This window comes from Coturnix japonica, chromosome 2 (genome assembly GCF_054131305.1).
Source record: "Coturnix japonica strain WE chromosome 2, WE-NBRP24, whole genome shotgun sequence".
Lineage (NCBI taxonomy): Eukaryota > Metazoa > Chordata > Aves > Galliformes > Phasianidae > Coturnix > Coturnix japonica.
The window spans coordinates 25,446,617-25,590,795 of record NC_140664.1 but is presented as its reverse complement, the minus strand read 5'-3'; the positions used below and the strand labels follow the sequence as shown (position 1 = coordinate 25,590,795).

Genomic DNA, 144,179 nt, shown 5'->3' with positions numbered 1-144,179 from the left:
AAAGACAGACCACAAGGATGAGAAAGATCTCAGTGAGAAGGATGTTAGGCAAAAAAGGGATAGGTCACTTTAAAAACAGGTCTGAAGCAAAGAGGGAATTCAATGCATTTTCTAAGGCAAAACTAGCCACAGCTATAGCCATAGGAATACAGGTGGTGGTACCGTGGAGGGGAAGAATCTGTGGCAGCAAGGACAATGTAGAAAGACCATGATGAGGACAGCTGCTTACAGCCAGGCAGACAAAACTCTCTTCAGAGAATTGTGTGCAACTGGACCCATGTAGGTTGAAGAGTAAGAGAAGTCACATATATACAGAGAGCATGAGAAGTGCAGACCGAGAAAGAACACTGCAACCTGCTCCACAACAACAGCTTCTCTCCAGTGGTATAAAATAAATGTGATTTTATAGCCCCCCCGTGACTGTGTGACTATGTGAAGCCCCCCTGTGGACTGCCATCATACTGAATTTGGGGCTGAAGTTCTGGGAAATATTATGGATTTAATTCTGCAGGATTACAGTCGTTGCTATTCACCCCTTAGACAATTTTCACGTGGTTTTGAAGAAAGCTTTAGAAGGGTTATAAATCACCTTTTTTTAACACTTTCATATAAAAGGGCATAAATTACATCTTTGAACACTTTCAATTTGTTTTACAGTCCTGGAGCTGTACAAAAGTACTTAGCATAAAAAGGGAGCTGAGCCAAGTATGTGTAACAGAAAAGGCATGAACGTGTTTGGAAGAGTTGTAATACCCACAACGCATGCAGGACTAAGTCATACCCTGGCACTGAGTTTGCAGACAGGTGTGCTGGTTGTTTCCTGGTCCTCTGCTGATAGCTTCCACCTCTTCCACCCGCTCAGCTCTATTGGCAAAAGAAATTATGAGCTCTTCTTCACGTGCTTCTGACAAGTCAGACGGATTAGTCAGTGAAAAGGGTTTAAATTAACCTGTTCACTTTGCCTGGAGCAAGTTAAAGAGCTCTTAAACAAACCCTTTAATCAGCAGAGCTACGGCAGCAACAATCACAGCATCAAAGATGGGAAGTGGCAAAATCCTCAAATGGCACAGTTAGATATGGAACACAATACGTGTGAGTTCCTGTTAGTGGGAATTACTTCCCAAAGCTTTCTCTAACTGTGAGCTGGAAGCAAGGGCTGTGACATGAACAGGTGTGCCTGTGTCAGCTTGTACTGCAGCAGAAATAACACACACACTCCTTCTGAGGACACCCAGAGCTGCCCTGACAGCTGGACTCGTGCTGCCAACTCTATGCAGGTACGTCTTCTTTGGCTGCACCTGGAAGTGCAGCACAGTCATGATCTCAGAACAGTGACAGCACTGAGATTTTTGAGCCCTTCCTTCCTCGTGAGCTTCCAGCATTATTTCCTATTCTTGGTACCAATTTCCTCTTCTTGGCTCCAATTCTGACATGCTCACTTTGTTGTGTGATCCCCACAGCAAATAATCCTATTCTCCAGAGTAAAGCTTTTACTTGAGACACAGAAACGCCTCTCCTATTAGGGAATTTCTAGCTTCAAAAATCCCTTAATATCCAGGAGCGTTTGATGTGAAACTTTCACATGCCTGGGGATAGATATTTCCAATGTTACAAAAAAAAAAAACACGTTAGTGGAGGTTCAACTCTTTAAAATCTTCTTTATTTTATGAACACCCATTGCAGAAATATGCTCTTGGAATGGATAATATCCCCTCAGCCTTTGAAGATATCTTGGAAAAGCCAGCTTTGTCATGAAAGTGTTTGTTAGGTCACAGCAGGAATGCGGGGACACAGACGTCTCCAGAAATAACATGCTGTTAGTATCAGAAGCATCTTGCTGAATAAAGCTATCATCAGTATATGCTGGAAATGCAAGATGTCTCATAGCATAACCTGCTTCTCACTGGATTCTGTTGCCTCAGACTTCAAATACTCAGCTCCAACAAAAGGAAACACTGGGTATGCGTAGAAAGCTCGCTGCCCCTATGGCTTGTGTATTGTCCCTCATTGATAGGACACTCCACCATGGATCACACAAGGTTGAGAATTCAGTCCTCAGAGTCTCTCACAATGGGTTTTATCATTTAAAAGCAGAAGATCCTATTCTTTTCATTGGAGCTTGCAAACTGTTCACTGGAACCCTAATTCTGCAGAACGCACAAGGACACATTGAAATGCTTTAATGGAATTTTAATAGCATTGAATTTAATAGCATGGAATTGTAATACTCTTATGTACAGAATTTTTCAGCAATGATACTCACCCTCTAAGCAGTTTCATAAATCATTCTCTTCATCTATGTACATATAAGCACACAGAGTGATAAACAGGAGCCCATGCAATATTTGCTCCTTTTCACGGTATCCCATTCAATAAATTATCTTTAAACAAAGCAGTACCAGCAACTGACAACAGCACAATTCAGGTGTGTGTTGTTCTAGATGCGGTGCAAAATGCCACATTGCAGCAGCACATGGAACGTGAAGCATCCGTTAATTATTCCACTCCCTCATGTGAGGCACGAGAGCTCTTCATTTACAGGAAGCTACATCGCTTTATGAATTCTTGTCAATGAACCGTGGGAGATTTGGAGGTCTTTCTGTAATAGAAGAGAAAGAAGCGGAAAGAACCAAGGGATTATCAGAGAAACAAGCAAGCTGAATGTTGTTAACTGGAGAATTGGATTTCAGACTGAATTAAACAGCGTGTGCTATCTATAGGGCTGGGGCAGTTAAGCAGCGAAGAGTTCTCTCCCATACAACCTAAATTCTGGTGTCACAGAGATGCTATGGACCACTGAAGGTTTGATTAAGATCCCCATGCACCGAACGGAGGTGGAATCCCTTGTGTCAGGCTGACGAAGCACTCAAGGTTTGCTGCGCAAACAGTCTGGGAGAGGCTGAGACGCTGTCCCTGAGCAACACAATGTAACGGAGGCCGGTCCCGCTTTGAAGTCCAATCTAAATTATTTTATGATTCTCTATCAATTTTATTAGCAATTCTGTACTCAAATGCAGATTATTTTTGCACTCTACTGCAGAGACCTATGGCTCCTTATCCTGCAATTCCTCTCACGCTTTCTAAGCACCCCGGTGCATCTCCAAGCATCCACTGGGAATGCTTTAAACACTCCTGGATGCCGGCTATGCTCCTGGCTGCAACAAATCTCCCCTCTACACGAGAATCCCTGCAGGGATTCTTAATGCGAGCAACCTGTTCTAGTTTAATCATTCAGTAAGAAAGATCCGCTAAGAAAGCACCTCCAACACCAGGCTTTAAGAGCAGCTCGGTTCTCGAAAGGCTGAGAAACCGCAATGTAGACAGGCGTGAGGCAGCAGCCAGCTGACAAACGCTGACAGGCGACGATCTCACGCTCGGGGATATGGAAGCATCACAAAGCCAGGAGCTGAGGAAGTGCCGTCTGAGTTTCCACACGGGCTGCATCGTGGGAACCCTTCGCTTTGACGGCTCTGGATTTGAGCCGCTATCTCCACCCCGTGCCCCGCCGAGGCACAGCAAATGTTGGGATGCTTCATCTCCAAACCCTCACCGAAACCCAGAGCATCTTTATTCCAGAAGGGGGCTTCTGGAAACGTGCCGCTGCCTCAAGGCGGCTCTTTTAATCCATCAGGGATTCACCAGCCGCCTCTGGAATTTCAGACTTTCTTAATCCCAACCAGGAGAAAAAAAATTTCCACTAAGTACCTGGTAGCAATTACCAATTACTTGAGAAATTACTTTTCCCAAGGCGTTTTGAGAGCGTCGCACGGCACCAGCAGGAGAGGAAGCTCAAGGATGAGCTCAGCCAACAGCTCTTACCCACAAACGGCCTCACCTGTTCGCGGCCACAACGGGCGGCTTTCGGAGCGAACCGACCCTATAAGCGACGGCCCTAAAGCCTCGCTCGGCCGTTCCCGACAAGCGGTCCCGGTGCGGCCGGTCGGGTGGCACATAACGGTCCCGACCACCCCGCCAGCCCCGGGCAGAGTGGGATCCCTCGGCCCCTCGGTAGGAGGGCGCTGTGCGGGGCGGGGCTCGGAAGGCACCGCGCTCGTCGCTCGCTCCCCGCCCCGCCGCCCCCCGTTCCCCCTCCTTCCTTCCTTCCTTCCCTCCCCTCCTTCCCTTCCCGGCCGCCCGCCCCCCGCTCGCTCTCCCCCTCCCCTGCGGCGGCCGTCCCGTTGCATTGTGGGAGCCGCCCGTTGTTCATTTGCCATTCGACCCGATCCGGGGCCTGTAGGGACGGAAGCGGCGCCGAGCCCGGCCGGATCCATTGTGGGCAGCCCCGCGGCGGCGATCTCAGCCCGGAGCCCGCGGGGGGGGCGGCCCCGGACGCTCGTTTCTCTCGGCCGCCGCCCCCCTCCGCCCTTCTCGTCGGGCGGCCGTTCCGCTCCGCTCCGCTCGTTCCCGCGGGCGCGGCCCCTCAGCCGGGCTCGGAGCGGGGCCGGGGGGCGCCAGGCGGCGGCGGGGGGGCGCGCTCGCTCGCCCGCCATGTTCGCGGAGATGAACCGGCGGACGCTGGCGTTCCGAGGAGGAGGGTTGGTGGCGGCGGCCGCCGCGGCCGCATCGGCGGGAGGCGGAGGGGCCGAGGCCTGGGAGAGACAGGACCCCGAGGCGCCGAACGGGCGCGGGGCGGACGAGGAAGCGGAGCTGGAGGGGCCGGAGGCCGACGAGCCGGAGGCGGCCGGCGACGAGAAGGAGCTGCTGCTGCTGCCGCCGCCGCCGGACGCCGCGTCGCCCCCCGCCGAGAGGAACCGGCGGACGCTGGCCTTCCGCGGCGGAGGAGCCAACAATGGCTGCGAGGCGGCGGCCTGGCCGAGGAAGCGCTACGACGGGCGGGGGGCGGACGACGAGATGGAGCTGGAGGGCGCCGAGGGCCTGGAGCCGGAGGGGCTGCTGGAGGGCAAGGAGCTGGCGCAGGACGGCGGCTCGCTCAGCGACAGCAGCGACGACGAGGAGGACGGCGAAGGGGGCAGCCTCGGAGACGGCAGCGGCGCGGAGGGCGGCAGCTGCAGCAGCGGCAGGCGGTCCGGGGGCGACGGCGGGGACGAGGCGGAGGGCAGCAGCGTGGGCGCGGGGGAGGGGGAGAGCGTCCGGCACTTCCCGCTGGCCAGGCCCAAGTCTCTGCTGCAGAAGCTGCACGTCTCCTTCCAGGGCTCCTGGCTGAAGGAGTTCCCGTGGCTCTACTACTGCCAGGAGACCGGCCTCATGTCCTGCGCGTGGTGCACCGCCGCGGCCGCCGCCGCCGCCCCTCCCGAGCTGATCCTGGCGGGCGGCCCCGTGCCCGGCGGCCACGACGAGCTCTGCAAGGGCACCCGCAACTACAAGCGGGCCCTGCTGCTGCGGCACCACCTCTCCGCCGAGCATCGCCTCAACGAGCCGGGCAGCGCCGAGCAGGTAGGCGGCAGGTCGCCCTTCCTCCCCTTATATATAGCAGGCTCTTTGTTTTAGTTTGTTTCTGTCGGCTTTTGCTTTCACAGAATCACAGAATGACCCGGGTTGGAAGGGACCTCAAGGATCATGTAGTTCCAACCCCCCTGCCTGGCAGGGCCACCAAACATACACATTTACTAGATCAGGTTGCCCAGGGCCCCGTCCAACCTGGCCTTGAACACCTCCAAGGACGGGGCATCCACCACCTCCCTGGGCAGCCTGTTCCAGGGCCTAACCACTCTCCTAGTGAAGAACTTCCCCCTAACATCCAACCTAAATCTTCCCTCTTTTAACTTAAAACCATTTCCCCGTGTCCTGCTATTATCAGCCCTTTCCAAGAGTTTACTCCCCTCCTAGGAGTAAGTTCCCTTCAGGTATTGAAAGGCTGCAATGAGGTCATGCTTTGTCTCCCCCCTTCCCTTTGCCCACGTGCGAGAGCTTCCTCGCACGGCTCCGTGCGTCGAACTCAGCGCGAGGGTCCCGCATCCCCGGCTGCCTTTATCTGGCGGAGGAAAAGCTGCGGTGCGGGCGGCAGTTGCGTATTGCCGGCAATGTTCTTGCACTGATTTACAAACGCGAGTTACAACTTCCTCCTGCGGTACTGGCGGAGGGAGGGTAGTGTCCGGCCTGCGAAACCGGCGCTCACCGCCGTTAAATCGGCGTCGTTTCGCCGTCCTGTTGCCCGGGTCTCCGTACGCCGCCTTATTGCTGCAGGCCAGGGAGTTTCAGCCTTAACCAAACGGGTCGCTTTAGATCGAGTTACTTAGCCAGAAACGTGTAATCGCTTGGTGTTTGTTTGAGATAAACATGTGGTTTCCTGAAAGCTGCGTTAATACGCCGGCATCTCCTCTAACGCTTTTGGATTGGCCAAACTCTTTGTTGTTCCCTGCTGAACTTAGAGTTATTGCAGATCTTGGCTGCTCTCTGAGTAAGTCAGGGTGAAGTCAGAGCTTTTCATCTACATGTGTTCTAAGGGATGGTCTCGTTGAATCACCAGCCTTTCTTCCTAAGGTTGCCTGCACTGCTGAAGCCTGCTCGCGTGGACTGACCGGCCTGCAGCGTGCTGTGGGTTAGGTTCATCCTGGAGCTGTGCTCTCCCAGCTTAGAACTGAGCTCTCCTTAAAGCCCCTACTGTGGTTGTGCAGGCGAATCCATAGTCCAGCTCATAGCTCAGCGCTTGCACTGGCCATGTTGCTTGAGCACCTTAAGGAGCTCAGGGTACCTCGGACAAAAGCTGCTGCCCTAATCTCTGGGTAGGGCATTAGGATGGCAGGCACCGTAGGTGAGTGTGATATTAGGGCTAGTTGTAAAGGAACACAAGTTGTGCGTGGAACTCCTGCAGGATTGCAAGAGAACCTTATGATTTCTGAAGCAATACCAGCTATCCAGGACACCGTTTGGGATTGATAAAGGCAGCGATCACCTTTGAGATGAGTAATGCTCCCTGTTGGGTGAGTGCCATTGTGAGCCCGCTGCTATGCACCCTTCATGGCGGTAGGTCACTATCGGTTTCCTGCAATCTGAGGTTTGCTATTTACTCTGCAGTATTTTGGCCTGACTTGCCTTAAATACCTCCAGTTTCTATTTCGAATCTCTCATTTGCAATTTTCCTTCTCTTTATTTTGTAAACGTTCTTTTTTGTTTCGCGTTAGCATGGTATGTTCCCCGCCATCCTGTTATGGCTGATTACCCCGCAGAGGTATGTCCTGTCACTGTGCAGCCTCCCTCCCACCAGATATTGTTACTTCGTGTCACATGTGAAAGTTTCTTTTGCTGCCTGTAGCTATGTGTAAATAAAACATACTCCGAGCAGTTTTTTCTTACTAAACTCAATACTCTGTCCTTCTGTCCTCCTCTCCATACCTTGTCATAAGACTAATTGATATTGGCGAGAAGGGAGCAGCCTAAATGTTAGTGCAAGTAATGATGAGGTTTGGACCAAGTAAGGTTCTGTAAGGTAGCCGTAGCAGTGCTGGTTGTGAATAGAAACAGTGCTGGGTGCATCCCTGCTCAGCTGTGCTTGAGTTAGAAACTTCTTACAAGGAGAAAAGTTCAGTTTTTAAGGGTCACTGTAGGTTTTCTGTGGTGCACTTGTGGGTTGCACTTGCTCTACTGTAAATACGGTTAAGAATCTGTGTTTTCTTTGTGCTTATTGTGTCATTATTTTCCCCTTTCGTGTTTGTAATAGCACTCTTCCTTCTCTAGATCCATATGTTTAACTAATGCCGGAACAATAGCCCTATTTTGATCTTAATGCCTTGATACCAGATACTTGGAACAAAAGTAGGTAATTTGTACCCCGACTGTATTTCCAACATACATAATGAGGCAGCAAAGCCTTTTAAATTTAATGAAATTTGGGAGAGGCCTTTCGCTCTTTGTTTTAGAGACAATGCATATGTATTCCTGACTTGACAAGCTTCAACTGCAGGGCATGTTTAGCAGCTGCTAATAAACATATGGCGGAGTGCCACCGTTCAAGTGCAGAAAGGAAATGGTAGGTGTTAAGACAGTAAAGCAGTGGAAATTTCTGTGGGTCTGTTGGATGTTACACTTGTGAAGAAGCCAGTGATGATTTCAGTTTATTTTTGGGGTACTTTTAATTCGGAATGCCGAAATGCATGAGTGGTTACAGCTGCTGCAGTTGAAGGGTACGGAGCTGTTGGTTGGTGCTACTTTCTAAGACAAAAAGCTCAATTCTTTCTGTTTTAGTTTTTTGGCTGGTCTGTGTTGCCACGTTAAAGCTTAAGGAGAGATATAATCCAGTCTGAAGCTACCTTGGGTTTTTTGTTAAATAAGACTTGTAGCTGAAATATTTCTCTTTTAATTGAAAAGAATTGAGACTTACTGGGAAGTCACTGCCAAATGTTTTAGTTCTGTGATGAATTTAGATCCATGAGTTGCAGATTTATCATCTGTTTGTGGTTCCTGTCCTCAAAGCTGCTTCTTAAAACACTTTTTTTTATGTGGACATAATTCGAAGCGAGCTTTGGCATCAGTGCCAGGAAAGCTTTCTCCAGCCTAGCGGGTGCGTTGGTTTAAAGCAGAAGCTCTCGGAAAGGAGGAAGGCCTTTGATGTGTTACTCTATAGACCTGAGAACATTTGAACTGTCTTGCTGGGTCAAGCAACTTTTTCCATTTGAACTGTAATTGTTTGCTTTGTGCGTGCACTGATGAATAGAGGTCGTGCTTCAAATGTAAAGTTGCATTGTGGCGTTCTAAGTTAACTTACTTCTTGAATTACTCTGGTTGAGGAGGCGGTCAGGCCTTCAGAGTAAGCACCATCGCTTACAGTGGATTTATGCCGTGTTCTTTCCAGGCCCAGAGCTGCTGGGTTGTGCATTAGGCACTTAGTGCAGCTATGCCGCAGTGCTGTGTTTCCTGAGGGATGCTGACTGAGGCTTGTGAAGCAGCAGCGGAGCATCCTGCATGTACAGCTGTTTGCTGAGAGCATCTCCTTCGGCAGCCGCACGTGTGTAAAAACAGCCTGTTTTTTCAGCAGGAGAATTAATTTGGGGGCATTGAGAAGTTGCTGTAGAGCAAGGTGTGGCAATAGGGAAGGGATTGCAAAAATGTGGCTTTACTGCTTTAAATATGCAAACATTTGGGGTGGAATCTGTGCTCAGAGGGCTTTCCTTCACCTCCCTCCTGCTTTCACTCCTATGAGGAGAGCATGGTGTGGCGGCACAGTGAGAGAGGAAGCAAGTTTCTAGTAGTGCTTCTGATCATCCTTGTGTTACAGTTAGCTTTTAGGTGGCTGTAATTACTGAGCTGTACATACAGAGGAGTCATTTTGTCTTTGGGTGCATTTGGAGACCAGTTGGCTGAATCTGAGCTCAGTTCATGATCTGTTGCACTGCTGCTTAATCTCACCTACAGAGCGAAGCTTTTCAGGCTGATTCTGGAAAGTCCACAAACAAGAATGAAAGTCTTCCATTCTATTCTGTGTGTCTTATCATTGTCAAGGATAAAGCTGTTTGCTGGTGAGGTAACCTAAGCCAGGGGGATATTTATGTTTGTATTCTGAAATTACAATTGGCATCTAAGGAAATAGCAGTTTGTGGTTCTCATCAGAAAAACAGTTCCCTTACGGTGATTGCTATGAGCATTACATGGGTAATAGAACATTAAAAATAAATCCTCTTTTATTATTTTTTTCCTGTAATTATTTTCTTAACTTTACCTCCCATTGAATCGCATTATACTTTCTCTATGGAGAGGGGAGATGTTTAAAAGTCTCCAAGGGATATGGCATTTTTTTCATTTTTTCCCATAGTGGATGCTAACTGTGTCACACTTGGTTTACACAGTCTTGTTCACTGTTCTGATGGCAGGGCTTTCCTTTAGCTCACGGTGCAGTGTTAGAGTTGGTTTCCAGCAGCAGTTAGTCGCTCATGTTCAGTTCTGCAGGTAGCTGAAAGAAAATCTGTGTGCTCTCTGTTAACTGCTAATGCTTATCCCTTTCTCCCAGCGTGTACCACAGAATCAGAGTATCACAGAATGACCCGGGTTGGAAGGGACCTCAAGGATCATGTAGTTCCAACCCCCCTGCCTGGCAGGGCCACCAAACATACACATTTACTAGATCAGGTTGCCCAGGGCCCCGTCCAACCTGGTCTTGAACACCTCCAAGGACGGGGCATCCACAACCTCCCTGGGCAGCCTGTTCCAGGGCCTAACCACTCTCCTAGTGAAGTATCCTGGTACTTTGAATGGTTGTTGCATTATGTCCCTTATTTTCCCTTGGCATTCTGTTGTTTTCATAACAAAGACTTCAGCCTCGCTTCTATAGCTTGTGATTCTGCAAGTCCTCATTGCGCTGCCCTTTTTTTCCTTAAGGAAAGATGCACTGTACATCTTACTTATTTCTCAGCTGGATTGGTTGCGTACACATCCTTACTTCAAACATACTTTATTGCTTCTGTGTAGTCAAACATAAAGAGGAAAGGCCGGCTGCAGAGCAATCTTGAATATTGTCTCAGGAAATGAAGACGCATCAGCTATTGTGGCACGTGCCTGACAGTGTGAAAGACAGAAGTCACTGATGTTTGGCTGTGACTAGAGTGACGACACTTCAATGCCATCGCTTCTGTTTTTATTCTGACCCGAAGTCAGCGTAGTCGGAGTTTTGAAACTGCTCCGTGGAGTAAGAGAAAGTTTGTCTGGCTCTGAAGTGCTCAGAACTCGGAGGCAGACTGAGCTGTCACATCTAGGGTGTGCTTCCTGTTTCACTGCTCTGATCAGAGGGAGCGCTCGCCTTTGTCAGAGAGCACGTAGAAAGAAGTAAGCTGGGGCTGGACAAAGATGTGCCTCATTTTCACATAACAGACTAATTGCTTGTCGTGCTGCTTCTTTCTTATTCTCTTCTTTCCACTGAAGGTTGTTTTTGTTTGTTTTTTTCCCCCCAAAAAGGGTAGAGATTTAGAAGTGAGCTGAACATGGCAGCAAACTGAATTTTCTCTGCAGGGGATACTGGGAAGTTTCTCTTTTGATCGTGTTGGACATCGCTTGCTGCTCAGAGATAGAAAACATCTCTTCTGAAGTATGTAGCTTGACCTCATGATTCTGTGACCTCAGCTGCCATTCTAGTGATCCACACTGGGATTATAACTTGAAGCAAGTGCTGATTTAAGGCACTGATTCCTGTATGGTGGAAAGTGGCTTCTTTATATAGTCAATTCTGCCATAATCCCAACTTAAGGGTAGTACTTGTTTTCAGGATGCGTTCTAGCCCCCCATTTATATTATGAGCTCATGAAAACCCACGAACTGAATCTGACCTGTAATGCACTCAATGTCATCTATCAGTTAATATAGGTACGATCTCTTTTTGTTGTTTTCTGCTCTCTTCTGGCTGATTCTCTTGTAACAGATTTGGATCATCACTGTCTAAACAACAGTTACAAAGCAGTGTAAAATGTACTTCAAGCCTCTCGTTACTTCAGCTTCTGCCTGAACTAATTATTTAGGAATTCATCTCTTGGTGTTGGATTGTCTGATTATACTGCTGGGAAATGTCTGAAGCTGTTTAAGATCATTTCTTGAAAGGCTTGTGGAGAGGCATATAAGTGCATGTTGTCGGTATTTTAACCAACTAAAGGTGGTGTTGCTGGGAAGTTCCAGTGTAGTTTGATTCAAGGAAGTCTTGGCTAAGTAACGTAATGGAAGCCTGACTTTTGTTTGGTCACCTGCAGCATTCTGTTCACTTGTATTACCAGTATTTAATCTTAAGCCTGTACAATGGGGATTTATTGTAAGAAGTCCTAATTTATAGAACTGTGGAAATATAGCTGCTGTTCTAACTGCTCTGGTACTATGATTTCTTTAGAACAGTTAGGCACAGGTTGGGAAGATAAATTGATCATCTTTATGTATCCATCTCTCAGCATGAGCAAATGCTGAGTGTGGATCAAGGTTCTTTATTGACTGAATGAACTGGGAATGTGAGAACCATCTAGATAAATCTCAGACTGCAAATCTTTAATGTACAAAGTCAAGTACTTCATTCTCATCTAAATCTTATTTCACTTTTGGCCCAAATTTTACTTCCTTTGTCCTTATGGCAATTTTCTTTTAGTTTTGTTCCAAATATGGGAGGAGGATGCAGTCTGAGAACGTGATTCTTAGCTGATGGAAATGTTTTTTCAAACATGTGTTTCAGCCTGCGTTTATAACCAAGATTCTAATTAAGAAAAAATGGAGTAGCACTATCTTCAGTTTGGTATCCTTTTAATAGTGTTGCAGGACTAAAGAGAGCGTTTGTGAAAAGCTGATTGTTTTTCTTTCTAATTCCAGGAGTCGGAGTTACCGTCAGAACTGAACAATGAAGGATACTGTGATTTTAACAGCAGGCCAAATGAGAACTCTTACTGCTATCAGCTCCTGCAAGAACTAAATGAGCAGAGGAAGAAAGGCATTCTCTGCGATGTCAATATTGTGGTGAGTGGGAGGGTCTTCAGAGCTCACAAGAACATCCTGGTTGCAGGCAGCCGCTTCTTTAAGACTCTGTATTGCTTTACAAACAAAGAAAGCCGTAACCAAACCACTGTTACCTATTTAGATGTTGTTGCTGTTCAAGGTTTTTCTGTCATTTTGGACTTCTTGTATTCTGGTAACCTCGTGCTTACGAGCCAAAATGCCATTGAAGTGATGTCAGTGGCCAGCTACCTTCAGATGACGGAGGTTGTCCAGTCTTGCCGCAATTTCATTAAAGATGCCTTAAACATAAGTATAAAATCAGAAGCTCCAGAGACTGTTGTAGTGGATTATAACAGGAGGTCTGTTAGTAGGGATGGTATGTCTCCAAGGGATCAGAAAGTTGCCAGCTTCTGGGCAACGCGAAATCTTACCAACTTGGCAAGCAGCATAAAAACTGAGAATGACGGTTACTCTATTGACGAGGCCCAAATTGAAAGCTACCAAATGAATGACTGCAGCTGGGTCCAGGACAGCTCACCTGAAATGGCTGAAAACGAGTCTCAAGGTGAGGGGAAAGTTTTTGTGTGGAATGACGTGGGCTCACAGGGACAATCAGTTCAAGAACCTGGAAAAGCGAGAAGGAAAAACCAAACTGCAAAAAGATTTATTTATAATATACCGCCGAACACTGAAGAGAACTCAGAAGATTGCTCAGTGTTGCAGCCGTCAGTCCCATATCCAGAAGAAGATCTGTCATTCATTAAAGAAGAAGCAGGTAAATATTGCTTAATATCAATCATATAACTTAAAAATTTCCGAATCAGGTACATGGCAACGTAATTACTTTACGGGTATGGCGGGTAGGGTGTTCTAGTAAACTCAGCACATGTTTAGCATTATTCAGCAACTTGGTTCTCCTTCTTGTGCTGCAGCAGTGCGTCTTCAGTTAGAGAAAAGAACTGTCCAACCAATCTCATGTGGTACACAACATGTTCTTTATAACTGATGTTTGATTGCAGGTCCTTGTCAACTAGTAAAAGCTAAAATCTTCGTATCTACGTTTCAATCTCTAGCTAAAGTTAGGCACAATATCAAGAAGTGATAGCTGATGCTGATTGCATGGAGATGGCCTTATGAATTTTCTTCTTTTCACTAACAAAAGATTTTTGTGATCATCTCTTTGAATCTCAACAAGAAGCAGAAATCAGCATTCCACTACCGTTGTCTGGATATCTGGGAAACTGCAAAATGGAGTAATACTGCCTATGAAGTCTTAAAGCAGATAGATTTGTGAAGCAGATGGGAAAGAGATACCACAACAACATGTAGTAGAGAGAAATTACAGTTTGCTCAACTGTCCTTTAAACAAATCTTGGAATGTGACTTTTCATGGAGTTGTTTATCTGTTTTATTTTTCCTCAAGGGTTACTGCTTATTGAAAGTGCTAGAATAAGATTAAATGTGTTCTAGGTAAATACTGTCGCATAGAATTCTAAGCAGACTGTTCCTGGTGTATTTGGAACTTGGGGTAATATAGTTTTTAATTACCATTATATTGCATGAGTAGCTGAAACATGGATTTGAAATACTGCTGTATCAGTTCTAGGTGGATTAGCAATCTTGGAAGTATGACTTCTGAATATTTTTAGTTTCAGAGTTGACTCTTGACTAACACGTGGATGTGAGATGTAGCAAGAACGAAGTTCTTTAAGCATGTTTCTGAAGCATTTTAAAATGCATGTCTTTTTCAGATATCTCAGAGGCCTGTGAATGACCTTTACTTCTCAGGTTTAGATGGCAGAGCTTGGGGGAAGGGGGGGAAAGGGAATAACCCATGTGTAAATTATGTAAAACAAACAAAAACCCCCAAACAAACTCAACCAACTAACAAAAAACACCAGCACTCAGACCTTGGGTGCAGAGTATTTCTGTGGAAATTTTTGCATTCCAATGATGAAAAAAAGGAGATTTGAAAGCAGCTTGAGATTTCAGGAATGCCTCGGAAACCTGTCTGTTCTGGTGGAAGTAGAGGTGACCTTAGTTCGTTCTTGTACCCCCAGTCTCCTTGAAAAGCAAAGACTGAAAGAAATCCTTTCAGGATTGTGACCAAGCCAATTGTACTGGGGCCCTGGAATGCCTTTGCCCACAGTGTTAGAAGTCTATCTCTGTTGCTGGCAGCTGCTGAGGTGTGAGGAGGCAATACGTGAATAGCAGTCCAGCAGCGGGCACGTGATATCTCTGTGCTGCATTGTACTGCTGTGCATTTGTGTATCGCATATACGTGAGCACCGCAACAACATGTGACAGTAGAGTACTGCAGACTGAAGCTACGGGCACCTATATTTGGTGAGAGCAGGAGCAGACAACACAGGAGATGGATGTGCTGTTAGTGAGCAGCGTGTCACAACAGGAGCGGATGTAGAAAATCAGAATCGGCTGTGCTAAGGAACTGACACTCACTCCATAAATGCTTGAGTGGGGTTACTTGTCTCTGGGCTCAGTAGGTATGTCCATGCTAGCTTTTCAGGTTAGCCTGAGAGTGTACTCCTGTAAAGTGGATTTCTTGATCTTCTCTTAGTGTACTTTGATTAATGTTGTGAAGCATTCTTGGCCTGCAGAGAGTTTCTTCTGTGTGAAAGGAAAATGGAAGCTGTGTTACAGAAATGTGCTTGTTATGTGCCAACCACTGACAGGCTTTGGATCCACAGGGTTAGATCTAGCCTGATGTAAAACAGCTCTGAATGTGTATGGTAGGGGTGTTGGGCCTTCAGCACCCGCATTAACAGATCTATCTACTCATGCTGTGTGGCACTACTTGCTAGCATGCATTTAGCTGCAGCAGCTTTAAGAAGGGCAGCAGGAAAAAGTCTGGAGCAGGAATGGGGATCTGAGTTGTGAGAAATTGCACAAATATCAAGTTTCTGACGCAATTTAGTGCGTTTTCTACTTCTGATTTATTTGGGTTAGGCAGTTAAGCTTTTTTTACTGTTTGAAATATTACAGGGAGTAAGTATCCAGCTAACAAATGGTGTGTTCAGCAACAGAAATAAATGCTTGTTTGCATTCTGCAGACTTGATATAGGTGTACTAGAGCTGTCTCATGGAAGTAATGGGTGGTGGGGCAGTTCAGCGATGATTGAACAAGTATTAAACTTGTTCAGTTGTTTGGACAGAAATAGAATCATAGAACCATAAGGTTGGAAAGGACCTACAAGATCATGTAGTCCAACCATCCTCCCATTACCATTGCTATCACAAGCCCCTAAACCATATCTCACAGCCCCTCATCCAGATGCTGAAGCTGAGGTTTCCAGTCATTTGTTGTACTGCAGAATTAACTTGTAAAATATATTTCATTCTACATCTTGATGAAAAGAACTGCATTAAATGCATTGAATTTATGCTGTGGTGTCAGTCCAAAATCATGGAAAGCTTTATGATCGTAGAGAATGAATTTATTCTGTAAGTATTGTCAACTAATGATCTCCTTGGTACTTTGACTGCAACATGAGAGGTCTTAGGTAAATAATTACATGTTCCTGTCAGTACTAGAACCACTTTGGAAGCTATGTTTAATATCTTTGTACTAAAACCCTCTACAAAATTCTTCTGTGAGAGATGGTGGAGGTAGAGTATGATATCACTTACTTTAGTCTTAGTTATGCTTCAGTAGCTGGTGTTTTCTCCTTTACTGTGTGCAGTTTAAGTAAAAGTAGATTCCATGGATGACATGTGCATTTGTTCTATAAAACACTCTGTAATTCTTCCCTCCAGATCCAAGAAAACATGCGAGAGACAGGAGAGAGAGAGAGAGAAGAAAGAGTGGGGAATTGGAAGAATGACAAGAATGGGTTGTAGAATAACTTGCAGGTTACATGATAACTTTTCAGTTGTGGATTAAGTTTTTTGTGAAGATAGAAAAATGAATAGGCTGTTAAAAATTCATGAGAAAATGTTTTTTGGAACACATATAAGACAGTGAGTTTAGAAGAAAAAGAATGAATAGTAAATTCCTGTGATGCAAGCTAAGTAATACGCTTGCTGTCTCTTTGGTTGCTGAAAGAGAGAGAATGAGCTTCTACTGTTACACTTTGCGGTGTGCTGATGGGGATAACTAACACCAGCTGTGGTTATTAGATGTCTGATTACATGCAAAGTGGGTTGCTGTGTCCTTGATGATGGTTTTAGGTTGTTTGGCTTTTCTGTGGGGTGAGAAAAAGTACCATAGGTGGTGGCATGGTGGAAGGGAAACCAGTTTAAGGACTGCTGCTCTCATGATGAAAGCTTAAAATGGAATCCAGTGCGTGGAGAGGGAGAAGGAAAAAAAAATAGCTGAAAGTCATTGAATTAAATAATATTCTAAATGGAGTTTTTGATTGAGTACTACTACGTAAGTGTTAGATAAATCATCTTAAAAGTTTTCTCAGTGATGCTGTTTCCTCGTATCCTGGTGAAGCAAATGTGAATGTGAGTTTTCTTGCAGATAGCTATGAGGTACATCAGTTCTTCCTCTGCGTTACCAGTGGGTTTATATTTGACACCTTTCCTGTAAGCAGTAGCACTTTGGGCTTCAAAAAAGCTTCATAAAGATGAGTTTAGAAATCAATATGACATTTTTGCTTCATTTATCTACTTTTACTGATGCTTTCAAACGTTCCCCAGGTTTAACTATGGGAAATAAAGTAGCTGAGTTCCTTCGCACTGAATTGTACAATCTATTTTGCTATTTTTCTTTCTAGTTAATAATCTGTTAAAAACACCTTTGCTGTTTACAACCAGGGTGCATCCTGCAATTAACCATTTACCGAGCTGGAAATAACAGTGCATTCAGTTTGTATCTTTTAGTCAGTTTCCAGTTGATGAAATCTCAGTGATTCTAATTAATATTTTTAGTGTCTGTCTGTAGATTCTGTGAATTCACACCACTTCTGACTAGTTTTTTCATTTGAGTTTGTGATTTGGAATACATATTCTGTTTGTAGACTTCAGAACAAAACTGTCAATTACTCCTTACGATTTCCAGAGCTGACAGTGTTGAATCTTTAGAACATATTAATGGGGTATTTGGTTGGTGTTGTGTAGCTAATACCAGATCAATTCTTTGCATGATTTTCAGGCTACGTAATGTTAGGTTATATATTAGTTTGATGGCATCCGAGGAGGGGGTAACAAAACAAGGACAAGATGAAAACAGCCTTTTGTGGAAAAAGGTTTTTCTGGGTAACTTTGTAGGAGTTCCTAGAGAAGGATTTGAATTCAGTTGGCTGGAAAACAGCTACTTTTCATAACGTTACAAGTAGTGTCTAAAGCTGCTTATAAAAATGTGCTAGTCACAGTTTTTGTCATATGTTGCTCCTTCAAGTCATAACTTGATAAACAAGTTTTACTATAGAATTAATTAACTTTGTACTTGAAGACATCAAGACTGATGTGCTTGCCTGAACTGTGGCATATGAAGAAAACTAATACAGCATCAGGAATATTTTTCTCCAATCTTCTTTTGTGGTAATATACCCTGATTGGACAATTAAAATTGCTTAATGAATGTTTAACTTCTCTATTTGCTCCATTTCCTATCTAATAAGGAAATAAAGGCCCCATGGATTTTGAAAGACATCCAGAGAGAGTCCAACGATCAGGAATCTGGCCAATCCAGTAAATTTGCCTCTCTTAGGGACGGTCTGGAATACAGGTGGATTCCCACGTTCTGATGGAGTGGACATAAGGACAGTTGTCCTTACGACTTTAAGGGATGCAATCAAATCACAGGCAATATTTGAATTATAAGAAATCATCAATCTGAATTGCTGACTTAATCTTTCCATTACCTCGACTATTTAAGAAATGATAAGGATTGTGGCAGCAACTCCATAAAGAAAAGCAGAGGCTGCCTTTCTTCCAGATTCATTTGGGATATGCAGCTCTGGCTGCAGAAGTTAGCTGTGCAATTCTTTCAGATGTATTCCCTCCTGTGCCTCAAAAAATGTCGCTCAGGAAGTCAAATCTGATTAATTTTATAACGCATTGAGCAGTGAAAGTGATTTTGATACAGAAGTCTGAGATCCTCTTGGATTGCTGCTGACTTTAAAGGGGCATGTTTAGAATACAGATTCCTTAATAGATTACATGTATGAAGCCAAAAGTCTGGTAAAGGATTTCTAATAATAACTTTGTCTTCACTGACACAAAAACAGCCATAAGTTCCTTGCTTAACTTCCAGATTTTCTGCATTGTCAGACCTGTTCTATTCAATTAAACTACTGTAACTCCCTATGAGAGGTTTTACACTAAAGTGACTTTGTCTCATAAGGGTTTATAGAAGTATAAGTGAGTCAATTCCTCTTCACTTTCTTGGGGTTGACAGGCCTCAGGGTTTGACTGGTTGTTCTTTTGCTTTTATTTCTGTTGTGTTTGAGGGAAAGGTTTGGTCAACCTCAGCATTTGTAGGTATGGTATAATGGGCTGTAGATTTCAATTGATGTTAAGTTTGACTAGGGAATGTTTCCTTTCACTGTATTTTCAGTTTCTCCTGTTGAGTTCTTGCTGTACAACCATTCATCCTCTGTGCACTGTGAGAATTCTGAAGTCGTATTGTACAGGTCTCAGAGTAATTTCATGGGGTTGAAGAAATTGAGATGGGCAGCATTTCTTCCTTGTGCCGATTTCTGGCAGGCATCAGTAAATATACACAGCCAGAAATGTGTTTGCATTATGGAAACTTTATACACTAGTATTCTCATAGTATAGCAAGGTTGTGTGATTTGTTTGGGAAGATTTTCATGCGTGCTTCTTGTTTGTTTTGTACAAATCTGTGTTTTTACAGATCTGTATCTTAGTCTTGTACCTTCCTTTACTTCAAAGCTCTACGAAAGGACAAAATGCTTCAGTATTCCTGGTCAGGGTTTGGCAGTGTATGACTAGAATGGGTGCTCCTGAGGTACCCATTTTGGTCAAGGATGCTGCTGCTTCTAAGACTGCCTGCTGCTAGAGAAGCTAAATTGAAGCATTATTGAATATTTTCTTAAAACCACTTAGCATATAACGTTGTTCTGACCTAAACAATCTACACAGCAGTGATGTCTGTGCTTGTGTCTTTATGTAAGAATAAATACCAACAGAGACATGTATGATTATTATTATTTGTGATGATTTTCTTGATTTAATTATTCCTTGAAGGGCCTAAGAACAACATGTAGCAGATGAAATGGTAGCAATAGCAACTCTCGATACCAGTGCAGAAAGAGCAGCTTTACTTTGTGGAGAACCCTTGTACTAGGGCTAAAGTTGGCATAAAGTTTCCTTTTTTACTGGATGCCTTTTCTTCTACGACTCTGCATCAGTACAGCTGTGTAGTAACTGAGGAAAAGAACCAAGGGCCCTTTGGGAACAGCAAGTTGAATGCGAGTCAGCCATGTGTCATAGCAGTAGTGAAGGCTAACCTTAGACTGGCAGAATTAGCAAGAACATAGCCAGTGTGGTGGGGGAAGGGGTAATTTCCCTGAATTCAGGGCTTGCGAGACCACATTTAAATGCTGTGCCCTGTGCAGGGCAGCCTAGGATGGGAAAGGTATCATTAAGCAGGCGAATGTCCAGTGGGTGGGTACTTAAGGAAATAGGGACCTGGAGAAATGTTGAGGAGAGTCTGTGATACTGAATTTATTGAGCATAGGGAAGCTGGAGGGGTGTATACCTGCAGTCTGTCAGCATCTTAAGTGGATTTTATAGAATATGAATCCAGATACTTGCCCTTCTGCTGCACACCTCTGAAAAACATCTGTCGCAGCAAGGGAAATTCTGCCTGTACACAGACTGTGGACTGTGAAAGCAGTTTTGCTGGAGCAGATTGTGTACTCCATCCTTGTAGACATTTAACACTTGGCAAGGTTCAAAGCGAGATATAATCCAGCTTTGAAGTTAGCCTTGCTTTGAGCTGGGTTGATCTAGGTGACCTTCAGAGATTCCTTGTGATCTAAGTTCTTCCTTGTTCCCTGAGATCAGTAGCTCCTCCACAAATAAATGATGTGGATCGGGACAGTCCTTACTAGCTCACGTTTCACTGTTGTAGCCTTTATGGAGAGATCGGCAAGCTAGCCTTATAAGCAGTGATAGTGAATAGCAATTGGAGGTTATCTGGCAGAGTTATTTAGTGGTTCTGCTTCCGTAGGTAGAGCTGAAAACCAATATTCATGAATGCGAAATAGGGAAAAATTCTGAGCAATTGGGATTGGTATTTGAATTGGCAAAATACCTCAAGTTTGTCGGAGGATTCTGTTGCAAGAGGCAGTTCAGAAGTAATCTGCTCTGACCTCTTTTCAGAAGCAAGGTTAAAGAAGTGAGTAATACTCTGGGAATGAACAGTATAATGTATTTTCTTCTCTTCACCTTGCCAGTATGTGGCTCTTGGCAGTGCTGTTTTTTTCTGTCACATGTTACTTAACATAAGCAACAAATCCAGCTCTAATAGCAAGCCAGATTGTATCAGTAGATTACCAGTGCTCTCCTTACAATCCTTGAAAGCTGTGGCCTAATCGCTTATCTGATCTACTTTCTGTCTTTTTTGAATTGGTCTGAATAAGCAACGTGTCAGAAGAGTTGCAGGGAAAAACCATGTTTCCTTTTCCTCCTCTTTTGGCACTGCTTTTAGTGGCTGTAGGTATAAAGAAAACAGAAGTTATTTATTATAGTCAGCTGGATCTCCTGTGAAGTTTTGCGTCCTTCTATGCACTTTACCTCCATATCCGTTTCTGTAATGACCTGTTCAAAGGCTTCTATCATTGATCTTCTCATTGATCTATTTAATCTTCTCCCACCTGATGTCTCTTTTCCTTCCCAGAAGTTCAGCCGATTTTTGGGTGCAGAAAAAGCAAAGCTGTCAAATTAAGGATGTTTCTGCTCGCATGTTTTCTTTCTGATGATACTCCCTCACCTCTTGCCTTTAAGACTGCAATTCAGTGTCTGAATCTCATTTATCCTTTCATCTGAGAAGGAGCAGTTTTAGAGTGTAAAAAGCTTTCGGAAGTTTTTCTGTTGTGTAAAAACCTACGCAACCACTTAATTGTATTTGGAACTGTCCTAATCTCTTCTCAGACTGACATCTTGAGAGTTTTAATGCTGATAGTTAATCACTTTGTGTTGCTTTATTGTTATTTTGGTTTGTGGCTTGTTGGTTTTGGTTTTGTTTCTCTTTCAAACATAGCATTGCTAGTGGAAATCTCTTCTCCAAGCGTAGTCTAAGTATGGGTGGGCGTTGGAGGCTATTTGACATCTGAATTATTAGCTTCCACCTGTTTTAGGAATGAACAATGCTGTTGAAAAGCATCCTTAGATTAAGATAAGGCTGTAGACAGATGAACTGGTCTGAAGGTACTGAGAATTATTGCTTCTAATTGTTTGCCTTTTTTTGTTTTCCTCCTTACTGTCTGTGTTCTCCTGTGCCCCCCTCCCTCTCTGCCTGATCTGCCAGCACCATGTTTTATGTTGTTGCCCTCAGTCTCCTGTCAAAACCAGTTGGGTTGTGTTACCTTGACAAGAACAAGTTAGGCAGTGACTATAGCTACAGCTTTCTAGGCAGGTTTGAGAGATGCTGTAGCCTGGGTGGGGGCAGTGGGAGAGACTGATTTGAGCTGTTGGGTCTTCTGGCATCTTGCGCCTATCTTAGCAACAGTATGGAGCTTGTCGTACTGTAGACTCTGCGTCCACCTTAAGGAATCATTGCATTTCCCATTCACACTCTATGTGTCTTTCCTGTGTGGGAACCATTGGACATTCAAAGTTCCTCTCTGTTGTTTTGAACACATTAGGTGTATGTTCTATCTAGAAAGTAGGCTTTTTAAGTCAACAAATTGTTATGAGAAGGAGTAAGTATTAGGTTTAATTAGGATTTATTTAGGCATTTATTCTGCAGACACTGAAATGTCTGCAGCAAGCTCTTATCTCTTGTGGTATCTATACCGGTGTTCTTTCATGTCGCAGCAGGTCTTCTCTTCACATTGGAGGCAGACAGATTTAGTAGCTTTTTATCTGAACTAGACTATAGCTCTTAAGTCTCTCTGGCTCTCTGCCGAGTCTTAGACTAAGATCTAGACCTACCCAGGGATTTGAGCTCTTAAGTTTGTTCAAACTTCAGTATCAGCTGTGGGCATAAATGATCCTCATGACAGTCGGTGTGTGTTCTCTTAGTTCCAGAAGAACTCTCCAAGCAGCAGTGTTATAAATGCGCTTGGCTTGGTCAGTCTTCACTTACTGGCAGTCTTTGGTGTATGCTTATTTTGAAGGAAGGAAGGTAATATGCCAATACGCAGCATATTTATTACACCTGTGAGCAGTCCAGTCCTCAGTCTGTTGATTTTACAGATAATCCTCTTACAAGGGAGAGGAAAGTGATTAAAGTACTTCAACTAAAGATCTTCTGTTGTTCAACAAGAGACAGGGCATTTCTATTGGGGTGGGGAGAGATGGCTTATAAATAAAAAGTCTAATGTTTTAAAGTACAGTTTTGTTTCTCTCTGTTAGCTCCCGAAGCCTGCTTTAATTTGGAGGCTCTGGGCCCTGAGGTCATCTTTGCTGTTGCCTAGAGATGTACAACACTGCTCCTTCGCTGCTTGCACGTTGCTGAAGGAAGGTTTACTGCTCACCTCGAAGGAATGTTGAGTTGGCATGTCCATAGGGTATCTGTTCTATTGCTTGAGCTGTTGAGCTGGCATGGCAGGAGTATATAGCTTCAAATTAGCATAAGGAGTTCTTGCCTCTTTTGGACATAAGAACGACTGGAGTCTGTAGTTTAAAAGAGTTTTATTAAAATGTTCTTCTCACTGTGTTTCTTTCAAGCAGAGGGAGATGGAGCCTTCCTTCCCCCATAGCTCCCCTCATTTCTTTCTATACTAAAATAGTTGGGCGGGTTAATTAAAATACTCATTTTTCTCTTCCTTTGTCCAGTCAAGCTCAGCTTGTGACAAGCTTAGATAGACGGAATAGCTTTCTGATTACTCTGTAGTTTGGCAATTGCTTTGCTTATCGTTTGCCATTGTGTGCAAGATCTGGTAAAATTCTAGATTTCCTATTTGTTAATTTATTTCCTTTTGAACTGTTATCTTCTCATGTTGCAGCTGCAGTTGCTGCTGCCAACTGTAATACTGCTAGAGCCTTAAATATGACTAATGTCTGTGCCTAATACTGTGAAGATATATGATCTGTATTTCTTTTCCAGTAAAACTGGAAGTCAGGAGTGTTTTGGTATGTTGCTTTTACCACGAGCTGTATGAAAATGTAGTTTACCCTCCGAGAGCATTTCCCTTCCTGGAAAAATCCTTGGAACGAGCAGCGCAGGGACAAGTGAAGAAGTCTGTGGACTATTAAAACCTACTGTCTCAGGCTTGAGAGTAAAAAATAGATATATTTGCTGTGCAAAGTCCTCTCAAGGTTTTTGACAGCAGTGACGTTTGGGAATCCAGTGTGGTGAGGATCTCAGCACCATCCAGACAAATAAAAGGAAATGTGCCAGTTTCCATTGCAGTTTGTTTATTTAACAACTATGTGCCTGTGAGGAAACTAATGGATTTATGAGTTCATGTTTTCCAGCAAACTCCTGTCTTGGGGATTGGGGGTAAGATTGATTTGCTCTCTCGCCAGAAGAGTCTTTGACCTACAAACACGATTGTCAAATGCCTACTGCAATTTTGGGTGAACTATTTATGGTTCTCTCTTATATGCAGTCTGTATTCAGTCATGCAGATATTGCTTATTACAAAAGTGTAGAATTAAAACAAGTCAAAACTAAGTAAATATCTTTTTTCTTTTTATGGTGTTGTTTGCTTCTGACTAATTCTGTTCTTTTTTGGGGGGGGAAGGGTACAGAAACCATCCAGGCTTCACGTACAGCTTGTCTAAAGACCAGATGTAAAGACACAAGCTAGTACTTCAAGCTGACTTATTGCTAATAATTGTGATCTCTTGAATTGATGTGGTTATAAAGTAATGGGGATGATTATTCAAAGAAGGACTTAGATATAGCTGTAGGGATACTTTATAAAAATAAAGGTATGTAAAACATTTTATGGACCACTGATGTAGTTTAAAGCAATAAAGAAAATCACACTTCTGGTAGAAAATGAGTGTGTTTGTACCAAGCAATAGTCAGCTTGTGGTAGAGCAGATGAAGTCACTGAACATAGCAGCTTCGAGGAGAAACCACTGGAAAACTTGTTAGTGCTGTCATGATGATAGCGAGTGAATAAATATCCTTACCATAAACATTCCTGTGGTATTAAAGAGGCTTTGAGTGTTTCTCAAGATGGGGAGAAGAAATGATGCCATGGAGAGTAATTCAAAGACCTCATTTCATTTAAATCAGGAATGCAGCTTTATTCATCTTAATATCAAAGACTGTGGAAAGAGTTTTAACGTTTTAAACTTTTTTGTCATGGTTCAAGAAAGATAAATAGTTTTAGATGCAAACTGACTGATTATAAGCAGGAAAGCTGAAGTAGTGCTGTGTCTGTAATAGGGACTTCGAGTGACTTCAAGTATGGACTGATGCCGGGGACATCAAGTGACTTCAAATATGGACTACTGCCGGGTACTTCAAGTGACTTCAAGTATGGACTGCTGCCGGGTACTCCAAGTGACTTCAAGTATGGATTGCTGCCAGAATCTTGGCCAAAAGATGCTTGGGAAAATGGCAAGTATATCTGATGCACAGCAGGTTGCTTTCTTTTGTTCTGTTCTTTAACCTGTGTGCCACCGCTGGTAATATTTGATTATCTTCCATAGAGATTTATTAGATTATGTGTTCACGTATTCTTCCCCCTTTCCCTTTTACCTTTTTGGCTAAAGTCAATAAGTCTGCTTCTCCAGAGGGACTAAAATGATCACAGATATATGGAAGAGTGAAAACAGAATGAGTTAACTCTTGTATTGTGCCTGAATATGTAGATACCGATATGAAGTGGTCTGATGGTTTGTTGTTGGTTTGTTTTGTTGGGATTTTTAACCCTCCTTAGCCAGCTAACTGCAGATACTAACTGCAGATAAATAGACTTCGAATGCTTAAGCAACTTCTTATCTGTTTATAAAAAAGTACATCTCTGTATTTTCTATACATTAATAAAGATTTAATTATGGTAAATGCTTTGAACTCAGTGCAGCTGTAACTAAAGCCCACTCCAGTCAGACTGATGTTGTATAACCTACTCTTTCACACTTCTGTGCCTTCACCTATTCAAGTGAGCAATTATCTGTAATTATTTTGTCTGAATCCAGTTGGAATGTATCCCAAAAACACCGCACCTATATCTGTTATTGCTGGATTCCTAAAACGCATCATAGTGAGAAGAGGACCTTAAGAACTCATAAGACCAGGCAATAGTGATGCCTGCTTCTTCCCTGTAACACTTTGAAATATTGCTTGTGTATGTGGTTTATGGTTTGCTTCAAGCAATTTTGGTTTTACATGGGAAGAAGTGGAGGCATCAGGAGGTGAAATTCACTAGTGAGCAAGAGGTTAAAACTGAGGTCTTTTGAGATCTGCCTGCTATTAGGTTCGTCTTACAACCCCAATGTCCCTGTCCAGACCCCTGCTGATGTATGTAAGGCTGCATTTAAAAACCCTACAACTCACAAACTGTTCTTTCCATGTAACCCATTACACGACGTGTTGTGCAACTTGTGTGAATACTCAGATATACCAAGGCACATTTTTGAATACCAGCAAAGTTTAACTTGGACGTCATGATGAGTTTTGAAGCTTTTTCACTGTGAAGTTGCCATCTTATATAGAGGCATGCCTGTAACTGACTAGTCTTTTCTTCCTGTCAACTTTAGAAACTCTCACACATAATCATGCAGCTTTAGAGCTTTTTGGATGCTCCCTTTGTATATGGTTACGATTGTATCCATAAATTCTTATCTCACAGTAAGTTCAGTCTATATCCTTTTCTCAAGTTGCTGCACAGCCTCCTTCACAGCTGTCACAGAATCCTAAGCTCTTCTGCTTCACGTAGCAAAAAGCAGCTGTAGTAAACCTTGGTTTTGCAGATAACCCTTGAGCAAACTGTGTTGTCCCTAGTCCAAGCAATATAAATAACTCTCTTCATAAGAAAGAACAGGGATATTGCTACTTCCAGAAGTCTTTTCTGCTCCCTTTTTTCTTCTATGCTTAGACGAAATTAGGTTTGGATGGCAGAATAGCTAAGATGTGAACTAATCCCTTCTCACTTTTAGCTATTTCAGAATCACGTTATCTCGTGCTGTCCTCCTTTAGTCAGTGTCACCATTCATTTTTTACTCGGTTACACCTTGTTTAAATTTTGGTAGTGATTCGTATCTTCAGGTAGGTGGTTCTCACATGTAGTGCTAAAACAGAAGTACTGGGAGAAGGTTTTAACTGTCTAAATGCCACAGAATCCTGAGCAAAGTGATCAGCTGGTCACTTACTCGCTCTGACTCATGAAATAATAATTGTTTTCAAATAGTTGATCTGTGCTCCTGTACTTAATATTCCTTGCTTACAACTAAGTGCTTTTTTCTAGTAAGATCATTCATGCAGGACCCCCCAGTATTTGTGGTTTCTAGCAGCAGGCATTGTCCTGATATTGCTGATGAAAACTCATGTGGGTGCTTTATTGTTTTGGCATTCGCTTGTGTTTTGTTGTTTTCTTTTTTCACCAGGAAGAACAGACTGAAAAAAACCTTTTGTTTCATCATCTTTTCTACTGATGCCTTCTTTTCTTGTAGGTGATTCCTCTGCTTTAATTATGAACAAGCTGAAGTGTCCCCACTGTAATTATGTAGCCAAATACAGAAGAACACTAAAGAGACACTTGCTCATTCACACAGGCGTGAGGTCTTTCAGCTGTGACATCTGTGGGAAGCTGTTTACTCGAAGAGAGCACGTCAAGAGACATTCCTTGGTAGGTAGCATCAGTGTGTTTGTGTGTGTGCAATGCATGTGTACAAGAGGAGTCTTCATTTACATTTGTCGTAGTGTAAATAAATTGGATGAAGATATATATCTGTTTAATAGCTGCTTCTTATTATTTGTGGGGAAAATGCAGTATCAAAAATGCTGAGAGAAAACTTCAAGGTAATTTCATATTGAGAAGATGATGGTATTTCCAAAGCTGTTATCTTAAAAGTAAAAAGTAAGATATAGAAACAGTCTTTATTTTACAACATGTTTTAAACGTTCTCCTCCTCATGGTGGTTGGTTGTGAGAATGGCTCAAGTGGAAATGGATCTCTAGAACTCTTTCTCTGAACAGTATTGAGATGATATGATGCAAAATGGGTATTTTTATTAGTAATTATTGTTAATAGTATTCTAGTACGATGTGCTTATTCTCAGCTGTTAATTTTTCTTCTCCATAGGTGCATAAAAAGGATAAAAAGTATAAATGTATGGTGTGTAAGAAGATCTTCATGCTAGCAGCCAGTGTTGGAATAAGACACGGATCTCGACGCTATGGAGTTTGTGTAGACTGTGCAGATAAATCTCAGCCTGGAGGGCAGGAGGGAGCAGACCAGGTGCAGGACACAGATTTCCCTAGGGATGAAGAATATGAAGAAAATGAAGTGGGAGAAGGTGATGAAGAGCTTGGTGATGACGTAGAAGAACAGAACGACCAGTCTCGATGGGATGAATCTGGCGAAGTTTGTATGCCTTTAGATGACTGACGAAAGCATATTGACTTCAGGGTGCTGCAGATGGACACTATATGGATTGACTGTTTGAGTTTTGGACTGAAGGCTTGTGAAATATGGTACAGGCTGGATGGTAGTTAAGTTGCTGTGAAAAATGTAGGGTCAAAGCCTTATAGCAAAAAAAAAAAAAAAAAAAGGATTATTAATTTTTTTATGATATTTGCACAGGACTGTACAGCATACAACCGTTTGGTTGAATTATACAGAGTCCTCACATCTACAGTCAGTTATCAAAAGAAAAATGTATTTTTTATTATTTATAGGATATAGCTACTTGGGTCCTATTCAGATATAGTAACTGTACTTACGTTACACATTCATGTGTCTGTCGACATGAATGAAGGAGATTGCAGCTTGGTATGGAAGTACAGAGACAGCTTCCCCAGATCCACTCATACTTGTAGTGAACCAGTAACGCTAATTTGGGCTGGTGGGCTTGCTTCCACAAGCATGTCTTTGCCATACAAACGTTACCTCTCCCATACGCTGATAGGTGAAAGCCAATTACTTAAATATGCATTATGGAGAATGCCAAGAATTGATTGAAATTTGGTCTTAAAAGTTGTGGCTGTAAGCCAGCAGGTGGTACAGGTGATGATAAGCACTGGAGAAGTTAATAATGGCATTAATTGAGTCTATTTCTTCATGGTTTGGTGTTTTCCAGGAAGTTGCTATTGACTTAACAGTTGCAGAGTAACGTCGCAGGAGAAATGGCTGGTTCTTAAAGTAAGACTGATCAGAGCATAGGCTGCTCTTCTGCCACTCAGTCAAAAGAGACAGTCGTATTAAAGTGTCTGTAATGAAGCTTCTTTCTCCCCTCTAAGGCTCCCCCCCTTCACATTTTTGACTTCCCTGCTGTATACCTCAGTCCTACAAAATAAAAGTCCAAGGAATGGAGAAAGTGTCATATTAAACAAACTTTTTGATATATAATTTCTTGTCCGCTTTTTGGCTAGTCGATGTGATATCAATTGGACACTAGGCTGTTGTGCCCATCGTTCGTCATTTAAAATGAACACAAACTATTTTTTATCCTTTTGTATGTAACGGGATATTGGTAGCGTTTAATACGAAGCAGTTACATTTTGACTTAATTTGCTGGATTTTCTTTTTCTTAAGAAAAGAAAAGAGAACAAAGTCCAAAGCAGAACAGCGCTCGCTGAGTTGCGTACTTTTCAGGACGATGTGCTCCCTCTGCTCTTTATTTCCACTTTTCTATAAGGCATTTAAACTTGAATTTTTTGTAGCAACGTGGATTTTCTTTTTACTTCTTAAGCTCGTAATATTGTACCAATGATTTTTCAGGCCTCTTTCGTAGGGAGGGGAGGGCATTATTACATCTTCAACTCTCGTGTGTTGTCTGGCCGAAGACAAACGAGTTCAGGCAATCATCAGAACAGCACAGCTGATGTGCTGTCATGTCACAGCGAGTAAATACACAGAGCATTTGTCATAACACATAGCTAGGCCAGTGTGACAGTACTGTATCCAAACCAATCGAGGTCACCATGTTCTTCAGCTTTGTTTAATTTTAAAAGAAGTATATATATTTTTCCTATTTTTTATCCAGTAACTAAATTATGCTAGTTGTGTGGGTAACCTTGAACTGTGCTTTGATGGGCAGAATCTTAATGGTGCTCCATCTGATCCAAGTTGGGATGTATTTAAAGAGATGAGCTTTACTGTTGTCCTTCCCATCAGTAGAACAGCAACACGATGTTAAGACGTTGCTTTTGCTGACTGAAGCTGAGAGAAATTTGAACTACAATTACATGGGAATTAAAATACCTTTTTTTTAAATCATCCATTTGTTTCATTGGTAGTTTCCACATTATTGTAAGCCTGACACGATTTAGTTTTCTTGGGGCGGGGTGGGTGGGTGCCTTTTTCTTTTTTACACTGAAGAATGCATCTTTATTCTCGTTGTTCTATACTGAGACGAGTAATGTGTAATTCTGGTGGGGTCCAAAGTAGAAATTAGTTGGGCAAAGATGATACGAATGAAAAAGTATTTTAAACGTTAAAGTAATGTTCTGCTTTGTGAATATGTAAGTATAGCATAAAGATTTTTCCATCCCATTTATCCCCTTTAAAACCATAGTTTACAATTGGTAGATCTGTCTATATATATAAATATATATATCTATATATATATATATCTGAGATTCACCTAAATCCGCTTTATTAGAATACTGCTCACGTAATGCTTAGAAACTGGACCTGGCTCTACATTCTTAATGTATCTTCCTTTTTCTGTTGGTTTATTTTTTTTGTTCATTTCTTCCTGGAGGTATGAACTGATTCTCTCGGAACTGAATCTTCTTTTACTACTTAAATCATTTATGTATATCTGGTAAATTATGACCAAATTTGTTGTTAGACTGCATACAGTAAATTGAAATATACACTTGGTACACTACAGAATTGTTGTGCTTTATTCTGGTTACATTTGGAAAAGCAGGATTTAATAGAGATCAGTGTTACTTATAATGATTTGGTTATTATTATCCGCTGGCCTTAATGTTTTGTTGCGTTGTGACAATCGCTGTTTCCTGGTGGTGATGAAGTGTCCTCGGATGTTGCGTGTAATTGCTGTTGGTAGGGCTGGAGGGAGAGGGATGGCCACCGCGATGCCGTGCTAACCCTTCAGCAGGTGCTGTGAGATGATTAATGGCGATCCGGTCTTCTTGTGCTGGAGGACCAAATCGATTTGTTTGGCTGTGATCTGCAGCTCTGCTGCTATCAGATGGTATTCGTAACGTATTGCTTGGATTGGATAAATGAATTTTCTAACAATAACAATGAAAGGGACTACTCGAATTTCTTTACCAGTGTAAATGGTAGGAACAGATTTGCACTGGAAACCATCTTCCTCTTAAATGCTGGCACTCTGCTGTAATAAACGTCGTAGAGAATTAAATGAAATGCCGCCCTTAGACTGTCTCCCTTCTAGATGTTTTGATATTCAGTGATGTGCTTTGTTTTCTGATGAAATACAGAGTCATGCAGTCGGAGGGCTTGGAAGGGACCTCTGGAGATGGAGTCCAGCAGCAGGTCACTCAGGAAAGCATCCAAGCAGGTCTTGAATATCTCCGGAGGAGACTCAACAGCCTCTCTGGGCACCTGCTCCAGTGCTCCATCACTCCCACAGTAAAGAAGATTTTCCTCACATTCACATGGAACTTCCTGTGTTCCGCTTTGTGCCCGTTGCCTCTTGTCCTGTCACTGGGCACCACCAAAACGCCTGGCTCCATCCTCTTCACGCCTGATGCCTTCCAAACTGAGCGAGACTTGCTTATGTGAGGCAATGCCGTGCAAGAATAGCCTTCTGCAAAGGGCCGTGTGTGTTTGAGATGGACAAATGAGTTCTGCCCTCGCTGTGGCTTCTACTGGGCAGAAATGTTGTGGAGAATGGGTTTCCAGCTTAGTGATGTGTTTTGTACCTATGTGGAATTAGTTACGACACGTGTTTTTCAGTTGTAACGTCAGCTGCAGCTTCCAGGATTCTTTTTAGTGGCATAGAAACCATACATATTTAAATTAACAAATAGGTCATCTGGTCTAATAGCTTTCTGAAGTGAAACTAGTTTTAAAGCCAAAGATGATGCCTGGTTGTCAGCACAGTAATGCATCTGCAGAAGTAAGGGTTAAAATCAGGGTTCCTAATAAGAACCTGTAATAAGGACCTAATAAGGATGCTGTTGCTTTGCAGGTGCGTGTATTTCTGCAGATGCACAGTTGTCAGTTATTACTCACCCCCCTTCCTTCTGAGCAGAATCAGCATCATTAAATGAAGTCTGAGGCTGTGGCATCTGATAGGTTTCTACTTGTTCACTGAGCAAAAGGTGCTTTCTTTGCCTGGTTGGAGGTTGGCAAGGCTTGTAATAGGCTCCTATAAGGTTCTGGCCACCTGGTCACGCAAGTATCCCATCTGTAATGCTTTTGCAGCCTGTTGATTCTATGCAGATGCAGAGGTGTCTTCATAAGAGTGTACGCTGTCGGCTCATCTGGAGCACAAGTCTTATGAGGAACTGCTCAGGGAGCTGGGAGTGTTTAGCCTGGAGAAGAGGAGGCTCAGGGGAGATCTCATTGCGCTCTACAACTTCCTGAGGGGAGGCTGTGATGAGGAGCTTAGCCACTTCTGCCAGGCAACAAACAGGACCCGAGGAAATGGCCACAAGTTGTATCAGATGAGGTTAGGCTGGACATAAGAAGGAATTTTTTTTCTCAGAGAGTGGTCAGGCACTGGAATGGCTGCCCAGGGAGGTGGTGGAGTTGCCATCCCTGGCAGTGTTCAAGAGGCGCCTGGATAGGGAGCTAGGAGACATGGTTTAGTGGCATGTGGTAGCAGTGGTAATGGGAGGACAGTTGGACTAGATGATCTTGTAAGTGCTTTCCAACCTTGTGATTCTGTTTGAAATCCAGGGACAGGTGAGGTGGTGAGCTGGACACTTGCAGGTGTTAAAGATTTTTTTATGTATTTTTGATGTGTATATATACACATACATACATATATATTATAGAAAGTGTGTATATATATAAATACACTGGTTTTTAAAAGTATTTTTATGTTAAAAAAAAAAAAAAAAAAAAGGAAAAAAATAGATTAGGAGGCTCCTATGACTTCAGCCAGTTTGATTTCCCCATTTTGTAAGCACTTTGTATTTCCCGTTACTGCAATTGGAACAAACGTTGAAATTAAGGAATGGCAGTGGTTTGTTACCTGAACTGGTTTGGATTGGCCGCTTCAGAAGGCGGCCATAAACCATTTCTCACATATCAGCACATGAGAAGTTCCAGGAATTCTAATAACTTGTGCCTCAATCTTCAGCATACCGTACTGCAAATAGATTTGAAATGTAACTATTGAATTCTATCTGTTATCTGTGCTCTGCCTCCTCACCTTCCAGTTGTGGACACAGAGAGACTTATCGGATGGATGAGGGATTATGTGCAGTTCTTCCCTGCATGGAATTTCTAACACAGAGTTTATTTGTAGTTTAAGCTTACCTCCTAATGAGACAGATCGTGTTAAGGTAACTGATATCTCCAAGCATCCTAAAAGCTATGCGTACCTATAACTAGATTTTGGGCAACCCTCAGCTCAATTTTGAGCTGACCTAAGGGATGGGTGCTGAAAAGATTGAATCCCTTCAGAAATGGCCGTGCAGTGTGCCTGACCCCCTTGCCGTGGTGTTCTGTTCCTTCTCTCCAGCCACACCAACCTTTGGTGCTTCAGCGATTATTTCAGACAGCACCGTCTTCATTCATACGCGTAGAGTAAAAATGTGTTGTTTTCATGTTTGGATGTAAGAACCATTTTGTCATCTCAGCCACTTGTTAGAACCAGGCAACTTCATACGAAGCAGTAATCACATCTCTCTTCTCATCTCCTGAAATGCCTCCGGTGTGAAAGACCTGCTTGTTACCAGGCAGTGTGTGCTACGTTCCCCCAGCAACTGTGTCCCATGGATCCAGTGCATTCAAGCAAACCTTCAGCTCCTTTTTTCTGGGCGTAGATCTGACACTGTCATCAGCAAAGAAGTATGTCATGAAAGAAGTCCAACCTGGTGTGTTTGTCTTGTGTTTCTCATTGCTGAAATTCAGAAAGTATTTTATTATTTTTAATTGCTGCTTTAATTGAAAGATTCTTTAACTTTAGGTAACTACTTTTGTATGGCCTGCTCACTTGGTGAGTGACCTGCATGTGCTTGCTAATGTCATCATACAACATTTATGCAGGTAATTCTTGGCAGCCACCTGAAAAATCAGACTGCTGAGGTCATAGGATATAATATTAAATACGTCTGGGCAGATAGTGGCTGTCATCTTCTTGCCCAGAAATCCCAGTAATTGCAAAAGGAGGTGGAAAGGTTTACCTTTAATCCTGTGATTAATTGGAATTTAGGTAGACATTTGCATTAAAATCTTATGGGGGTTGTGATATGTCAGGGTATTTATAAACTGCGCTGGGCACACTCTGCTCATTAGTACAATACAAGGAGACCTGCAGTCAGTCTGAGCTGATACAGTGATTTTTGGTGCTCGTGCACCACGTAACTAAACAGGCCCTCATTCCAGTGCTGCTTAACTGTAGTTGTCACTGTTTGTACTGCTTGAATGATACTGAAACGTTATGGTCTGATTACTGCATCTGATGGCTTTTTAGCAGCACTGCTGTTCATTCACAGCCATCCGGGCAGTCCAAGGGAAGTTTTTAGCTCTGCACATCTCTGTGGTTCTGTCAGTGTCTCTGTCTTCCTTTTAGCGCTCCGAAGTGCTGGGGAAACTCTTCTTAAGAACCAAAGCACTGCAGTACCTGCACAAATGTGTGGCATCTAATGAGCGTTATTGGAGGTTCCTTCCCTTTGATGTATGCTCAGAAAAGGATCTAAAACTACGTGTGGTTTTAAGTTGCCACATCAAATGGTTCAACATTAGAGTCTCATCATTGCAATGGATGGTGACTCATTTCTCATCACAGGTTAAAATCTCAAACAACCGCTCTCTAAAAATCACTGGAACCTCTTTATCTCACACAAAATACTTCTATTTCTATTCAGTCTGGACTTGCTTTGCTCCTAACCATCTTTTTTTTCCTAGTTCTGTGAGCTGGCAGTAAAGGCCATGTAGATCCCAACTACTTCCTTTGCTAGAGATACGAACGCTCCAGAAAGGAGTTCCACAGGACAGAGGTGGAGGTGGGGAGAGCTGTCTGTAAGGCTTGAAGTGAGCTGACAGTTGCAAAAATGATTGATTTAATTAGTATGAGCTGAAAATAAACAATAGAATGGACTTTGCCATTCTTTAAATAAGTATCTCCTATTGGGCTCAAGGGCTTTGCTTTTTTTTTTTTTCCCTTCTTTTTTCCCGTGATGCTGCCTTGCTTTATTCCTGTTGCTGAAGGTTATTTGCTTTTCCCATATCTTCTGAAAGTGAAGTGGCTGTAGTGAATGTTTGGAGAGGCTGTGGACACCGGACAAACAGCTCTCACTGAAAACAGTCTGCAGATGTTGTGAATCCTACAGAGAGCTGATGTGCTGGAGCTCCTAATAAATAACCTGTAAGCAAGGAGTGCCTTTTAGTTCTGGGTTTGATGTTGGGTTTCTTGAGCCTTGCAGCTTTATCTGCAACCCGTTGTTGCAATGCAAAGGCTGGATCTTGTCTTCAAGTTGCCCGATTTAAATTCTGAATTTGAAACAGCAAGAAAAACATCACCTCACCTGTTTCTGCACTGAAAATCCAGTTTGAAGGACACCCCGCATTAAGCCTATGCTGTACAGAACTTCTGTTAAGAAGGGGCAAAATAACCAAACCACTGCTTTTCAGGCGCTAGCATTAAGGTTCCTGGACATCTGTTTCAGGCGGCTGCATGTCAAACCGCGTGTCTTTAGGTACCGCTGTAAGTATGAGTAATGCGTGAGACAACGTGGCTGTATCTCAAGAAGTCCAGCAGATCTTTGGGGCAGGTGAAGTAGAAAAAGATCAAGCAATCTCTGAACCGAGGTGCAAAGAACCGAGGTGCAAAAGGCTTTTGGCCATGGTGCACCTTCCTAAGCAGCACTCGTCTTCTGCACGTCACCATTTTCTCCTGGCAGTCCCTATGAGGGACACACAAATGCAAACCAGCTGCTGTGCTTTCTCTCTGGCGAGAAGGTTCCCATTGCTTACCTCACACCCTTTTATAAGTAACACTGGGAAGATTATGATAGTGTTGAAACTTCAGTTATTCAGCAAGTCCTGCGTCATAAGAGATGGCGTACGCTCAGCCTCGATACCAAGCTTTATCACATGAGACAGCTGATATGGATGGTAGATTTGCAGACTTTTGTCTCGCCTGTACCACTATTCCTTCTTGTGGTGACTGATATTGTAGGTTTATTGGTGCCTCGTATCTTCTGCTGTTATCAGCTAAAGAGCAAGGGTCAGGGATTACATTTCTGATTTAAATCCTTTTTATGATGTTTGCCTGCTAAGCTGTCAGTGTTAATGAGCTACTTTACTCTTAAGCTTTATCAGTTTGCTACCATTGTTAAACCTAAGCGAGGTAAAAATTGAGCCTGTCATGGTGATTTAAAAGAAATAATGAGAGAACTGGCACGTATGTTGTGGAAAGGATGAGTCTCCTTTTATTCCAAGCTGTAGCTGTATGGAACTTACTGTACTTAGGCAGCTATTTTCAGAGTAACAAAAATCATTGTCTGTTTCTGCAAAAATAATCCATGCCCAGTTCCTCATGTAATTAAACCACTTACTGGGAAAGAACATGCTTTAGGAAAGGGCTCTGAGGTGCCTCCTGGCTTATGGTGCTGCAGGCTGTGGAAGAACAAATAGAGGCTGCACATCCATCGGCTTCATTTCCAAAGGCTATCAGTGGTTTTGTGCAGTCCTTGCTGAGTCTATTGTATTCTTTTTCTTTGTGAGATGTCTTGAATGGAACTCTCCACTACCTTCAGCCTTCTAGCTTCTTCCATTAGTAACAACATTCCTGCAGCTTGCATTTGTGTAAAATAACCAGTCATCCAGATACCTGCTGCGTGCATTTTAATGACGGGACAAGGGGGAATGGTTTTAAACTGAGACAGGAGGTTTAGGTTAGGTATTAAGAGGAAGTTTTTCACCCAGAGGGTGTTGATGCATTGGAACAGGTTGCCCAAGGAGGCTGTGGATGCCCCATCCCTGCAGGCATTCAAGGCCAGGCTGGATGTGGCTCTGGGCAGCCTGGGCTGGTGCCTGGTGACCCTGCACATAGCAGGGGGTTGAAACTAAATGATTATTGTTGGTCCATGTCAACCCAGGCCATTCCATGATTCTATGATTCTAATCTGTGTTCTTTAGTTTGGCACAAGGAATGATTATTGTTTGCAAAATTAATGTATTGAATAGCATCTTGGAGTCAGAGAGGAGTAAAAAATTGAGTGTTTGCAGTTAAGTTAGAATCTGTTAAAGAATGTTAATCATCAGTTTAAGCCATTTTTAGGAGTGAGCTTTAATTGAACAATTCGTTCTTCTTAGAGATGAAATATCTTCCTGCAGCCCTGCTCTCATTCCCTTTCAAGTGTTTCCTTAGAATGTTTGTCTTAGATCCTTGTCGAGAAGTGATGCAAGTGCATTTGATTTGATTTGCAGGAATTTGCATGGAATCAGTTGAAACAAAGCAGCAGCGAGACCCAATTCTTTGTTCTTCACCTTTTTTTATAAATGTTTTTTTTTTTTTTTTTTTTTTTTTTTTTTTTTTTTTTTTTTTTTTTTTTTTTTTTTTTTTTTTTTTACCGAAGACCTTGACAAGGTTTCAAAGAGGCCATTTACCTCTCACCTACTTTTCTGCCAAACATCAGTACCGATTTTAGTATTGTTGCATCAGTCTGCTGTGTTCCTCATACTCAGTGCTGTCTCCCATTCTCCGGCCCTGGGGGTGCTGTTTGATGTCACTGCATGCACAGCACATCCCTGTTGCTTTTCCAATCCTGTGCATGCAGCTGCCTTTGGTCACAGTTGGAGAGCACGACTCTGGGCAGGGCTGTATTCTTACACTACTCAGCCTAATGTTGAGCTCCTTCTAAACTTCTGTCCTGTGATAAACTATTCTCAAATAGTTTCACCTCTCTGTACGTCATTAGCTGACTTAGACACACACATTAACAGAAAGCCTGTCCTCTCCTCTGATGAACAGAACGCTGTTGTGCCAGCCCCCAGTAGGTACTATCTGCAGAAAAAAGTTTAAATACTTGGCAGAGTTTGCAGGCATTCTCACATGGTTTGATTTCCCATTCCTGAAGCCTTTGTGTGGCCATCTCTCTTTCCAAGTTCTTGCTGGGTGTTACTTATTTCTGCTGCTGCTGTTAAAGGGGAAATAAGGAGTACAAATACTTTGTTTCTCTGAGTTGTGCAGTCAGAATCATAGAATGGCCTGGATTGAAAAGGACCACTAAGATCATTTAGTTTCACCCCCCTGCTGTGTGTAGGGTCACCAACCACCAGCCCAGGCTGCCCAGAGCCACATCCAGCCTGGCCTTGAATGCCTGCAGGGATGGGGCATCCACAGCCTCCTTGGGCAACCTGTTCCAGTGTGTCACCACCCTCTGTGTGTAAAAATTCCCCCTAATCTCTAACCTAAACCTCCCCTGTTTCAGTTAAAAACAATTCCCCCTTGTCCTATCACTACCCACCCTTGTAAACAGCTGTTTCCTCTCCTGTTTATATGTTCCCTTCCAGTATTGGAAGGCCACAATGAGGTCTCCCCGTTGCCTTCTCTAAGCTAAACATGCCCAGTCCCCTCAACCCTTCCTCACAGCAGAGGAGCTCCAGCCCTCTGATCATCATATAAGAAAGAGACATCTTATAAGCATGCTTCTGGAAAGAGACCAGCCTTCTTAACAATCAACAAACTGAGGTAAAATGAACAAAGTGAAAGTATGCAGACAGCATTTGAAATTAAAGGAAGAGAAACTGAATTATATGCTCTACTAAGACTAGAATAGTAAACTTTCATCAGAACTGGGGAAGGTAGCTCTTAGCCTTAATTTACAATGACGTCTATGAAACATTCATAACCTCTAGCCTTAGCTCAGCCATACTTTTCCACTTAAACAAAGGCATGTGCTAGATTTGTGGTGACACTAGAAACTCATCTCATCTGTTCCTCTTGTCTACTGTACTACAAGATGAGCTTAACCCAGGAGGGGAGGTACTACTATTTTTAACAGTTATAAAATAAACCCCTTCCATGTTGAGCTAGTGCTCAGTTCAGCTTCCCAACATGGCAGTTTCAGATGTTTTAGAGAATCTTGACCTTCAACTGCTACTAAGGGTGTGGGTGACTCATAGACTCAGTGTGGTATTTGCCCAGTCCTACATGGATTATTATTATTATTGAGAATACAAACACTGAATTAATCCCACAGGCTGGCGTGTGGTTTGACAAGAAGTCAGATGCAAGCATCTGTGTCTGAGGAAGCTGTCTATTATCATAGAATAGCCTGGGTGGAAAAGGACCACAATGATCATGTAGTTTCAGCCCCCTGCTATGTGCAGGGTCACCAACCACCAGACCAGGCTGCCCAGAGCCACATCCAGCCTGGCCTTGAATGCCTGCAGGGATGGGGCATCCACAACAGGGCAACCTGTTCCAGTGTGTTACCACTCTCTGTGTGAAAAGCCTTCTTCCTAACATCTAGCCTAAATCTTCCCTCCTTGTCCTATCACTATCCACCCTCATAAACAGCCATTCCTCCTCCTGTTTGTATGCTCCCTTCAAGTATTGGAAGGCCATTAGAGAGAGTACAGAGCCAGACTGTATTAGAGGTCTGGACTAAGATATAAGCTAGAAAGCATTCACCAGACATGTTATTGCGTGCCTCTTCTAGGGTAAACAGAATCACTGTAGGCTCTGTTAACTGTTTAGATAGGTAGACACCTAAATTTGGGTCTAAATCTAGAAAAAAGATCTATTTTTTTATTTGATCATGTATTAATTCCATTTGATGTGTCCCTTACTTTCTGAGTGTCCAAGAGGCAGAAAGATAGAGGCCGAGAGGTTTGCTGTGAGGTTTGGTAGAGGCAAAGTTTGCTGTAAAAACAGCTCACAACATTATTTTTCTATGGAATATGTTGTCATATATTATGATGCTTCCTCTGGTTCTCTGTTGAGGGAAATGGAGTTTGTGAGGTACACAGGCAAACATGGAAAAGACGTTGACAATCACCTGCAGCAATCCAGAGGACTCCAGGTTTCTATGAGCCATTTGAGCCAGAGTCTGTCTGTCTGTCCTTTATTCTTTGTTTCAAACAACTAGGGGGTATGGCAACTTTGAAGTAGTAAATGTATGAGTCAGCCATAGCAAACAGAGCCAAAAAAAGTTGGGCAATATTAAATCTGCCAAGGAAATCCTCAGATTGGAATCCAATTCTTTAGATAAGAATTTCCTTAGAAGTGCCTGCTTCTTCTAATTACATTCTTAACACCATAATACACAGAAAATATCAGAATATCTATCGTGTGAGAGTCTGTATTCACCTTTGATAGACTTGCAGAGTATAATAATTAGAGGGAGTCGTGAGTTAAGAGAAAGCTCAGCAAAACAAACTGGTGCTGACGTACACAGATAACATCAACTGATAAATGTTTGGCAGCATGAATTGTTTTCTAATTATGTAATTAAAGCAAGTCAGTACAAACCTTAGCTTTCAGGAAGCTATAAAAACGCATGTAGCTATAAAATCATATTTAGCCATTAATTTATTGTCAAGTCTGTCACATCTGCTCATAAAACACTTAACAAAGAAGCTTACATGTGCACAGTCTAACACATTAATATAGAAACTGTGCTCCATAACAGCGTAGCCTGAAATGACAGCTTTACCAATGCATGCCATTTATTGTTCTTCATTCCTTTTCAAATTGAGGTTATTACAATTTCAATCTTTCAAAGGCAGGAAGGCACTTAAAGGATCTGGGAGTACTGGTTGAGAGCTGGAGAAGAACTGGCAAGGAGTTGCAACAGGCTACTCAGTGAAACAGTAAAGGTATTATTGAAGAGATGAGTGGACGGAGTTCTAAGTGACATGGTTTACTGACAGGACTCAGTATCATAATATCACAGTATCACAGTCTTGTGCAGGTTGGAAGGGACCTTAGAGATCATCGAGTCCAACCCCCGGGATTTGAGCCTCCTGTGTAGCAGAGCGGCACTTCTACCACTTGCACCAAAGGGGGATTCAAACCCAGGCCCCGGTGTTGCAAGGCAGCATTCGTATCAGTGTGCCACCGGGGCACACTAGATCAAATGATGGTTGGAATTAATGATCTTGAAGATCAAATATACAGAAATCTGATGGGCTCTTGCAAACATCTTTTGAGTATTTCCCTTAATTTGATCAAACTAAAGTAAGGAAATTCTGTAAAACTGAAGTGGGTTAAAAAAAACAAACCACCACAATCACAGATGCAGAAACAGCCAGGTCATCTGTTATGAGAAGTTCCTCAAGGTCAGGTTGTTATTCTTTTCCCCTCCTTCCAGAGGAAGTACTAATTCTTAACAGTTCTTATTGAAGCTGTAAGGCCCACTTACAAAAATACAGAGGTTACCCCAACTCGGAACTCCACATATGTTCCACAACTCTTCTTATTAGATGTTTCATTATCAACTATATCTACAGTTATAATGCATTTAATTCCCTGCAACTGGAAAAAATATGGGATATTTAAGGATGTATTCATTACTGAGGTAATCTGAACCTAACCAGTATGCACAGCTGCTAAACTGTATAAAGTAATACAGTGGAATAAAAGAAAATGTTAAGATAGATTGGGAAACTGAATGCCGCCCATCTCAACTGATACACATCTTGCTTTATACAATTTCTCTTCACTGGGAAAATCCTGACAATTAACTGAACCTTAAGGTGCTTTGGGGGCTGGCACAATTTTACTTCCTTTGTTTTTCTCCTGCATTATTTATGACCTGCCAAGTGCTTGTAAAAACAAGGAAAAAAAAAGAAGTAAAGGCTTTCTCTGTCAGCATTTAACCATGCACACATCATTGGAGCAAAGAGATTTGAAAGTTACTGGGGTACTTTCCTCTGTAAATTTTAGCTGAAGTTCTATAAACTGCAGTACAATCTTAAATATCAGTACCTGAAGTTCTGGTGTTTCTTCCTACGTGATTAGTCACTGCAATAAAGATGTACCAACAGTGACAAAGGACTATGACACCACATGTGGTGGAACGGCTCAGTTTTCCTAGTGCTATACATGCATTAAGCATGCACACACACCAAAGAAGTAGGTTTCTCTATTGGACCCCCTTATGTAGACTTCTTGAAATAGGGCTGGTGTCATTACTTGCCCCCAAAACTTATAAAACTGAAACAGAAGTTTAAAGTTATGTTCTGAATTAAGCAGAATGGTGAGTTTAAAATAGCATGACATTTGCATTCACCACTATTGTCTGCTAATGATCTGGTCCCTGCCTCATAGAACAATATCCATTCTACTGATGAGCTAAAAATTTGCTTTGGAAGAAAGCTTAAAGAGTAAAACTGTATAAAAGATGACTGTCTTTTGTTAAAATGGCACACAAATTTAGAAAGCAGTAGCATTATAGGCAAGAGAACTCAGAAATTGAAATGCTTATGTCTTGACATATCAGCTTCTGGGCAGGTTCTGACTTCTGGCTTTGACATACCAGCTTCTGTTTCCCAGTGCTCTAATTTATGTTCTATAGCTGCTGGAGAGGAAGAACTTGAGGTTTAGAAAGTACATTGACGCTGGTCCTAGTAGTACACTCTGCAGAACACAGACCAGTTTCTTACTGCAAGGAATTTTTGGTTGTTTTTGGTGATCCAGGTCCTTATTTGTGTCATGGTAAAGTTACTCTGGAATCTTTTGAGTTTCCATGTTGTATCACAGCACATTTTGCCACAGTGAACCCAGTCTGGGCACAAGCAAGGTCAGAGTCACTATGAGGAGACTCAACCACCTCCCTGGGGAACCTACTCCAGTGTTTAACAACCCTTTCTGTAATGAAGTGTTTCCTGATGTCCAACCTAAACTTACCCTGGGTGCAACTTGAAGCCATTTCCCCTCGTCCTGTCACCAGTGAGAAGAGACCAACCCTGCTCTCGCTGTAAGCACCTTTCAGATACTGGAAGGGAGCAATAAGGTCTCCCCTCAGCCTCCTTTCCCCAGATTAAACAGCCCCAGTTCCTTCATTCTCTCCTCATAGGGCACATTCTCCAAGCCCTTCACAAGCCTCGTTGCCCTTCTTTGGGTCTGCTCCAGCACCTCAATGTCTTTTCTGTACTGAGGTGCCCAGAACTGAACCCAGTACTTGAGGTGAGGCTTCACCAATGCCAAATACAGGGGCAGTATGACTTCTCTAGTCCTGCTCACCACACCATTCCTGACACAAGCCAGGATGCCATTGGCCTTCTTGGCCACCTGGGCACACAGCTGGCTCATATTCAGCCGACTGTCCATCAGTACAACAAGGTCCCTTTTCACCAGGTAGCTTTGCATCCGCTCCTCCTCAAAAGGCTCTTGCTCAGTCCAAAAAACAGGTAGAAGTAAATACAGCTCATTCACAAATATCACAGGACACTCTTGAAATATTAATGAAGGAATCCTAAATTACGCTTTGTTCACATTCAGTTTCATTGCAGTGGGTTTGAGGCAGGCACAGATATCAAAACCAGCTAGTAAGATTTTAGCTTCTCAAACAAGTGGTCAATGTAAACATGTCACTATACATACCTATGAGTCTACAGGGGTAAGCCCTGTTAGCTCTAGAAAGAGAAGAACAGAAGGCAGGAGTAAGATTTGCATGAGGCACCTTGTCTTGTTTTCCCCTTTTACTTATCACAGACATCTGATTTTTTTATTTCTTTAGGAACAGAAACAATGAAAACCTTGTCCTATTTGCATCTAGTTCTTCATCTGTTTACACTGACAGCCATTAAACCACTTAATGCCTTGTGTTGCTGCACTTCAGAATATTAATATTCCCCAATTTCACACATCTGCAAAATCCCCTACTTCTGCTATTTGTTTATTCAAACTTCTTAAATATTTTCAGCGCTAAAATACAACAGTCAGCACTGCAATGCGCTAAAACTTCTTAACCTATGAACAATTTCACTTACTTATACTTTCCTGGAGGATATCTGAATCTCCGTGGATTTTCTAATGCTTATAAACATGACATACGATGTTCAATCTGGCAGCTCCTCTTCAACAAAATGCTTCTGCCAGACCATTAGTGGTTAATGTGCTCTAATTCACATTCTTTCAGGAAGATGGAAAATCAGAGGCTGAAGTTTTACCCTGAGAAAGGAAAAAAGCAGCAGAGGAAAATGCTGTTGGTAACTTGTTTAATCTGCTTCAGTCCACTCAACCCAGAGGTGATTCAAACATTTCCAATGTAGGTCAGGTCTAGAATAACATCCAGGATGCTGGACAACCTGCAGGAAGGAGTGAGCCAGCCACACTGCTTAGAACCAACACTAAAGAGCTGCCCTGGGACCCATCTGCACCTTTAGCCAGACTCTTCCTGCAAGGCAATTATGGGACTCCTCAACACTATCTCTTCCTCCTTAAGAGCCACTTCTAGCACTCCCTGACTGCTGATTGCACCATTGAATATGGTACTGTAACACTATAGCACAAAAGAAGGCACAGCAATAATAGCATGGTGGCAAAGTCCCAGGGTACACTGAGTGAGGATAAGCCCAAGTAGAGCAGACATGACTACAGAAACAAAAGAAAAATTAAAAACCTACTTACCCTTTAGATAGGCAAAAATCTCTAACAAGCCACCTTTATTTCCACTGCCAGCCTTTAAATGAGGTCTGGGAAGGGTTGGATCCTGACTTCATGCCTTCTGGTCACTCAAGTACATTGCATACACCTGAGCTCCCCTGGGTTGGCCCTGCCTTCCCACCAGGTGCTCAATGACTGCTTCATGCTGTGACTTTGCATTTTCACTACAGGTACATTGCTTGTAGCTAATGATTTGTATGAAGATTTTTGTACTGTGGCTTGGAAGCTCAAAAGGGTTGGCCATACCCAACTAGTTTTAGGTATTTTTGTACTCTGTGCTCAGTGTTGTACTTCTGTGTTTTACGTTTCTGCATGTAGATGGAAACACAACTCACTTTCAAGATTTGTACACCTTTACCTTTCATCCCTTTCCCCATGGAATGATACTTCTGCTTGAAATGCCAAATCTGCTCATATAGCTAATGGTATGGCTCCAAAGCACAGGGCACTGATAGACATAGCTTGGGAAGGGAGCTTGATAGGTCAGGTTAATGGTTGGACCTGATTATCTTGAAGGCCTTTTATAACTTCTATGATTTTACATTAAGCACAAACCATGATAGGGCACTCTAAGCACTGAAGCTGCTATGAGCAAGCACATGAGGTCACATTTAAAGTAGAAAATAAACATAATTGGGATCAGATTGAAGGAAATTTTCCTAAAGGCTGCAATGTATTTTTTCCCCTTTGCACCTCAAGAAAAGGGAGGAAGTTAATCCCACAAGGGAGTGGAAATTCACTGCGTGCACTTGGATTAAAGTTTTCACTCTCAAATTCTTCACAGAATAATAGCTTTGTAGCCAGAACTGCAAGGGCAGTAACTGTAACAGTTACTGAATAAATGAGGTCAGTCAGGCTGGAGACTGGAGGTGATTGTACTGCCTGGTCAAACTGGTTGGGGAGGAGGGTGAGGAGCATCGGAGGGCAGCCGCTGGAGAAAGAACTTTTTGGGGTAGGGAAGGGCCAAGTGTCAGTGAGCTGTGGAGTCACACCTCAGGGATCTAATACAAGAGGGAGCTGTAAATATTTAGGATTGGACAACTACCTCCATCTCCTACAAGGCATTTTCTACACGAGCAGTGATTTTTGGTTGGCTATTTTAGCCAGCTTTCCTTATAAATTACTCTTTAAGAGTTGTTGCCTTGGTCATAGAATAATACAGGTTTGCTTTTACCAACGCTCATGTGATAACAGGAATCATATACCAACTAAAATTGTCTTACTTCTGGCTAGAATTTAATGTTTCAATACAGCAAATAACGTGGGTACCCGCTGCTCTAGTTTACAGCTCACCATATACCACTTCTGGACTCTCAGTCTTGTCTAAGTAACAAGCAATGGGAGGGTGCCAGCTTCTGTGTTTTCTGTTGCAGCTCATTTCGATCTTCATATTTCTTCTCAAGATTTGAGATAGAGAATCAAGGGCTTGACAAAATGAAACAGAACAGAAAACATAGGCCGTACAGCTTATATAGTACTTGGAAAATGTGAGTCAGGTCCACCCTCAGGTTCAGAAACTAGAAAGCAAATAAAAGAACCTAATGATATTGCTCAGAATAAATAACCCCAATGTGGGACACCTGACTGAGGGTGTGTGGAGGGAGAACTGTTTTTTTAATCCTCAAGCTTGGCACATCTGCTACAAGCTAAATAAACAATTGGTATTGCAGTCAGAAAAGGACTAGCTAATGTAAAACAGGCTGGCAGCATAAATTAGTAGTCACAGTGGTCTGTCACAGGTGAGTGCTTGTGAGATAAGTGACTTGAAATGCCAAACAAACCTGCGAAGTTCTTGGGAACGTGTTTTTCCAACTTTATCCACTTTATTTTAAACAAAGAATTAGTGGCACCTGTTATAAAAGTGCACACAGAGGAATATGAACACTGGAAACTGTGAAATTTGTTAGAGATCTTCCTGCCCACTTTGGCTTCTCTGCCATCTTAAAGCCTGTGCAGTCATGTGCAGTCCCAGCAAGGGGGAAGTTATAAAAGTCAGGTTCTCTACATCAGAAGGTAAGAATTTCTTCACTAGGAGAGTGGTTAGGTCCTGGAACAGGCTGCCCAGTGAGGTTGTGGATGCCCCGTCCTTGGAGGTGTTCAAGGCCAGGTTGGACGGGGCCCTGGGCAACCTGATCTAGTAAAGGTGTATGTTTGGTGGCCCTGCCAGGCAGGGGGGTTGGAACTACATGATCCTTGAGGTCCCTTCCAACCCGGGTCATTCTGTGATTCTGTGAAAACTTCAAGCACCTATTTTTATTTCTAAATTCCATTGCATTATGTGTTACAATCACTTCTTTTCTTTTTGAGAAGTAACGTGAGATAGCCATGAGAATGACCTCATAAACATGAGAATTATTAACAGCATGGAAAATAAAAGGTAGAATTCCTGCATAATCTTAACTTTATGGGGGAAAGAAGAAAACATGATGTGAGACTAAAGAGAGAAGTTTGACAGCTGCTAACAGTACATGTGCTCATTTCCTAAAAGCTTTAATTCTCACAGCGACTGTAAAAGCCAACTTTGCCACCGCTTGTCAGGAACTGTCACATTATTGCTTTGTATTTATTTATGGGGTTAGAGCTGCTTGAAGCTTTTCAGTTTCAAGACTATACATTAGATCAGATCATGGAAGATGATCGTGGGGACACTGAAGAAGAAACCGTTCAGCAGTTGTCAAAATTACCATCCCAAATTGACAGATAATTAACACTACTAACTTTGACCAAATGAGTAGCACGGGCACAAATATGAGCTCTGAAAATATCTGAATGGGGGCTATTTCTGGAGTGCTTCAGCAGCACCATGACAGAATGTTTGTTCTTGTGCTTCAGCCAGCCTTAATCATCATCTCGTGTTTCTCACCCCAGATTATAACTATCTGCTTTAAAAATGACTTTTGTCTGAAGTGCTGTTAAATCTGGAAGGCAAATATTCAGCTCTTGGTCTATGAGAAGCGCTGCCTGCTCAGGCTCATGCTGATCTCATCAGAACAGGATGGATAGCACACATCCAGATTTCTTTGTCAGATTTAAAGCTGAAGCGATGATCCTGGAAGCTTTCTTGAATCTTTGTGATGTGGTTGTTTGGGTCTTAACACCAAAGCAGGTTTATTTGGTGGCTAAACTGTCTTAACAGAGCTAAATAGCTTAGACAGCAGATCTCAATTTAGATTTAATTGCAGCAGTATCTAATTAGCAGTTATATATTAAAGACTTGCGAAGTCTCTGATCTCTTCCAAAGTCACCAATACTGCCAAAACTACGAGCTCACAGGAATCACGAGACTGACTTACACGGAGATTCTTGCACTTAATTCATAAGCGCAACTTCTTCAGAAGGAAATTAAAACCAACAGAGCTGTCATTCAAAAAACAACAAACAGTACAAAAGTGACTGAAAGGGCCAGATCTGGGGGAAGGCATGGAACAGTGGAAGAGCCAGTAATGAAGGGGCTTGCTCTAGTGTAAGCAGCAGTCCAAGTATCTCTTAGATCCTGTCAAGTTTCAGAGGTTTCCCTGCTATCATTAGGAATAATCTAGGAAATAAATATATATCTCATCTACAGAGCTATAATGGCAAAACTGTGCCCCTAGCAAGGGTGGGTACAGCTCTGCTCTGCCTGGCTGCCAAATTATGGGGTGGGTCTGTAGCAAGGGCTGCAGACAACGTTAGGTACAGCTAATTTTTCACGTTTCTCTGCAGCACTATACAGATACCACTCTCTAGTTTACCTGATCTGATGTGCAGACGTGAAAATGAAGATGCAATACTCCATCAGAAAGGAGGGAAGTAAGATCAGTGGTCACATATGATAGGCACTTTATGACCCTCCTTCACTCAGAACTCCTGGCTGCTGCATTCCTTTTGTCAGGAGCACACTCGAGTTTAGAACTAAAGACCAAAACCAAAGTCATGTGACTCTTTTTCCTTGAGTTTATCATCTTCCTTCCTACGGCTCCTTGGCAGATGAGTAATTTCCCCTTCCGGCCTCCTGGGAACAGACAGTACAGCATGGTAATGGTACTACCACCATTATAATGCGGATTGAGAAACTGACCTGAGTATCTCAGCATTCAGATCAGTGGTCCTTTAGAATTATAGAATCTTTAGAATTAGAAGGGACCTTTAAAGTTCATCTAGTCCAACTCCCCTGCAATGAACAGGGACATCAATAGCTGGATCAGGTTGCTCAGAGCCTTGTCTAGTCTGATCTTGAATGCCTCTGGACAGGACTTCCACCATATATCTGGTAACCTGTTCCAGAGCCTCACCACCCTTGATCAAAGAATCACAGAATCACAAAATTGTAGGGGTTGGAAGGGACCTCTAGAGATCATTGAGTCCAACCCCCCTGCCAAAGCAGGTTCCCTACACCAGGTCACACAGGTAAGCGTCCAGGCAGGTCTTGAATATCGCCAGAGAAGGAGACTCCACCACCACTTGATGTAAAAGACCTTTTCCCTATATCTAACCTAAATCTCCTCTCTTTAGTTTGAAACCATTTCACCTTGTTCTAGCAACCATTTGAAACCATTTCCCCTTGTTCTACCCTGCAAAGTTTGACTATCAACTGAAAACATAAATCCCAAGGACTTCTCCCAGTCATTTTCTAATTGTTTTTTTTGCCATGCATTAAACCTCCATTCTACAAATTCCTATGCTGTCACTTTTGTGAACAAATGCAAAACACTCCTGGAGCTATGGTAAATATAGACTTTCACAGGGAGGCTTTTGATTTATTCCAGCTGCATATTTTCTCATCAATTAATATCCTTTATTTTCCCAAGGAAGAAATCTGTTGTTTCAGTTAAAAGACTCAAACTTATCTTACTTTGAGGTTAGGATTCAGATATGGCGCAGTAACAAGATGACCATTCAATCTGTACTCGCCAAACAGATAACTAACTTCAGTACCCACATGAAAGATAAATGTTCACATGGACAAAGCAGCAGCTGAGGCAGTTTGGCACAATGCTTTCCTAATGAGAAGAAAGTCCTTAAAACCCAGCCTGTTCTCACAGTTAGTAACACACCCTTAGGAAACAGCAGATACTCCCAAATACAGGGAACTGCACACGGTTTCCAAATAAGGAATTCTCCACTGGGTCTTAGGCAGAGGAAATCATCCCCTTTTCCTAACTGTAAGTCAAGTAAATCTTTTTTCCCCTAGAAATGAACGAAGCATACTTTCCTACATGAACGTCTGCACTTCAGTATTCTGAATTACCTATGCTTTCAGTTTTGATTTTGCAAAGGGACCTAGAGATGATGTCTTATGTTAAAGTAAGCAGACTTGTTTATCTAGCTTTTCAATATACTCTGCTCCAATTGATTTGGAAGAGCCAGTCTATCAAGACAAAATGGCAAGTACTTTTTAAATACAAGCCATCTCTGAATTCCATTGAAAATGAGTTCTTATGACAAATATTTTTTACTACTCCCCCAAAAAGGAACCAAACACAGAAGTCCATAACACATTGAGGAAGGGGAAAAAGGTATTATCAACTGTCTAGTCTGCTTTTGTTCTGCTGGCACTCTACTGAGTAACAGGCTCCAGGAACCTGGTACAATCAAGGTCAAAGTTTGCTACACTTGCATGGATTAATATAAAAGCCTCTGAGCCAGTAGCTGAGAAGCCCTTGCCTTGATGTGCCAGCAAAGCCACCTCCACGTTACTCGCAGAACAAGCTTGTGACAGAACTGACAATGCTATTTATGTGTAAGTCTGCAGTTCCTGTCTGGAATTCTAATTTTCCCTCTATGCTACCGCTTCATATCAAGTTCTTACTTGCAACGTTCTAAGAGCTATTTTAGCCCACAGGCAGACCTCTCAATTAATGTTGCAAGATCTCCTAATAAAGTCAGGACTTAATTATTAGTGATTTTCCCTCTCTAACCCGAGAAGCTGCTGAGTATCACATTTAGCAGGGGCACGTTCTCTGGCCACCCCACACCCTATACCTTCACAGGCAGCAGTGGCCACTAGCTGCAATGTCCCTAGATGATGCCAGCAGGCCTCTCAGTGACAGCCCCCAGAGCTGGCCCCAGAAATAACAGTGTTGGACACTAAGGAAAGCAACACAGTTGGAATTCCCAGGTACATCATCTATGCCCATTTTTCAGTTCTAATCTGAGGTCTAGATCTCAATACAAAACAACAGTTTCCTACTCCAGCAGAGGCTGCAGTTCCTTGGATTTTTGCACAGTAACAACAGCACAGTCAAGAACGGGAGAAGTGAAAAGGTTGTTTTGGTTGTAAGGAAAGAATTCCTTCATTCTATAAAGATTACTCTTCTACTTGGTGATGGGGGAAAGGTGTAGAGGAGTAAATGAGAAGGTTCACCATTCTCCTGTTTCGCTTCTTTATGACACAGTGGAAAGCACTGCATTCTGGCCTCAAAAAAATGGACTGCTGACAAATCTCGCTTCAGCCACTTCTTCTCAGTTGTACTCTGTCACTCTCGCTCTCAGCTGCACTCATTCCCAGGAAGGCTCTCTCTTGCCAGGCATATGACTGTCTCCTTCTCCCACCCACCAGAGTTTCCCTGGCAGCTGTATCTTAGCCTTGCTCCAGCCCTTAGGATGTCTCCACCTACCACTTCCTGCCATGAAAACCCTTTAGATTTATACCACATTTGCAAACTTGGATAGTGAAGCACAAAATCCGGAGCTGTATCACCTCTCAAAGGCAAAATGGGGGAAGGGATGAAGAAGTGACTTAATACACCTTGGCAGCTCTTTTTCTGTTTGGATTCTAAGGGATAAGCACACATTAGGAGCTGAATCTGGTTTAGCTGCACTTGAATTCTTCTAACTCATTCCAGCAGACCCTATGGCAAATAACAGTCACAGCAATGAACAAACCCTGCACAGCAGCTACTGTGCAAAAATACAAACATTTCTAATAAGGTACCTCTCAGAAGATGTATACTATGAATCCTTTTAAAACCCTTAATATTCATGTGTGGAATGCAGTAAATGCCAGAGGCCCAAAACGAAGAGTGTGTACAAATATTTCAAGGAATTAACTTACTACAAGATTCCTGCAGGTAAGGTAAATTATTCTGACTGAAGTTTCAAGGCTCTTTATGAATGAGGTGATATAGAATATAGGAAGCATAAGCAGTGACATGAGTGATATCCACCAAAATGAAAGATGTGAGAATTTTGAGATTTCGCTCTACTGCGTGATAATTTATGCCTTTCTCTCCTTTCTTCTTTTTCTTATAATAGGGAAACCTCACTGCTGACCAAAAATAATGTTTTTCTTTCCCACAGGAGATCAACAATTATAACATTTTCTGTCCAACCTACATTTCTGCCCCTTGTTTCCTGGAGGCCATTAAGAGTCCCCACCACACCAGCCTAATAGTCATAATATAAAATTCTATCCCGTTCAGTTTCTGAAGGAGAAAACAAGCTCCAAATCCAGGAGAGGATTCATGGCTGTGAATCATTTAAGGAGACTTCCTCCTCAAAGTCTCAAATATTTATATGTGTAACTCATATTTAAAGGTACCAAAATGCCTTTAAAATCTGAGCCTTAGTCTCTTGGGGTTAAATTGTGGCTCTCTCCTTAGCATTTCCTATGGCAACTTCAGAGACATTTTTGCTCAGTTTGCTGCTGCCAGGCACTTCAGAAGGGAACGGATCTCTGTTTCAAATCTGTGGATGCCATTAGGTATCAGAGCAATTAAGAGCTGAGCTGTTTCAAAGTTACCACTGGCAACTTTTAAACTTCCATCATCTGAAACCCACCTACTGTCCCTTCCTATTATGCCTTCCACCTTTTATGTGCTTAAATAAAAACACTCCTTCCACGAGCCCAATTCAACATGCTTCCTTTCTCTAAGAAGGCAATATGCCTTTTTCTTTCCTCTTTGCAAAATCCTAGCATCGGAATGCACTCAGTAAGTTCCTTAAGCACATGGAGTCCCAATATAACTAATAGCCTGTACACTGAACATTACGAGACTTCCAATCTTCACACATGCTTGCAAAGCAACTTTCAGAAACTATTTAATTTAGGTGGGAGTTTTTGGCATCAATACAATACGCACAATATCAAACAAGTTCATATAATCACACAGCCAACTGGGCCCCAGCACAAGGCAATATGTGCGTACACAGTTCGGCTGTGGCACTGTTGCCCGTCCCAGGATTCCTGAAGCTGATTTTTAAACAGTTTACAGAGAGCGTGTAGGATGTGTTACTCTACTGCGCTACTCAGTTGAAACTGGGTGCCAGGTTGGAGGAGTGAATTATTTTGGAAGCAAAAGGTTTCTAAAAAGTTTCCTGAAATTATAAATGACATATGTGCAGTTACGCACATGCTAGCAAGACACTGTTGATGCCTATACTTAACTGTCTGTTTTCTAAGTTAAATGATATCATACACAACCTCAGCACCCCCGGTGTTTCGGCATAAGTACATTTTGTTCCCCATTTTTTATGGGGATTTCAGCACTATAATTGCAAGCTAAATGTGCACAGTTTTGCTAACAGTCTGTGGTCTTGTGCCTGATTCGAAACACTGTTTATGTCTAAAAATATATAGACGTGGCTGAATAATGATGTTTGCTTCAGAACTATTTAACTACAGCGTCATCCCCCACTTTTACAGCTGCTCAGCGGCAGGACTTTCTAAGAGATGTTAATTGCTATTTTCGATAAAAAACACATACTTTAGTAAAACTTTGTACAGTTTGGAGAGGAGCACTGAGAAAAAAGAAAAATAAAGTAAAAAAAAAAAGTGTTATCCTGCAAACTTTAGTGCCCAAATGTGGCTAAGGTATGAGCACGTAGCATCGCAGCAGGGTAAATATTGGGAGTCTGGGCAGTGATGAGAGTATCCTTCAGGCCGTGCTGCCGTCAGGAGCCTGCCGTGCGCACAAACCACCCATAGATCTTCTCCTTGGGGTGACAAAGGCTCCTTTGAGGGAGAAAAGCTCCCTATTTCCCCTACACTTCCCCCTGGGGCTCCTCAGAGAGGCCCTACAGACAGGGACGGCCCGAGCTGCCGCTCCCGCCCTCCCCGCTCTCGGCCGTTCCCGCCCAGCAGCGGGGCCGACATAACGGTCTCAGGCGCTGTGGAAAAGCGATCCCCCTCAGCACCCCACACCCCCTCCGCCGCCCGTCCCGCTTTGAGGCTGAGAAGAAACCCGAGAGAAGTCATCTTAAAATGTCGTTGAATGGGGTCACTCCATGCGGTCCTGTTTGGGGGAAAAAAAATAATAATCCGAATTTAGGTCACCGATGGCATATATTTATTTCTTTCTAATAACCTCGGAGAGAGGCAGCGGGGAGTTTTCCTGGCTCAAAGGGGTGGAATTTTACATGCAGCTGGGTAAAGTGCTGAGCTTGGAGAACGGGGCTGACAAAGGCAGTGGGGAGCTGGCAAGACTGGAGGAGGTGGTGAGGCGGTTGAGAACCGAGGCTGGAGGGACAGCTGTGGCTCCTGGCAGTTGGGAAAGAGAGATCAGACGGGATCTGGTGTGGGCAGATGGTGCTGAGAGTCTTTTCTTGCAGTAGCAGGAAAGACTGTGAGGAGGGAGGTGGGGAGACAGACGGTGAAGCAGGGGCATAAAACTGGGATCCTGAGCAAGGCAGAGAGGTGGAAACAGCAAGTTGAAAGGGGGGATTTTGAGAGGAGCACCAATGCCTGCACAAAGACAGAAGGAGAAATGCGTGGCTACCTCGGGGGGGAGGAAGGGGTGCCCCCTATTGATAGACCAGCTGGGCTGGAAGCAGAGGTGCACCCTTGACTTACTGTTTCTCTACTCATCTGTGTAAAAGCTGATAATTTGCCATTGACAGAGGCTAACCTCCCAATTCAAGTGGTGTTATGTGGAGTGAGCAACCCTGCTAATGGTCGTGGGGTAACATGTATGGGATTTCAGATGATGGGATGCATGTCCTCTCACTCCTTTCAATACCACCTGTAAAATCATGCTGCAGGACTCGTTCTTAGTTTGTCTTCGTTCTGCATATCCATCATGCTGCAGGTTTCAATGGCATGATTATGGTTTTCTACAGGATGCCCCTCTTCCTTAGTGTGGAAGGTGTGCACAGCTGGGCAGTGAAGGAGGGTATTATCCAGCCAGCTCCTGTTTTGCTTTTGTAGATACTGGAACATGTATAGTGACTGATATGGGGGAGGTCTCAGGAAAAAGGAAGCCTTAAGATTTGGCTAGAGGAATATTTCTGTGACATCAAAGCTTGATTCAGCTTCCCTATGCCACAGCTGCCCATACATTGTTCCTTGCCTCTTTGAGGCAGTTGCCAGCTCCCTGAACACAGTAATGCAACTGCCTGTGGCACCTCAGTGTGGATGATTTACAAGCCAATCTAATAAATGATTGCTTCAGTGCTGCTGTGGAAGTAGTGAGCTGTGCAGTGAGTGAGGCTGGGCAGCTGAGGCGTGGGCTGAGAGGAGGAACTTCATCAACTGCTTTTGTCATGGGAGGAAAATTTCCATCGACTACGCTCCAGGTCCCTCATTGCTAGAGTAGTAATGGTAGTGTAAGAGCTGGTCCCTCGCCTCTCAATGGCATGGAACAACATCTTCATTAATGTTGGTGAGTTACTTTGCCATCTGAGCCCCACAGAATCACAGAATGACCCAGGTTGGAAGGGACCTCAAGGATCATGTAGTTCCAACCCCCCAAGCAACAGCCACAAATAATTGTGCAGAGCAGGGTTAGGGTAATGTTCAGCATGTAAGAATGTGGAAACATAGGTGGAATGTGGGAGAAATCCAGTTAGTGACCAGGAGTTAACCAAGTGGTTGCTGTGCTCACCAAATGATGCAAAAATTCTACAGGAAAACAAAGCAACAAAACCAAACCAAAACAACAACAACAAAAACAAACCCCACGCCAGAACATCCCGTGTAATTAAAGACTGTGTCCTTGCTAAGTGAAGGACACAACTCTTAACCCAGCATTTGACTAAAATACTAATTTCCTTTTAGATATTCTGTTCATCCCAAAATACCTCTTCCAGCCTCAGCATGGTTAGATCTGGTCAGGTCAGCTGCACCCCCGTCTCTCCTGAACGTCCTAGGGAGAGGGCCATGAAGATGATCAGGGGGCTGGAGCACCTCCCCTATGAGGACAGGCTGAGGGAGTTGGGTTTGTTCAGCCTGGAGAAGAGAAGGTTGCGGGGTGACCTCATTGCAGCCTTTCAGTACCTGAGGGGAACTTACACCCAGGAGGGGAATAAACTCTTGGAAAGGGCTGACAATAGCAGGACACGGGGAAATGGTTTTAAGTTAAAAGAGGGAAGATTTAGGTTGGATGTTAGGGGGAAGTTCTTTACTAGGAGAGTGGTTAGGCCCTGGAACAGGCTGCCCAGGGAGGTTGTGGATGCCCCGTCCTTGGAGGTGTTCAAGACCAGGTTGGACGGGGCCCTGGGCAACCTGATCTAGTAAATGTGTATGTTTGGTGGCCCTGCCAGGCAGGGGGGTTGGAACTACATGATCCTTGAGGTCCCTTCCAACCTGGGTCATTCTGTGGTTCTGTGAGAGTGCTGCCAGTTGTGCCCAAGGATCCAGGACGAGCTGGTAGGGGCCTATTGCATCCTGCCTGCAGCCGGGACAGTCCAGTCCAGCACACACCTTCCCCCTCCTGAGCTGGACAGGAGTTGCTTCATTCATTTCCTCCCCTGAAAGCAGCACGTGAGCAGAGAGTAGTGCAGCCTCAGTCAGCTGCGTGGGGGCAGAGAGGCAGCCGGCGTTCCCCAGGGAAAGGCAGGCTTAGGGGTATGGTATTGATTTGTTGAGATGCAAAGAAAGAGCATCTGCGTCCTGCCAGAGGATGGTTTACCCCGCTGGAGATCAATCTGCCAGAAGTTAGAAGGGCACAAGTTTCTTTTGTCCCTTTTGTTTTAGGGAAAAATAAAAACAACAACAAAAAAAAACCCAGAGATTTAAGGCTTCTGGCCCTGAATGAGTGATATACCCTCTTTATTTGGTGACTGCTTTCCAAAACCTGCTCCTGGCTTTTTAAAAGAACTTTAATGGTGTCTATAACTGAGAAAACGGTGACTGCTAAGGATGGGGAATGTAGAGAGTATAGCGCGTGTTTGTTGCGTTACTTTTGGTTTGAAATGAGGGCAGCTTCAGGGACAAGTGGCCAAGTTCCCGAGCTGTATTTTGTGGTTTTACAATCACACTTTCAAAAATGTTTTCTCTTTCCTGTTGCTGTGTGGAAGATCCACTAAAATAGCCCTGAAGATTGCCAGTACACCAGGCAAAGGAAAAAAACATTGCTAATAGCATCTGTTTTGCAGTGTCTGTGACATAGAACACTGAGAGACAAATAGGCTTGAAATCTTGGGTTACACTGTAGACATCTTTATGAAGTTTAAGAACCGTAAGTTTACCATGTTGATATTTAAGGTAGACCTATTCTGATAATCACATGACCAGTATGAAGCAGTGCCACAGATCTCAGCTTTATAAAGTAGTTATCTCTCCTACAGCTCCCCTGTGTAACAGCCCTGGTCCTGCGCAGACTCCATTAGGAGGATCTCTTGCCAGTGGAATATGTAGGGTACAGGGGACTGCATGCTTGGCTTCTTTATAGAATGAGTAGTGGTTTAAGTAACACAGTGCAGACCTGACTTATATTTCAATTGTAACACATATATCTGAACAGTCTTCCTGTAGTCAGAAAAACGTACACCTAGGATCTGAAATAGGACCGACAAAGAAAAGGGTGGAAGGGAGAAATAGGCCACACCTATTACTGCACTTTTATTAAGCAGCCCAAGAGGAGCATCAGGGAGATGCCAGGCAGCACTTCATCCTGAGTTAGCACATCAGTTAAGACTAAAAGTAATTACTGACAGATTCACAGGGTTGAGATTGTGGTTAGGATTGGATGATGTTTGTTCTGGCAAGAAAGCTGCCTGTGCAGTTAATTACAGGCACTTTTAATTTGTCTGATTCACAGGTTGCCACACCTGAAGACAGTGAAGTCCAATTATCTTGGAAACAGAACAAGGGGACCAGCGTGTACCTTCAAACTGCCTCCCTCAAAAACAAGACATCAAACACAAGTCCTCACTTCTAAAGCAGCTCTGCTTTGAAGTCCCTCAGGTTTTCCTCCTCTCCCGTTGGGCTCTATGAATGCCTGGGGAGCATAAGTCACAAAGACTTTCACCGGTGTAACTTGCTGATGTGAAGCTTTATCAGAACAGTAGTTTTGTGCTCTAAAACATTTGTCTGTAGAAGAGCAGGTTAAAGAGAAGACTGTCTGCATGTGATGTACAGAGAGAGCTATTTCCAGCATGAGGTGGGATGCGTGTGTTACCTGGATGTGCTCACCCAAGGGATTTAGGTATTCAGTTTTCAGTGGTACCGGGGTGTTAAAATGTGGTAATTAGAAGTACAGACATTGTGGGATTGCAAGGAAGAGAAGAGGCTGCCCAGGGAGGTGGTGGAGTCTCCTTCTCTGGAGATATTCAAGACCTGCCTGGATGCCGACCTGTGTGACGTGGTGTAGGGAGCCTGCTTTGGCAGGGGGGTTGGACTCGATGATCGCTAGAGGTCCCTTCCAACCCCTACAGTTCTGTGATTCTGTGAAGAGCTAAATGACTTTGAGAAAGCACATCTCCAACCAATAGTGTTCCCAGTGTGAGCTCTTAGCCCTCATAGCTGCAAACCACTGCAGTGAGAACTGTGTGTTTCACTGAACGGTTTGAACGTCTTCGGTGTTTGTAAATTGCCTTTTAATTGCACTAGGTTTTCTTTATTGGTTTGGAGAAGTGCAAGATGCTTTTGAAATGTCTGTTGATCCTATTCTTTGTCTTACATCCTGGCTTTACCCAACTAAATCTTACAGCTTCTGCAGTCAGCTGTCACTGCTGTTGCATATCTCTTGAGTGAAAGATTGTTCACGTTGTAAATGTCAAAACTTTCTGACCTATAGAAGTCTACAGCCACAAAACCGTGTATGCCCTTTTTACTTCAGTCTTTCCTCAGAACCATTCCTTGGGGGGAATAGCTTTAAACTGAGATGGGGTAGGTTTAGGTTAGATGTTAGGAACAAGTTTTACACACAGGGGGTGGTGATGCACTGGAACATGTTGCCCAAAGAGGCTGTGGATGCCCCATCCCTGCAGGCATTCAAGGCCAGGCTGGATGTGGCTCTGGGCAGCCTGGGCTGGTGCCTGGTGACCCTGCACATAGCAGGGGGTTGAAACTACATGATCACTGTGGTCCTTTTCAACCCAGGCCATTCTATGATTCTACAATACCATGGAATACAGAGAAGCGGTGAAATTTCCCCCCACAGTTCCAGTTATCAAGTATGAAATCTTCATAAAATCTGTATTTGAACTTAAATGAAATACTACAGAACATTCAAGTGGGTTTTTATACAGCAATCTGAAAACTAGTAAGTAGCTAAAAATGCACTTCATCTTTGGAATTTCACATGAAAACCACTTCTAAAAGAAAACACCCTTGTTTCTCCTTTTTCTTCTCAGTTCCTAAGGTACTTGCCACAGCTTGTACTTTATGTGGTGAAATTGGTGTATTAGTCACTGGAAAGAAACAAAGTGATAGAACTTGTCACAGAATCACAGAATCACGGAATGACCCGGGTTGGAAGGGACCTCAAGGATCATGTAGTTCCAACCCCCCTGCCTGGCAGGGCCACCAAACATACACATTTACTAGATCAGGTTGCCCAGGGCCCCGTCCAACCTGGTCTTGAACACCTCCAAGGACGGGGCATCCACAACCTCCCTGGGCAGCCTGTTCCAGGGCCTAACCACTCTCCTAGTGAAGAACTTCAAGAACTTGTCCTTCACTTATCTTTTATATTCGCATGCTCCTTGCCTTTCAGGCCTGCTGTGGTATCTTTAGTCCTAGACAAAGCACTCCTTCATTTTTACATTCTCAAACAACCAGCCCTGTGGATGATGCACATTTTAGAGACTAGAAATCTCTCCCCTGCCACTGTGAAGACTGGTGGGCTGAACGTGTCCAGCTGCTTTTTTGGACTCTTGGGACACATAAGGAGAGTGGAAGTGGACAGGACATAAACATAGATTAGACAAACTATTGAGTACAGCAGCACAGAGGATGGCTGAAGGGGTACAGAAAGGATGTTTTTTGCTGCAGTTTAAACCAACCATTTCGTTTTCCCGTTATTTTTTTTCCCACTTTTAAGGCTGTGCTCACATTCATCCTTAGTATCACAGTATCACAGTCTCGTGCGGGTTGGAAGGGACCTTAGAGATCATCGAGTCCAACCCCTGGGATTCGAGCCTCCTGTGTAGCAGAGCGGCACTTCTACCACTTGCGCCACAGGGGGATTCGAACCCGGGCCAGTTAGTGATATTTACCAAGATCTTCATTGATTTTAGTTCTTCTACTCCTTCCTTTTACTTAACACAAAATGCTCGTTAGCTGTCCACTGCTATCTAGCCATTTTTCCTTCCCTGCTAAGGGCCATCTGATCATATGTCTCAGATAACTTTAAGCTGCTTCAGAAAATACTGCGTTCAAATGCCTCCAGTTTTGAAGCCTCTCTTGTTACATTTCCTTCAGCTGTACATTGGCAGATCAAAGAGGCAGAAATCATTGCCAGCTTGTGATATCTCCAGTGCATCTAAGCACAGCTCATTGCATACAGGCACAGACTATCTCATATTTTGTCTTTTCTTTTCCTGTGACTGCTGTCCCTACTAATCCATTCTTCAGTTTCCTATCTCATTTTGTATTAAAAGCTCTGGCTATTGAAAGGCATGAAAAGGGCTCTGAAGTTTATCTTTACAACAGACCAACAAGCAGCAGCCCTTCAAAAAGCAGGATCAGCAAGAGGGTGTTCCTGTTGTTCCTTCCTAAAGCGAGCTTAAAGCAAGCAGGGAAATGCGCAAAGATGTGAATGACACTCTTACAGATGGCACAAATGATTGGATGGAAGCATTCTCAGTAATAACTGTGGTTAGCTCACCAAGCAACATAGGTGCCTTGGGCGTATAATCCAACTCCTGTTAGCCTGAATGACCACTTAGGGTTAGTTATGCCCCCTAACAACATGCTTTGCTTTCCACGGAGATTTTATTCACCAAATTGAGTTGTGTTTTAACAGGAGCAGATCAGAGAAGATGCCTGTTTTCAAATCAGAAACAAGTTGATATGAAATGTCAGTGCCACATTTCCCATTGCAAGGTGCAACCTCTGCATACAGGGGGTCTTGCTACAAAGGCAGCGCTCCCAGCCAGAAGGGAGGCTTAGGCATACACAGGTTACTACCAAGCCCGTGCTGGTTTCTTCCAATGTATTCCAGCAAACCATGTTTAAATTAAGATGATTGATTCACTAATTAAACCCTATGTGCTTTTTTCTTTTCTTTTCTTTTTTTCTTTTTTTTCCCCCCTAGAGAAATGAACTTAATAGTTCTGTTTTCCTCTGAAAAGAGTTTTGCTCTAAATTTTAAAGCAGCTGTAAAGCTCAGTGTATTTGACAACCAGCCTGTTACTTAAGGACCTTAATGTAGATTATGGTTACTTAGACTCAACTCTTCCAAGTTTTGATCAGAAAGTAATCAAATGTTTACTGGATCAATCCTTACCAGAATTTTCCTACTGGCTTTCACCTCTGCTAAGCGAGTTCTTGCTATCTGCATTGCAGGCAGAGCAGCAGTTCTGTTGTGCAAGAAGGAAATCAGCAGAGCCACAAGTTCTGCACTCTGAATAAAACTGAAGTCTCAGAAGAGGAGATGAAGTTGATGGCCCACATTCAGAAGTTCCAAGAAGCCAGTTTGGTTTGAAACAGACCATATGGCAGGGAAGTGTTAGTGTTGAATTGAAACAAAACTCCTCAATGCTGCAGCTTTCACAATGTACGAACTCTGTGTTTCTATCTAACTGCTGACTACACCCCAGTGAGGTACCTCTTCTTTAATATTACTGTCTTTGTCTGTGCCTTCAGACAGCTGCACTGAATTTCCCAGTGACGCCTGCAGTTCTGACCTCTACAACGAGAATCTAATAATTCTTCCCATCTGTCTGGATGAAGAGCTGCGGTAACCAAACCTCTGAAGTACACATGCATCCTTCTCCCCCTTCTTCATAGCTGCACGTTGACACAGCATTGGAAGTCTTAGGGTGAATAATACACATTGCAGCATCTCCTTTTGGAGTTTGGGGGTTGTAGGTGCCAGCACTCTCTCAGCTTCCCTAAGAAGTAACCTGGAGTAACTAAGAGGTAGCACAACCCTATCTTGGCAACTTGCATTTTGGATAATTAACAGAATCACAGAATGACCCGGGTTGGAAGGGACCTCAAGGATCATGTAGTTCCAACCCCCCTGCCTGGCAGGGCCACCAAACATACACATTTACTAGATCAGGTTGCCCAGGGCCCCGTCCAACCTGGTCTTGAACACCTCCAAGGACGAGGCATCCACAGCCTCCCTGGGCAGCCTGTTCCAGGGCCTAACCACTCTCCTAGTGAAGAACTTCCCCCTAACATCCAACCTAAATCTTCCCTCTTTTAACTTAAAACCATTTCCCCTAGTCCTGCTATTGTCAGCCCTTTCGAAGAGTTTACTCCCCTCCTGGGAGTAAGTTCCCTTCAGGTATTGAAAGGCTGCAATGAGGTCGCCCCGCAACCTTCTCTTCTCCAGGCTGAACAAACCCAACTCCCTCAGCCAACTCCCTAATTGCACCCTGCTTGCTTCTATCCCCTTTGCACAGCGTGCCATACACTTCCCATCAGCGCCATGCAGTTAAGATACATTTCACCAACAAGATGGTGGAAAACCAATATTTTGGTGTGCCTGACATTCTAGATTACATATAGGCAATGGCCGTCTGAGAAATAAAAAGCATGTGAACAAACCGAACACAGCCTTGAGTCTCTAGGCTGTGAGAAGCCTCTGCATCTGTTACTGAAATTCGATTCCTGATGAAACACACACCACACAGGCTCCAAATCACACCTTAAGATCAGAAGAGAAAACATCAAAACGCCAGACAGAGCTCAGTCTATCTCATGGCGCGCTTCTCTCCCTCTAGGATAGAGTACGCTGCAGTCAGGGAATCAGAGTCCAGGTTATCCTAGGAGATCAAGCCGGAGGGATTTCCCTGCACACCACAGCTCTGGGCTCCCAGCAGTAGGAGGCTGCTGTGAGGCTGTGACAGCTCAGGCAACATGAGCTGGTGGGGCAGCCTGTGGGAGCCCTTCTGCTTTGTGTTGCTCACATCAGATCTCATGGGATTAGAAAATCGCTGCATATCTCCCTCTGTGAGGGTCAGACACATCACCACAGCACTTAAAACATATGGTTGCCTACATATTACCATAATCATCAAAACCTGTTCCCTCCCTCTCTCCTTCCCTGGGCGGTCTTTGAGGTGGGCACCATGAGTCAGGTTGTGTCAGCTGTGCCCAGCCATGCTGCCCATAGTGCCAGCTGCCTTTAAAGCACCTCCATAGTCTGTGATGTATTTCCTTCACATTATGTTCTCTGACACTTGTGGCCATTTGCCGTCTCACTGATGATAATACTGCAGGAACTCTTATCAGATGTATTTATTACCAAGGTTGTAATGTTCGGGGAAGGCACGGGCTGGCTTCAGTTCAAAGGAGGACCACAAAAATGGAAAATAAGCCCTGAGGGTGATTATTTCAGGAACCTGAGTAATGCGCCCTTATTATAACTAATATTTAAAAATCAAATGGCAATGTTAGATGGAACTCCCCATCTTCAACATTTTTCTGGGAGCTGTGCCTACCCTAAAAGTGATCAATGAAAGGGGTTTGAGAAAGACAACTTTGCCCTGACTTCACAGTCTTAAGCTGGAGACACAAGGGGGAAAATAGCAGGAAAAAATGGATGTCTTTGGATATATATGCACCAGTCACACAATCAGTCATATGGCGCTGCGCTGGATCAAAGGGGAAGAGCCCAGTGTGAGATTAAAGGGGGGATAATTGCAGGCAACCGGAAAGTTTTATAGTAGAGGTGATAATAATATACAGCAGAGGTAGGAAACTGCACGGAACAGAAATGAGGATAAAATGCAAATAAAAGGGATCCTTTGATCCTTCCGGATTTCTCCCTCCGTAACAGAATTATTTTATCACCTGCTTACTTCATTTCCTTTCCACTTTCATCTTGCTTTCCTCTGATAACTTCCTAGTTCCTCTGCCCTGACTCAACAGCGGCTTTACCTCCCTGCATATGGTGCTGTGCAGGATGCATCTTTTTCGAGGGCTGACCCTAAATATGAAACGTCTTCACTCAGAGATTGCACTTCTCATTTTGGAAAGCATCAGAGCTGATGGGGGATGGGGAAGCTCTGAAAATCACCCCTCATAGCACGGCACCCAGCGTGTGTTCAGCCCGAAATGCCAGAACTCCTGCCCACTGTGCTGGGTGAGAACATAAACCTTTAGAAGAAAGAAAACACTAGAAAGAAGTAGCCTGGGAATAGAGCCCAGAAGTGCGATTTTCAGAGTATTTTTGGACATTTCTGATTTTTACCAAAGCCAAGGAAGTAAAAACCATTTCCCTTTCTCCCTCCATTCCTTACCCTGTTTCCTCTTTGCTTTCCCAGGTCAAGAGGTCTGTGAGCAGAAGGAAGGAACCCCACCCTTTCTATAGAGGACATCATTTGAGCCTTCTAACAGAAACACCAGCACTTGAGCACTGCAAAAAACCTATGCAAAAAGCATACTGGGCCCCAGCTGTAAGCTCAGACTTAGTATGATTATGTGAGTCACCACCTCACTGAGTGCATACCTCCAGCTTTAAGGGAAATAACGGCAGTGCTACTAATATACAGCAGAGTATAAAGCCTGCAAGGAGCAGAACAGAGAGAAAAACAAGGAGGGGTGAAAAGAAGAGCCAGTTTCTGCTCTAATATGGCTAGAAGCTTTGCTGATGTCCTGGACAGGGCTAAAAAGCCCTTGCCAACTGCAGCTTCATGGCAGGCCACAGGAGGTCAGCACTGCACAAGTTTGCAGTTGCGGTGATCGGGTCTCGGGTTCTGAGCGTGCGGTTCCCACCTACGGCGGTGAGACTGGCAGGTATTCAGCGGCATTCAGCAGCTGCCTTGATCTGCTCTTATCTTTAATCTCATCTCTGATGAAAAGGATCGTTTTGTAGTTATTTTTCCTTTTTCTACGTGTTATCATTTTCGAAAGGAATCTGGGGAGATTAGTTTTTAAACCAAGTTTACTTTAGTTTGGTGGATCAGTGACCTGCAGTCAGATTTAGACATCTCAAAGCTATGCTATATCTTGGTTAATAACAAGCTTGGTAGTTTAACCCAACCCTTGGTAGTGGTTCATCCTCCATTTTTCCCTGTCCTATCCATAAGGTTGGTCTTGTTGTTCTTTGTTTGTTTGATTGGCTTCCTTTTGTTTGACAGCTTTGCAAATAAATAAGTCTTGCTTCAGAGTGGGACGCTGTATTATAGTGGCTACAGGGCAAAGCTCAGACATTTGTCTTGCCTTAAAACTTCTGTGTTTGAAAATTCTTCTCCTTTCCCAGTGACTGTGAGGGGGGAAAAAAAAAAAAGATTTTATCTGTTGCTGGTGGTAACATCTGGAAGCTGTAAGACAGGAAGGTGCAAATTCTTTCTCTGTTCCAAAGCTAAATTTAGAACAAAGATCTGAATGTAATGTTTACTTTTATTAGCTAAAAGAATAAGTGGAGCTTAAGTGAGAAACACTGAAAAATCAGTAATTTCCAGTCAGGCAACGATCTCTGTGGAGCAGCTAAATTTATTCATCATTGAAATCATTAATGGATTCACACACCCTTGTGGAGAGGGTGGAATTGCACACCTTGTCAGTGAAATCCAGACTGTTACATACCCTCTCTCCAACGCATGTCAATCTCTTCTGGCACTCCTTGGCTGAGCATCTCAGGCTCACAACCTACCCGAAGCAGTTGCTAAGGTACACTCCTGTGTAAGGTACACTTCCATATAGGGTCTATCACCCACCTGTTGTTTTTCATTTTTCAAAGGGGAACAGGAGGACAATGGTTTTAAGTTAAAAGAGGAAAGATTTAGGTTGGATGTTAGGGGGAAGTTCTTCCCTAGGAGAGTGGTTAGGCCCTGGAACAGGCTGCCCAGGGAGGTTGTGGATGCCCCGTCCTTGGAGGTGTTCAAGACCAGGTTGGACGGGGCCCTGGGCAACCTGATCTAGTAAAGGTGTATGTTTGGTGGCCCTGCCAGGCAGGGGGGTTGGAACTACATGAACCTTGAGGTCCCTTCCAACCCGGGTCATTCTGTGATTCTGTGTGTGTAACGTATTCTAAGCCCACCTATGGTTCCCCATTCATCAAGGGGGACAGGAGGACAAGGCATACTAGGCTCTCCCTACCCTACCTGTCCTCATCAGCTACTATTGGTATCTACCCACCTGGTCAGAACGTTCTGAAAAGCAAAATACTTGGCGTACTCACTGTACCCTGTACTAGGATCTGCCTCAACAGCTCTGTGTGAAAAACAGCCCCTGCAGCCATTTTGTATGGGAGTTTAGCAAAGATCTATAGCTTAGTGCTATGCTTAGTGTTTTCTACTGCAAAAACGCAATCCCTCACAGCTTAGACTTCAAACTAGTAAGGCCAAATTTATAACCGAAATATTTTTCTTGGCATCATAAGAAAGAGTGGGAGGAAGGGGAAGAAAAAAGTTGGCAGCTTAAGCAGATAAAATAGAAAATAATCCTTTCATTTAAGGGGAACCAAATACTACTGTTCCTGAAGCAGCTCTTTCATGTGTTTTTCAGTGCAACAAGTTCCTATCGGGATCTCACACAAGAAGCAAGACCATAACATGATGATTTTATAACGCTACATTTGGAGAACAGGTCTCGAAGGCACTGGTGTAGAAATAGATGACGGTAATATTTGAAATACAAAATGCACAGAATACTTCAAGAAAATCTGTTTTCTTGCATCCAAGAGTCTTTGAAACTCAAATTTGAATTTAGGGAGTTATTTAGGATAAAAGAAATGAGTTCAGAGGAAGTTATTAATGAATGCAAAGAAAGGATTGTTCTTGCTCAACATTTTCTTAAGTACACGAAGGTATGAAATATTTCTAAACCAAATGCACGTGAGGTAGTCACCTATTTATTAAAGCTGTCTGGAATTAGCTCAAAAGAGCCACAGCCTGTGGGGAAGTGGAGAGAGTGAAGGTATTCAACCTTACACTAAATCGAAATAGCTTTTCTTTAATGCTTCTGCTTTGTACAGAATTACAAAGCATGTCATTTGCATAAAGCAAGCTCTTGTGGTCGGCGCGCCTGTCTTCAGAAACATCAATCATAGCAGAGATTATTATCTCTTAGAGTGGCATTTAATTAGTGGGATTTAATCTGAAATAGCACTAAACGCTTCCTTGCTAATTATGACTTCAAAATCCTTTTTATTTCTGGAGGAGCCGGCTGTGGAATCACCTGGTCACAGGTCTCCCATGGTGCACGTTGGACAGCTCTGGATACCTGCCTGGCAGGAGGCAGCTCCGAAGCTCATGGACTGCTCCAGCAGCTCTTCCAGCAGCTCAGGAGGGGCTGTTCTGAATAATCTGACTGGCAGTGGTGGGCAGCAGGATGGAGGCCCTTCAATGAGCTGTTCTGACAGCCTTGGAGAACAGGTGGGCTCAGATATTTTCCTTTCTAGAGACAGACAACAGCTCATCCATGTGTGTGGTGAGGTGTTGCTGGAAGGGAGAAAAATATGAACCAAAGTGTGATTAAACTACTCATTAAATTTAACAGCCCTGCTAGTGATAGTGAGGTTGGCTTTGCAGCAGAGGGTAGGGAATGTATTAGGAAATTTAAATATGACCTAACAAAGCTAGTAGGGGAGTTGAGAGTTTGGACAGAAATAGTACTAATTTACACACTTTTTTGGGAACATCCAAGTTGGAACTTGCAAGTTGGAAGCTGTAGCTTCATTAAGTTTGCTATGAGAAAGAAGGCTTATCCTGAAGCTTTGGCTGTCGGGAATGTTCCTTGGTGCACACGGGGAGGCTGTGCCCACACTGCTAGGCAAGGACAGGGCGGGAAAAAAATGCTTGTAGTGTAGTACATTGGGAGGATCAGTTCTCACAGAATCACAGAATTGTAGGGGTTGGAAGGGACCTCTAGAGATCATCGAGTCCAACCCCTCTGCCAAAGCAGGCTCCCTACACCATGTCACACAGGTAGGCGTCCAGGCGGGTCTTGAATATCTCCAGAGAAGGAGACTCCACCACCTCCCTGGGCAGCCTGTTCCAGTGCTCTGTCACCCTCACTGTAAAGAAGTTCTTGCGCACATTCATGCGGAACTTCCTATGCTGTACTTTCATCCCATTACCCCTAGTCCTGTCCCCACGCACTACTGAAAAGAGACCAGCCTTGCCACTAGGGCTCCCACACCTCAGGTATTTATAAACCTGGATCAAGTCCCCACTCAGCCTTCTTTTCTCAAGGCTAAACAGACCCAGTTCGCTTAGCATAAGCCCAGAAGTGGCAAAGAGGAGTAACTGCTGAAGGCTGAACTTCACATTCAACGGACCAAAATGTAAAATTTGAAGTCCACATTCCTATCCTGAATGTCTTAGATAACACTCAGGTGCATTATCTGCCTCCTGAACGAAGGGAGGAGAGTCAGTCCTGTTTGTTATGAAGTCCATGCAAAGGCTGTCGTGGACTTGAGTTGGTCGTTGGTTGAAATACTGGTGTTCGTGGCTGTAGAAGAACTGAATTCACATAAACAAGTTGCAAAAGTTATACATATGGGTTTTATTACATGAATAACTTGACATACTCCTCAGTAGTCGGTTACAAGTGCATTTAATTAATGTTTTGTGGACATCATAACAGTCAGAATATTTCAGCTGAACAGTCAGTATTTGGCTGAAGTCAAGCCAGTGCAATTCATGACATAACCATAAACAGGAAATTACAGGTCTACAATGAGGTTAGACTAGATAGATAGCAACAGCATATTTATTGTCACATCAAAGCATTACAAAGTATGAAAGCCCAATATTTCAACTATCTCTAAAATGGTATTTGTACAAACCTGTTGTAGATACCCAGACGTGAGGATTCATCACATCGGTAATGCATCACGTCTTTGTTTTTGGAAGTTATTTCAATATCCAAAACTATTTGGGGCAACAAGAAGAAATGTAAACATCTGATGGTCCTTTGAAAGTCCGTTCTGAGAAAATACATTGTGTGCCACAGGAAAAGTGCATCCTAACTGGTGTGTCTGCTATGGCCAGTTTGACACTCAGGTTCACATAGCACCGCGGATTTATCCATTTCTGCAGTAAAAAGTTAGAAAATCTTTGTATTGACTCAGAAAAGAGAAAACAAAGTCAAAAGATTTGTTTTTTTTTTTCTTCTTCTTTCTTTAAAGGAACAGCAGTTAAATAAAAAACCCACCCACCATTTAAACAGTTACCTCTTATGTACAAAGGATCCAAGAGCTAGCAAAGCGCATAGCCTGTGAACAGTCTTTATTATTTCTTTTCTTCAGGTTCAGGGACCTGAACATAGGAATTTATTTACAGGTGGACGGTGTCCACAGAAGTAATAATCAGAATGCTTCTATTTGGCTAAAAGTTGTATAAAAAAAACACGCTTCTTTATTTCAAATCCTTATATATACTTTATATATATATATATAAAGTGTTCAGTATTTCCATTAGTGCCAGAGTTGGAAGCTCTTTCTCATTTAAAAAGTTACCTTTGTGATCGTAAGTGATGCCCCAGAACCCGAGCACTGTGCTCAGAGTTCTGGGCTGAGGGATTGCAGCCAGTAACACAGCAGAGCTGCAGGACATCACAGGTTGCAGAGCCATGCAGCAGTGTCCTGTTGTTGTTACAGCTCCAGAGAACCCCCGCAGCACACAGAGCACCCCACAGCTCCACCTGCCCTTCATGGGGGCAGCTTCTCTGCTGGTGTATGTGCTACAACCGTGGGAGGTGCTGAGAACCCGCAGAGACCTGGCCTCAAGCATTTGCATCGTGTCACCGGGTTGGTTGTCTGCATCACATCGCAGGGGTGCTGGTAAGGAATGGTTTTCTATTAAGCACTGCATTTTTATTTTTAAAGAAGGACAGTGTTTAGACCAAACCAAAATCCTCCAAATATTTTGTATGCAAACTGACAGCTGGGATGGTCAGGTAGCTCAATAAATGGGGAAGCATCATTTCTGTGCTAATTCTTGTAAAGAATATAAAATGAAGGGCCGCAGCCCATCAAATACAAATACATACTGCAAAAATATTTCTCAATCAAGCGTAACTTAAATGAATGCACATCTCTGGACAGATAAAAATACCACTGCTGCAATACTAGTATCAAATATTTGAATAGCTTGCATATAAAGATTTGATTTAGTCCACTCCTGACCAGACCAGGCTGATGAATATTACAGCAACAACTTGAAATGTAAGCAATAACACTGCAGCACCTCTTTCCTTCATGTTATTACAACAGACCTCCATTATTCACCTCTCCTAATTCCTTCTAGCAGGGATACGCTCAGACCAGGGCCTGACCCTTCCTCTCCTGAAGCCCCACTATGAAGAACCACATGCTGCGAGCGCTGCCAGGCACCTGCAGCCGGAGGAGGCTCCTGGGTGCTGTGTACCACGGAGAGGTAAGGACAGACCTGGGGTTGTGGTGGCTCTCACAATGGGACAGTGAGGGCTGTAAACCCAGTCTGCAGCTCCCTCCTCCTTGGCATAGCTTCTTCCAGCACTGCTGCAGACTCCCATTGACCCCGTGTGAGGCAGCAGCTGCTGGTCCTGCTCTGCTGCCTGACTGTGGAAGAAGTGCCAGAGCTGGAGCAGCAGCTGCAGCCCCCTGCTCAACCGTGCTGGGCCCAGCCTGGTCTCAGGCACATGTTCCTGCTTCAGCCATGGCCCTGCTCACTGCTCCTTGGGCCCCAGAGCTCCCCCATCACACATCTTGCCTTTGTAAAGCACAGAAGCAAGACAGGAGAGAATTACATGCTAAAAAAGATGGGGAGCACCTTAATCTCCTGGATATTGGGAGTTACTGACATTGAGAAAAAGGCTAGATAGAACTGCTTAGAGATACAGTTTGCAGCTGGATGAAAATGCATAGTTTATACATATACATTCATTTACATAGATCAAAGAAGTATCTTTGCTATGTAGTTTAATCACCACCTGCCTTCAACAGAAACGCGATCTGACAAAGCTACGGGAGGGCAGTTAAGCACACACCTTGTGGGTTGATGGGAACTCAATGATGTTTCCCAAATAAATCTGTTCCTTTTTCTTGTTGCCTTACTTTGAGATGCTTTGAAGTAGTTTTTCATTCAAAGATTGCTGTTTCTTCAAAACAACGTGTAACGTAACTGGGAATTGTAAGAGATTCCAGTTTGGTTGTGGCCATCTGAGTATTGGTGTGCCCTGCTCTGAGGTGTGTGGATAAACAGAGCCCTAAGGAACAAGCAAGCAGACCAACAGAAATCTGTCTGTAAATACAGCAATGAATTAGATTAAAAAGGGTTTCCACTGAAACACTGAAATTCCCGTTCAGTAGCAAATAGTGCTTTGATGCTTTTTTTGGCAATAGCTATTATGAAAACTCAATGAATTTGCTCACAGCTTGGATTTCACTTTGGAACCAAGCTGCTTCCTATGAGGAATGTCTGTTGTCTTGAGCATCCCTGAATACACAACAGTGATAGAATGGGTGGATGGACCTAAAAACAAGCAGGAAACCTGGCTTTAAATGATCTCATTTCATCTTGTTTTCCATTTGTCCTTTTCCCTCTTTTTTTTCTTCTTTCAGAAGAAAAACTTGCTTTCTCACTAAATCAGGGTGATGTGCAACAGAACATCATTTTAACCAAGGCTTTTACTTATCAGAATGGTCTGAAAATAGTTAATGACTTTGGTCATGATTCCTCACGTTTGCGTTTCTTCATGTTCTTAGTTTTTACTTTAGAAGAAAGTTAAGAGATGACAGATCCTCATTTGAGCTGATCATTCAGGTGGGAATGGAAAAGCAAGATTTATTTTCCATACAAACACTGAATGTTACCAGTGCAGGAGGGTGAGATTTCTTCTTTCTAAAACCCAGTGACCAGAAACAAGCTGTTCATTTCCTGAAGTATTCCAAACATTTGAGATTACTACTTTTCCCTATATAGAAGTTGCTCCCCCAAATGAAAGTTTAGTGCATTAACAAACTTGGGAGCCAGTGCTTAGCGAACTAAATACTTTTGGTAGTCTTCTTTCACGTTTCACATGAAAGCACGTGCTTTTTAATATTTAATCTCAGCTATTTTCATAGATGTTGATACTAATCTGCTCGTTGCTGATTTCACAAATGTTCTAAGAAAAATAATCAAAGTGATCGAGTGCCATCGCTTGTACTAAGGACGTCTGCCTACGTATCTGAAGTCTGTTGGAAGTGCTCTTGATTCAGCATGCAAAATCAACTCAGATGTGGACCCAAAGACTTTAAATCCTACTTTTTTTCCTAGAAAGTAACAGCAAAATTCCTAGAGAAATTTTGGAGGGCCCAGGTCTGTACGTTTGTCACGTAACACCTGTGGCAGTACAAAAGCATTTGGATGCATTATGTCCAGGCTCCTATCATTTCTGCACTCTTCTCCTGCTGCCAGTGCAACAAGAAGACAGGGAGGGAGATAACAAAGGTCTTCATGGTGGTGTTTTGCTGTTCTGGGAGGGGTTTCAGGTTAAGAAACAGCATCTGCTGGTTGATGTTTAGTCACGTGCAAGTGGCCAGCAGTGGAAGAACATCACATCCATCTATGCCACTGCCTCGGATTGGCAGGATCAAAAGAGATTATTGCCAGTATCATCTTGCAAAAGTCTCTTCTCTATTTTCAACTTTCCTTCAAACACATGCAACAATGCAGAAAGCAGCTGGGCAGCAGAACTGTTTGCGCTGCCTGAAGAACCACCATCCATCAGAGTCCCTTGGCCCTGCTCATCTTTTGTAGGTGAAGCTGAGGCTGGGTGAAACAGTGGCAAGATGATGCATTTCCAACTGAAGCTGGGACTGTATTCACACTGTGAGGCTGAGCCCATTCACTCTGGTGGCATCTATGGATGCAGAAATAAGAGCAGAGTGTCTGAAGGCTCTGAGGAGGGCCAGGGACTCTGCTGCATGGCTGACAAGGAGCTCTCACAGGGATTTCCATCTCCCACCAAAGACTGAGAGCCTGTGTGTCCAGCCAGGGAGAGTGCTTCACCATGTGAAGAATGGGGCAGCACTGCCCCTTGTCCCCTTCACCGCTCAGCTCTGCAGGACGGGTACCAGCTGTGATTTGGAACAAACACAGTCTGGACAAAGTACAGATGTCTTTACCTTTCAGTATACTCCACAGAATGTCAAGGGATTCTGTGCAGGGGCAAAGAAATTGGTTTTCATTTAAAGCACTGAAACTGGCATCTAAAAACACTTATATTAACCTACACATGGACTGCTTTAGGGCCCCATGCTTGACAACAAAATTCTGGGGAAGATGAGCTCTTCGTTAGTGCACTTAGGAACAAGATTGTCTTTAGGGCACTGGTTCCCCAAGCTGGAGGGGATAAAGCCAGAACAAAACAAATGGAAACAGCATCGGCTTCTGATGGTAGGTCAGTCATACTTGTGTGAGTGCAGCCCTGAAGAGCCAAGGGCCATCTCAGGCTCGTATCAATTGAACTAATAGAAGTCTTCTGTATAAGCAAATTCAACGGCTCAAGCTTTGTCTCCCGTTTCTACATACTCCATTTATTGATACCCCAATGGATGCTCATGCTACCCATAAATATATTGAATTTCCTAACTAGTCAATGATTTCAGAAGCTCTATTTCTCAGTGCTATCATTAAAAAGATTTCCAATCTAAATAGTTTATTTGCTACATTTTATGGAACTTTCTTCTTTTTTTATATATAAAAACCTCTTAGTTTCATGGTTATTTTCTAAATAGGTAAAACTAGAGTAGCAAAACTTTCATTGTTTCGTATATAAAAAATAAATGGCCCAACAAGTGACAAATGTATAAAGTGCAATGCAGAGCACATTAAAGCTCCACAAAAGTAAAGTTACTCTGTAAGAGAAAACGCTCTGGTTCTAACAATAAAGCAGAAAAAGAACTTCAATTTACTTTACACTCTCCAAAACAATGATAGGAATCGAAGGAAAACCAATATATGCAGGCAGGCATTTCCCTTTCATGACTGGAAAGAGACAAAAGGATGCATGGATACTGTTGTCTTATGCAGGCAGCATGTATGAGAAGTTCTGTATTCATTCATTAACGCCAGGCAACTGTGCTCTTGTTTGTCTACAGACTTATAATGTGTACTAAGTTCACTCCTGTCTTCATCAGAAATACTCTTAAAATATAAAATATAAGTAGGAAATGACTTGGAAATACATATAAGTAGCAAATGACTTTTGAAATATAATTGCTTTTTCACACAGTGTAAATAATCATAGTGCAATCGATGTTCTCCAAGTACTTTATGAACCCTTCCCCACAAGGACCAAAAATCTGCAAGAGGAGATATGGATCTTTCTATTTCAGAAAGTCCCACTATCAGGACAAGAAATATACATTTCTGGTTCTCTGTGGCCCATAGATAGACAGAGAGTGAGCACCTCCCCATTGTGCATTACCTGAAATTACCCCAAGTAACACCAGCTTGGCTCCAGGATGTGCCTGAGCTCAGGGCTGGACTGAGGTCCCTAGAGGTTGCTCTTCATGCCACATTACTCCTCCAATATCTGCATAGCAAAACCATGCCACACTTAACATATAGACTTATGGCTCATGGGATATAGGATTATTGATATAACTCCTATTTTTTTCCCTACAAAAAACATTTTCATATCAAAATCAATGCTGCTTTAATAGTATTCCAGGTGTGCTGAGAGAACAGGTGCCAGTGCAACTGTAGGGGTTTGGTGTCCAGGCCCCTACTTAGCCCACAGCTGAGGCAGGTGGGCCAGGGCCCCGTTGCTGTGCCTGCCACATAAAATGCAGAGCAATGCTCTGATACACCCTTAGGCTTTTTATACAGGCCTGTGCTTTCAGGAGGGATCCAAGACAGTACAACCTGGGATAGATCTCTAGGCCCCAGCAGGAAGAAGAGTCTGAGGGCAAGGGCAGGAGCCCAGCCTTGGGCCCATCCAACCTGCTTTGAAACGACAGTTCCACTAGGCAAAACCAGGGCAGTCCCACTTCACTCTCAGAAAAGAAGAACATTAATTCCTCTACAGAGCACGGGGTGACCTCGCATCGGGTGGCCAAGAGGATGTGAATGGCCTGATGCATGCAGCAGCTGATGGCAGTGAGGCCACGATGGGCTGGCGGCCATCCTGGATCTTGCTCTGAGAAACCTCCTTCCCAGGCAGTAGTGGGATGTATAGCAGACCAAACACCACGTGCTAAGCAGCTCTTAAATCCACCCCTAAGTGACACATCCAACCTACAGTCATTCTGGTATCACTGGAAACCCACCAACGCCTCCTAGCAGCAGTGAGCACATCTCTAGGTACATATCTACCCCTCTCACAAAGCCTGAATGCACATTTCTTGTTTCCAGCACTCAGAAGGGGAGACACACAGGTCTGTAAGTCCCAGTGCCAGTGGGAACAATCACAAGGAGGAAAATCCAATGCCTCATCTCTACAGCTGCCACCCATGGGAGCAGTCCAGGCCATTGAAGGTATCCACAGGGCTAATGGCAGCTCTCCTGAGAAAAAAATGGAAAGCATCAAGCTCCTTCCAGTGCATTTTGCTCTTAATTGTGCAGCAAGACGTCTTACCAGACTTGTAAATGAAATCAAAAAAGAGTTCTGTAACCGATTGCTTTGGGACTCGTGCAAACTGCAGGATGAGACACACGGCGCAGGACCTTGGCTACAGGCAGGGTTCGTGCAGGCTTCACAAGGTGCTCTACTTAGAACAACACCTTCTGCTCTTCCTCTGATCCTCAGACTAATTTGAAGTAATTCCTGCTGAACTGTTTGCACGACCAGGAAGGGAAAAGTACTTCAGCATCTGAACGAGGACTGTGCCACGAGGTTTCCTCTGTGCAACCTTATTCTCGAGCCACCGGCATCAGTCATGTGTAGCAACAGCCAAGACACAAGATTCATTCTACTTTCTTTTTCTGAGCAATTTTGTTTCGTGTCTTCCCTCATGGCTCAAGTTTGTTGCTGATGTCTCTCAATCTCAGCTTGTCCTTTCTCTCCTTACTGGAGGAATTCAGAAGGAAAGAACAAACCCCTCCTGTTCAGCAGATGGAACTGTTCCAATCTTTCACTAAAAGATGGATTCTAAGATGACAAAAACAGCAATGGCAAAACAGCAGCACATCCTTATTTTACAGCAAAAGCCCAGGATGCACCACACTGGGCACCCCGTATTCTGTGGACCTCACAGTGCGGATGGAGAGAAGACATCCTCCTGATCAGCCCTCCCACTTGGTCATTTATACTCTTTCCATAACAGAACTACAAAGTAACTTTATGTTACATATCTATTTCCTTGACGGACTCTACTCAGGACATCACAAACCATCATCACATAGGACAGTAAAGGACGAAACCTCTCCATTTCAAGAAGTACTTTCAAATGAACACAATTGCAAGCCAGGTCTTGCTAGTTGGGGGAACATCTTCACAATCAAGAGTACTGACTGTGAACAAATAAAGCCTGATAACAATAGGCAAGAAACGAAGCAAAATTTACTCAGAGAAGTCATTTTCTTGATATTACTGAAAATTTCAGACTAAATTCAGGTTAAATTAGTTAAATTAGTAACTAAAGGTAATTTTTTTTCTCAGTGATCCAAAAGGTGTGTATCTTCATAAAGGTGTTTCAGCTACTGCTGCCACATAAGACATCGTACCACTATTCTCAATAATTTACAGCTTCCCCTCTTCCCTTCGGTTCTTCTAAAATGCCAAATTCTGTTTCATAACTTACAATAAATGGTTATAAAATTATACCAACATGATAATTTCAGAGAGGTGCTACGATCCCGGTGCTAAAGAAGCTCGTTTTACAGGACTACTTGTTCCCAGAGTTTAGCCCTTCATTCGTATTGCACCTTACTAACAAGGCTGCTATTTTCATCACAGTAAAAGTACTGATGTTCTTTAACACTAGAAAATTACACAGGGACAACGTCATTTGTGTCTTAGAAGCGCAATTTCTTTGTGTTTTAGGTGATCTTCCTTATTTCCTGACGTCCTCAGAGCCCTGTGCCTCACTGTGTGCACCGCAACGCAGGTGGGACGACGCTTTCATGCAGCTCACACATTCCTCCCTGATGTGCTCAGGTAAGTTCCCTTCCACTTGGTGGCAAACAGACAACTCTTACCTATCTAAGAATGGTAAAATATACAGTTACTACGTTTCTTTTTTCTCACATGCCTCAAAAAACCCTGTGGGGTATGATGTTAGCATGTTCTTTTTTTTGGCTCCTTGAAGTAAATTGGTAAGAAGCAGTTCAATTACAAACAAAGTACGCTGCAATCACCAATCAGATAAACGAGAACCCTTTATATTTACAGCACGTTCTGAAAATATTTATACAAACGTATAGGTCTGTGCTATATTTAGGTTATGGTTCAAGCTCATTTCCTACATTGTTCTGACAGCTAAAATGTCTGTTTTGTATTTAGAACTTCATAAGCGATAGAGTGAAGTGAGATCACGTTCGCCAATTAGTGCTTCCTTCCAAGTTTAATAATTCAAGTAGTGACATATTGCTCTTTAAGTCTGCCTAGAATACAAAAAAGAAACAATCCATTTCTCACCCATCTTCCATTCAAATAAAGCTACATCCTGCCTTTGCAGCTTTCCTATGGTCCCTGAGGAAATCTGTGTTAACCGTATCTCTGTTTATGTTAATGTTCCCAAGGCATTGCATGTAAACAGTTCAAACTCCTGTTTATCTGCACGTTACACACTGTATATGAACGGCCGCAGGGGATTACACGGTAACACAAAGACTCTGAGGTCAAACATACATTTTTGAACAGGACTGGTTTTAAATGCAAGTTAGAAAACTCGGCCTTTCCCATTTGGCAAAGATGTTAAAAACAAACATTTAAGCACATCAGAGTCCACGTCTACCAAGGAAGCACATCAATAATCTGGATTTAATCTCAAACCCTGACGGTGTAATGCTGTGTATTGGCCAAAGTAACTTAAAAGCTGCAATTGTATTGGCACTGCTGAATTAATTTATCTCACGGGCATTTTAGATACCTCCCGTTCACACTGAAGGGAAAATATTCTCGGTGTTACGTGTTATAAAAGCAGAACACTGGCTTGTCAATGAATTGATCCATTCCCTCACATTTCAAATTAATTCTTGCTGCTAATATAAAAAAAAAATGGGACCGACAAGGATTTTGTTTTGCCTGGTGCCATCAGAAGCAGACCTTGTTCTCAGGTTTGTGCTAATGCTTTACCAGTTATTGTGCTGAAGGTGTCATAAAGCTGTCATGCACTTACAGTAGCCCAAAGTCTCCCACTGCTGCTCTCCAGCAGCCCCCAGCCCCCCACCCACCAAGCCCTGCTGGCAGCAGGATGAACCCACTGCTCAATGCAGGTCTTGGTCCGCTGCCATCACCCATGGGAAGATGCAATAAAATGGAAACAGAGGATAAAGGTGAGACTCCACAAACATATCCTGATTCAGATGCTTTTAAGGAAAGGAGAGCACACCCCTACAGATGGCTTCAATTTAAGCAGGAACAAGCCTCTCTGGTAACCTGCTGGATCTCTACCCACAGCCAGAAATCTTTGCATTTCATGTCAGTGTCCTGAGGTGGTTTTTCAACAAATTTACAGAGGAAGGATGAAAGAAATCACGTTGCATGCTACGCTAACAGCCAAGACTGACTGCCCTGCATCCTGAGCTGGGCGGCTCCAGCTGTTCCCAGCCACAGCAATGACAGGAAACCACAGCCTGTCCTGCGGGTAGGGATAAATGAAACCACTGTGTTCTGGGGCAAGGAAATCCACGTCTGGGACAAGAGACAGAGCTGGAATCCGCTCTTACATGCACGTCCTCTGAGAACTTTCTGGGAAAGCTTTGCCTTCTGCTGCCTGCCTGTCTGTTACCATACTGGAGAAGGAATGAAGAGAGTGCTGCAGGTGACAGAATGGTGTGAGGCACTGTCAGACAGCTCACAACCACATAACCCTACTGACGTGGGCAAAGCCACTTGTGGGACTGGCCCTCTGCCCTGCTCAGTCATACAGGCCCTGTGGGTCCGGCTCATGCCATGGCAGGTATGGATCACAGGCAAGTGCAAAGCTGCACGTTGCTTTGTGGAAGAGTTTTTGCTCACTTTGCACCTTGTGTAACCCCTTACACTTGTGCAAGGCACTAGAGAATCAGGCACATCAGGGTGGAAACAAATGTTATGAATACGATGACTGGAGTTTGTAATGTCCAGTAGCTGCTGTTTCATAGAGATGCAGGTGGAACACAATCACATTTTCAAACTGCATTTCTTGTATACCTCTTCTTCCAGATTGTTGTTGTTGTTGTTGTGTAGGGGTGGAATAAATGGGGACATTCATCTCTCCTGTGAAAAAAGGTTGAGGGAACTGGGCTTGTTTAGCTTGGAGAAGGCTCTGGGGAGACCTCATTGAGGCCTTCCAATATTTGAAGGGAACATGTAAACAGGAGGGGGTAAGACTGTTTACAATGGTGGATAGTGATAGGACAAGGGGGAATGGTTTTAAACTGAGACGGGGAATTTAGGTTAGCTATTAGGAAAAAGGTTTTGTTCAGAGGATGGTGACACACTGGAACAGGTTGCCCAAGGAGGCTGTGGATGCCCCATCCCTGCAGGCATTCAAGGCCAGGCTGGATGTGGCTCTGGGCAGCCTGGTCTGGTGGCTGGTGACCCTGCACATAGCAGGGGGTTAAAACTACATGATCATTGAGGTCCTTTTCAACCCAGGCCATTCTATGATTCTGTAACATGGTAAAGTAACTTTGTTCAAGCAAGAAAACTGAAGAAAAGACTTGGGAGCTATACTGCTGATAGCCACTGGGACACTGATATGGGCGCCAGCTTCTCTGCACCAAAGGCAGTATGTGGCTACACTGCTAACACTGATCCTTCCATCCTTATACTTCAGGGAGAGGTCCCAGCTCTTGCCGTAAGTACACACACACCCAAGCACCCACAGCACACAGACACCACCTGATGAGCTCTGGCCAATCCTTCCAACTTCTTTGGAAGGTCAGAGATAATGGCCTATAAAACAACAAAAATGGAAATTACAGGAAATGGTGGGTACTGATGATGAGAAATGAGCAAAGGTTCAAGCCGCCCTTCAATCCATCTCCTCCCTGGGAAACAAAGGATCTTACTCTTTCTGGAAGGACTGTGTAGAACTTGGACACAGTGCACATATCAATCAGCAGAACAGTAACAGAGCACAAATCAGCACTGAAACAATGCATGACAAAATGGAAGAAGTTACTCCAGACAGTGCCTGGTAATGCCAGGACAGGCATCAGTTTGAGCTTGAGACCTGAAGCACTGGGGGAAGGCCCCAGGCAGCACGAGGGCTGTGCCACCCCAGGCCACAAATGAGACACAGCTCTAGGAATGCCACAGCCTAAAGATGCCAAACTCATTCAATATAAACTCTGCTGATTGCTGTTAGTGTGAAGATACAGACTGTTTAACTCTATCCTGGCAGGATTTATGGCGGATGAAGCACTTTCTGGTCTCAGCTTCTTAACAAAACCTCTCTGCCACACCTGGTGACTTGCAGCTCTTGTGCCTATATGTAATCTGTATGAAATATGTACCATAGGGCGACCTGTGCTGGCAACAACACCCATCTTCTGTGCACACATCAGTACAGAACAATCTTATTACAATAACTCTTAAAGTGCCCTCAAGAAAGGTGCTCGTGATGCCACGACATTAAGAAAATAACATACATTCTAATACATTATTTTTACAAAATCCTCCAAAGCAAACAGGCAAAACACAAACGGAGGGGAAGAACAAACATATCAGCATATACTGGAGGTCTCATGATCGCCAAATCCATTACGAAGTTCTTTATGACCACTCCAGAAGTGCTTGTAAAAATAGGGGCAAAATAGCAGAAGCATCTCTGGAATACCCAGGTCTTGTAAGTCCTACCACAGTAATATGCAAACATCAGAAGATGAAATCTGGGGCCACGAATTACCAGAGGCATTTTACTAAGGAAACCGAAACGACACAACATGCAGAGAAAACCCACATTGTGCTGGGGAAAAAAATGATGTTAAAACATTGGCTATGGATACCCAATCTTTCTCCTCCCTTCTGATCCCAGATTTTATATATACATACATATATGTGTGCATACATAGAGATACACACACACATACGTGTATATATTTCAGAGCCTATCTATGTTTTTGAGCCCAGTTGTTTTTTTTACATGGCTTACAGAGCACAATAGGCAAATGAGCAAGAAATGATGTGCACGCAGGCGTATCTTGCTGCTTGTGCATGTAAATGGCACGATTTGTAAACAACCGCAGAAATAGCATGCTCAAATTATGCATCTGATTGCCCAATTAACTGGTTTAAAAAGAACCCAGATGACATCCTCCAGTAGCTCCTATTACATCCTTCACCTCTCAGCACTGCTTTGCTGCTGTTCTCAAAGCCCGCGCTGTTCTGTGCTTTCACACAGCCATAAGCAGCAGCGCGTGCTCAATAAAGCTATCAAGTGAACTCTGGACCGCGTTTCAGAAAGCTGTCAGGGTAATGAAGAGTCCCTTATATCTCAGAGAGGACGAGGCAGATTAGATAATTAACAACAAAAATCTGGTCTACTTTCAAATGGCGTGAAGAAATAAACCTGGCAATGTTGGGCCTCTGTGCTTCCAGGAAGAAGCAAAGTTTTGCTTTTCTTTTTTCCTCCTTGAGGTGTCTCGCTTTGTTTAACACACAAGTGCCATTTAACGGTATACATTCGTATCACAGTAAATCCTTGTTTTATTTCTGCACTGAAATAATGGTCAGTTAATGGCAATTCCATAGAAGCTGAGACAGAACACAGCTACCCACATTGCGGTGCATACTTCCTCGTGGACAGTGACGCTGAAGTACTCAATCCTTCCAACATCTGCAAGCATAGAAACCTGTTCATTTCACTATCAAAATGAGTTAAGAACCAAACATTTACCATACATACGTTGTTCCTCTGCTGTTGTACTTCTCTTTCTGAGATGATGCTGTGATATTTTCTTTTTTTTTTTTTTTTTTTTTCTTTCACAAAATAAATTTTAGCAACTTTAATATGTAGGGAAAAAAAAAAAAGCAGCTGAGCAAACCGTTATCTGAACCATCTCTCAAATAAGACAGAAGGAAGCAAGAGCAGAACTGCTGGGCTGGATCGTGTCCCTCAATGGGTACTACATGGAATCCTAGTGCATCTCCCAGCTCTTTACAAGCCTCCCGCAGCAACACGTGTGCCAGTCCAGCTGTCGCTCCTCCCTACAAACAGGGAAAGTGGTAAGAAAAGCTACCAGGCCCCCAAGATGTTCTTATGGGTTTCCATCAACCATTGCTGCATTTCTTCCCTCCGCTCTGGCGGTGACAGATCTGCTGGTGACTTTCCATTGCTGCTTTTCCTCCTGCCAAGGGTCAAAATCCAATGTGGTACGTGAGTTACTCTGTTCTGGTCTGTGCCTGCTTTCAAAGCCTTCCAGGAGCAGTTTGTCCTTCTGGAAAAGTCTGCCTTTGCTTTTCTCCTAGAAAGAAACCAACAAAAATCCCAACTCCTTCCCACAGCCCCTTTCCAAAAAATAGAAAATCATCATGATCGTTCGCATCAGAATCATTTAGCAGCCTCCAGTCTTAGTTACAGCTTCTGCTGAGTGAACGGTAGCTTATGTGACTCTGAAGTGTTTATTAGAAAGCTTTCAAAAAGAGATCTTCGTTTCAGGAAAAGAACAAAAACGTCCAGTTTAGCAAATACAGACGTTGGCAGCAAAGAGACTGCAATGGTTAAAAACGACCCGAAGGAGCAAACAGCTCACAGAGTTAGCAAGGAATTCACTTCTCCTTTTAGAACAAAAACCCAACACAGAAAAACACTGATAGCTGCTCCGCTGTCAATACTCCGTAAGACAGGATTTTGTCATGTGTTCTTGCTTTTGCTTTTTATTTGTATTTTTTTGCTCTATTGCTCCACACAGGTTTGAATTAGTGCTTCTCCTTGGCTACAAGTGCTTCACTTGGAAATACAAAGCTCTCTTTGTAAAAAAAAAACAACAAAAAAACAACCAAAATGAAACCCAAATGATAAAAAAAAAACAAAACAAACAAATAATAAAACAAAAACCCCAACACCACATCACCGGAGGAAAACAGGAAGTGATACAGTGCAGCTGTAGCAATCTGGTCCTGTCGTTGTCTTCCCCCAGCCCTAAATCCTCTGCATAACTTCACTCTTCAGTCGATGAACCTTTGGCAGGCCTTCTTCCACCGGCAGGCAGTGCACCACATATCTCTGTTCTCCATCCCATACACCTTCCGACACTTCTTCCCCTCCCCTCTCGGCTTCCTGTCAGAGAGAAAGGCAAGCTGGTTAACAGCACGTTTTTGCAGCCTGGCCTTACCTCCCCAGGCCAGGACAATGAGTTCAGCACTGTGCAGATGGCTGAGAATGCCCCAGTTTCCAAGAGACCGTGGTGCGTCTGTGAGCTGACCAAGAGAGATGAAGCAAGTAGACTCATGGCAAGGCTGAAGTCTTCGCAGCAGCTGCTGAGCCTGCTCCCCTCTTCCAGGGCTGGTGCACGGCCCATACTTTAGCCAGGCTCAGCCTGATGGAGGTTTGTGTTACTTTAGCCACACGCAGCACCAAGGTGTAACAGACAACCACAGCAATCCCGTAGCACAGCCAGGCTCACGTGGCACACAAGTGCTCTCTGCTGTAGCACTGCACTACAAATACCTCGCACAGTTCAGAGCAGCAGACCTTGACTGTAAGCATGCAGCAGCTATGCAAAAGAGGGGAAGAGCTGCCAGCTCCTAAGTTTGTACATCCTTCCTGTGTGGTTTGCTGAGCTCACAGACTGAACAACATCCAGGCAATTAAAAACAAGTTTCAGCCCTCAGCTGCAACGTGTTCATGTGCTCTTTTCCTCCCTGAAGCCAGCAAAGCAGGCAATACCTGCTTTTAATGCCATTGTGATTGTCGTGTGCTCCATCCTAGCACCATACTTAAAGCTCACAAGACAAGTGCAGAAAATGATTAAACTGTTAAAATGGAACTTTTCTACTCAACACGTAGCAAACTTAAGGAGCAGTGCTACAAGGAACAGCCCAGTGCTCAGTGCAGCAGTGCCTCCAGACCCAGAGTCCTTAAATCAGGTGCGTGTACAGACACAACTGTTTAATACCAGCCTGGCACACAGGATCTGCCTTGTGATTATTCTCCTGCATATATATGTGTTTTTTCATTACTGACAATGGGCACAGTCTACAGATTGGGAACATCCTCAGTTCCATTTGTAGCACGTGCAATGATCCGAGAGTCACACTGGGCATCTGAACTCCACATCTACCTGGCATAAGACCTGCAGTTCTCCTTCAGTCTGTGCCCTCTTCACTCCTTGACAACTCATTCTTCCCCAGAACTTTACTTTTGGTGCTAATGAAAAGCACAGATGGGTTATCCTGAAATATGCTGGTAAGAAGCTGCCTGACAACTGCAACCACAGTTGGTGCTGCAGTTCTTCTGCTTCTGTGGCCACCGACATCTTATTTACTGAACACCCCCCAAGGTCTGAAGCTGCTGGTCTGTCAATGATCCCGTACCTCAATCCAAACGCTACTCTGGGTGGTGAGGAAAGAACTGTGTGGGACTGCTTCTGCTCCCCACTCCCGGCAGGACGACTGTGAGTTGGTGAGACCTGTCAATACAGACAAAAAGGTCATTTATGAACTGCATGCAGACGTGAAGGCAATAGAAACACACCTTTAAGTCAATGGCAGCAACACTGCTTTGTTTGGTGCAAACAGGTAGAACTGCTTCCAGAAGAAGTAATTTGTAATACACAGTGGCTGACATACCAAGGAGAAATCAGTATCTAGCATACAAACACAAATAACCTGGAGGTCTGATGAAGCTGGAGCTGTAAATATATACACAATAGTAGCTCCATGTTGCTTTTCTGTACGTCTAGTCAACCAAGCAGAGTAAACTGGAGTACAGAGCGGCATCACTTCAGGTCTGGGGGAACGCAGCAAATGATGCATTCATTCTTTTTAAGAACTCTGACACTGGATCACCTCTGTGTTGATTCACGAAGGCTCTTGTTCATGGCTGGCAAGAATGTACAGCTAATGGTGGTGACTGTGTTGAAAAACTGTGTTTTGTACCTGAGAACGTGCTCTATCAACCAGTGTTATTGTGCCCTTTGTATCTGTTGGAGTTTCCATGGAAATAAACAGGAGGCACTACTACTACCTATGTAGCAGACACATGAAAATCAATTCATATGGTTCCCAGATTGCTTTATTACTCTGCAACCATCAACACTTCCCAAGGTTTTTGCACTGGGATTATTTCTGAATTGTACCTAAATCACTGGCATCTTCACACAGTTCTCTGAAAGCCATTAGGCATCTCTTAAATTCCTTAAGAAGTGTCAGCTCTAAAGCTCGAGCTCAACATTGTTGCTTGAGCAAGTAAACTCAACACACATGTCTAATCCTGTCCTCTTATGAGTCTGATTTACAGTGTGGATAATTGCACTTTTAGATTCCCAACACTACTGGCACCGATTTCTGCCATTCCACAGAAGGAGCCAGTTTTGTAATTGCTCTGTATCAACCCCATTGTTGTGAAATCAAATACTCGAGGAACTTCGCAGACAGAACGCTCTGTCAAGGCGCTCTTGTTCAAATTGCTGACAGCGTGATGTCTTTCACTGCGAGTTGTTCCTTGATAGAACTTAATACATATTCATTGGCAGAGCACGGCGTAATTGATTCAGCCACTTTGGTTTTTTATCAGACCTGCAGGATACCACAGGCTGAGAAAATCTCCAAGATTTGCCAAAGGTTGACATTAAGAAGCTTTGGAGATTCACTTGGTGAAGAAAAGGGAGGGAAACAGCGTCTGTTATCACCATGCCCAATATTCACTGGTGGTAGGAAAAAAAGCTGTATGGTTCTTTGAATGAGCAACGTGTATTTATGCGGCATGTTGTAAAAATGCAGAAAGCACGATATTAAATGAAGCTATTGTATTAATATTAATACTATCATATTAAATGAAACTATCATATGAAGGGAGTTTTTTATCAGGGAATCCTAATTTATAGCAAAAAATGCTTTCCAGTAAAAATTAGAATAAATTTTACGTATATTTATTTCTCCTTCTTACACAGAAGATCTTCCATTACTTGAAGGCAGCGACTTCAAGTTCAAACTTCAAATGGCTGGACTAGATGATCTAATGGTTGGACTAGACGATCTTCTAGGTCTTTTCCAACCTTGATAATTCTGTGATTCTGTGACTACGTTTAACCCTAGCACTCACCATGCTAGGCACCAGACACCTAATCCCTCTGAATCTTTCATTAAGGTTTTGACCTCCCCCTACAGTACCCACACCTGCACTGCTTTACATTTAGGACTACTGCAAATCTACATTTCAGCAACCAACCAACTTCTGCAGTTCTATTATCTATTGGAAGAAAGGGCCAGAGCTGACCTGGCATCTAATGCTTCATTAAACACTCGTCATGCTGCAGCATGTATTAATATCAAAACTAATAGTGAAAATATTTAATGTATTACATGCATCTTTTGTGCGAAACCACACAATTTTCTGCTGTCAGTAGAGGATACATCCCTGTAGCCTACTGGGGTCAGACTTCACACTTCATTCCTTCTGTTGCTTTTCAACTATTCTTCATCTTCAGGGTTCACTTTGGTAACAGCCCTGCTGCTTCAATCCGATTACCGTGTTAACATAACCACCGCCTTGTTCATTTTCTCTCTGGCCTCATAAGCGATCTTTCAGTGGCAGAAAAACAAGCACGCAGTGACGGGCTCTGCACCTACCAGGAAGTTCTTTTGTAAGCAGGTACTTTAAAAGCATGCTGTCAAGTCCAGTTCTCTGCTTGTGGTCACCAAAACAAAACCCCAAAAGACAAAAATCACTGTATTGCATTTAAGAGACTGGCAGGAGGGCTACAATCAGTCAAGCAAGCGAACTGGGCTATAATTTAACTTGTTATGTCAAAATTACTACTGTTATGAGATACCGTGAAAACACACTAAAAACTATTTTTTTTCTTCTTTTTTTTTTTAATCATCCACTTACTGGAATGCCAGTGAAGGTAACTGGAGGCGACTGCCAAGAGATGCTAAAGCTGCTGCCATTGGGAGTGAATTTAGTCGACCCTGGAATGTTCACCGGAGGAGTGGCCTGTTTGAAAAGAAAATATGATTCTAGTAAAGAACCAGTCACTTTCCAAAGCACGTCAAGGGATCTTTTACTTTTTGAAACTGTGAATCTGCAAGAGAGTTACAGAGGTGGAAAAAACCTTCACGGTGCTGACAGTGATGAGCATTTTACCCTGTTGCTGAGATGGATAATCACAGATAAGCTGGTAAGGAAGGAACATGTTTATATACCACTGTTGTTAAAACCTTGTTTGGAGGAAGATGATGGCTCTTACAAGAACCCACGCGAAACCTCTAAAACCTGGATCTGGTAGAAAAAACATGAACTCAAGTACCACATTACAAACACAAGCCTGTTTTAATAATGCCAGTTGGTAGCAAAAGAATACTGCAAATGATTAACCTAACCACAGTGATAAACAAGGAAGTACATAAACTGGTGGCAGCAGGGGAAAGTAACTGAAGACTGGATGGAGAGGATTTTTGGACTCTAACACCGCATCCCACTGATCTGCTCCACATGAGCTGCTTCCCTGGCAAAGAAAACCTGAACATGAACTGGAGTGGGAATCCCAGCTTAAGAGAATGTCTTATATAGTATGCACAGGGTCATTCTTCACTGACAAAATGAAGTACTCAAAATGGAGCAACTCAACAAGGAGGCACTTGTAAGGTTCAGACACATGCTGTACAATACTGTGGAATACGTCAGTGCAAATCCAAGTCAAGCAGTTGAAACATCTCAAACACAATTTTCTTAATCAAGTGTGTTACTTAAAGGCTGGAAAAATTGGAAAGGGCCGGCATATCCTTTCTCTGCTATACAAAGGAGGACTGAGTGAGTCTCCACACAGCAGGAAAGAACATGGCAACTGCAAATCTCAGACGAAGTGAGCAGCCAGGACCTAGTAAAGGCGTATGTTTGGTGGCCCTGCTAGGCAGGGGGGTTGGAACTACATGATCCTTGAGGTCCCTTCCAACCCGGGTAATTCTGTGATTCTGTGACCTGGTGCCTCACTACAGGAGAGGCAGGGCCTTTTCCTAGCTGGCTCTGTCAGTGCCCAGGCTGGTGCACTACCTGATGCAGCTCCCACCCGAGGTCCCAAACTTCTGTGCTTTCCACAGCGTGTGGGAGACCAAACTACGCTGTTCCAGACAAACAACAAAAGGGCTTTATTTGCACAATGCCATAAAGAAGTAATTGCATCTGACAAATTTAAGAGTTCAGTTCTCCAGTGCATACACAGGTCGTGGACCACACCACTTCAAAGTCTCAACTCCTGTTTTCTCATATGGCATCCAGACCAAGACATATCAAATTTTATGCGCTTTTACAATGAATGCCTTCTGTCCGAACTTTGTTGGAAGCTTTTTGAACAGCACCTCGGATACGACTGGATTTTTCCCATTTGTAAAGAATTATCTCTAAGAGTGGGAGGGTATCACACACGTCTTTTCAATTTTCCTGCCCTATTTCACACACACAAACTGACATCTCTGCACACAGCAGAGGAAAGGAATTGTTCCTAGCATGCATTGGGTACTTGCCTCCAGACATAGCCAGTAACAGCAGAGCTGAAACTAACACTCAGGGAGGGATTTAGGTGACTGACTAAGATCATTTACAGTGCAGGAGACCACACGAGAACATGTCACCTTGGGCGTTTCTTAGAGGAGAGATAACTGAGCAGGCAGTAGAATGCACAGAGCAACTCTTCTCAACGTGAAGTGTGCACCTCTACAGGTGCTCAGGGACATGATTTAGTGGAGGGTTTTTAGGGCAGTACGGTTAGGCTGTGGTTGGACTCGATGATCTTGAAAGTCTTTTCCAACCTGAGCAATTCTATGATTTAACGATTACACACAGTTGGACAGGCTGTACCCCAAAGTCTGGTGGCTGTGGTGAGAGCACAGAGAACTAACCCAGAAGTGGACATACGGTTTAGATGAGACGAGCCCTGTTAACCGTTCTTGCTCTATGAAACTTTTTGACCTGCTAAAACTAGGCTCAGCTTTTCAAAATCCAAGCACACTATTTAGACATTTTCTTCTACATTAATGAAGTCAGTGCAGTCAGTGGAGCTCACCGTCAGTAGCGTTACCTGGTAAGCATGGTCCGTGTGTACGAGGTAGAGGTTGGTAGGAGCTGAGCGGCTCAGAGGTGTCATCAATTTAGTCTCAGTTTTGGCACAGGAAGTTTCAGGACGGATTGTGTCTTGGGTGGGAAAGGAAGGAGGAGATGCTAAAGATGGAGAGACTGGGGAAAGGCTGCTTAAGCCATCAGCTACTGAGTCCGTGTTGAGCCTGATTTCTGTATAGTAAAAATCCTCCTCTCCGTCGCTGTAGTCAGACTCTCCTATGCGTCTGCATCGAGAAAAAAGGGCTGATTAAATGAAAGCAAGAACCTTACACTGAATTTTAAGTTCTAGATGCATAAGCAAATATATTCATACTGTCAGTTAATTAATATCTCCAGTTTTAACTCTTCCTACTTGATCTGACTCTAGGGAAGAAAAGAAAATCATCCAGTCCAAAGGGAGAAGAAGCAGGAATTTAAACTTTAATTCCTCTAATTCTCTGACCTCGGACTTGCTGTTTAACTTCTATGCCTCAGCTTAGATATCAAGAAGTACTTGCTTCCCATTGCTGACTATGGAAGTTAACAAGAATCTCAAAGCACTTTAACTTCATAAAAGACAAAGCAGACATAGAAGGGCATTTAAAGGTAACAAGCATGGGCAAGATAAAGCCCTCTAACCTAACAGGAAATAATTTACTATCTTATCGCTAGTTTCTTAAGTCAAATATAGTTTTGGCCATGGTTCAATGTAACTTTCCTTGGCCTAACAGAATAAGCTGCTTGATAACAGTCTTACCATACAACTCACTCCAACATGGGCACAGAAAGGACACTTAAGGGCTGGCTTGCCAGTGCTGGACTGCCTGGTCCTAATCTTCGGTTGCAGACTTACAGAGGGAGGGGATGCAAAAGGCCTGCATGTCCCTGCAGCCCCCAACCCCATCTGCTGTGTGCTAGAGAACAAACACTGGGCACGAAGCAGCCCAGTCACAAGCAGTAGTTCCCGACAACCTACCAGGAAATCCCAGACAAACCACTATTTTAGCACATTACCAATCCTCATGCTGTATAAATTCAACCTTGCAGCTCAGACATGACTTTTTTGTCCTGAATCTTCCATATGGGAAGCTCTGCTGTGTGCTTCTCCCTGCCCCGTACCACGCAAAAGATGTCCCAGCAGTACACAGGACAAAGAAAAAAGAATGTAACATATATAATATATAATATAACATATATAACATATATAACATATAATATATAATATATATGTTGAGATAGATTTTTTCTGACAGCTTCAGTCTCCAGAACCTAAGCCCAACACCAATTACTACTACTGTTGCACAACCCTCAAGAGCCCCATGCCAGACTACAACTCACATTCACTTTTAATTCATAAGGACCAGGTAACACAGACTTACACAACAGAAATATCTACACAACCCACAGGTGCGGACCACAAAGAAGGGAAATGAGCAAAAGGATTCAAAGAGCTGTATGCATGTAAGCCAACACCTGGACACCTTTCCTCTTTCCACTGCCCTGATGTCCACACTGTCTCTCAGACTTCCTGCTCAGTAACACTGTGAGGCAGCACTGGGTCTCCTTGTAATTACATATTGAGCAGCTGGGTCAATCAGTGCACTGCACAGGAGATTTTAGTTGAAAACTAAAGCTCTCAAAAAACCTCACGTCATACAAGATTTATCAGGTTTTGCTTCTAGACCAAGTAAACACACATGGAATTAGCAGCTTGGTTTCATTGTCAGTTTTCACAATTGTGTTGATTCTGAACGCAATTCAATGTGAAACAAAACTGGAAAGTATTGGTGCGGCACCACGAAACCTGCCATCTTTCACCCAGCTGCAGACTGGACACGACATGCAGAGAGCAGACATGGAGTGGAAGCAATTCTCCATCAAATGTTGCTGAGCTGTGCTGCCGTTAAGGAAGCGCAGCGTGATCTACAGCTGCATGTGACCAAAAGTTCACTAAAGGCTGGAAAAGAAAGTGCCTTGCTTTTAGAAGAAGTTCCCATTCACCTCTACACATTGCTACTCAACTGCTCCAGAAACTTCTGGATCTTGGAAAAGACAGGGACAATCCAGTCATCTCCTGGGCAAAGAACGGCCATGTGCCTTCTACATTGTCTCCCTTTGCCTTCAGAAGGCAGCAGTCCCTTACCCAAGGTGGATGGTCCGTATGTGTTTCTGAATCCCTGCAGCTGTGCTCAGCACCTTTCCACAGTTTTTCCACAGGCATTTGAACATCACCTTCATGGAGTTCTGAGACAAGAGAGCAACGTATTCTTAGTCACAATGAGGATAAAAGAAGGAAAAATCAACCCAAACCAAACACAGATGTACAAAATATTGCTTTATCTGTATGCTGAATCAATCACTGAAGGCCTACAGCCTCTAAACCTTAGCATGTCCTTAGAGACGAGCACACTCCTCCTTGGTGTCTTGAACAGAAATCAGCCCCATACACCATGTGTATCTTTATGAACACAGAGTGGTTCAGTATCACTCTCTGATTAGATGGTAAAAACAACCTATCTCTACTGCATTTTTCGCTTTATGGTCCATGCTGGGAATACGCAAATTTCAGTATAACCAAATGAAATATTGCAGAGTAGAAATACAGAACATAAACTGTGCTTCCATTTCTGACCAGTCAAACTGCATCATCAGGCTTTAACCTTTTAACTACGAAAATAATGGACAGACCAGCTGGTGGGGAATCATGGGAACTACTATCTTGGTGGGAACTTCAAGCAAGTAAAGGGAGAATGGCTTTAAACTAAAATAAGGGAAATTCAGGTTAGATGTTAGGAGGAAATTCTTACTCGGAAGGTGGTGAGGCACTGGCACAGCTGCCCAGAGCTGTGGGTGCTCCATCATTAAGAGGCATATGAGCTCAGGCTGGATGTGGCCCTGAGCAGCCTGAGCTGATGGGTGGCAGCCCTGCCCTTGGCATGGGGCTGGATCTGGATGGTCCCTTCCCACCTAAGCCATTCTATGATTCTTAATGGAGGGTGGTTGCTAACACGGCATTTAGAAACACAGAATGGAAGAAACTCCCATGAGTCAAAGTAAGGTTACCAATCACCACTTCCACGCCTATTGCTTTTGATTTTGAAGCCCTAAATTAGAATGAACCTGAACATTTTCATTTTGGATTCTAACGGCGTGAAGATGTACTCAGATAAAGGACCGTACTGGGGCCAGAATTAAAAACAGTGCAGGAAATGTAGTTAATCTGTACCAAAGTTTGGCAGGTAATGTTGTTACTTATCAAAGTTAAACATTTGCCACGCAGAGCAAAATCCATGAGAACAGGAAGGGATAGTGGAATGTATCTGCGGAGAGTACATAAATAGAAATACTCACAGGCAACTTACGTAACCATGAAGATGGCAGCTGTAAAACCATCTGTCTCATCATGGCCGAACAATAGCAGTGATGACAATAAGCACAACTTCAATTGAAAAGTAAAAGGCAAATCAGCGCGCTACTGTATTTCTACTCCTCCTGTCTCACACGATCCCAAACCAACTGCTTTAGTTTAACAACCAGCTCTCACTTCTGATTTATTTTAATAAACGCATCCTCCAAAATATTTTCTTTCCTTCTTAGCAAAAAAGCCAAAACATTTGACGCCCCTCTCCCACAAACAAGGGCAGAACAGCGTTGGTCAGCAAATAAGCAACTTCTGGAGCAACAAGATAAATCTGACCACGTTTAAACAATCATTAGAACTTCTTCCTGCTGGTGGTGAAGCAATTAAGTGCCCCAGACTGAGCCAGAACCAAAGTCACAGTGAAAGAATTAAATTCCCTGTTTTTCTCCTCCTTACAAAAAGTCCTTTCTCATCTTGCGATGTAAAACCTGTCCTGTTGTGTTGGGAGGGAAGGAACCTGGACTAGTGCCATCTCTTTGTTGTCTTTTTCTCCTGCTTGCCTGCATAGAGGTGCCTTTTTGGTTTTAGTTTGGCACTTTTTGTTTTTCCTTTTTACACAGTGTTTTATTTAGTCTGCTTTTGCACTCCTACCAAGGATAAATTTGGACTCTGCTAACGCCATTGGGTTTGATCTCTCTCTCCTTTTCTCACTCCATATGTTTGTGCAGCGAAAGCTTCACAGTATCAAGGTATTTGACACACATTTGTCAGACAAACAGCACTTTCGTGGGACAAGAAATCTCAAGGCCACGTGCAGCCTTTGTGATGACATGTAAAGGCTGCCTGTTGCATCCTTCTTGCAAAGAATTTGCCAGACTGGGGAAGAATCCCCTGAGTGGCCAGAGATCACTGTTTTCTGAGCAGGAGGATCCACAGAACATCACCACCTGCCAGCAAATATGTGGTGCTCATGGCATGTGCAGCAGGTGACCGGGCTGAACGAGGCACAGTGACTTTGCTCAGTACCTGCATTAACTGAATGCTAAGGAGGGAATACAGGCACACAGTGACCTGTTCCTTTCTCACAGCACAGTAAGTCTACTGACATTGTATTTGCTTATGGGCGTGGAATTGAACAGGACGCTAACCTTTCTCTTCCTAGGGATGGGTTCATCAAAGAGAAGGTTGCTTGTTTCGGCTTCATCAATGCCATCATCTGGCTGGGAAGGTGTTCGAAAAGCTTTAAAGCTGTCAGCTGACAGAGGTGGAGATGGGGTGGATGGGTTGGACTGGTCACTGGGAGCATTCCAGCTCCAGTATCCACTGCTGCTGGTACTAGAAGGCACAAATCCTCCTTCTTTCCAAGATCCGTTTAGGGATTCTGTCAAGAACAACAAAAGCCGTCATTACAACAATGTCATCTTAGGGCCAAGGAGTCCTTTTATCTAAGGCTTACATACAGTGTTGGCAACTAACCGGGTAAAGAAATAAAGAAAAGTGAAATGGATGCAGAGAGGATAATTACAACTGTCCCACAGCACGCAAATTACGTTTGTCAACAGCCAGATACTGCACCTGATTTTGTTGTTCAGAAAAAAACCCTATTTTTTAAAACCCAAATTCTGGGCAAATAACCTGTTTCAGAGCATAAAGAGTGATAAGCACCCCGATATTGCATGCATGATTAAGGAAAACATTCAAATACATTCCCAGCTTTAACCACGAACACACAACTGCAGTGGGGCGTAAAGCTCCAAGGCGCTGCACCACAAAGAGGAGAGAGACCCCAGGAGGAACACACAAGTTGTGGGCCCCAAGACACCAACTGCATCTGTGAGAACAGAATCATCATCCGAGTACTGAAACATCACAGGAGATAGTAACTGCACTCTCACTGCCTTCTCATCATCTGCCAGTGTGCGCACCTCCGTCTAATGTGACTCTGGTGCAATGGAGGTGGTACGTATCCTCAGAAGGAGATGCCTTTTTTCACATAGGTGTGGGGTTCAGATGTGGCTTTTGAGGCCCTGGATTGCTTCTCCACCTACCCTCACTGCAGCAGGACCCTGGCACTAGGTTGTAAGAGACGCCCAAGCCACCAGGTCACTCCATAACATGGCTGGTGGGAGTAAAGCACTGCCTCTGCGGTCTGAGGCATGATGTGAGCTGTATTTCATGTGCTGAGGTCCTCAGGAGCTAAATGCTGGCATATCACTCCTCACAGCCCCTAAGGACAGCTGGACTAGATGATCTATGTCCTTTCCAACCTTGTGATTCTATGATTCTATGATAAGGGGCCTCTGGCAGGAGAGGAACGCTGGGGTCACCAACAAACGTGTGGACTGAGCACGTCTAGCAGTGCAATGCCAGACACCAAGGGAAGCTCCAGGGGCAAACAGGGCTTAGACACGTGTGTGTGGATGGTTTGGTGAGCTTTCCCCAGAACTCAGGCATCAGGAGTTTTCTCAGTGGCACCACAGGTGTCTGAGCATTGTGCAACACCCCACTTCATACAACAAAGGCAGATTCTAGCTGTTGAAGAAACATTATTCACTCTAAGTGCAAGACGGAGTCTTTTCAAGTCACTGCCTGCATTTAAGAGTTCTGCAGAAGTCACTCCTTCATTCCTTTCCAATTTCTTACTGTTAAATTTAACTAATGACATCAGCAGGAAAAAATAACATCTGCCAACTGCTACCAAAGCCTTACCCCAATCTCACTTAAACAAATGACTTTGTTACGCCTGGTTCAGTCAGTTTTGGATGAAAGCCTTCATCATTAACATCACCTGCTCATGAAACTGAATTTGGTGCTTCACCATGTAAGCAGACATGTAAGAATAGCTCCTTGCACAGTCAGAAGCCAAATCCCTGCACTTACTGACCGGGACCACTGAGCACAAACCCCACTTTCCCCAAAAGAATCAATCCTGTTTGCCAAAGGACATAGAAATTCCCTGCAGCTGATACGTAACCACATGAAAATGTCATGTTCTGACTCACAGCTGCAGCCTGCTGAGTTTTCACATGACTGTAATCAAGGTAGGCTCTGCTTCTTGTAAGTATCTGTACTTGAGCCGCTGGCCAAAGCCAAGAAATACATCTGGTATCAACCTGTGAACTTTGCAGAGTTTGAAACTTCCATTTACTCAAACAAACAAAGGGAACAGCGCCCTTTGACTACTACATTCCAACACATTTACGGTGGTGCTTGGCATTCTCAGGGCTTACAGCTCCTCACCTTACTGGGAAAGAGGTTTAGATCAAGAGAACGTTTTAAAAGTAGAACGTAAAAGAAAAAAGACTGAGTGAGGCTGACCATGGGAAAAAAAGAAAACAAACACGGTTCTCATTAATACTAACAAATCCGCCAACGTAAAGGAGATCGATGTGTAAATAAATGCAACTTACTCTTATTTTGGTGCTCTTTTCACATTGCTGGAGTTGTGTGAAAGAGAACCAGACCAAGCATTGCTCAGCTGCAGAGAAACAAGGGCCAAACTCTGATCCAGTTTACGTGGGCAATCACAGAATCATGGAATGGTTTGTGTTGAAACCGACTCTTCAGATCACCTGGTTCCAACCCCTGCTATAGGCAGGGACACCTCCCTCCAAACCAGGTGCTCTCAGCCCCATCCAGCCTGGCCTTGAGTGCTTCCAGGTTGGGGGCACCCACAAGCTCCCTGGGCAACCTGTTCCAGTGCCTCACCACCCTCATAGTAAAGAATTTCTTCCTAATTTCTAGTCTCAATCTACCCTCTTCCAGTTTAAAGCCATTTCCCCTTGTCTTGTCAGTACCTGCCCTTACAAAGACTGTTAAGTATAATGCCATTCAGAGGGTCATCCCTGGAAACAGTGAGACCTGCAAAGGATACCTTCCTATTAACTGCAATCTGTAAGTATTCCTCTTAGCACCCATTTACAGTAGGAGTGCAGTCAGCATCTATTTAAAAACTACAAGTGAGCAAGAAAAGCTGGCATCATACAAACAGTGATGATATATACTAATGAGAAGTCCTCAGTTAAGATTAGTCCTTAAAATGTACCCATTTTAACCACCTCTTGGAACTCCAGCCAAGATTCCATAGATGGGCTGCAGCCCAGAGACCCTTCAGCTCACGACAGAGCTGAGGAACAGCCCGTCTCAGTGCTGTATGGCAGGAACCACACCTGGTACATGTACTGTGTATGAACGACTGCAAACATGCTGTTGAGAAAGGTGGAGCCTCAATGAGGACAGAAGCTGCTCTCCATTCCCAGGTGTGAGTTTTTCAGCACAACTCAGGCTTACCGTTGGGCCGGATGGGAGGGCTGCGAACCAAAGGGCTGGTGGATAAGCTGGTCAGTACCATGGCTGCTGTCACTTTATCCATGTCCAGTTCTTCTGGGGATTTTCTAGAAGACAGCAAAGGGGAGGCAGGAGGCAATCAGCAAGTATTTCAACTGTTAGCGTGAAATCTGGTTATTGAACAGCAAACCAAAGCCCAGGACAGCAATGAACAGTGATCAAAGCAAGATTTCCTCTTCCTTCAACTTTTTCCTAATCAGACTATTAATTATTTCAAACCCACACATACAAACCCACGTCCTCTCCATCTGCACTGGCCTTTGGTTTTAAAGCATCTATTCAGCCACCAGCCATGAGCTTACGGTGACTGCAGAAGTGATTCTGCACAGGGTGGTCCTCGCCTGGCCTGCAGCCTCAGCACCTGAAATGATTCAGCTCCTTATGTTGGCAGAAAACTGATGCAGACAGTCCGTGTCAATGCATCCAAATGAAACTGCTGAACCAGCAGGTTCAGCGGACTTTGGCTCCCCGCTGCTTTAGGACAGGGAACCTGGGCAGCTTGGTCACCCAGAGGCTGCAGTCCACTTTTAGGAACCCCATCCATTGCTCCCAGTTGGGACACACCAGGATGGCACACAGAGCTGTCTGACACTTCAGCTGCTGACACCAACCTGTGTGCAATAATCTCAAACCAAGTAGGAAACTACGCTATGGTTCAAACCTCTTGATATTTCAGCGAGTAAACTGGCCAGGGCAAGTTTAGGTTGGATATTAGGAAGAACCTCTTTACAGAAAGGGTAGTTAGGTACTGGAATAGGCTCCCCAGGGAGGTGGTTGAATCACCATCCCTGGTTCTGTTTAAGAGCCGTTTGGATGTGGTGCTCAGGGATGTGATTTAGTGTAGGGTTTTTAGAGTTAGGGTTCTGGTTAGGCTGCAGTTGGACTTGATGATCTTCAAGGTCTTTTCCAACCTGGGTAATTCTATTCTATTCTATTTTATTCTAAACCTCAGCCTGCTCCACAGCACAGCGCATGGCTGCTTTCTGGATGATGCACGGAGCCCTGTGGATGTCCATTCACACTTTCATGCCAGAGAACACAGCTCCTCATGACTGTCTTTTGTAACACATCACCGCCCGGAACCGGATGCTGATGATTGATCCTGCTCCATTCTTGTTACAGCCACAGAAATCCCCCCTCTCATTCAGTCAATGCTTTTGCAAAGGCCACAGCAGCCACGTGGTCATCATCAAAGACCAGAAAAGGTTCTAGATGTCTGCTGTGACCATGGAGATACTGCATGTTCTGGAGCCCAGTCCTGCCAGGTGACCTTCCTATTGCCTAATGCTCCACTATGAAATCCTCTCCCCGAGAAGCACTTATCTGCTCTGAAGCAGCACTGCACTGACTGCCCCCTGCATTTACCCTGCTGTAGCTGAACCAGCAATATCTGCACTTCTGCAATAGATGAGGAAGAAACAACCACAGGTTCCTGACATGCTGGGAAAGCCAGTCCCCAGTGACACTGATTTCCAACAAGGCTGCTCTGTGTGTGGCAACGGGATTAACGTGCTCCTCTCTGGGCCTCTACAGAACTGCAAAATCACGCTATAGCAGCTGTTGCAAGTGTTTGCCACACTTGTGTCAGCATTTCAGAGTCCACAGACCCAGAGCTAACCCCAAGCGCAAAGTTACCCCGTCTACCTCCTATAGAGAGCACAGAACTGAAGACAGGAACCATTTAAGCCATCTGTGTTCAGTCAGCATCACACTGAGTCAAAATCTCGAGGCTGCCCCACTCTTTTCCAGTTTTCTGTGCTGTAAAGCTGAACCTGCACACAGCTGTTAACAGCGTTTGTTCTCAGCTGGGAGGAGAACTGCTCCATTGCAAACCGACTGCTCACAAACCATTTATTCCACTGTGGCTAATGTGATTTCTGCAGACTGAGGTTACAATCCCTGGCATTGCTTAAACAACTATCAGGTACAATGAAATCTAAATCAGCTACAAAATCACCTTAAAATAGCCCTTTAATAACTGAGCTCAATTTAAATTTAGATGCTGTCCTCACTCATTGACACCTTCAGCCTGTCTTGCTGATGAATCCACCTCTTTCTTGACAGTCAATTAAGAAATTCCACCTTTCTCAGAGCAATGTGAACTTAAGACCTAAAAGGTCTAAACAGGGCAAATCCAGTGCCAAGCAAGCATCCCAAGCCACCAACATATGCAGAAAGCCTTCATCTGAACCCCTGCACACCGCCTCTCACTGATGGCCAGGGTCAGCCCTGATGAGACTTCAGGCAGAACCTCCTTGCAACACCACCACAACCCCACACAGCATCTGCAGTCCCTTGCAAGCCCTCATTTGGGCTTTAATCTTGATCCACTTGAGCCTCTGAGGGAAGTATTCCCTTTTGTTTTTATGTTATTTGATCAGGGATGCTCTGACCCATCCTCTCAAAACATCTCTTAAGGCAGCCAGCAGCCACACAACCAGAAAGCTGATACAGCACCCAGCATCCCACTGCCACATCCCACAGCCAGCGGCAGACTCTCCCAAGGATCCTTGATTCCTGATGGGACTGAACTCTACTACTACAGAAACTAATTACGATCCAAGTCTTTGTTATACAAATACAGAAAAAATTTCTTCTGAAAAACATACTTGAAATTCTCAAGGAAAAAAGAAAAAGGCACGAAAGGCCACCTCAAAGCTCTGCACCTCCCTTGGGCCGATCTGATGGATGACTGATGGGATTCAATTATTCAAGGCATCCTCGGAAGCCTGGCTGGTCTGTTTGGGGCTGAGCAGATTTTATTGGGTTATCAGCAGAGCAGATACTGACTTTCTATCTGGACCATAGCGGTTTAAAGACAATAAAGTGCCTGCAAATCAGTGGTACCATGCGGGAGGCATTATTCGCAAAGTGATTTGCAGCATCCCGGAACAGAAAATCTGTTTAACAGGAGAACTGCAGGGAAAGCAATTGGTAGCAACAGAGTGTTTCCTGAAGTCTTTCATGTTTCCTCACATCACACAATGCAATCACTTTCCCTTCGGCTCTGCAAAAAAGACTCCAAACCCAGGTATTTTTCCTGCTATCCTTATGAGTGCTAAAACTTAACAGAAAACAACCTATCAATTTCAACAACCATTTCAACAACCACTTCAGACATGTATCCAATCTGAATCTCCTCTCCTTTAGTTTGAAACTACTTCCCCTTGTCCGGTCACAACAGATCCTGCCAAAAAGCCTGTCCCCTTCTTTCTTATATTGCCCCTTTAGATACTGAAAGGCCGCTCTCAGGTCTCCCCAGAGCTTTCTCCTCTCCAGGCTGAACAGCCCCAGCTCTTTCAGTCTGTCCTTATAGAGGGTGTGATCTTGCACTTGGCGTCACTGAACTTCACAAGGTTGACCTATACCCACTGCTTGCACCTGTCTAGGTCTCTCTGAATGGCATTCCATCCCTCAAGCACGTCGATGGCATCACACAGCTTGGCGTCACCTACAGCTTGCTGAGGGTACACTCAATCCCCCTGTCATGTCACTGATGAAGATTAAAGATTAAAGAGGACTTCAGCTACTAAAGGACATCACTCATAACAGATCTCCATCTGGATACTGAGCCATTGACCGTCGCTCTCTCTGTACCACCTTGCAACTAATTCCTCATCCATCAAACACTCCACCCATCAAATCCATATCTTTCTAATCTGGAGAGAAGGATGATGTGGGGGACCGTGTCAAAGGCCTTACTGAAGTCTAGATAGATGACATCAGTGGCTCTCCCCTTGTCCATGGACACAGTTCTGCCATCATAAATAGCAACAAGGTTGGTCAGGCATGACTTGCCCTTGGTGAAGGCCCGCTGGCTCTTGTGTCACCTCCTTCTCTTCCATGTGCCTTCACACAGCTTCCTGGAGGATCTGTTCCACAATCCCAACTCAGAGGTGGGGCTGACAGGCCTTTGTTGCTTCTGTCTCTAACTCTCACCCATAGGCTTTTGAATTGATCATGGCCATCTTCTCACCATCTCTTCACATTCTGTTTTTCACACTGATGTAGAGGGCCAAGCCCCTTCTCCCCCATGTCTTTCTTTCCTATTAATTCTGAACAGCTTGTAGCCATCGAAAGCCACATTCTATTAATGGGACTCATCCCACCAGGTTTCAGTGATGGCAATTATTGCACGGCTTTCTAGTAGCACAGCAGCTTCCAGCTCCCCCTGTTTGTTTCCCAAGCTGCGTACGTTGTTGTAGAGACACGTCAACTCCACAGCCAGCTTTGCTATCTTCATTCCTTTCAAGTATTTCCCTCGAGTTTCCTTGTAATTACTGACTGGTGATAAGGTTGACGATCTTAACGATTTAATTCTATTTATGTAGAGTATTAAGAAAGCCAAATTCAACAACGGAAGATGATAAACTGTAGCTGGCACAATTTTATACACGGAGAAAGTTGATCCAATGAATAATTTCTGCTTTTCAAGCAACCCTGATTTAACATAAGAACTCATCTTGCAGAAGAGCCCTGAGGGCAGCAACAGAAGCTGAAGTAGGAATATGACGCAGAAATTGGCCACTCCAAAACAGAGTAATCAAATAAACAGCAATCACTTCATAGGCGATGAGTGCAAAGCAGAATTCAATTCAGAAAGAAATAACAGAACCCTGCAGAGAACTGTTTTCCCTTCCAGTCACCCACGATCCTTGAAGATTTCCTGGGAAGATCTTCTGTTCCATCACCTCTATTTTAAAAGGCCACTTGTTGGCGCAGTAAGTAAATCAGCCTCAACAAATCACGTCTTAATAGTGCCCTGAAGCAACAGACCAGTTATTCCAGATATTATCCAGTCTATTTATATTCATCCCTTCCCTGCCGTCGCTTATTGCTGCTGTTCAAGCTTGTTCAAAGGCAGATCCACTCTCGTAACTGGGATAATTCCAATGGCACTGCTTACAGGACAGTCAATTTTGCACTTCTGAGTAAATGATGCACTCAGTGGGAAGAGCTGCTGGACCATTTGGCTCCAGCACCCATGAAGCTCCTGCTATGGGAGTTTTGCCTTTCCCAAAGGCAGATGCAGGATACCACACATAAACATCTCGTTCACCCTTCTTTACCCCTTATCTACAGTCAGCAGCACGATTCTCATTTTAAATGAACTGGTTTGTGTTATCAATGACAGTACACAGCCCTAGCGTATCTACATGGAGCAAACACACCAGCCACTTGTTTAGCACAATTTATCTACAAAAAGTCGCTCTAAGTCAACCTTGAAATATTATTTAACTATCATCGTGCATCAACATCTTTTCTAATATAATATATGTTTACAAAAGACTTTACAAAGCCTGCAAGTCTATGGTCCATTGATCCTCATTTCTGCTCACCAACAATTAATGTGAGCAGGATGGCAAGCACTTTGCTCACCAAATCCAATCAGTTTCTTGGAGTCAGGGCCAGCTACTCTTATTTAATACTACTAATATTTAATATTTACATGTCTAGTCATTTTTTTCCATGTGTGGGTTTTGGTTTTTGTTTGGTTTTTTTTGCATCTGAAAGAATATGAAATAACTGGATAGAAGCCATTGCTGCAGACCTGCCTACAGCTGCCAGTGCACTGAACAAAATCTAAAGAGCAGAGAAGAAACACATCTGGGATGTCCCTCTGCTTCCCACCAAGGTAAAACGTTATACCTCAACATTAAACTGTAGTTTCTAAGGCATGAACCAACAAGCCACAGCACCATAAAGCTTCCAGGACCATCCTTGCTACTGAAGCAATCCAAAGGCACACCTCAGAACTGGTTGTATTTTGTTCTTCCCAATCCATTAGAAATCTGTTTCAGAACAAGACAGGCATAAAACGAGCTCATCTTGTCCTCTCCATTTCAGCCTTCCTATCACTGATACGTCCTTGGACCAATTTTGCAAGGCCATACTGACAGCAGTACCTGTGATAGCTGGCATAAAGCTGTTTAGCCAATGTTCATACAAGCTCCATTGGAAACCAACCAGCCACAGCTCTTTAGATGGGTTCCCCTTCCATCCTCCTGATAATCCTATCAATTTTTCTTCACTCCCTGCACACAAGTGCTTCCCCATGAACAGAGCTGTTCCAAGTGTTCTTGGTATAGTTTTACCCATATGTTCCACAACGACAGGAGTACTTTCCTGTCTGCAGAAATACCTACGGTTGGGCTCACAGTGACAGCTCAGTCATTTGTAATGAGCACTACAACCCCGTGGCCATTTCCTTCATCAGTTACTTACAGCAGAAGTTGGAATTAGTAGGTAATATTGAACTTCTTTCTCCCTTTTGAGAGAGTGACAGAAATGACTCCTTAAAAGTTAAAGGCAAAAAACTTGTTTGTCCAGGACAGTCCATTACCAAGGTAAGAACTCTTCCAGATAATTTTCAAGAAGGCCAGGAGGTACCAGATGCAAATACGAGGCTTATATAAATCCACATTTATATCTGGGACCATTCGGTTCAGTAGCCAGCACTGACTGATCTGCAGCCAGCACTGACTGACTCAAAGGAAGATGCAAGAGAGATCTTATCGTGATAAGCAACATTCCAGGAATTACAACTTTCTTTACACCCTGTTAACAGATTAAAAAGCCACAAACAAGACACTCCGTATCTTCCTACGCATTTGCAGTCAGCTATAGATCTGGATGCACCTTTTCCACATTATCTTCCTCCTTTGCAAGCTGTCCTCCTGCCTGGGCTTCATTCATATCCCATGTAAAGGAGCCCTGCAATCTACTCACATTACTCAGCAGACTAATATTACCTTTTACCATATCTTCAGGTCCAGCCAACACGTGTTTCAACAAGGGCTCCTGGTTTCTGGTCTCTCAGGAAACAAACAGCATGCAGACTTCTTTTATAAGCTGACGTATTTAGCCAATCTTTCCTCTTGTCTTTAAAAGAATAGGCTGACCCTTCCAAAGATCTCACTTAACAACTTACTTTGTTCCACAGCAGAGTCTCACAGATGGTCACCTTCTCACCACAGCTGAGAAGAAATCAGTAGAGCTGAGATCAGCCTTCTCATCCCACTACTTTAAATATTTTTCCTTTGCTGCGCTGATATCAACTAAAGATATTTTTAAAGTTGTGGATATGAAAACAGACATTACAGAACAACTACAATCTGACAGGCATTCAAGGAGATGGGGGACACCTGTCTTGTTCTTGGTTAACAACCGCCTTTCCAATCTGTTGGAGTTGGCTTATTTTTGACTCGTTAAAGCTTGGCTATAATCTAGGACTGTTCATCCTGGAGAAGAGGAAGCTCGGGAGGTTTCATCAGTGTGTATAAACACTCGAAGGAAGGGCACAAAGAGCACGGAGCCAGGCTCTTTTCACTGGTACCTCACGCCAGGACAAGAGGCAACGGGCACAACCTGGAACGAAGGAGGCCTCATACGCACATGAGGAAGCTCTCCTTTACTGTGAGGGTGATGGAGTACTGGCTCAACTCAATAGTAGTCAATGGTTGTATCAGAAGAACAAATTTGGTTTACTTCCACGTTCACCTTCAGCATTCTCATCCTAAAGTCATACTTTTTTTTCCCCCCATTATGAGAAACTGAATGGTGGCCTACATATAACAAAAACAAATAAGAATACAATATCCAGCCCTCGCCTAGCACCAGGTCCGCATTGATCTCCAGTGCTTTTTGTTAGGTGAAAACATTTCCCCTGTTAACACATCTATATTTGAAGCCAATAAACTTCTCTATCAAATTTGTTCCTGCAGGTTTTTAAATTACACAGCAGAGCAAGCTGGGGTTTTGGGGTTGTTTTTTTGCTTGTTTGTTTCTGTCTGGGAAAACGCTGCTGTAACAAATACCAAAAGTAACAATAACCGCCATGTAAAATTGCCAGCTATTTGCTGCGGGTCTGATAGTGCATTCATGCTTTCCAGCCTCCCAAGTTCATAGTTATCCCTGATACTGAGAGGCAAATGAACAACAGTAACCTGCACCTACAGAAATCATAACAGAGATTCAACTGTGATGTTGACGCATGGTGTTAACACCATCTTCGTATGTCCCCCCGTACTGTTCTACAGTAGCTGTGTTCTACATAAAAACTGTCATCGTTTGCCAGTGCTGTATTTAATATGGAGTTCTGAAATGTCCAAGTTCCAGTTGATACTATTAATCCTTGTTTCTACTTTTAAATTCCAAATATTCCATTCCATAGTTCGTTTTTCTTCCTGTATACATACAGAGAAATGCAGTCTTTGCCACTGTTAGACATTTCTCATCTCTTTCTTTCTATTCTCACACTGTTAGCATTGGCATTACTTCTTCATCTTCACATAACAAACCCACAAGTGGCTTAACATACAAAGCCCCATGATAAAGAATGGTGGTATTTAAATCCATATAGACATTGACATTTAAACTTTTCCCTAGAAGTATTAAAATAATTCTTCTCAGCCACAACCCGGTGAATGCTACCTCCTTCTCCAGAACACAGAGAAGACTGAGAGGAGAAATGTTATCAGTTTCATCTTAACTTCATATCCACTTGAAATGTAGGCTTAGAAAACAGAAAGGATCTGTGGATGTGCAACATACTGCTTTGCATGCTGCTAGGCAGATGGTCCATAATTCCCATACATTCAAACATCCTCCCCACCTTTCCTGACATCTGTCCATCCTTCTGATTTGCAATGCCCCGCTCCAGTCTTCCAAAGGTCCCCTTTTATCTGGATGCTGGACTTCCTCTACAACACCTGCCTTGTACACACACCAAAAAATTCTGCTGCAACTTAACCAAAAATAAAAGATCAATAAGTAAAACCATGAATAAATCTTGTCATAAAATAGATGAAGAGGAGTGAGCAGCTGTCATTCGAGGTTTGGTGCCTGCTTATCCTCTACTTTGACCTCACACTCCCTGCAGCACTTGCATAAACCCAACGTCCTCCTCCTCCCTGTCCTGGGAGCTATTTAGGGCAGAGGAGATATGACCTTAATGGAGAACAAGTTACTTCTCCGTGGATAACTATCTGGAAATGATGTTCACCTGACAGCAAGTTTTAATAAGACACAAACCTGATCATTTCCAGACACAGATGACATCACTGCCCTGTAGCTGTGTTATCTGCATTTTGTGTGACCCGAGGCTCTGCAGCTACACAATATCTCTGCAGAGGATTAGTGTGCTTCAGCAATTTACCATTATATAAGGAATAATCTATCTTTGGAATTTCCATCATTTGATTTGATTATTTTTTTTTTTCCCTCACAAAAGTTAAGACAGCTGAGTTTATTCCTTCTCCTCTGCACCTCTCAGTACAGAATTTAAAACTCAGATTCAACTGTAAGTCCCCAGCAGAATTACCAGCACAGCCTGATCACAGCCTTTCTACCCTCACCCGTTGGCTTTTCAATACAGTTAAGCTGTATTTTCTCCCTCTCTCCACAACCTCTTCTCATACACATAGAACCTTGCTTCTCTTCCCTCCCAAGCACTGCTCTGCAGGTCACTGATACCCCCTCCTCCTCCCTGCCTTACAGAAGCTCAGAGTCCTTAGAAAACTTTCCATTAAAGAAGAGGTGGATGTAGGGAACAGCATCTATCCTGATCCCCACTCAAAAAGCCCCTTTTCCCTTCAGCTGCCTGGTCCCAGTGGCACAGAAGAAGTGGTGTGCACAATACAGAGCTCCCCGTGCAGTGGGGTTGTTCTCCATCACATACACACCAGGTCTTCGCTGTTCACACAGTGGATCTGAGCAGATGAGCAGATCTAGGCCAGCATCTTTCTTTACAGCACGCTGCAAATGAAGAAGAGCAGGTTGATCCCTTCAGGCTGTGCCATCTCTGGCTTGTGAAATTCTTCCTCCAGCTCATGCCAAAGCTGTTGGCTCAGGAACTTGAGCGCTGGGTTCTTATCCTGGTTGGAACAAGCCCTGGGAGCCAACTGTGGGAGCTGAAGACCAATACAAGAGTAGGATGACAACAGCATGCAGATGGAAACTGAGACCCCACAGCACGGCACTCTTCCATCCCAGTGCTGATGCTGTCCAGTGTTTTGAAAATTATCCCAAATCCTTTCTAGAGGAAAAGACGCTGCTCTTACATAGCCTCAGTCACTGTGGCTGGAGCTTCATGAGTAGTCCGAAGCTCACTTCCTAGTTTGCATGATCTGAATAGGAAGAACCACAGAAAGCAGACAAAGAAACCAAACTGAAAAAAAAAACTGGGGTGCTTCAGGCATCACTCGGTAAGTGAGAAAGGAAAACACAGCCTCAAACTTGGGGCTTCAAGAACTTTGGGATTCATAATACAGCCAACTAAAAGAGGTAAAAACAACATTGATGAGAAGCAGCTTGGAAAGTGGCCTTCTGTGCTTTGGGGGAGCTGCTGACAGTGAAGCAATCCAGAGCAGAGCCTGCAGCATCTCCCAGTGGGCAGAGGTCCTACTGGTGCTTTGATAATGCACATCTCATTTGAGTAAACTGGGAGGCGAAAGGAGCACACGTGCACAGGGAATCAGAAAAACATCATTCTGCCCTTCACTACTACTGCTGCTTTTTCCATATCCAGCCTGCCAGCCTCCTCCATGGAACCTTATGGGTGAATTTCCGACCCATTAATTTCATATTAAACATGGAACCGTGTATCAAACGTGTGTTTGTCCTTCATTTTAAAGGAATATCTTAGAGAGTCATTAATTTACAATGCCAGAAAGTCACATGTTTGTGTCTGCATATGATCCATGAACAGGATTTGCTCACAGAAAGTATTCAGCTATAGCTACAAACTGCAACACATAGAGCACGATAAATCACTTTGAAGCAAGCGTACATGTCACAGCCTCCACAAACATTTCACAAGCAAAACCATGAAAATAATAAAACATTGTGGCAAGGGTCATGTTCTGAAGAGCTGAAAACAAACCAACAGCAGCCTCCAATAGCAACTCTTGTCATACATATGCTCTCCCCACTGCATGGCAGGCCTACGGGGTACTCCATCACAGCCACAAACCGTGTCAGGGGCTGCACAGTTATTACACACCTGCTGGAAGCTGCACATCCCCAGAGCGAGCACTGACTGCACCTGCCTGGCATCTGAAGGCTTTCCCTGCTCTTAAGGTAGCTTTTAAGGATCCTGCATGAGGAGGACAAGAAAACTCTTCTGCCCCAATCTGACTGACCGCCCATTGCTGGGATGGGTGCTGCTGGAAGGAGCTGGGTTGGTCGCTGTATCTGAGCCTGGTGTTGGAGCTGTCTGTGGATAAAGTCTTCCAGTACCTGAAAGGTTCTTACAGTGAGCGTGGGGCAGGTCTCTTCTCACTAGTGACAAGTGACAAGACGAGGGGAAATGGCCTCAAGTTGCGACAGGGCAAGTTTAGGTTGGATGTTAGGAAGAACTTCTTTACAGAAAGGATAGTCAAGTACTGGAATAGGCTCCCCATGGAGGTGGTTGAATCGCCATCCCTGGTTGTATTTAAGAGCCATTTGGATGTGGTGCTCAGGGATATGATTTAGTGTAGGGTTGTTAGAGTTAGGGTACTATGGTTAGGCTGCGGTTGGACTTGATGATCTTCAAGGTCTTTTCCAACCTGGGTAATTCTATGATTCTCTAAGATTCCATTGTTGTGCATTTGAAAAACACTTCTCTAAAGCACTGCTCACAAACCAACCAGCAGAAAGCAGTAATTCAGGCAGTGCAACCAAACAACTTGGAAGGATGAGTTCCTCAGAAAACACAAAAAAGAACCAGAAAACACACAAACACAGCAAACAGTTGCTGCAATCACACAATGCAATCAGCAGCCTCTCACATGGCTCCTGAATCAGAGATGCACAGAAGTAAAACTGATTTCATGTTTTCGCCTCCGGGGTATCTGAGCTATACAAGGGAGCCAATACGTCTGGCACTGAACTGTTGCTGCCATGGTGGAACAGACGAGATTTTGTACAGAGAAAATGCAGTAACCAGAAAGTAAGCAACAAAAGAGATGTGATTTATCCCGTTTTTATTCCTCAAGAATAAGCTGCTTTCCCCACTGAAACACACTTCAGCTTCACAGAATGACAGAACAGTTTGTGTTGGAAGGGACCTTTGCAATCACCTACTTCCTACTTTCCTACTTTCTAGACCAGGTTGCTCAAAGCCCCATTCTGACCAGACTTAAAAGCCATCAGGGAAAGGGCATCCACAGCCTGTTCCACAGCCTCACCATCTTCATAGTGAAGAATTTCTTCCTTATATCTAGTCTAAATCTATCCGGACGAACACTTCAAGCTTTTGTTTTTTAACCACAAACTTTAGTCCTTAATTAACCATTAAGTTGAGTATCCATTTGCCATTTCATTTGTGAAGTTACATAAACTAATCAAGTGAAATACAATATTCATTATGCTTAAGTAACTGGCAAGCCCAGACCTGTGGAGGTTGAGATTTTTATTGCTTTATTATTAGATGGAAACTGTGCATCTTCAAGCTACGTCTTACAGCACAGAGCAAAGTGGTATGTACAGGTCGGTTATAACCATGTTATGTTGCTGGGACAATTCAGCTGAATTTTTAGCAGCCTGCAATGTTTTGCATTACTAAATAAGTTCACATGCCAAAATGTTGTGGGTTTTTTTTCCTCCCTATTACACTTCAGAAATGTCTTATGAAGTTGTACTGTCTCCTCTATCTCTCTGTTAAGATGTAACTCGACAAGATACCTTTAAGAAGCCGAACACAGTTTGCTCATGTGCCACAGCAATTCATTATGTAACACTTCTTATAATTCACTTATAGCGCTGACAAGAATATCACTATTGGTGAAAAGAGCAAATAAATATCTGCTGTACTCAGAGATCAGCTGACAGCTCTGGTGAGCTGCTGCTTGCTTTGGTTTCTATTACATTTCCACGGGAGAAATTCCCAGCTGAGAACACAAAGGACTCAACAAGAAGTTTCTGCAAATACTTTACTCCTTTAGCCAGATCGATCATTTTCCCTGTGTATTTTTTAAGCCAGAAGTGAGAAAATCAATAGTTGGGCGCACGACTGGCTAAGCCCCCGCCTTGTGGATACAACCAAAAAGCTGGTCAACCACTACTGCGCTTCACAGTATGTCCTGAGAAGTCCTCAGACTGGAAAAATCAAATGGTAGATTCATGAAAACAGTGTATTTTTTCAGCTGTTTTACTTTTTATTCTGCTATATGAAAGATTTTGTCCTGTAAAATTAAATTCCTGCCAACAATCTCACCAAAACCTTATTTTTATTTTTTTTTTTCCCTCTAGAACAGAACTTGGATTCACCCAGAAAATGCCTATTTGGCATTTATGAGAGGATTAGAAAGCACATATATTGTGACTTCAGTCCTACTGAATGATCTGCATTGCTTTGCTGCATTTATCTATCTGGGGACGTGGAGTGTGCAGGATTAAACAATGGCTAAGCGGATACATTGCCCTACATTTCCAAACCAGGAAAAATGTTCCCATTTCCTTCAAACTCATTCTGGAAACTGTGTGCTGAAAATGGCCACGTCGAAATGATGGGATGCTTCTAAACTATAGGCTTCAAAATGCAAGTTCCAGTAACTCACCAGGAGCACGAGTGAAAATACATCTGTACAGCACAACACAGTGGAAACATACAGTTAACCAAGTCAGCTCCAAAACACTAGAGTGGATCCCAAGAGGTAGGATGCTCCTGCAGAGTAAAAAGTTGTACTTTCTGTGCCCAGAAATCCATGGTGCAGCACCTGCGTCGCCAGCAGTAGGGGAGCGAGCCCCGTTGCTCATGTACTGTACTAAACCCATGCTTAAGCTGATCTGGGATTCACGAACTAAGCTTCTTCCCCTCATAATAATCTCTCCAGGTGCCCAGTGAAAGCATAAACAGATCGAAGAGGTACAGGATGGACAGTTCTTTACCCACATGCACCTGCTGCACTTCATGCCTGCAGTCCCAGCCTTCCGCCCCTCCAGTCTGCCCCATCTGCACCACACCTGTAGTGAGATCCATCTCAAAAAAACACTGCAGATTTCAACCAAGTATCTTAACCTTCAAAAAAAAAAGAAGTCACTCAGGCATTCCTGAGGATTACACTGAAGGTAAATGTACCACTGTGCCCACTCCCCTATGCTGCAGCTAAGGAGGCACAGAGGATGGCAGCAGCAGCTCCCAGGTCGCTTACCTGGTTACACAGTGGGATAATACAGCCTTACCAATGCTACACGGTACCTAAACAAGCAACAGGTCTATCTTTCTCTCTATATATAGCGTCTATATCATCCACCATCTACAAAAACACAACTCAGACTGTTGCTGGTACCTCAAAAATGCTAAGGAACAGGACATGAGAAAGAAATAAAATATGGAATGGGTATAGTACAACCCACATATCCACTAGGGAATGGTAGTCTTGCCACTTTCTAACAACACAGTGAAAGCAAAACACAGAGTTCACTCTTTTGTTTTCCACCGACACTCCATTTTATTTAGTAGAAGCTCTCATAGGTCTTTAAATAATTCATAACGCAGTGCCTGTTGTTTAGCTCAAGGAGGGAGCTTGGAGAATGTTAATCCAAACAGAGATGAATTGGCACAGCTGTAAATCTGCAAGACCCCTCCCCGATGAGCTCATCCCCAAGCAGTGCAAATGAGGATGACATCATGCTTGCAAAGCCGCGTGCGCACATACGTGCTCACACTCACTCACTTTCCTCCTCCCTACACAGGTTTTCTGCAGCTTTTTCACATAGCTTTTGCCAATAGAGATCATTATATAGAGCTTAGTGCAGGTGGAAGAAAAAAGTGGAAGGACCTGCCACTAAATCCAGTGTTCGTCCTGTTAGGTTGTCACAGCTTCAGCACAGACACAACAGAACATACCTTTCTATCCTAGGACAGAATGAAACTGCACTCAGATCAGACTAGTTCAAAAAGTATGGGATAACTCAACAAACAAAGCAGTTACTAAGAAGCCCACAGATGGAAGTAATGTATGTGAATGAAGAGCTCAGTGAACCTGCAGAAACCCAAGGTGCCCTGTTAGTTACCCAGGAACAGAAAGGGCCAGGTGAGGGCCTTAGCAAGCTTTACTAACTTCGGCAATATAGCAAGCATTTTTATTAACAGACCTATTTAGGTCTATTTCATACTCTTCAATGAAATACAGTTATTTTGCTGCTGAAATCTGTAACATTTGTGATGACAGTAGAAAGCGAAGCCCACTGTCAGGTGAAGGCAGCACCACTGCACAGAACAGAACAGGAGCCAGACCTCATGCTCCTGTTTCTTACTGCTCTTGCAAATAGTCTCCACTGAGTAAGGGCTGCATTAGATCTACATACATGCAATGCATGTCTCTGTGTGTACACACACACACACACACATATGTATTGTAGTCAGGGCATATCTTACAAACCTCCATATGAGAATGGGTGTTTCACAAAAGAGAGAAATTCTAAGAGAAGTTTTAAACTTTCTCACCATTAATTCTGGATAAAGCAGACAACAAAATTATACTTCCTGCCATTTCCACTTTTTTTGAGACATATTCTTTTTTTCTGCCTACTTACAAAGGCCAGGTGCTGTTACTGTGAAACAAACTGGATGTGACACAAAGGGATTTTAAAAGCCTTTGTTAAAACAGCCTGACATAACATACCCAAAGCTAACTAATGTAGCTGGAATGTGCAGTATCACCGCTTGCCTTGTAGCCTGGCCAAAGTCAAAGGAACAGGTTTCTGTCCACTGCCAGGAGTGACAGAAACCAGCCCCTGGAGACTTATGGGTTTGCCATAGTTCATTTTCTAGGATTCATACGGACTGCTGATAGAGTATAAGCATACAGCGGGCTCCTGCTCATGTCAGACAGGTGAGTTCAAACAGGGCTCTCATGAAGAGATTATATAGCTCTCTAGGTGAATGGAAAAAATATAAAATGACAAAAGACACAGAAACAGTAAATCTGTCAGCAGTGGCACATTAAGGACATGGACGTGAAGATCCATTCGGGAGCTCAATTATCACACACTCCAGCTGAGCAGCACAGGAGGCCTGCAGCACCAGGCCTGGCCACACAGAGGGGCTCCGAGGAGCACACAGAAACCCTGGCAGGAGAAAGGAGGCTGGCAGATGGTACAAGGAGGTAGCAAAGAGCTCCAGCCTCCTGCAGAAGATGAAGGAAAAAGTCAGACTTTGGGGCTAGAGACAAGAGAAGCAGAAGCTGGCGCACCTCATCCCGTGAGGAGAGGCCTTCCCCTGGGACTGGCAGCAGGAAGGCAGGCCGCAAGCAAGGAAGCATTTTGTTTGGAGACAGCAGACCGAACAGGATTGTAATTCGGAAGCAGTACATCACCCCTCCCTCACTCTGTCTCAGCCCATTGAAAAAGGCCTCTGGAAATCACAAGTGCTCCGGTGAGAGATGCACCGCTCCACACAGCTCCTGCTCCACCTGACAGCACTGAACACTGGCTGGTAGCTCAGGGCAGAGATGGTGGTATCAGAGAAAATGAAAGGCAGTGAAGCAATGGGTGCACAGACACATCAGCTCCCCCCCGAATCTCCTTCCCCTCCGAGGAATCCTGTCTCCGACTATGTAAACATTTGCACGGTGCTACGCTTGAGATGTCAGAAAACAAGCGGCAGAGGAAAACAAGCCAAAACATCTCCTCTGCTCCAAGTGCAGATTTTGGATGGCATAAATAGACTTTGCACTGTAAAGAACTGTTTTGAAATCTCCCTTTTTAACATCAGACTCTTTGGCAATCAGCCCCAAGATCCCAGTTCTGTGGCTTCACTCTACCACAGCACAGAACACACACTTGGCCCTCATTCCTCATTCTTCTCATCGTGCCACCAAGCCAGAACCTCTCTCCCCCAAAACCGGATGCTTCAGATTAACCTGGAAAATAGCTAAGCAGAAAGAGAAAGCTCAGATGAAGCAACACACTGTGTTATCTTCCTGCGCTCTTACTCTGACACAGAAGATGCTAAAAAATGCATCTGTAGTACCTCCACTTAAAAAAGCAATTTTAGATTTGTAGTTTAGGAAAACAAGTTAAAACTAAGCTTTACCCCACCTTTCTCTCCATCTGCATACAGCCCAGCAAAAGATTTAACGCAACTCAGTGACTAATGGCATACCATTTCAGGCTTAGTGTTCAATCAGCCTCTTGGAGCAGAAAATATGTAAATGAAGAGTTACAACATGACAATACTCACATAGAGGACTTGTATTTCTGCATTCTCAAGAAATGCATAAAATGATTCCCAGGCAAAGTGATGGGCTCGGTTTGATTATTTATTGTTAATAGTCTTTAAAAAAAATAATTAATTATGCATGGAATGTAAAGGAGAAGTTATTGTAGTAATGATATTACTGCAGTTTACACAGACAGTAAGCTTAAATTCTTTACAACTTTTTAGAGGTTGCTTTAGAAAAACTCATAGAAACACTATAATTGCATGCAAGATTGTGTGGCTTTTTCTTAATGATATGTATTAATTTACAACTCTTATCTGCAGAATGCAAGATCAGAGCCAACAGCCTCTCAAGATAGGGACCGTAATGGGAAGAAGCAGCATTTCTGCACCAGCTGCAAAAGAAGGTCCATGTCCAAAAAGCAGACAGAGGTTGTGATGTAACACTGGGCAGAAGCTTTAAGAAGATCCGAAAACCTGTGAAACAAAGAGGCTGTGTTAGCCACAGCAAACAGTGTAAGAGCTTGGCATAAGGAAAGTATGCGGAGAATACACAATAAATTACAGAGCCAAGATGGCCAGAAGTAACGTCACAGACCTTCTAAAATACTTCAGGCAGCGCTGAAAACTGGAAAATGAAGAGAGTGCTGCAGTAAGGCAGGAGAGGAAAGGAATAAAGGGTTTCAAGGAGAAGCAAGGCTCTCCAGTGGAAGGGAAAATTCCAGTGGTAAGATGGGGAGGCAACAGCCATCCAAAGAATAAAATCAGCAGTGAGCAGGGGAGGGAGAGAGCAGACATGGAAATGCCAGCAGAGATCCTAAGTGCTGGTGGGTGGAAAAGAAGGGCCCTGAGGCTAACCCCTGACTTCAGAAGTTGCACAAGAACACGAAATTATGCTTCCACGCCCACTACTTCGTTTCTCTGCTCATGCAGTTCCTATTTTATTTGCTAGTGAAGCATTACAAAATATCGCTAGCAGAAAATGAGAAATGAAGTCAGTACAGACGTGCACTGGTCCGGTTAAACAGGGGAAATTACCAATTCACCAAAGCTCCTGTCATTATTAAAAAGAAAAAAGAAAAAAATGGTCTTAATGTAGAGCCAAGTCTGCTCTAAAACGCTTCTTCTACAGCGTCAGCATAATGAAGAGAGCGCTAACTCTGCTCTTCTGAGCTCCTCCTGTCCCTAATGACTGCTGTAAAAGAGAGGTTGACTTCGGTTAAATACAGCTCCTCCTATTTCAATACAACAAGGCAGTACTGCTTTTGGGGAGCTCCCTTGGTCTGAACTTCAATTAATTCAAGCTACTAGATATAAACAACAGCCCAGAAGGTCACAAATGCAGTGTTTCAGATCACTGCATTATTAAATACAAGATTTTCCTTTGCTGAAGCATGCAGTCGCCTAACCAAGGTTTGAGTCCTTGAAGTATTTCCTTGTGACAGGATGCTTAGGTTGTAGAGTCACCCTAAACAAAGATGAGGCCGTGGCTGGTGAGTGCCTGATGTGGTGTGAGTGCTCTGAGCACCTCTGCTCACTGAGGGCTTGCTGTAGGACTTGCCTGGTACATCCCCATGGTCTGCACCACGGGTAGCAACAGGCTCAGGAGCATGTTTTCTTACCTGAACATCACAGAATCATAAAACAATTTGGATTGGAAGAGTCCTTAAAGACCATCTAGTTTCAACCCACTTGCTATGGACAGGGTTGTCAACCATTTCTCCTTCGTTTGTTTGTTTCTGTATGTTGGGAAAGTGAGGTTATACTTGGGTAAGTAAAGTAAGGGTTGGCAGCAGAGATACTGAGCTCCCTCTAAGCTACAACAATGACTGATATTTATTCTTTTCTTTTACATCTTTACTGCAGCGAAACACAGTGCTCTGTCTACTTCTAACCCTCACAGAGTCCCTGCCACGCTGTGTGGCCACTTCCTCCATTATATCACTTTCTACACATCTTTAAAGCAGGTTTGCTGACTGCTCTCACTTATTTTAATACGTGTTAGTACCTATGCAGCACTGAATAAAACCACTGCATTAAGCATTACTGTTTTTTATTAAAAGGAGAGTTGCTGTCTTGGACACACTGAAGCGGGCATGTGAACTTTTGAAGGTATCAATACCTGAGTAATTCTTTTTTTTTTCCCAAAAAGCTGTTCTTTTCCTACCCAAAGAAGTTCATTTATGAAGAAAAAGGTACGTTCTCTTTTAAATCACCCAGCACAATACCCACAAGCGTGGTGGAGCATGTGTTCATAATAGCACACACACATGGACAAGGGAAAGCATGCAGGAAATGCTTCTTATTGTACATAGTCAGCAAAATGGCCATTCTTGAAGTGCCCAGCTTCTGGATGCCAGAAGTTTCACCCAGACAACACACTTGAAATAGGAGAAAATAGTGTTCCAGTTTTACAGAGATTTAATAGGGCTGTCTGCTTCACCACTCCCATCCCTAACCTAAATGTTATTCCCAAAGAAAACAAAGTATATTTGGGATAAGGAAAGAGAAACAAACTCTGAGATGCATGTAAACCTCAGTCATCGCAAATTCACGCTCCTTATAGATATACATACATACAGATATCATTTACTTATAAAAAAAACCAAATGCTTCATCACTGCTACTTTGCAATCTGGAGTTTGTCAAAACCACCCCAGAACAACAGCGAGCAGCCACCAAAGTTTCAAAGCATGGACAGCTGCCAACAGCCCCACACTTCCTTTTGAGCGCAAAGCCACGCATCTCCCTTCTACCTCCTATAACAGCGTTCAGAGCACTGTGCACCCCCAGCGGGCCTGCTGGGCTCTGACAGAACCGTGCTGCATGGAGACCTTGTGTGTGTTTGGGAGGTTTCAGGGAAGGAGGCCGAGGCAGGAGAAGCAGCTGAAGTGCATTAAGCACTGATAGCAATCTCTGGTTACAGACAAATTAGCAGAGTGAAAACTAAAAGAGGCTTGCCTCCCTCTAAACTCAACACAACACAACCGCTCAACATAAACACATGATAAAGAAGAGACATCTCAGTTTAAACTGTGGAGCTGGCAGTGCCGATGAGACTTTGGCTTTTACAAGTGAACAACGGGTGTGCCTTCTCTATCTAAACTAGCTTTAGTGCCATCCTTCGTGAACAGAGCTGGCATTTCTGGGCTCCCAGCCACACATGAACTACAACAGATTGGGTGAGGTCCAACCCTGAGCCCATACAATGTGCTAATGTGGAAAATATTACGCTCTCTTTCCCAGAAAACAAATGCTGGATTCAGTTTCCAGAACCTACTACTTCTATTCCCACTTGGCAGTACCATCAGGGTCACCTATTTATCAGATGCTCTCGTAACATGGAGTTTCTCAACGTGACCAGCCATCGAGTTTGCGCGACCTTCTTCACCAGGGAGGACTATTTTACCTTCTATATTGAAACTGGAGAATAGAGACAAGGAAAGCAAATAAATAAAGCCACAAAAAAATGTTGATGCTTAAAGGGCACGATCCTCAAATTCCCAACACATAACACCAGAGCCACAGGCATCCCAAGTTTCTGCTTGCGACGTTCTCACAGGCCGTGCCACCACAAATATCTGCTAAATGGAGTCTGGCCCTTCCTCATTGAACCCCATCAGCCAGCTCCTGGGGGGGACCTCCACCCACACCTTGCCCCACACAAGAAAACAGAATTCATGTCCCAAGAGATGGGATGTCCATTTTAGAAGGCGTACTCTTGGCATCGCTATTTATTTTCAGTTTTATTGGTTCTTGTTAGCAGGCCAGGGAAGACATACATGACCTGTAGAGGAGTTTCCTGCTTTGATTTTGTTGTTCCAGAGCTATACATCAGAACATGCCAATATCTACCATACTGGCATCTCCTAAGCATATCTCCAAGACAATATTTAAGCTTCTTCTATAATAAGTGAGCAATTATTTGGCACAGATGATGATACTGGAAATCTGGCAACACACCAGAAAGAAAACAGGCAGTCGTGCATCTCCCGAAAGACGGAGTTTGGAAAAGTATTGAACATATTTTTTAAACAGAACGTGGTATGAGTTTAAGGTTGTTAAAATCTGTTCAAATATTTTTAAATTAAAACTACAGCAATTCTGTAAACAAGGCAAGGCTATAAAGTAAGACAGTATATCCGTATATTAGTATATACAGTACATCAGTACATATACTTTGTTCTGGGCCTCACCACAAGCATTACTCACCAAGTTTTAACTACCCCATTGGTGAGTAAGCAGCTCACACTGCCTTCCCTTCCAGTGCATTAGGGCAAGAAAGATTGTCTGGATATTTTCCATGCACGCATATATACCCAGTGCATCACACAAGACAAGGAGCTCTTAACAATGCAATTCTCCTTAGTTCAGCACAGTATAATTTATCCTAACCGTTGCTTATGTAACATATCATAAAAGCAAGCAGAGAGTAATTTCAGAATACTTGGAACTGCATCTTTTGAACAATGTTAAAGGCAGAGAGGAAGAAAAATGTATTCCTTGCTGGAGCTGAAAGGAAGGTTTTAGAAACGCATCTGTTCAATATGTAAAGTATTTGAAAGAGAGTGAGGTTTGGAGCCTCCCTTGTTTTTTACAGGATGGTTGGAGCAGAGGCATACCCACAACAGGAGCAGGAAGGGGAGAACAAGTGGGAGGAACACAGCACGTAGCGATAGATGGGTACGTGGGAAGCTGCAAGGCACAGTGAGTCAACACGAGGTTTCGAAAGTAGGAGCGCAGTTCTAGGCCAGACGCTTAGTAAGTCAGCAAGATATCAAGGGACAGATTTAGCTTGGGCAAACTTTAATTTAAGAAGCAGAAACATCATAGTGCAATATTTGCAACTGACGTAAGGATGGACTGAAGGAAGAACTGGTTTCAGTTTTGACATCTGACTAAAGATTTTGTTCTCTGTATTTCCTGTTTACTTGATATCAAATATATTAAAAAAGCGTACTGCTAGGATCACAAGGTACCAGTACCACTAGAGCCAACAGTGGTTCAAAAGGCACACGTGGCACCAAAGGATGCTAACAAATCACATCAGTGGAGTCAGTGCAGTCAGCACCTCCTCAGCTGTACCTGAGTGGCCTCTTCTACTGCAGGGTAATGTCACAGACACAATGAGACCAGAAATGACCACATCTGCCTCTCACACAGCAAGAAGCCCCAGCAGTGCAGAGCAGTTCTGCCACACAGGACAACTGCTGCCTCTTCAGACATGTTTCAAAGCAGGTGCATCCTTCCCTGGCTTGTCTGTGCAGCTCAGCCCCTCCAGATCCTGTAATAGTGACAGGCTATCTTACTTAATTAATACTGAGAACAGTTTGGGTGTCTGCACAACAGGTTGCTGAACAAAAATGGAAATAAGGAAAAGGGAAAAAAAAAAACCAACCGAGATTACTAACAACATTTGCTGCATAATGTAATTCAAATCTTCTATCTGTAGGACCAATACAAACCATGCTTATTAATGCCACACATTATGTCTTAATTTGAAACATAATTGAAAGCTTGTTTCTGTACTGCTCTAATGTTAATGATAAAAGCATAGTACATAATCGGTTTATTTTTCTAAGACCAGTATTGAATATACAACATCGATTTTCTCTCCAGTCTTCTTACTCAAAACAACACATAATAAAATGAAAAAAAAAAAATGCTGCATATATTTGCACCAGGGACTGGCAAGAGATAGTATCAGATCCTCCTTTGTCTACAAGTTAAGTAAGGCCCTGAAGGTGAGGTGTGTGGTAGGAGACAGGTCTGAACTACAAGCAGGCCACCAGCAGCAGCTGGATGTTTACCAGTGCTCAAGGAAATGGCTCTTTCTGAATGTTCCAGATAAAATCGCACTGGAAACAGCTCAGCTAACCACAATGACGCTACCTCTGCTGCTGGTGGATAAAAAAGGTCAGGAGCCCAGCTACAACCGAAGGTCTGCCATGCTCCTTGATACAATTGCAACTGCCAGGCATCCAGCATATGATGATGCATAAATAAAAAGAGAAACACTCTGCTACTGTTTTCTGGCAACGTTATTCTATACTCTTTACTTCAGCTCCCTAGGGAGCTGTTTTGAAGATGTGGTTACCAAACAAACAATTTCACACACAGCCACCAACAGTGAATGTTTTATCCCAAAATGAGTTATTTTTCTAAACGTCACTTCTATGGAAAGTGTAAACATACATTTGCTTGGGAATGTTTCGAGCAAGATGTCTCAACTCATTTCACCCGCTTTCACTGCATGGTGGAGCAGCAAAGCACTACAGGATGCAGTTTCCTACGGGATCAGATGAAACATAAGTTCATGTTCCACCCAGAGCTTCCTCCTGGTTTACCAAAGATAGTACTGGTCTGAAGTGTCCCGGTGGATGCTGCAGACTTGGCATCGCATCAACAGCAAGAGTTTCCACAACAGAACTTAAAATAAAGGCATATATAAAATCACAGAACTTCCTGCCTAATGAGCTTGTCTGGTGCACGTGAGGAACAGCGACTAGTTTTTACTGTCGCAAGAAAACTGTAGAATGGTCATTTAGTATGTGCTAAAAATACACTGACTTGCGAGCTTGCAAGACACATGCATTCACTGTGCTTTCCATATGGAACCAACACTGTGGTGCAGAATGCCTGCAATGTATGTTCTGTGCAGTGTGCTGTCAACCACAAGGCCAAGTACACGACTTGGAAACACTAGCAACAAAATGACAGCTACTTCATGAAGACCTTGCGTACCTAACGACACTTCCGCTCTCATATTCTTCCAAAACTATCAAGGAGAAAAAGGGATGAGTTGGATGTATTCAGTTCATATTCAGCAGACTGCTGAAACCACAGAAAGATGTGGTTCTGTTTCAAATAAGATCACAGAATCACAGAATGGTTTGGGTTGGAAGGGACCTTTAAGATCATCCAGTTCCAACCCCCTGTTAAAGGCAGGGACACCTCCCTCTAGACCAGGTTGCTTAAAACCCCATCCAGCCTGGCCTTGAATGTTGCCATGGAGGAAGCATCCACAACCTCCCTGAGCAACCAGTGTCTCACCACCTTCACAGTAAAGAATTTCTTTCTAATATCTAGTCTAAATCCATCCTCCTCCACTTTAAAACCATTTCCCCTCAACCTGTTGCTATGTGCCCTTATAAAAAGTCCCTCCCCAGCTTTCCTATAGGCCTCCTTCAGGTGATGGAAACTCTATAAGGTCCCCAGGAGCCTTCTCTCTTCTCCAGACTTAAGAGCCCCAACTCTCTCAGCCTGTCCCCACTGGGGCACACGTATATACATACATACATATCCTAATCATGTTGAAATATCAGTATTTAGGCTAAGTGCTCCATCCTTTCACACTCCTGTTATAAAAACTCTACTAGTAACAGGCAAAACAGGTACCATATGGATATAAAATCTCTATATAAAAGAGATCAGAAAAATATTTGTTACAGAAGTTAATAAAAATCACCTTAAAAATGGCTTTTCATCTATGCAAACCAATGATACACTTTATGTACGGAATAAAATCAGTGGGGTTCAATAAGCCTTATAATAGAGTCATCTTCACAGGAATATAAACGAAGTACCAAAAAGCCCTTGAACATAACGAAAGCACATTATTATAAATATAGAAAAGTCTCACTTTTTACCTAATTCTTTTCATGTGTGAAATTAATGTTATCATGGAGATGATGCTAGAGGAGTTAAACAGAAATTTCTACAAATATTTGAGAAAAAATTATCAGTGTTAGAACTTGTCTCAGAAGGGCAAGCTCCGTGTCCTTCCCGACCTGAGTGATACAGTACTGAATATCACCGTGTAAGCCAGAATATTGTAGCTCTATAGCGTTTAAATAAAATGGTAGCTACAAATATGCTTCTACACAACCACATACACGGGAACCCATTCTTGCACGTCTCACAGCTACACAAGTTAAAAACCACATATCCATTGACTTTTTCTCAGCACAGATGGCATTTCAACAGGACTTTTTTTTTTGCTCCACAGCTAACACAAACCACAAAGACATTACCCTTACTGAATATTGCCTGCTGTTTAGGAGTGCTTTGAAATTACACTCCATTTTTTAAGGGAACTGAAGAGCTGAGAACAAGATGTCCATTCACAGTGGTAGCGAGCAGATAGAGCGGCAATGACTGCTGAATGCAGCTCCTCAAGAACCAGCGCCCAGAGCTCCCTGTAGATTAAGGACACATTTTTCCTGTGTGTCACATTAGAAGAATTCATTGAAATCTGCTTGATAATGAGATCACTGTCCATTGGCAACTTTGGTCACACAGATGAAATAATTCAGCCCTTTGTCTTGACTACCAGGGTAATAAGGTTTTAAAGACGTTTCTATGGATGGAAACAAATCTTCCTCATTGCTTTGAAAGTAGAATTTTCAGGAGAAACTGGAAGCTTATTTACGTGTATATACATACAGATACATTACACGTGTGTGCATTTACGTATTAGGACATAAGCAAAATCTTTTCAGCCTCCTTTTGAAAATAGCGATTACCTAAAATAATACCGACTCCAGTATCAGGCAGTGGGAAAGCTTAATATGACCATCATTCATTGCACCAACAATTCAGTCCATGTTTAGTTTTTACTAGAATAAAAGAAAAGGGACACTACCACTGGCCATAACCCCAAATAGCTGAATTCCTCTCCTAATGAAAATACTGTTGTATTCTTCAGAAGAAAAGGTGCATGGGTTACATTTTAGAGACAGAGGCACAACAAAGAAGTCTATGCGATGACTTGTTGCTACAAGAAACCCCACCAAGCAGAAAGGAACGTATTCCTGAGAAGTAGCTTTCCTTCAGATTAATATGATTTATGATGATGATCATATGCCTATGATTTAGGCATCACTGAAAAAAACAAATCTCTGAGTAGTATCATCTCATCTAATACACTGTAGCAAGAATAGTAACTTGCCAAAATCTTGCTAGAAAGTCTAGCTAGTATATATCTAAGACTGGTCACGAAGGTCAACTTCCTGAGCCACATAACCAGTTTCATTACCAGCTGAAACCATTATTGTAGGCATAAAGCCATGTACAGGAGATCTTGAAGCTCTTGGATGGATTTGCATGCAATACAACAGAATGAAGCAGGACTGACAAAAATATCCAATGGAAGAGAAAGCAGAGATACGTTATGCACACAGAGTAAACTCTTCTTCAGTGATGGATACTACATGCAAATAATTTTTTCAGCAAACTATCCTTCCTGACAAATGGCAGTGAGGACTTAGGAATTTTTATGCCTGTGTCAACAGTATTGGTAGCAAGCTCAGCCACCCCCAGGTTCAACCACCCTTTGAATGGGACAGTCCCACTGATCACATCCTCTGCTCCTCAGCATCACTGAGACCTGACACACCTCATCAAGTGAAAGGTCAGATTTCCACAGCTCAAATGCAGACACCAGTACATCTACGGGCATTTTCCCCTTCTCTGTTTCAGCATCTCAAGCAGCTGGTTCATCTATCATGGCAACAAACACCAAGGCAAGGGATGTGGAAGATCTCAGTTCGACGAGTAAGGTGACTTTGGGAATTACAGTTTGGCTCTGTTGTAACTGCAGTAAGCACCTGCAGAGTTTTTACTTGCAATTTAATCTACATTTTTCAATTCAACTTCTGCTACACTGCTTACATGTGCATTTTCAAAGGCCCCTGGAGTTTAATATACACATACAGTCCTTCAGTAAGGTAAAGAAAATCTAGTACTGGAAAGCAGCATAGAGAAGCACATGAAGAACACGACTGCTTTTTGTCTAAACCTCTTTTCCCCCTAACAATGGGATCCTAGAAGACACGTCTTTTTTGCAGCAGACCATGACAAGCAGTTCACCATCAATATTAAGCATAATCAAGCTCTAATGACTGCTTGGGTGAAATCCAATCAAGCTGCACACAAATTTAACTAAAGAAGCCTAGCAAAACAAAGCAACAATTTAATACTTCAATAATTAGCTGCTGCGGATATTTGAAGAAGCTGATTTTAAACACATGGTATTGCCAGCTACCAACATTATTACAGAAGCTCTGAAATATGGGAATTACTCTGGGTGTAATTTTCATTACATGAAAAACAATGGGTTTCAAAGTTTCCAACTATGATGAATGCACAGAAAATAGAACTTAAAGAGATGAGAACATTCAGTCCAAAGGGTAGTTGGAAAAAAGATGAAACGTGTCTCAATGAAGTGATTTGGAGCTGGAAGGAAGTTTGCAGAAGCTTGCAATAAATCTGCAGCACAGCCTGCTTTCTTGGCCTTCTGTTTTCATCCATTTGCCTTGAAAGCACCAGCAGCCAACAAATAGTTGACTCCCTCTGAAGCTGCCTGATCGATCTGTTCTGCCAACATTACGTAGCAAATAGAAAAGGAGCTCTTCCTCAGTGAAGCTGGGCTTTTCTAAAACAGAGTGAGAAGAATGCATCTGAATAAACACCTCTGGGCAAACAAAACAGCACAACGTGATCGCTGGGTTCCTCCTCTTGGAAGTACATCATGAAGTCCTCATCATGAGGATATCAGAGTTAAGCAGATACTGCTTTTGATCTCCGAGTCAGGATCCTGGAGAGGTTTGGCTAGGAAAACATGCAAATGTTCCCATTGAAATGCATGCTGCACAACCAGCCGTACCCAGTGGGCCGCAGGGATCAGCAGCAAACTGCCCGATCAGAAGGTTGCCCAGAGCTACGTTCCTGGAGATACCTGGCAAGAAAATCACTCTGGGAAATAAATGCGACACTGCCTAAGCTGTCTCCTTACAATGGTGGCCAGAAAACATGGCTACCATTTATTCTGTCGTAGGTTTCTATGCCTATATTAGAAGTGCATAAAACAGCAATGAGAGAAAGAATTCCTTGAGACACTTCATCTACTTTATTTCAATTCCTTCACATATTTTTCCAATAAATTAAGAACTAATTAGTGGATAATGTACGGGTACGTGAAGAAAAATTTATTGTGAAATAACAGGGCAACTCCTTAAAAAACCAAAGAAACACAAGACAGGAAGATCCAACGCATATGACTGTCACTGTAGGTGGCACTACTTAATAGTGAACCAGCAAGGCCAAAGAACTGGAGGTTTTTATTGCACAACAGCTATTTTCTCACTATTGGAAGTACTTAAGCTACTGAGCTTTCGCTCTGTCTTTCTCTTTAGCAACACAAACAATGTAGAGAAAGTTCAGCAGTTGGAAAATTTGGGTTTCTTCTATTTGTTCAGAGGAAATACAGTACTGGAGGGAATATAGCGGTATAGCAAGTGGATAATAGATATTACACAATATTTTGAGATCATTTAGTAAATTTACAAAATTATTAAAACACTGCCACCCCCTAGAAGGGCAGGAGTGATGCCTGTTCATTTCCTTCCTTGACTCTCTAACCCTTCTGGATGTTTAAATTTGCTCCCTTCCCTCACACCAGAAAAGACGTAACATCTTTTTGACGTAAGGTCAGAAATGCAGAGAAGTTACAAAGGGCTTCCAGATGCAGCTGGTCAAATCACATCTGTTTAAATGGAGTTTCAACCCCACCATCAGTTCCGCATGTTTACCCTTATGTTTCACGTGAAAGAAGGAAACTTTACCCCTTGTGGTCTGCTGCTCACCATCCAGTCCCCACAATACAAGCAGCCTCTACCAGACCTGAACTGCAATTGCTATCCAGGCCCTAACTGTTGCTCTCCCATCTGTGCTGCCACCGGTCCAGGCTGCTTCTCCTCTTTCTTGCTGACTTGCTTTGAGAGTAAGTGTGGATTCTGGTGCAAAACTGATGAAAATACAAATGAGTGAAAAGGCTCTGCTAACTTCTACACCACTGCCTGCTGGGGACATCATCTTTGATTGCAGCTGACCTCTGCAGATGTAGCTGCTCAGAACACCAGCAGAGCTGGGCTTCCTTCTGCCTACAATGCAATGCTATTATCCCCTGTGTGGCACCGCTCTTATTAGAAAATGACCTTTCACTACTCAGATCCCAGGGATCTTTTCTGTGTTTGATCGCTTGTAGTTGAACTGCAGGTCAACCAAAATGTATTTTCCTCTGTTCTGTAGATAAAATCTCAATTCTCAGAGATAACTGCAGTTTGTAGTGGAGTTGTCAGACCGTTTTCTCCAAAACCAGTACTCTAAGCACTAAAACTGATGAAAAATTTACACTTTGAAAAGTGATAATGAAATCTGAATTCCTTGCTTCATATTAGACAGCTCATTTACTGAGCTAACGGTTTCACTGTGCTCATCTGAGTTGGAGAAGCTAGAATGCTATACACCTTGCACAGTATTAGTGCACAATGAAAGAAGGAAGAGATCTGACAAAGGAAAGACTTCATGCTTTTAAGTTCGTATCTCAGTTTTGTATTCCAAAATTTTTAAAAATAGCTTAAAAATAAAAAAACAACAACAAAAAATTGCCCTGATCTTCTACTTTAACCCAGCAGAAACTTCTGATGGAGGAGCAGAGAGAGACAGAGAGGTCCGCAGGTATAATGAAAGATGAAACAGAAAATGTGAACAATCAGCTTTAAAAGCTGATTTGCATTTCAGTATTAACATTCTCCAGTATGTAATGAAATACTGGTACATTTAGCCTGACGCTATGACTTTAAAGATCTGCCCTATGCAGCACCTTCAGTATGCCAGGAATGTGATGGTCAGGACACCTCCCTGGATGACCCCAGGGCACTGCTCCAAACACAACAGAATAGCCAGAACCCACACCTTCCAACCTCCAGAAAACTACGTTACTGCTGGGCTGTTACATACTATGGATCTATCTCTCCTCAAAGAACAGAATTATATTGTCCACATCGTTCACTAGATTGTCATTTTCCATACATGGCAACCCAACCGTCTCCCCTATACATTTCCATCTACAGTAATTTCAGCACACCTTAGTATGAAGCACCTGAAATGCCAGAGACCACGATAAAATATCTTCACATGCTTTTACGTTTATAGTCTGTGAGCAATAATCAAAGAACTGCAGTACTACTGAGGCCAGGTGTCTGAGAAGCAGCATTCATCACGCCAATATTTTTTGAGCTGTTGAATATTTGAATACAGAGCCTCACAAAGATTTTCATTCACATTCACTGGTATCGTTAAGAACAACACGAGATGGGATGGACTTTGTTTCATTTAGTGGTCAAAGTGAAGGATACCTTTCCATGTTACCAACCCTCTTGTAGACGCTTCTCCAGAGCTCTTATGAAGATACTCATATGCTCCTGCTAATGAAGATTTTGCAGTAGGATGAACTTGTCTCTAAACCACCTCAACATTGTTCAGGGTTTAGTAAAGTTCAACCTTCCTATTTAATTTAGCATCTGAAGTGAAACTGATCATCTCCTCATCTCCATCAAGGTTTTAAAACAGAACAGACAGCAAACTGCATTTTCATAGCACTTCAAAACACTAGCTTAGTTTGTTCTCAAGATGGTGTGTATAGCCATATGAAACTGAATTTCATATTCACCTCCTTACACAAAAGAATATTTTTTTTTCTCAAAATATTTCCCTGTAAGTATTCTATAATGAGAAGTGCAGTGCTGCAGTCACCAAAATTTATGTGCATTCACAAGAAATCCAAGGAATAAGAATTAAGAAAGCAACAACAACATCCCTAAATTCCCATTTCATACAGTTTTGATTTCCCTGCACTGTCTTTTCCTCACCTCCTTTTTTCTATTAATCCATTTCACGCACCATGTCATGACTCAGCTCTCCCTCATGTAAGCAGATAGCAGAAAATATGATACTACAACCTCGATATCCAGAACAAGTCACTGCACATTTCTGTGTAATAGGTGGCTTTAGGGATGATCCAATGTGTCATTCAGAAGATTATTTATCAGGCAAAGCTGAAGCTGGGTCAACAGTCTCCCCGTGTTAAGATACATCCTCTTCTGGGTGCATCTCAGTTGCAGCACATGATAATCGCAAGACCATTGCAAGTCCTACACTTCTGATCGCCTCAGCTCCTTCTACTACCGTTTTCTACTTCCTAGCAGATCTCTCAGGTAGAGGAGCTGAGAACAACTTTGGGCTGCTTAAATATGAATACCAGTTTTAACTGCTCACAGTACACTTGGCAAAGCTGCCTTCAATATCCCACCAGGAAGAAAAAAAAAACCAAACACACAGGAAAAGCATAAAAAACCCCAACAATCAACAACAAAACCAAACCAAAACTAACTTTCCTCACCTTGCTGGAGGCACATCAATATTTGAAGAAACAACCTTGCGCTTCTGTTCCAGAAGACAAACAGAACGAGTGTTTTCCTTTTCATACTCATGAACTCTGCTGGTTTTTTTGGTCTCTGCTGTTTTTAGATCTTCCTCCTTCGTGGTGAACAGGAGAAACTGATGGTCTGGCAGTTTTTGACTGATGTCAGTTCTTATATCCTCCTGTTGAAATGCGGGGAAGGTCATTTCACGCTTGATGCTGGTTGCCTGCAAAATTAAAAGTAATCATTAAATTTTCCTCTTAGTCTTCTAAAAAGTGGTGGTGGTGTTAAAGACCCAACCTCCATGGACATTTTCTCCTAATTAGCTCTCTGAACCAGAAAATACTATTTCTTCGCTCTTCCTAAACTCTACAACTGCTATTCATTTCTCCGTAGTGTCAAAGATAGCGCAGGAAAATAAGCAATTCTTGGCCAATTGGCAAAGCAATCCACTAGCTCTTAATGCTAAATAGAAAAGGTGCTGGAACTGAAACACTGTTAGCCACAATGCATACAACTTATATTTAATGCACACACATTTGTGCTGTGTAACTATTCAAAAGAAATTACAACTGTTCTCAACCTAAAATCCCATTAAAAAGCCAGAATTTACATAGACGGCTTTCTAAAAGGCAATCAAGAAATTAAGAAGCTTGTGACAGCCATTATTTATGTGCTTTTAACATCAGAAGCTTCAACCGCTAACATGCCAGAAGTTCAGGACTGGAGCTGGGTGGCAATCCCCTCCATTGAAGCCAAATGGCCCCCAGAAGACTGAACAACCTGGCTGGAATAAATGTGCTTCCAAAGCACATGTGTGGCGTCCAGAAGTCTTCAAGACTTGCAAAGTGGATTTTTAGATACCTGTTAATATTACTACATATTACAGTGGATACAGTAATATTACAGTGGAGAGATCCAGGATGGATTACCATCAAATATCAACGGGACAGATAAGCGGGAATCCTTTCCTACGTAAACTCTGTCAACTTACTCCTCCTTCTTTTCATTGTTCAAAAAATGAATGTGCATGTAATTAATACCTATGTATACAAATGTATATACATCCTCTCCCCACACATCTATTTACAGCTTTCAAAGCATGGCAGGTGTAAGAACAGACTCACCTATTTACAATTCAAAGGGAAGAGTCTTGCCAAGGTAATTTTGTTTTGTTACACAATGTGTATGTCGTATTTGGGACCAATGATTTAATGTCTCTCATTCTCATGTTTCCATGGAAGGTTTTTTTGGCAGTTGCTTCAAGTTAGAAGCTAAAATTGTGACTTTATGAATGTAAATAGTACAAAGAATTAGTCATTTTACACTTCTGCACACACAAACAGATGACACATTACCAAGAAAATTTGCCTGGAAGACAAAACAATCAGCATGTGATCACAGAATTAAGAGACATATAAACAATATAAACCAATTATGATCTAATGAGTATTTTTGGAAAACTTCTTAGTTTTACAGAAAGGTCTTTTCTGAGGGTCTGAGGGCATTCCAATAATGGTTGGGTTTTCATATTTCAATACATCGTAATTAACAGCCAGATCTATCCAGGAGAGGGAAAGTGAAAAATGACAAAAACCACAGATCCAGCTGTTCAGAAAGTTGCAGAAGGTCCACTAACAAATGGATAGATTAGGTCCACTGGTTAAATAGCCTGAAATGGCAGAAGACCACATCTAATGCTTGTTCTTTCTATTTTCAACAGATAATTGAAATAAAAAAAACAACAACCAGCATATTGCCACTTTCTACTACAACTTTGCCTTTTATGATTTCAGATAAAGTATCTTTTCTCCTTTAAAAACAGGTGATGATGACAGAAAGCCAGGACTTGAATTCAGTGACTACTGTCTGGTAACTCTCCATCTTTGCAGACAGCTTTCTTTTCTTGAATTCATCCACGCCTACAGGAACCAATTCCACTTGAAACATCTGCCCTTTGTGGAAGAGGATGTGACCTTCCTATGGAAATCCAGCCATACACATGAGCAAAAGTTGATGTGAGAGCATCACATGCCACAGTAATATGACTGATCAGTTTTCTCCCTTTTTGCTAAACCCACTGATAAACCATTGGGGATTCTTGCTTTTCAAGCTCTGCTTCACGATCATTCACAGCTGTGAGATAGCATTACCAATTTCTAGCGTATTTTCCCAGATAAGTTAGCTGCTTTATCTTATCAGAAACGTTTTTCCCCCCATGAATCCACCACAGCCTTTTAACCATTTCAAGGCTTTTGGCAGTTCTGTAAAGCCACAAACACTGCAGCAAAAACTCAGTGGAATGTCTAGTATGAGCAGATAGTCTCACAGGTAGCACTGCTGATACTTTGCATTTCTCTCCCTTTAGCTGGGAAGTAGTTAAACTACACGATTATATTGCTAGCTAATGGTTTGTTTTTTTCTTGCCAACATACCTCAATACTCGCCACCTTACTGACTCCAGTATCAACTGCTGATAAAAACCTGCATAGTTTTTTCAGTAAGTAATTAATTATCACTCATTCAAGCCACTTTATGGTAAAGTAATTGCTTTTCTATGCAATTCTTTGCATATTTTTCCCTTCAAGCCATCAGTAACCTTCAGCTTGCTTTGAGCCAAGTGCTTTGCAACCTGCCCTCAGGCAACTGACATTGCTTGGAAGCTCAGTTACAGAAATACACGTTATAAAAGATCTGCAAATTTTAATATATCCTTGTTTCTATCTGCAGTTACCATCACCTCCCTTTGACAACTTCCCTCCTACCACTGTCGGGCATGTGAGACTTTTGATACACTTGGAAATGACAGTTAAATGTTCCCTGTCCTCCTCCCTGTAGCTCAGATCTGGTACTCGCACCTACTTGGGCCCTATGGGTGCTGTACTCTATAGCCATGCTCCAGCAAACCAGAGGCAGGTGATGCTTCAGCCAGAGAGTTTGGTAATCTTCCTATGAAAACTGAAAGGAACTTTTTGCTTTGGTTTCTAGCCAGAAACTTTCCTTAACCAAAACCAGAAAAAGTTTTACTTTCTGCTTTAAAGTTGCCAAGACCATGACATATATTTGGATTGAAGTTCTTATTTTAAGCTTAAATGTCTTCTAAATTATTCTTTAACTCAAGTAGTTTAATCTCACAGTTAAATGATTACCACACTGTTAATATTTTTAGTGTTTCCATCAGCACATTACATTTTTTCTTTTCTAAAGTCACCTTGGCCTGCCTATGGAAAGCCGTGCTTGGTACCTTGTCACCACCCAGTTGCCAGTCCATGATTTCATGTGCCCTGATCAGGCTGATGCACTGCAATGGAAGTCCTGACCAAATTCAAGCACGCTCCCCATCAATGCTGTTTTAGAGGAGTTTCACATAATTTTTTCTCTATTCGCTATGGAGGATGTACAGACTGCATTTTTTGAATAGCTTATACCTTAACATATCTGCAGTCCATTTCTATATTGCTCATGGGCATATCCCTGATACAACCATCACACTGCAGTCAAACTTCAGTCTCCTCCAATTTCAGTTAAATTTGATCTTAGATTTTGCCCTGAGTAGCAATAAACGTGTTGATCAAACAGCTCAAGTATTGAACCACCTAGCCAAGGGATGGGCAAGCACCAAAATAAGAAGAGATATACTTAGAATCAAACCGAAAGACTTAAATTTGACAGGTTATGAATTCACATCTTGAGTACAATCTCAGTGGGCTTTTTAGCACCTTCCTCTGCTTCTGCTGTATTGCTGATTAAAAACTGAAGACAGCTATTTTCAAATAGGTCACCAACATTTAAAAGGCATTAAGATCACAGAATCATAGAATGGTTTGGGTTGGAAGGGACCTTTAAGACCATCTGGTTCCAACAGCCTGCTAGAGGCAGGGACACCTCCTTCCTTACTGCTCCCATCCAGGATAAATTTGCATTGTCAACACACAAATGACTTCAACTTCATGTTGAGATCCTTGGTTTACATTCAGTAGTAACACCATATAGCTTCTAAAGGAGGCACAGTTCAAGATGGGGATTTTGGCATGTTACCTCATTGCCTCTGAAATCAGTTGGTGTAATTCTACTAGAAAGCCCTCTCCTGATTCCTAGGAAAAGCAAGGACAGCCACAAGCTGGTTTAGTGCCCACCAACATGCCACACAGCTCGGTTGCATTTCACAAGCTATCTTTCCATTCCAACTTTGTGGCCACCTCATTGTGAAACAGACTCAAGCATGCTATGTGTTATGGACAGCCACTAAAGCTGCCATCTGCTGAGAAAACAAAAGTAATGGGATTTTTTTAAAACAAGGCTCTACCATTTTTGACTCACCACTGAACAAATACGCAGCTCAACAGAGGAGAGAAAGGACGAATCAATACGTTTCAGCCTAGTGTTATTCATGGAAGGTGTTAATGCATACCTATTATTAACAACGAAATGAATACATTTGACATGATACACATTCATCCAAAATAAGAGATCAATGCCTGCAAGACTATTTTCAGGCACAGCCTGAGAAGCAGGCTGTGTTCTAAGGGCAACAATAAACTTATCCATTTCTGTGAACAAGAAAGAAATCAGGAGCAGAGCTGACAGCAAACAGAATAGCAGCGATGAGAAACACTGAACTTATTACCGAGATAACATCATAGAAGTAAAAAATATTTAAATTGAATCCCAGTGAGGACAAAGGTTTTGGTTTATTCTTACTACTGCATACACTATTTGCTGTTTGAGTTATTTTAGCAGCATTCTTTTATGTAAGAAGGATCTCGTTTTTACCATTCTAAGACTGCGTTCTCACCAAAAGGAAAGAGCACGTTGCACAGACTGAATTTCCATTTAGCCAGAAACCTCTATTCATACAGGAACACAAAGAGATAAGACAGTCTTGTAATGATGCTTGGAAATAATCTGCCCTGAATTTCAATGTATCATTACATTCTGGAGCATACTTTGCATTTAATTACTTGCTTCACCAGCGGTTGCTCATTATACATAAACCATGTTAATCTAATCACTCCAAGCATTTGTAAACCACTGCTCTCTAACACCACCTAAGATGTAGCATCTTAAGGTCACTGTATACCTGTTCTCTCCAATTTATCAGTGTGACCGTACTATTTGTTTTCAACCTAGCTAGGACAAAGTCCGTATCTGCATCATTTGTCTGAATATAAGATGTACAGAGCACTTGTTTTCTGAACATTAAAACACAAATCCAAATGTCTGCTGTACAGATGCACATTATGGCGCAAGGCAGCAAAAACTGGAGTCACTTTCCATCACTTCACTGTACCTGCAGACACACACGTTACAGAGCTACATCTCATTTATCTGCAAGAAGTGTAGAACACAATCTGAGATGTTCTTCTATCAGCACACATCCAGATGAATGCCAGAAATTTTCACTTGTGCATGGGCTTAGACAAAAACACGCCCACCATCCGACCGCTCAGGTTTCCACCAGACACGAATTAAGAAGGAGCAGGTTGGCCCAAAATGGGAAGCCATAATTACTTTTCCAATTATTGGTTTCCCAAATGGAGAGTTTAAAATTAACTAAGACAATTATCACATTTCTCTGCGTGGCATACGTGCCTGGCCCTGCGAGTTGGAGGTCCCTGTGAGACACTATGAGCTTCTGGAAGAAGATAGAGGAGGGCGACCGAGAAGGAAAGGAGAAGAGCTGGGCACACCCAGGTCTGTCTGCCCAGCTCTAGGAAAGTATGAAAAAACAGAGTTAAAAACAAGTGTGATAACACAATGCAGCAGTTAAATTAATCAAACAACAGGCAATTTTTGCTCTTATTTCTGTAACACTGCTAACTGTAATCACAAGCTGCAATTACTGAGTGCCATCACATCAGGTGTTCCTGCTGCAGTGGCTGTAGCTTTGAAATCTCACATCAAGGTATTTTTTACAGTCTTCCTATGAACACCTACCTTCCCTGAAACAACCATTTCTTTCTGTTGTAGGAGATGTAAAGAAGGTAACAGAAGCTAATGAAAAAGTATCTGCTGTCTTTGCCAACCCTCACTGTCTACATTAAGAAGCTGCACACCACAGCTCTAGGTTTAAGTACTTTAATACAGCCTGGACTCTGTTATGGGCAGTAATATCCACCTGCTCTGCAGCCAACAAATTCTATGCTTAATACAATACACAGTAGTAATCCATGTTGATGTTTTGTCTCCTTGATTTTAACAACTTGAAGAGCACTGCTGAAGACATACAATAAGCTCTGTTTCTTTCCATTTTCTCCTGGTTTAATATCAGCAAGAAAGGCAGTGGTTGCAAGCAGGATGGAGAAACACCATCACTTATCCTATAATCTCATTCAGGGTTAAGCAAGTAAAACTCCCAAAATCCAAGCACCTGAGAGGCAGCGGAGAACTTCCCACATACAGCAGTAAGATGTTGGAAATGCTGCCTCACTGGCTGCTCAGTAAGAAAACTCATCTGATCTGTCTGCATCTGAAAGCTCTCTGTGTGGAGCAAGATGTACAGCAGTGCCCCTGGTGAAAAAAAGATCAGCTTTACTTTCAAGATCTCTCTCAAATCAGATACAGAGAGGTGTGAGGTTTCTAAGGCCAGAAGCGACTGCCCAAGTTTGGAAGCAGCCAGCAAAAATAAAAGACTTGAGATTACAAATCCCTTCAAAGGCTACAGAAATTCAATCCATTTGCCTAAGCATCGCAGTGGAAAATAAGGACCTTTGCCTATTTCTTTTTGGTTGGTTTGTTTCTTTTTTTTTTTTTTTTGAATGATGTTCACAGATGTATCCAATTTCTGAACAATATCAGGCACTGAGGATAAAAGCTTCAAGGGTCAGAGCTGATCCCTGGAGCTTGGAGCCTGGAGGACACATTTACACAGTATTACATGATCAGTATTATACATACATCCTTGTCTTCTCTAAATTGTTTCAAGTCAGGACGTAGTGAGCACGACCCTCCAGAGGAGATGAGCGCATAAGGAGTGTTGCCACCAGTTCAGATGTTCTCCCAAAGCTATGTTTGGCTCCGGACAAAAACATTAACAGTTTTCCTGTTCAGAGTAGGAGGGGTGCCAGCAGAGCAGCTTATTTTTGGGTCTGACTGCACAGCAAAGTGGTATCAGAGTTTCATTTCAGTACCCCTGCAGGCAAAGGAATAACACAAGCAGAAATGTGCAGAGGCCAAACGTGACCTTTGCTTCCTCAGTATCTCTAGGCACAAAGCCTCTGGCAATCAGGATGGACTGAACCTGCCTCACAGGAGAAGAGCACTCACTAAGAACATGAAGAATGAATCCCAAAGTTCTGTGCAGAGCTCATCCAGCCAAAGAGATGCTGTTCCCAAAAGGAGGGAGGCTTGCTCCCTTCTCTCCCTTTCTTTTTCCTCCTTCATGCCCCAGCTGGGATGTTATCACCTCTTTGCTCGCACTATCAGGATGCTGTACTGGTTGCCAGCTGTTTAGGCAAGTTCAGGCAGCCCACTGCAGCATGCAGCAAGTTTTAACACAAGCCAATGGAGACCAGTGCATCACTGGAAGCTGGAAGAATGAAGGACAGAAGGGATAGGGATGCTTTACCCTTTTTTATACTGATGAAACAGGTTAGCTTGACATAGCAACTGCAGGTAAAACCCAGAGCCCCATCCCAAAGGAAGCAGTGGGAAGAACACGGGCAGAAGAAGCCTCTTCTCTCATGCCCTGAGGAAAGAAGGACAGCTGTCTACATCGCTGGCCGCACATCTAGAAGCAAATCCCTGGCAGCCTCAGTTTCACCATTATTAACTATCCTGCTTTTCCCATCCAGCTCTGTACCAGATGAGCCCCATGCAGCAGCGAGCCATGAGCTAGTGAGGCACCACTGCTCACCTGGATAGTCAGAGCAACAGCTGCGCCACAGTGGGCTGTAAAGAAGCTGGTTCTGATATTTTCCTTAGGCAGCATTTACATTAGACACAGTTACATACAGAAGAGACTTGTTATAAAATACACCTTCAAAAACACTTTCAATTCAAAGACTGTTCTGGCCATTCCAAAGGCATGTATGTATACAGGATCAAGCAGGCTCAAATGTTTAGCTCACCACATTCAAAAAGCCCAGCTCACCAAAGGTTTCCATACAACGTTCTCTCTGTCAGTATGATGGAGGCTTGATCTGCTGAAGCAGAAAATTTCCAAAGTAACCAGCCCATCTCATGACTGCTTGTCATAATTGCATTGCCTATCTAAAGTTCAAGTCAGCTTTTATCCACTCCGTTAAAAAATACATTCGAGATGGTAAAACGATGAGCTGTGTAATTTCACACTTCGGTATCCAATCACTGAGGCGTTTTACCTGCTCTGATTCTGTGTCCTGTGATGGTAAGTGCCTCTGGTAGATTGAAGCCACACTTAGGGATCAGTAGGACTGATGGCGACAGGTTTATAAGAGACTAATGGATGCACACCTGTGGTTATGTCACTGGGCTCTAATTCCGAGTCTGTTTAAACTAGAGGGATTTTCCCATCAGCTTCAGCAGGGTCAGGATTTTAGGGAAGTTTGGCTCTTCTCTTTGACAAAAGCAGCAATGAAAAGATGTGTATTTTTATCCCAAGTTCGAGCAACAGAAGTTATTCGGTTTCCTGTCTTCGTTAGTTTTGTTGTCAAACAACAAACACCACCCACACATGTACTTTCTCATACAATGAGGCAAACGTCACCACAGCCATCACTTCAGGCTGGAAAGTCTGGCAAGTTGCCTGAAAGGTGAAAGTGATCAAATTGCAGATTGTTCATCAGCGCTGGGCTGCCATCGCTCAACGCTTACACGCTCTGCAATGCACTGCAATTAGATGTCACCATCAGACCACGAACTCTAAGCTGAGCACCACAGAAGACAACACGCACTCTTTTTATTCACACACTTTATTCACTTTGTATTTCCTGTTCAGTCTTTAAAAATAAATACGAACACTAATAACAGTTTCTCTTTTAGTTCTCAGTATCCTTTTGGCTGACCTCAAGCAATAGTCAAGCTGCTTGCTATTTTTAGTTAAGTCATTCAATAAATCACTTGAAAGTATTATGAATACTCAAGGTTAATGAAGAGAAAGCCAATGGGCACTTTCTTACTGAGGAAAAAAACTAACACCATCCTTGCTCAACCCACAACAGTACTTACAGAGGGCTGAGCAATGCAGAAACTGGTAGAACCACAGAACTGCTCAGGTTGGAAAAGACCATCAAGATCACTGAGTACAACCACAACCTAACCATACCACCCTAACAACCCGCCACTAAACTGTGTCCCTGAGCACCACATCTAAATGGTTTTTAAACACATTGATGGTGACTCAACCACCTCCCTGGGGAGCCTATTCCAGATACTGGAAGGAATCAATAAGGTCTCCCCTCAGCCTCCTTTCCCCAGACTAAACAGCACCAGTTCCTTCAGTCTCTCCTCATAGGGCACATTCTCCAAGCCCTTCACAAGCCTTGTTGCCCTTCTTTGGGTCTGCTCCAGCACCTCAATATCCTTTCTGCACTGAGATGCCCAAAACTGAACACAGTACTTGAGGTGAGGCCTCACCAACACCGAATACAGGGGCAGATGACTTCCCTAGTCCTGCTATATATAGTCCACTATTCCTGATACAAGCCAGGATGCCATTGGCCTTCTTGGCCACCTGGGCACACTGCTGGCTCATATTCAGCCGACTATCCATCAGCACACCAAGGTCCCTTTCCATCAGGCAGCCTTCCAGCCACTCCTCCTCAAGCCTGTAGGGTTGCCTGGGGTTGCTGTGACCAAAATGTAGGACCCAACACTTGGCCCTATTGAAACTCATACAGTTTACCCTGGCCCATCCATCCAGACTATCCACGTCCCTCTGGTAGGGCATAAGTCTATGCCGCCATATTTCTCACGGGATGCATTACACATATTGAGGACCACATCACAAAAAGCACTTTTTCAATACTGAGTTTGCAGATACAAAGAGCACACAGCACACGTCTACCAGCAGTACACGCTGTGTCCCTGACAGCAACTCGCGACCACTCCAACCAGCCTCACTGGGGGCTGAGAACGGTCCCACACGCATGGGTTAGAGCTGCCAGTGGCTCCAGCACACCTCATTCGTCACACATAGCTACAGTTTGCTCACACAATTCCTTTTAAGGGCAAAGTGGTTACCCTTGGTCAGTGTCCAGCAAACAACAAAAAAATAAACCGCATCAAAAATTCCCAGCAAATTGCTCCCATTCATTCTTCATTACAAGAGATTGAGGAAAAAGGATACCGTCCTACAGTTGCACCACTCAGATCCCTGCCTCCACTAATCCATACTACACACAAGCTTTTCTATTTGTAATAAAGAGGAAAAAGCCAAGTCTACCCGGGTAATTTCCACACTGTCACCAGCCAGGTTTTCAGTCAGGGTCTACACTTACTTACTTAGAAAAATACAGTGGAGCTGCTGGTGTTAATAAATCTATATTGTCTTAATTTGTTTGTCCTCCACAGCCTATCAGTACTCATTTCTTCTCTCTTTAACCCTGTGGCAGCAAGCAGAGCAGCACTGTGCTTGCCCTGTGCAGCCCAACATCGCAGGAACCTGCTCCCAGTTCAGTATTACACAGAAATTAGTACAGAAGTAACAGTTAATGCCAATACTGGGCTGAGAGAAAGCTGTTCATTCTTCGGTTAGCACGTAAGTTCCTAAAGTGTTTTTGAGACCTCTCCACCACAAAGTGAAGTCGCTATTTAATGACAAATTGCTTTTTGCAAATTGCCAGTTCAGATATATTGGCACGCACACAGAAAAGCCAAATTAAATAGCACTTGACTAATCAAGCAACAAGTAGGTTTGTTCTGCCTGAGGTGAGCCTATAATCCATGTAAAGAGTAAACGTGGACGTTTGATTTCAAGGATGACAATGAATTCACACCTGGCTTTAGAAGGATGGCAGAGAAAAGAAGGTGTGAGGGAATTCAGTGAAACAAAACAAAGCATGTAAATAAGGGGCAAATAACTTCTTCCAGAGTTGGAAGACTTTTCTTTCTCTTCTAATCTCAAAAGGTTGGAGATCTAGATGCAGACAAGGCACAAACTGTGGGTTCCATGGAGGTTCATGTACAAGATGAGCTGGTCCAGTCAGCACCTTGGTGTCACTTGTTTTCTGACCCACGTGAATGAATCAGTTTAGGCAGTATCAGCAATGCTGGCAATTCAGACACAGCCCTACAGGCTCAGGTTTCCTGGGCTGTCCTCCCACTAGCTGCCACTGGCCGGCCCACACCAATCCCAGCACCAGGCTGGAGCAGCAGGGAAAGAGAAGAAAAAAGGAGCCCTTTCCAGGGCCCAGCCTCTTCCTCTTGAGTAACCATGTGGCTACATTGACACAAGGCAGCAATCTCTCCTCCCCCTTATTCCCTCTCTCACATTTATTGTCTCCTTCCAGAACTGCAGAAATCCAAGATCAGACTTTAGAAGGTACTTCTTCGTATCCCTCTCCACACGTTAGTGATGGTCAGGAAGTGACTGCCACTGGCATAGTGGTACAGCTTACCTCAGCCAGTGGGCCAAACTCCCCAGCTCCTTTAACAACTATAAATTCCAAAGCAGACTCTGCAACACATTCATCACCAGCTCCATGGAAGGAACTCCGTGAAGAGCACTGAAAACACCTAGACTTAAAATGCTATTTCACCAAGGGCAGCATATGTCAGTCATATACGTGTGCAACCAACTCTGAAGGCCAGCTCAGGAAGCAGACACCGCTCACCCTCTGCCAGCTCTCAATTTGCATGGACCCAACTCTAACTGAGGGTGCACCATGCCAGGCCGTTACCCTCTCACACTTCCCTGCATTCACTTCAGGTCGGCTTCTCTCACTTTTAATCTGTCACTCCGAACTTACTTGAAAGACCCTGAGCTTTATGCACTCCTACCCTATCAAACCCTAAGGAAACGCATGGAAATAAAGACAACTTAATTTCTTCATCTGTTACTGTGTTTTTCTTAGTTTATGGTATTTAAAAATGTAAGTGCTGAATGAAGGAATGGAGTGGGTCAGGAGAGCTAGAAATACTCTTCCAAAGCCCTAAGAAGGTGCACACCTACTTACTGAGCCACACATAACGCTCTTGTATGAACATACAGACTGCAGTAAGAGAGACAAATATCAGCTGCCTTAATGTATACTGACAGACAGACACTAACCCTGTGCTGTGGACTGGCAAAGAGAACGATGCATGCAGCCAGCCTGTGCTGTACGCAGGTTACAGCTGTGTCACCCAGCTGCTGGTCTCATCCGCTGTGCCCTGCTGGAGAACCTCATGCCTTGTCCTACAAGCTGCCCTCCCCAAGCCCCCTCCAGCACTCAGTGCCATGGCAGCCGAGAGCCCTGGAAAGCAGTAGCACACCGTGTGTGTAAGGTAACGCTGGCCACCAAGTGAAGTGCTGAGGGCTCTGCAGCACTGAGGAGCACAGGGGCCGGGCTCACACTCATCACTGGGTGGCACTGGCTCATGGAACCCGGGCAGACACTGCGCCCAGATGGATCAAAACTGCCGGGACCTGGGGCAGCCACTGTTTCTCTCCTTGTGTGTGCTTCTCCTGGGGGTGCAGGGGAGACCACGGGGTAACACGACACAGCCACACCACTGCTCCTCCCCTCCTGCTAAGTAAGACTCACTATAGAGAATGTAAAAAAACAACAAAAAATCCAGATGGATACACCTTTAACTCTCAAACACAATTATTTCTGATCCTCCTGCACCACATGAAACCTATGCAGACCGGCACACGGACCTACCTGTCCTACCTGCGTTACACCAAGAGAAAACCGCCTGCAGAAAAGCACTCCTAACAAAATACCTGAGCCCAAGCCCGCAAGCTCCCAGCGTGCGGACGTTCGGCAGGGCGCTCCCCATACATCCCGATGGCGCACACCGGGACCGGCTGTGCACGGGGCCTGCGCTGCCCTCCGGCCCGCCCCAACTTTTACTTATCCCCCCACTTAGTCCCAGCCGCTCCGCACGCCGGGCGGCCCGCACACGCGGCGGCATTGCCTTGCCGGGAGCGGCACCGCACCCGCCGGCCTCGGCCCCCTCCGCAGCCGCGCTCTCTCCGCGCTCCCTCCGGAGGACGCCCGCAGCCCCGCCGCCCTTCCGGCCCCGCTCCGTGATCCCTCGCACCGCCGCCGCTTTGTGCGGAACTTGTTGAGCGCCGGCCGTGGATGGAGGGGCCGCTCCCGCCGCATCCCGCCCCGGCCCACGGGCCCTGCCCGCCTCGCGCCCGCCGCCGCCTCCCGCCGCCCGCGCCCCGGCCCGCCGGCAGCGGGGAGCGCCGCACTCCGGCCCGGCCCGTTCCGCCGCTCCCCGCCCGCCCGGACGCACCTTGAGGCTCACCCGGAGGGGGCCCTTGCCGTGGGCGCTCAGCGCCGGGGGGGGGCTCCCCAAGCCGCCTTCCTCCTCCTCCTCTTCCTCCTCCACCTCCACCACCACGTCCTCGTCCTCGTCCTCCTCCTCCACCGCGGTGGCCGAGCCCTCCCGCCGGGGCGGCCTCCAGGCGCTCTCGGGCTTGGGGGGCCGGGCCCCGTCCGCCTGCGCTGCCGCCGGCCCCGCGCTGAGCCGCCGGCTGCCCATGCTGGAGCGCTTGGCCAGGCGCCGCGCCTGCATCGTGCCCCGCCCGGCCCGGCCCGCTCAGCGCAGGCTGCGGGCGGCGGCCCCGCCGCGGGCGCGCAGCGGCAGCGCACAGCCCAAGGGGCGGCGGCGGCGCTCACCGGGGGGCGGCGGTGGGTGTGTGCGCCGGGTGCGCGGCGGCCATGGGGGCCCGGGGCGCGGCGAGGCGGGCCCGGAGCCGGAGCGGCCGCCCCGCAGCTCGCCCACCTGCTCCCGCCCGCCGCCCTGCCCTGCCCGGCCCGGCCCCGGCTGTCGGGCGCGGTGCGGGGTCCGCTCCCGCCGGCCCTTCCTCGCTCCGCCGGTCCCCGGCGCCAAAACCCGGACTGGATTCCCGCCGTCCGCGGGGCCGCGCCGCACGGAGCCGCGGGCCGGTCGCCTTGCGGAGCTCCGCGGCCTCCCGCCGCCCACCTGCTGCGGCCCGGCACGGCACCGGCACCGCCCGCAGCCGGGGGGAGCGGCGGCCCTCGGTGCGTGGGACGGGGCTGGGGCGGCTCGGGCCTGGGCTGCAGTGACAGGAGCGAGCCTCAACCCGAGCTTGTCTGAAACGCAGGAACTGAACCTCGGGACACGAAAGAGACTTTAAAATAATATTTCAAAAGGAGTTTCGTGATATCGCAGCAACTATTGACATTTCCTATCACCTTCCCTACCACCTACTGACGTATCCTGCTATTAATTTATAATTAGAATGGTCTCGTCCTCTTCCTAACCTTCTTCTCCTCGACTAAGTTGTCTTTATTACTTGCTCTTTCTGACGTATATATACTTACATACACATGTTCTCTTCCATTTACAAACAAATTACAGTAATTCCCTTCTCTGTGTTTAGTAGCCGTCCCCACATGCATTGTGCTGTACTGAAACATTCATGTGCCACACGCACAAAGTACCAGCATGGAGCCCAGCCTCCAAGTCCACTTTTGACTGTGGCAAATGAACATAATGATTTGGGTTCATTTTGGAATACAACACACAGTGCTTTCCAGTCAGGAAATTATAGATAACACAGTTACCATTCTTACAGAAATAATGAAAATACTTTTCCTGTCTAACTAAGGAAGTTGTTTCAATTTTCTCCACCTGGCTGCACAAAACAGCCCCTTTCCCAGGTTATTTCTGGACAAGATCTGTAACAGAATCACTGGCAAACCCTACCCTACCTGGTTTTCCCACAGCATTTCCTCACACATCACAAAGTGCCTTTCCAGCTTTATTGGCTGCCCCACGCTGGCTCAGCCCACCTCTCTGCAGAGCAGCACAGGGCTTTGATGTGCTGCCACCAGCCCCAGTGGCAATGTGTCCTCCCAAAGCTTCACGTGTTACTGCAGCTGTCACAGAATCACAGAATGACACGGGTTGGAAGGGACCTCAAGGATCATGTAGTTCCAACCCCCCTGCCTGGCAGGGCCACCAAACATACACATTTACTAGATCAGGTTGCCCAGGGCCCCGTCCAACCTGGTCTTGAACACCTCCAAGGACGGGGCATCCACAACCTCCCTGAGCAGCCTGTTCCAGGGCCTAACCACTCTCCTAGTGAAGAACTTCCCCCTAACATCCAACCTAAATCTTCCCTCTTTTAGCTTAAAACCATTTCCCCATGTCCTGCTATTATCAGCCCTTTCCAAGAGTTTACTCCCCTCCTGGGAGTAAGTTCCCTTCAGGTATTGAAAGGCTGCAATGAGGTCACCCCTCAACCTTCTCTTCTCCAGGCTGAACAAACCCAACTCCCTCAGCCTGTCCTCACAGGGGAGGTGCTCCAGCCCCCTGATCATCTTCGTGGCCCTCCTCTGGACCCTTTCCAAAATCTCCATATCTTTTTTGTACTGAGGGCTCCACACCTGGACACAGTACTCCAGATGGGGCCTCACAAGAGCAGAGTAGAGAGGGACAATCACCTCCCTATCCCTGCTGACCACCCCTCTCCTGATGGAGCCCAGGATCCCATTTGCTTTCGGGGCTGCCAGAGCGCACTGCTGGCTCATGTTGAGTCTTTCGTCCATCAGGACCCCCAGGTCTTTCTCTGTGGAGCTGCTCTCAAGGACAACTCCTCCCAGGCTGTACAGGTGCCTGGGGTTCTTCCGGCCCAAGTGCAAAACCTTGCACTTTGCTGTGTTGAACCTCATTAGGTTCACCCGAGCCCAGCTTTCCAGCCTGTTGAGGTCCCTCTGAATGGCATCCGTTCCCTCCACCGTATCAACCACACCACTCAGCTTGGTGTCATCAGCAAACTTGCTGAGGATGCACCTCATGGCAGACGTGTTCATCTTTTCCTGCTTCCATGTCACTGCTCAGCTTCACTGGAACAGGCTGCCCAGGGAGGTGGTGGAGTCTCCTTCCCTGGAGATATTCAAGACCCGCCTGGACGCCTCCCTGTGCGATGTGTTGTAGGGAACCTGCTTTGGCAGGGGGGTTGGACTTGATGATCTCTAGAGGTCCCTTCCAACCCCTCCAATTCTGTG

General features: G+C 43.7%; 3 protein-coding genes across 6 annotated transcripts; 1 reads left to right on the top strand and 2 right to left on the bottom strand.

Annotated features, from left to right (window-relative positions):
- Window positions 1-2,175: 2,175 nt before the first annotated feature.
- On the bottom strand, window positions 2,176-4,490 carry LOC107310345 (uncharacterized). Of its 2 annotated transcripts, none has more exons than XR_014942500.1 (2): window positions 3,706-4,490; window positions 2,176-2,599 (listed from the first exon to the last, which is right to left on the bottom strand). XR_014942500.1 is itself a non-coding variant. In XM_032442780.2 (2 exons), exons 1-2 carry the CDS (start codon window positions 4,488-4,490, stop codon window positions 2,556-2,558), a joined length of 699 nt encoding a protein of 232 aa, XP_032298671.2. In that variant the 3' UTR covers window positions 2,176-2,555. The 2 variants fall into 2 exon arrangements, 1 of the variants encoding a protein (XP_032298671.2); XM_032442780.2 differs by having other exon boundaries at window positions 3,836-4,490.
- Window positions 4,489-28,976, top strand: ZBTB10 (zinc finger and BTB domain containing 10). The gene is made up of 5 exons (XM_015855867.3): window positions 4,489-5,394; window positions 12,226-13,123; window positions 24,851-25,024; window positions 27,079-27,254; window positions 27,711-28,976. The coding sequence occupies exons 1-5, from the start codon at window positions 4,489-4,491 to the stop codon at window positions 28,014-28,016; spliced, it is 2,460 nt and encodes an 819-aa protein (XP_015711353.1). The 3' UTR covers window positions 28,017-28,976.
- Window positions 28,977-81,376: 52,400 nt separating this feature from the next.
- ZNF704 (zinc finger protein 704) lies at window positions 81,377-142,631 on the bottom strand. Of its 3 annotated transcripts, XM_015855876.3 has the most exons (9): window positions 141,433-142,631; window positions 128,043-128,290; window positions 96,595-96,698; window positions 93,453-93,685; window positions 91,087-91,187; window positions 88,927-89,188; window positions 86,742-86,846; window positions 84,224-84,318; window positions 81,377-82,967 (listed from the first exon to the last, which is right to left on the bottom strand). In XM_015855876.3, the coding sequence occupies exons 1-9, from the start codon at window positions 141,712-141,714 to the stop codon at window positions 82,856-82,858; spliced, it is 1,542 nt and encodes a 513-aa protein (XP_015711362.3). In that variant the 5' UTR covers window positions 141,715-142,631; the 3' UTR covers window positions 81,377-82,855. The 3 variants fall into 3 exon arrangements, 2 of the variants coding, with proteins under 2 accessions (XP_015711362.3, XP_085393382.1); XR_014942501.1 differs by lacking the exon at window positions 81,377-82,967 and having other exon boundaries at window positions 86,742-87,729; window positions 87,831-89,188; XM_085537256.1 differs by lacking the exons at window positions 81,377-82,967; window positions 84,224-84,318; window positions 86,742-86,846; ... (2 more) ...; window positions 93,453-93,685; window positions 96,595-96,698 and adding an exon at window positions 109,318-110,614.
- Between the last annotated feature and the right edge of the window lie 1,548 nt (window positions 142,632-144,179).

What these genes read in the sequence shown, in the direction of transcription:
- ZNF704 (XM_015855876.3), bottom strand. Translation starts at nt 141,714, where the DNA reads ATGCAGGCGCGGCGCCTGGCCAAGCGCTCCAGCATGGGCAGCCGGCGG. An exon ending in ATTGATGTGCCTCCAGCAAG is followed by an intron (nt 96,699 to 128,042) that starts GTGAGGAAAGTT and finishes GCTGTCTTCTAG; the next exon opens with AAAATCCCCAGAAGAACTGG. An exon ending in AGAGTAGCGTTTGGATTGAG is followed by an intron (nt 82,968 to 84,223) that starts GTACGGGATCAT and finishes TCTCTCTGACAG; the next exon opens with GAAGCCGAGAGGGGAGGGGA.
- LOC107310345 (XM_032442780.2), bottom strand. Translation starts at nt 4,490, where the DNA reads ATGGCGGGCGAGCGAGCGCGCCCCCCCGCCGCCGCCTGGCGCCCCCCG. An exon ending in CCCGTTGTGGCCGCGAACAG is followed by an intron (nt 2,600 to 3,835) that starts GTGAGGCCGTTT and finishes CTTCTATTACAG; the next exon opens with AAAGACCTCCAAATCTCCCA.
- ZBTB10 (XM_015855867.3), top strand. Translation starts at nt 4,489, where the DNA reads ATGTTCGCGGAGATGAACCGGCGGACGCTGGCGTTCCGAGGAGGAGGG. An exon ending in AGCCGGGCAGCGCCGAGCAG is followed by an intron (nt 5,395 to 12,225) that starts GTAGGCGGCAGG and finishes TTCTAATTCCAG; the next exon opens with GAGTCGGAGTTACCGTCAGA. An exon ending in ATTCATTAAAGAAGAAGCAG is followed by an intron (nt 13,124 to 24,850) that starts GTAAATATTGCT and finishes TGTCTGTAATAG; the next exon opens with GGACTTCGAGTGACTTCAAG.